General features: G+C 45.2%; 1 protein-coding gene across 1 annotated transcript; it reads right to left on the bottom strand.

Annotated features, from left to right (window-relative positions):
* Nucleotides 1-64,204: 64,204 nt before the first annotated feature.
* Nucleotides 64,205-126,181, bottom strand: CCDC32 (coiled-coil domain containing 32). The gene is made up of 4 exons (XM_044294072.1): nt 126,095-126,181; nt 89,282-89,522; nt 76,898-77,054; nt 64,205-64,513 (listed from the first exon to the last, which is right to left on the bottom strand). The coding sequence occupies exons 2-4, from the start codon at nt 89,508-89,510 to the stop codon at nt 64,375-64,377; spliced, it is 525 nt and encodes a 174-aa protein (XP_044150007.1). The 5' UTR covers nt 89,511-89,522; nt 126,095-126,181; the 3' UTR covers nt 64,205-64,374.
* Nucleotides 126,182-144,179: the final 17,998 nt, after the last annotated feature.

The raw sequence follows: 144,179 nt of genomic DNA, 5'->3' as shown, positions 1-144,179 counted from the left end.
CAAAGAGCTCTATTTTGGTCTCATCAGACCACAGCACCTTCTCCCAGTCACATTCAGGTGTTCATTGGCAAACTTCAGACGGGCCTGCACATGTGCCTTCCTGAGCAGGGGGACCTTGCGAGCCCTGCAGGATTTTAATCCATTGCGGTGTAATGTGTTTCCAATGGTTTTCTTGGTGACTGTGGTCCCTGCTAATTTGAGGTCATTAACTAACTCCTCCCGTGTAGTTCTAGGATGCTTTTTCACCTTTCTCAGAACCATTGACACCCCACGAGGTGAGATCTTGCGTGGAGCCCCAGAGCGAGGTCGATTGATGGTCATTTTGTGCTCCTTCCATTTTCGAACAATCGCACCAACAGTTGTCACCTTCTCTCCCAGCTTCTTGCTAATGGTTTTGTAGCCCATTCCAGCCTTGTGCAGGTCTACAATTTTGTCTCTGACATCCTTGGACAGCTCTTTGGTCTTTCCCATGTTGGAGAGTTTGGAGTCTGCTTGATTGATTGATTCTGTGGACAGGTGTCTTTTATACAGGTGACTAGTTAAGACAGGTGTCCTTAATGAGGGTGACTAATTGAGTAGAAGTGTCTAACCACTCTGTGGGAGCCAGAACTCTTAATGGTTGGTAGGGGTTCAAATACTTATTTCACTCAATGAAATGCAAATCAGTTGCTATCTTTTATTTAAAGTTATTTTTTCGATTTTCCTTTTGATGTGCTATCTGCCACTGTTACAATAAACCTACCATTGAAATGATACTGTTCTGAGACTTTTCATTTCTTTGTCATTGGACAAACTTACAAAATCAGTGAGGGGTCAAATAATTATTTCCCCCACTGTATAGATTAGATTGTAATTTAGCTAATATGGAATATAGCAGTAAGTTGAAAACGCCACTGACTGGAGCAGCCTGGAAGCCAGGAATCCAAAGGACAGGTAAGAACAACTTTAGAGAAGTGGGAAAGAAAAAAATATAATAATAAAAAAAAAACGAATATTCGAATTCGCGAATATATAGAACGATATTCTAAATATTCGCGAAATCTCGAAATTGCGATATTCGAGAAAAAAATTCGCAATTCGAATATTTGCGCTCAACACTACTCACGACATCTGTTTCTGAGGTTGCTACTAAGACTGTACCATCTTTTCTCTCTGAATTTTCGGATGTCTTCTCTGAGAGTGGAGTTCAGGATTTGCCCCCGCACAGGGAGTACGATTGCCCTATTAATCTCATCCCAGACGCCAAGCTGCCTAAATCTCGTTTATACAATCTTTCCCAACCTGAGAGGATCGCTATGCGTACTTATATCTCTGAGAGTCTGAGAAAGGGACACATACGACCCTCAAAATCACCTGTTGCCGCTGGTTTTTTCTTTGTTAAGAAAAAAGATGGTTCTTTAAGACCTTGTCTGGATTTCAGGGAGCTGAACAATATCACAATTCGTGACCCTTATCCGCTTCCTCTGATCCCGGACCTGTTTAACCAGGTTGTTGGGGCTAAAGTCTTTTCCAAATTAGATTTAAGAGGGGCATACAACCTGGTCAGGGTCAGAGAAGGGGACGAATGGAAGACGGCCTTCAATACCCCTGAGGGCCATTTTGAGAATTTGGTTATGCCTTTTGGTTTGATGAATGCCCCAGCCGTTTTTCAGCATTTCGTGAACAGCATTTTTTATCATTTGATGGGAAAATTTGTATTGGTGTATTTGGATGACATTTTGATTTTTTCTCCCGATTTCAAAACTCATAAGGAACATTTACGTCAGGTCTTGCTCATCCTGCGGGAGAATAAATTATATGCGAAACTGGAAAAATGTGTGTTTGCGGTTCCAGAAATTCAATTTCTGGGGTTTCTTCTCTCCGCTTCTGGTTTTCGCATGGACCCCGAGAAGGTCCGCGCTGTGCTTGAGTGGGAGCTTCCTGAGAATCAAAAGGCGCTGATGCGTTTTTTGGGCTTTGCCAATTATTACAGGAAGTTCATTTTGAATTATTCTTCTATTGTTAAACCACTCACTGATATGACCAGAAAGGGGGTAGATTTTTCTTCTTGGTCAGTAGAGGCGCGTAAGGCTTTTTCTGATATCAAGGAGAGTTTTGCTTCCGCTCCCATCTTGGTGCAACCTGATGTTTCGTTACCCTTCATAGTTGAGGTTGATGCTTCTGAGGTGGGTGTGGGGGCGGTCTTGTCTCAGGGTTCCTCTCCTGCCAATTGGCAACCGTGTGCCTTTTTCTCAAGAAAACTCTCCTCCGCAGAGAGAAATTACGATGTGGGAGATAGGGAATTGTTGGCCATCAAGTTGGCTTTTGAGGAATGGCGCCATTGGCTAGAGGGAGCCAGACACCCTATTACCGTATTTACTGACCATAAAAATCTGGCCTACTTGGAGTCAGCCAAGCGTCTGAACCCGAGACAGGCCAGATGGTCGTTGTTCTTTTCTAGGTTTAATTTTGTTGTCACGTTCCGCCCTGGAGTTAAGAATGTGAAGGCAGATGCCCTGTCACGTTGTTTTCCGGGAGGCGGGAATTTTGAAGACCCGGGTCCCATTTTGGCTGAAGGTGTGGTGGTCTCTGCTCTTTTTCCTGAATTGGAGGCAGAGGTGCAGGCAGCCCAGTCAGAGGCTCCTGATCTTTGTCCTCCTGGGAGGTTGTTTGTGCCTCTCGCTTTAAGACACAAGATTTTTAAAGAACACCACGATACGGTCCTTGCTGGGCACCCGGGGGTAAGAGCCACACTGGATCTCATCGCTCGGAGATTCTGGTGGCCTGCGCTTCGTAAGTCGGTTGAGGGTTTTGTGGCAGCCTGCGAGACTTGCGCTCGTGCCAAAGTCCCTCATTCACGGCCATCAGGTCCTCTCCTTCCCTTACCCATTCCTTCCCGTCCTTGGACACATCTGTCCATGGACTTTATCACGGACCTGCCTCGTTCCTCGGGGAAGACTGTGATTCTGGTGGTGGTGGACCGTTTTAGCAAAATGGTGCATTTCATCCCTTTTCCTGGTTTGCCCAATGCTAAGACGCTGGCGCAGGCATTTGTTGATCACATTGTCAAATTGCACGGTATTCCTTCAGACATAGTCTCTGATAGGGGCACGCAGTTTGTTTCCAGATTCTGGAAGGCTTTCTGTTCTCGCTTGGGGGTTCGGTTGTCATTCTCTTCTGCTTTCCACCCGCAGTCGAATGGCCAGACAGAGCGCGTCAATCAGAATCTGGAGACATATCTGCGTTGTTTTGTGGCGGAGAATCAAGAGGATTGGTGTTCTTTTTTGTCCCTTGCTGAGTTTGCTTTAAATAACCGTCGTCAGGAGTCCTCTGATAAGTCACCATTTTTTGGTGCATGGGTTTCATCCACAGTTTGGGACTTTCTCGGGAGAGGGGTCTTCTGGTTTACCTGATGAGGACAGATTCTCCTCGTCTTTGTCATCTATTTGGCAAAAGATTCAAGATAATCTAAAGAGCATGAGTGAGAGATATAAGCGTGTGGCTGATAAGAGACGTGTGCTTGGTCCGGACCTGAATGTTGGTGATCTGGTGTGGTTGTCTACCAAGAATATCAAATTGAAGGTTCCCTCCTGGAAGTTGGGTCCTAGGTTTATTGGGCCTTACAAAATCCTGTCTGTCATCAATCCTGTTGCATACCGTCTTGATCTTCCTCAGACTTGGAAGATCCATAATGTTTTTCATAAGTCCTTATTGAAACCTTATGTTCAACCCATTGTACCCTCGCCTTTGCCTCCTCCTCCGATTATGGTTGATGGGAATCTTGAATTTCAGGTATCTAGGATTGTGGATTCTCGTCTTGTCCGCGGTTCTCTTCAGTACCTTGTTCAGTGGGAGGGGTATGGTCCTGAGGAGAGGATGTGGGTCCCAGTGACGGACATTAAGGCCTCTCGTCTCATCAGGGCTTTCCATAGGTCCCATCCTGAGAAGGTGGGTTCTGAGTGTCCGGAGTCCACTCGTAGAGGGAGGGGTACTGTCACAACCAGACAGCTGAGAAGCTCTGACAGAGGCCTTTCAGAACCTCCTCCTTGAATTTCTGTGTTGTGGTATTCAGCTCCTCCTCTCGTCAGCCTCTCTCAGCTGTCATGTGTTAATTGCTTCCCTTTAAATGCATCCCCAGAATGCTTTTCTGGGCGGCTTATATTACTTCCTGGAGTGTGTGTGCACGCTGATCTGTCCTCCTGTATGCTTCAAAGCTAAGTGTACCTTTATCTGTTAATATCTGTTTGCTGGATCCCAGGTGACCCTGACTCCCTCCGTGTCTTGTGTAGGGAGCCGGTGGTCGTGTCCCCTCACTATTGTAGGGTGCTCAGGGCTTTATAGTCAAGGTTCGTGGATATGCAAACCTCCACCATTCGGATCTTTGCATAGGCTGAGCAGCCAGGGAAAGTCCAGGTCTTCTGCAGGGGTCTCCCTTGGTTCCTTAGTTTTTGGATCCAGCGAGTCGTTTATACATGTTGCTTTGCCTTGTTACCTGTACACATTCCGTGACAGATACTGTGCCACAGACCCTGGGTCTTCAGCCTTTGGCAAGAGTACCAGCCTTCTGAGAGAGAGAGGGACAGCTAGCTCGGGCCTTTCTTCTTCTGCCAGGGAGGAGACTGTAAAAGCCAGTCCTATACCTCACCTGTATTTTGCTTCACCTGAAGTCCTCCAGTAAAGAAGCACCCTGGTTTACTGCAGACACTGACCCTCTGGATTTTTTTCCTATTGGAGTGCACCATGCCTTACTATCCCTTACAGAGAGCAGCAACATGTGGTGACACCTCAACAGTGTCCGGGAGACCCAGCGTAATGTTGGGGCCACCCTATACATGGCCACTGCACTAGGTGAGGTTACAAATATGTTTAGTTAGTGCCCTGATGGGCAAGGACTTTTGCTTTGTTGTTTATATTCTTCTTGGGTGCTGTGGATTCACTTCAAGCGAAGGTAAAATATGGATGGGAAAAATGCATTATTTGGACTTTTAAAATGCTGAATCTAGTGAAATCTGTCATCACCAACCCTGTCCACATACGGACCCGTGATTTTATATATACAGTAGATATATATATATAGATGGAAACGGACAGCACATCCAGTTGAAAAATAAATAATTTATTGGGCCACAGTGGCGCAGTGAGGCGACGTTTCGGCTCAAAACACAGAGCCTTTCTCAAGCATCAAACACAAGTGACATACATGGTATAAATAGGTGTACATGAATTAAGGGGTGGAGTAATCAATAATTACAGACAATTAAGTAAAAATGAATATACAGATCAATATACAATGATTGCAAAGTGAAAATAATCCAGTAAACTCATATGACAAAAAAAAGTGATACATGATTGTGTATATAATTTACAAAACAATTCAATGTAATATAACCTAATCAAAGTACAAGTGTAAGTGACGCCAATGTGAACCAGCTGCTTCATATACATTTAATGACATTAATTTAAAAACAGGAGAAGATAAAGATGGTGACATGCCATATGGAGTCAGCGTGTTCCCACATATCGGCAATGGCCAAAGTTGGCGTCTAACTCTGCAAAATCGCGTCATGCTACGTCTAAGGTAGGCGTCTCACGTCATACCTCATGTAGCCGGATCGATCCAGTCTATCACTCTCCAGTGCGCATACTCACAAGACTTCGAGTACAAACACGCCATATTGAATACTGGAAAGGTTGCCCACAGTTGCTTTATTCATATGATACATGGCTTACAGGAGGCAACACGGGGAAACCATACATCCCTGTCAAGGGGGCATAGCATCCACATACTGGGCATGCAATATGAGCCTGATCGGCACCGCCGTGTCGATCGTGCATACAAGTGCCGCCCCAATTGCGTCTCCTAATAACGCCACAAACTTGAAAATGTTGATCTTGGTGACACAGACAGTATCATTTTAGCATCATTCGAAGTGACATCTCTATATACGTCAATCGATCATGAACTTGGTGTCGGCGCGGTTAGACGTATGTTAGATTTGTCATCTCTGACTGTACACACTTGTGATTTTGTGATTGATCTTATAAATATTATTCTGAGACAGAATTATTTTCTGTTCCAGGATATATTTTATAAACAAATTTGGGGTGTGGCGATGGGGTCAAATGTGGCCCCTACTTACGCCAATATATTCATGAGATGTTTTGAGGAGGATGTCGTCCATGTATCCCACCACCGCAGCAAAATCCTGAGGTGGTGGAGATACATCGACGACATCTTCCTCATATGGACCGGTGACTATTCTGAGCTGTTGGAGTTACAGGGGGTACCTTAATAGCATTAACAATGAGTTACAGTTTACCCTAGTATACTCCAATACAGAAATCCAATTTTTGGACACTACTGTTATTTACCAGGAGGGTCGTTATTTACTAGGTTATTTACTCAACCAACTGACAAAAACACCCTCCACGAAATATGGTGAAGCACCTCCCTTTTCCCCAATTCCTCAGGGCCAAAATGATTGTTTCTGACCCCGAGGCATTGGACAAATCACTGAATACCATGGTCGAAAAATTTAAACATAGAGGTTATCCCTCTAAGTTATTACAATCCCAAATTGATCGGGTCCAAGATTTGGACAGAGGCGACACACTGTTGAGAAGAGAGAAGAAGGGTCCTCACAATAGGATCCCCTTTATCACCAAATACACGGAACACAGCCGTGCAATTAATCGTGTTATTAGCAAACATTGGGGTATTCTAGGAGGTTGCCTTAGTCAAGTGCCTGAATTTAGGTCCCCTCCTCTATTTTCCTACAGGAGATCCAGAAATTTACGAGACCAATTAGTGCGAGCGGATATGGGCCCCGGCCCTGGCTTAACACAGAGTACATTGACACAGCGGAGCACGGGATGTTTTCCGTGTCTTAAGTGTGTTAATTGCAAACATATCTGCAGGGGCAAAACTTTCATACATCCGATGACCAATGTGAGATATTCTTGTAAATTTAAATTTTATTAATTTTTTGAATAATAAAAGAGAAAATATTTTTTTTTTACAACATTGTAAAACAGGAAAACAAAGGATAAGCAGGTCCACAGGTAAATATAGATATATAGAAAATCTCGTTCTGTTAGGATGATACCCCTAAAGAGGGGCGAAGTCTTATATGAGGGATATCCCAAAAAGGCACCTAATAATTTATTTATTAATCTGACAAATTTGTCTATCAAACCCTGTGTCTTAAGGTGGAAAATTTGATTATCGAGCTTAGTCAAAGCTGGTCTTGAGATCTAAAAACAACATCAGTGGTGTTTAACGCAATTTAAATAGCATTAATAAGTATCAATAAGAGAAATCCCAATAGTGGAGGAACATCTGGTTAATAGTCCAGAAAGCGACCTATTTTAGGTGTTTTTAGATGTTTTCCCACTATGTGAGGTTGGTAATGTTAAACGATGTAAAATACGTCATAGCCTTGAGGTGAGATATAAGGTTAGAATCGGAGGAAAAGAGAGAGTAGCTGATGGACCTAATACTTGAAACCTATTGTCAAATCCTCTAATTCCTCCATTTGTGTATTGGATGGCTCATATTACCTGCTAATCCAGGACTATGGGGGGAGGTAAGGAGGGGAGGAAAGGAGTGTTAATTATGGGTAAGGAAAGAGGGGGAGGAGGAAGGAGGATGAACTAAAACAAAGAACAAATAAAAAACAAAAAAAACATGTCACATGAATGATATCTATCTGTTGCAAGAAATCTGAAATGACGGAAACTCCGTCAGTCTAAATATGTGTTGATCTTTTCAGAAGAGATAAAGCTGTTCCATTTGGACCATATTTCCAGGTATTTTTTATAATTACCGATGGAGGACCACTTGATTTTTTCGAAACTACTTGTCAGGTTGATTTCCAATATCCACTCCTTTATCGTCGGGGTATCAGTACTCATCCAATACCTCGGGATTAGTGACTTAAAATTGCAATTCGAATTTTGTGATCTATGTTTTGCGTTGCCCCTGCAAATTGTTATATGTAGGTGAGACATCCACCGATCTTAAAACTCGATTAAACAATCACCGCTCCACTATTAGAAAAAAACGTCGGGACCTTCCCATTCCTAAACATTTTGTAGAGATGAACCATACAGAAAATCAACTAAAATGTTGGATAATTGACCATATTCCTCTGCCTAGACGCGGAGGGAATAGAAACTTGATATTAAAAAAGAAAGAGCTATTATGGATACACACACTCAATACTTTGAGACCTAATGGTCTTAATGTGGATTATAATTTCGGGGTCTGTACATAAGAGGTGGTTTGCCCTAGATTGCCACGTATTATTCTACACTCTGCTTTGTATCCTGTTGTAGGTATTACTAGTTAAACATAAGTGTTTATATAAGATCTAACCTACATTTCCAATTCTTTCTCTTATTTTTTTCATCTCTTTGTGTAGATAATTGGATATAATATAAGAAGAGGAACGATATGATGATGATGCTGTCCTGCCATATTAGGAAACACCGTGTCTCACGCCTGCTTTTTTCATCCTAAAGCTGTATTTTGATTATGTGGTGCTATGGCTCAGGTTGCGTCTCGACAGATCCTGTATGCATCAATAGAATAAATATATACCCTATGGTTACCAGGAGAACCCTATTTGTGGCGTTATTAGGAGATTGGGGCGGCACTTGTATGCACGATCGACACGGTGGTGCCGATCGGGCTCATATTGCATGCCCAGTATGTGGATGCTATGCCCCCTTGACAGGGATGTATGGTTTCCTCGCGTTGCCTCCTGTAAGCCATGAATAAAAGAACTGTGGGCAACCTTTCCAGTATTCAATATGGCGTGTCTGTACTCGAAGTCTTGTGTCACAACCAGACAGCTGAGAAGCTCTGACAGAAGCCTTTCAGAACCTCCTCCTTGAGTTTTCTTTGTTTTTGGTTTTCAGTTCCTCATCTCGTTAGCCTCTCTCAGCTGTCATGTAGTTGGACTGATTGCATCCCTTTAAATTCCTCCCCATAATGCATTAGTGTGCGGTTTATACAGCTTCCTGGAGTGTGTGTGCATGCTGATCATATCAGTCTTCTACAAGTTAAGTGTTTTACATTCATTTGTGATTTTCTGTTTGCTGGATCCCAGGTGACCCTGACTCCCTCCGTGTCTAGTGTAGGGAGCCGGTGGTCGTGTCCCTTCACTATTGTAGGGTGTTCAGGTGTTATATAGTCAAGGTACGAGGATATGCGATCATCCACCATTGGGATTATTGCATTGGCTGAGCAGTAAGGGAGAGAGCCAGGTCTGATGCAGGGGTCTCCCTTTTTGTTCCTTAGTTTTGGATCCAGTGAGTCATATGTTCATTTTGCATTGTCTTGTTTGCTGTACACCTTCCGTGACATCTTGTGAGCATGCGCACTGGAGAGTGATAGACTGGATCGATCCCGCTGCGTGAGGTATGACGTGAGACGCCTACCTTAGACGTAGCATGACGCGATTTTGCTGAGACGCACCTTGGCGCCTGCGCACTCCTTAGAGTTAGACGCCAACTTTGGCCATTACCGATATGTGGGAACACGCTGACTCTGTATGGTATGTCACCATCTTTATCTTCTCCTGTTTTTAAATTAATGTCATTAAATGTATATGAAGCAGCTGATTCACATTGGCGTCACTTACACTTGTACTTTGATTAGGTTATATTACATTGAATTGTTTTGTAAATTATATACACAATCATGTATCACTTTTTTTTGTCATATGAGTTTACTGGATTATTTTCACTTTGCAATCATTGTATATTGATATGTATATTCATTTTTACTTAATTGTCTGTAATTATTGATGTACACCTATTTATACCATGTATTTCACTTGTGTTTGATGCTTGAGAAAGGCTCTGTGTTTTGAGCCGAAACGTCACCTCGCTGCGCCACTGTGGCCCAATCAATTATTTATTTTTCTACTGGATGTGCTGTCCGTTTCCATCTATATTTGTGGGTAAGCGGTGACTTTCCTGGACATAACGCCCACTGTTCATATCGAGAATTGGTGCTGCCACACTCTTCTTTTTTATATATATAAATATATGTGTGTGTGTTTCTTCTGACATTTAAATGTCTTAAAAATTTGCTAAGTTAGGCCTCTTTCACACTTGCGTTGTCCGGATCCGTCGTGTACTCAACTTGCCGGAATTACACGCCGGATCCGGAAAAACGCAAGTGTACTGAAAGCATTTGAAGACGGATCCGTCTTCAAAATGCGTTCAGTGTTACTATGGCAGCCAGGACGCTATTAAAGTAGGGAGCAGGGGAGCGGTATACTTACAGTCCGTGCGGCTCCCGGGGCGCTCCAGAGTGACGTCAGAGCGCCCCATGTGATCACGTCATCCATGCGCCTGGGGCGCCCTGACGTCACTCTGGAGCGCCCCGGGAGCCGCACGGACAGTAAGTATACTGCTCCCCACTACACTTTACCATGGCTGCCAGGACTTTAGCGTCCCGGCAGCCATGGTAACCATGCAGAAAAAGCTAAACGTCTTATCCGGCAATGCGCCGAAACGACGTTTAGCTTAAGGCCGGATCCGAATCAATGCTTTTCAATGGGCATTAATTTCGGATCCGGCCTTGCGGCAAGTCTTCAGGATTTTTGGCCGGAGCAAAAAGCGCAGCATGCTGCGGTATTTTCTCCGGCCAAAAAACGTTCCGTTCCGGAACTGAAGACATCCTGATGCATCCTGAACGGATTTCACTCCATTCAGAATGCATTAGGATAAAACTGATCAGGATTCTTCCGGCATAGAGCCCCGACGACGGAACTCTATGCCGGACGAAAAGAACGCAGATGTGAAAGAGCCCTAACATGATTGCTTTCAATTAGCTGTTAAAACTTGTCATAATTAGAGTTGAGCGAACACCTGGATGTTCGGGTTCGAGAAGTTCGGCCGAACATCCCGGAAATGTTCGGGTTCGGGATCCGAACCCGATCCGAACTTCGTCCCGAACCCGAACCCCATTGAAGTCAATGGGGACCCGAACTTTTCGGCACTAAAAAGGCTGTAAAACAGCCCAGGAAAGAGCTAGAGGGCTGCAAAAGGCAGCAACATGTAGGTAAATCCCCTGCAAACAAATGTGGATAGGGAAATGAATTAAAATAAAAATTAAATAAATAAAAATTAACCAAAATCAATTGGAGAGAGGTTCCATAGCAGAGAATCTGGCTTCCCGTCACCCACCACTGGAACAGTCCATTCTCAGATATTTAGGCCCCGGCACCCAGGCAGAGGAGAGAGGTCCCGTAACAGAGAATCTGTCTTCATGTCAGCAGAGAATTAGTCTGCATGTCATAGCAGAGAATCAGGCTTCACGTCACCCACCACTGCAACAGTCCATTGTCATAAATTTAGGCCCAGCACTAGTGTTGAGCGGCATGTCCCATATTCGAATTCGCGAAATTTTGTGAATATTCGAAAGAATATTCGTAAAATATTCGCGATTATTCAAATTCGTTATTATTTCGCATATGCGATAATTCGAATTTTCGCATCGCATAATACATATGCTATGCAAAATTCACATGTGCGCTAATGAAATCGCCTTACGAAGATTCGCAACTCAATTCAATCACTAATGTATGAATGCAATGCCCTTTGCCTCTGTTCTGGGACAAGTGTAGATATTCGCATGTGCGCTAATAAAATCGCCTTACGAAGATTCGCACCTCAATCACTTTCTAGGGAATGTGAGACTTTTGGGAATCAATCGAGATACAGTGGGGGGTGATGACAGTAGTTGACAGAGTACAGATCAATGTAATCTGTAAGGTGGAAAGTAAAATAAAAAATACGAATATTCGTAAATCGAATTTTACGAAGTTCTACGTATTCGCGAATATGGTGCTATACTATATGAATGCACAGGCCTTGGCCTCTCTGTTCTGGGGACAAGTGTAGATATTTGCATTTGCGTTAATAAAATCGCCTTACGAAGATTCGCAGCTCAATTCAATCACTAATGTATGAATGCAAAGCCCTTTGCCTCTGTTCTGGGACAAGTGTAGATATTCGCATGTGCGCTAATAAAATCGCCTTACGAAGATTCGCAACTCAATTCACTAATGTATGAATGCAAAGCCCTTTGCCTCTGTTCTGGGACGTGCCGATATTCGCATGTGCGCTAATAAAATCGCCTTACGAAGATTCGCGCCTCAATCACTTTCTAGGCAATGTGAGTAAGATCTGAGCTGTTGGACCTTTGGGAAACAATCAATTATATGTGTACTGTAATTTTGTGGGGGGGGGGGGGAAAACAAAAAACGAATATTCGTTTTTACGAATATATAGCACTATATTCGAAATATTCGCGAAATCGCGAAGTTGCGATATTCGCGAAAAAAATTTGCTTTTCGAATATTCGCGCTCAACACTACCCAGCACCCAGGCAGAGGAGAGAGGTCCCGTAACAGACAATCTGGCTTCATGTCAGCAGAGAATCAGTCTGCATGTCATAGCAGAGAATGAGGCTTCACGTCACCCACCACTGCAACAGTCCATTGGCATATATTTAGGCCTAGCACACAGGCAGAGCAGAGAGGTCCCGTAACAGACAATCTGGCTTCATGTCAGCAGAGAATCAGTCTGCATGTCATAGCAGAGAATGAGGCTTCACGTCACCCACCACTGCAACAGTCCATTGGCATATATTTAGGCCTAGCACACAGGCAGAGCAGAGAGGTCCCGTAACAGACAATCTGGCTTCATGTCAGCAGAGAATCAGTCTGCATGTCATAGCAGAGAATGAGGCTTCACGTCACCCACCACTGCAACAGTCCATTGGCATATATTTAGGCCTAGCACACAGGCAGAGCAGAGAGGTCCCGTAACAGACAATCTGGCTTCATGTCAGCAGAGAATCAGTCTGCATGTCATAGCAGAGAATGAGGCTTCACGTCACCCACCACTGCAACAGTCCATTGGCATATATTTAGGCCTAGCACACAGGCAGAGCAGAGAGGTCCCGTAACAGACGATCTGGCTTCATGTCAGCAGAGAATCAGTCTGCATGTCATAGCAGAGAATCAGGCTTCACGTCAGCCACCACTGCAACAGTCCATTGTCATAAATTTAGGCCCAGCACCCAGGCAGAGGAGAGAGGTCCCGTAACAGACAATCTGGCTTCATGTCAGCAGAGAATTAGTCTGCATGTCATAGCAGAGAATCAGGCTTCATGTCAGCCACCACTGCAACAGTCCATTGGCATATATTTAGGCCTAGCACACAGGCAGAGGAGAGGTTCATTCAACTTTGGGTAGCCTCGCAATATAATGGTAAAATGAAAATAAAAATAGGATTGAATGAGGAAGTGCCCTGGAGTCCAATAATATATGGTTATGGGGAGGTAGTTAATGTCTAATCTGGACAAGGGACGGACAGGTCCTGTGGGATCCATGCCTGGTTCATTTTTATGAACGTCAGCTTGTCCACATTGGCTGTAGACAGGCGGCTGCGTTTGTCTGTAATGACGCCCCCTGCCGTGCTGAATACACGTTCAGACAAAACGCTGGCTGCCGGGCAGGCCAGCACCTCCAAGGCATAAAAGGCTAGCTCTGGCCACGTGGACAATTTAGAGACCCAGAAGTTGAATGGGGCCGAACCATCAGTCAGTACGTGGAGGGGTGTGCACACGTACTGTTCCACCATGTTAGTGAAATGTTGCCTCCTGCTAACACGTTGCGTATCAGGTGGTGGTGCAGTTAGCTGTGGCGTGTTGACAAAAGTTTTCCACATCTCTGCCATGCTAACCCTGCCCTCAAAGGAGCTGGCATTGACACAGCTGCCTTGGCGACCTCTTGCTCCTCCTCTGCCTTGGCCTTGGGCTTCCACTTGTTCCCCTGTGACATTTGGGAATGCTCTCAGTAGCGCGTCTACCAACGTGCGCTTGTACTCGCGCATCTTCCTATCACGCTCCAGTGCAGGAAGTAAGGTGGGCACATTGTCTTTGTAGCGTGGATCCAGCAGGGTGGCAACCCAGTAGTCCGCACAGGTTAAAATGTGGGCAACTCTGCTGTCGTTGCGCAGGCACTGCAGCATGTAGTCGCTCATGTGTGCCAGGCTGCCCAGGGATAAGGACAAGCTGTCCTCTGTGGGAGGCGTATCGTCATCGTCCTGCCTTTCCCCCCAGCCACGCACCAGTGATGGACCCGAGCTGCGTTGGGTGCCACCCCGCTGTGACCATGCTTCATCCTCATCCTCCTCCACCTCCTCCTCATCCTCGTCCTCCTCGTCCTCCAGTAGTGGGCCCTGGCTGGCCACATTTGTACCTGGCCTCTGCTGTTGCCAAAAACCTCCCTCTGAGTCACTTCGAAGAGACTGGCCTGAAAGTGCTAAAAATGACCCCTCTTCCTCCTCCTCCTCCTCCTCCTCCTGGGCCACCTCCTCTTCCATCATCGCCCTAAGTGTTTTCTCAAGGAGACATAGAAGTGGTATTGTAACGCTGATAACGGTGTCATCGCCACTGGCCATGTTGGTGGAGTACTCGAAACAGCGCAACAGGGCACACAGGTCTCGCATGGAGGCCCAGTCATTGGTGGTGAAGTGGTGCTGTTCTGTAGTGCGACTGACCCGTGCGTGCTGCAGCTGAAACTCCACTATGGCCTGCTGCTGCTCGCACAGTCTGTCCAGCATGTGCAAGGTGGAGTTCCACCTGGTGGGCACGTCGCATATGAGGCGGTGAGCGGGAAGGCCGAAGTTACGCTGTAGCGCAGACAGGCGAGCAGCAGCAGGATGTGAACGCCGGAAGCGCGAACAGACGGCCCGCACTTTATGCAGCAGCTCTGACATGTCGGGGTAGTTGTGAATGAACTTCTGCACCACCAAATTCAGCACATGCGCCAAGCAAGGGATGTGCGTCAAATTGGCTAGTCCCAGAGCTGCAACGAGATTTCGCCCATTATCACACACCACCAGGCCGGGCTTGAGGCTCACCGGCAGCAACCACTCGTCGGTCTGTTGTTCAATACCCCGCCACAACTCCTGTGCGGTGTGGGGCCTGTCCCCCAAACATATGAGTTTCAGAATGGCCTGCTGACGTTTACCCCGGGCTGTGCTGAAGTTGGTGGTGAAGGTGTGTGGCTGACTGGATGAGCAGGTGGAAGAAGAGGAGGAGGAAGCCGAGAAGGAGGAGGTGGCAACAGGAGGCAAAGAATGTTGCCCTGCGATCCTTGGCGGCGGAAGGACGTGCGCCAAACAGCTCTCCGCCTGGGGCCCAGCTGCCACTACATTTACCCAGTGTGCAGTTAGGGAGATATAGCGTCCCTGGCCGTGCTTACTGGTCCACGTATCTGTGGTTAGGTGGACCTTGCTACAGATGGCGTTGCGCAGTGCACACTTGATTTTATGGGATACTTGGTTGTGCAGGGAAGGCACGGCTCTCTTGGAGAAGTAGTGCCGGCTGGGAACAACATACTGTGGGACAGCAAGCGACATGAGCTGTTTGAAGCTGTCTGTGTCCACCAGCCTAAATGACAGCATTTCATAGGCCAGTAGTTTAGAAATGCTGGCATTCAGGGCCAGGGATCGAGGGTGGCTAGGTGGGAATTTACGCTTTCTATCAAATGTTTGTGAGATGGAGAGCTGAACGCTGGCGTGTGACATGGTTGAGACGCTTGGTGACGGAGGTGGTGGTGGTGGTGGTGTTGGTGGTACATCCCCTGTTTGCTGGGCGGCAGGTGCCAACGTTCCTCCAGAGGCGGAGGAAGAGGCCGAGGCGGCAGCAGCAGAATAGGCCGAGGCGGCAGCAGCAGAAGAGGTAGCAGGGGGAGCCTGAGTGACTTCCTTGGTTTTAAGGTGTTTACTCCACTGCAGTTCATGCTTTGCATGCAGGTGCCTGGTCATGCAGGTTGTGCTCAGGTTCAGAACGTTAATGCCTCGCTTCAGGCTCTGATGGCACAGCGTGCAAACCACTCGGGTCTTGTCGTCAGCACATTGTTTGAAGAAGTGCCATGCCAGGGAACTCCTTGAAGCTGCCTTTGGGGTGCTCGGTCCCAGATGGCGGCGGTCAGTAGCAGGCGGAGTCTCTTGGCGGCGGGTGTTCTGCTTTTGCCCACTGCTCCCTCTTTTGCTACGCTGTTGGCTCGGTCTCACCACTGCCTCTTCCTCCGAACTGTGAAAGTCAGTGGCACGACCTTCATTCCATGTGGGGTCTAGGACCTCATCGTCCCCTGCATCGTCTTCCACCCAGTCTTGATCCCTGACCTCCTGTTCAGTCTGCACACTGCAGAAAGACGCAGCAGTTGGCACCTGTGTTTCGTCATCATCAGAGACATGCTGAGGTGGTATTCCCATGTCCTTATCATCAGGAAACATAAGTGGTTGTGCGTCAGTGCATTCTATGTCTTCCACCGCTGGGGAAGGGCTAGGTGGATGCCCTTGGGAAACCCTGCCAGCGGAGTCTTCAAACAGCATAAGAGACTGCTGCATAACTTGAGGCTGAGACAGTTTCCCTGGTATGCATGGGGGTGATGTGACAGACTGATGGGGTTGGTTTTCAGGCGCCATCTGTGCGCTTTCTGCAGAAGACTGGGTGGGAGATAATGTGAACGTGCTGGATCCACTGTCGGCCACCCAATTGACTAATGCCTGTACCTGCTCAGGCCTTACCATCCTTAGAACGGCATTGGGCCCCACCATATATCGCTGTAAATTCTGGCGGCTACTGGGACCTGAGGTAGTTGGTACACTAGGACGTGTGGATGTGGCAGAACGGCCACGACCTCTCCCAGCACCAGAGGGTCCACTAACACCACCACGACCATGTCCACGTCCGCGTCCCTTACTAGATGTTTTTCTCATTGTTATGGTTCACCACAACAACAAATATATTATTTGGCCCAATGTATTGTATTCAAATTCAGCGGGATATAAATTTGAGGCCTAGTATTTAGGCGCTGGGTGACAGGTATGGGTTTAGTGACAGAATTAGACTTGGAAATACACAGTAGCGGGTGTGTGTGAAGTTATTCTGAATGACCCAATGTGCACCTTGAATATTATATACCCTTTTAGGGATAGATTTCAAATAGCTCTGATATAGCAGAAACCACTAAATTATGAAATTGCTAAATTGGGAATTGTATTTCAACCCAGAACAAAAAATGTGCTTTGACGGACACTAAATAACTTTCCCAGCCACAACAGGACAGCGTTAACGAGAGATTTAGCAGGATATAAATTTGAGGCCTAGTATTTAGGCGCTGGGTGACAGGTATGGGTTTAGTGACAGAATTAGACTTTGAAATACACAGTAGCGGGTGTGTGTGAAGTTATTCTGAATGACCCAATGTGCACCTTGAATATTATATACCCTTTTAGGGATAGATTTCAAATAGCTCTGATATAGCAGAAACCACTAAATTATGAAATTGCTAAATTGGGAATTGTATTTCAACCCAGAACAAGAAATGTGCTTGAACGGACACTAAATAACTCGCCCAGCTACAGCACTAAGGACAGATTTAGCTGGATATGAATTTGAGGCCTAGTATTTAGGCGCTGGGTGACAGGTATGGGTTTAGTGACAGAATTAGACTTAGAAATACACAGTAGCGGGTGTGTGTGAAGTTATTCTGAATGACCCAATGTGCACCTTGAATATTATATACCCTTTTAGGGATAGATTTCAAATAGCTCTGATATAGCAGAAACCACTAAATTATGAAATTGCTAAATTGGGAATTGTATTTCAACCCAGAACAAAAAATGTGCTTTGACGGACACTAAATAACTTTCCCAGCCACAACAGGACAGCGTTAACGAGAGATTTAGCAGGATATAAATTTGAGGCCTAGTATTTAGGCGCTGGGTGACAGGTATGGGTTTAGTGACAGAATTAGACTTAGAAATACACAGTAGCGGGTGTGTGTGAAGTTATTCTGAATGACCCAATGTGCACCTTGAATATTATATACCCTTTTAGGGATAGATTTCAAATAGCTCTGATATAGCAGAAACCACTAAATTATGAAATTGCTAAATTGGGAATTGTATTTCAACCCAGAACAAAAAATGTGCTTTGACGGACACTAAATAACTTTCCCAGCCACAACAGGACAGCGTTAACGAGAGATTTAGCAGGATATAAATTTGAGGCCTAGTATTTAGGCGCTGGGTGACAGGTATGGGTTTAGTGACAGAATTAGACTTGGAAATACACAGTAGCGGGTGTGTGTGAAGTTATTCTGAATGACCCAATGTGCACCTTGAATATTATATACCCTTTTAGGGATAGATTTCAAATAGCTCTGATATAGCAGAAACCACTAAATTATGAAATTGCTAAATTGGGAATTGTATTTCAACCCAGAACAAGAAATGTGCTTGAACGGACACGAAATAACTCGCCCAGCTACAGCACTAAGGACAGATTTAGCTGGATATAAATTTGAGGCCTAGTATTTAGGCGCTGGGTGACAGGTATGGGTTTAGTGACAGAATTAGACTTGGAAATACACAGTAGCGGGTGTGTGTGAAGTTATTCTGAATGACCCAATGTGCACCTTGAATATTATATACCCTTTTAGGGATAGATTTCAAATAGCTCTGATATAGCAGAAACCACTAAATTATGAAATTGCTAAATTGGGAATTGTATTTCAACCCAGAACAAGAAATGTGCTTGAACGGACACTAAATAACTCGCCCAGCTACAGCACTAAGGACAGATTTAGCTGGATATAAATTTGAGGCCTAGTATTTAGGCGCTGGGTGACAGGTATGGGTTTAGTGACAGAATTAGACTTGGAAATACACAGTAGCGGGTGTGTGTGAAGTTATTCTGAATGTCCCTATGTGCACCTTCAATATGATCTACCCTTTTAGGGATAGGTTTCAAATAGCTCTGATATAGCAGAAACCACTAAATTATGAAATTGCTAAATTGGGAATTGTATTTCAACCCAGAACAAGAAATGTGCTTGAACGGACACGAAATAACTCGCCCAGCTACAGCACTAAGGACAGATTTAGCTGGATATAAATTTGAGGCCTAGTATTTAGGCGCTGGGTGACAGGTATGGGTTTAGTGACAGAATTAGACTTGGAAATACACAGTAGCGGGTGTGTGTGAAGTTATTCTGAATGACCCAATGTGCACCTTGAATATTATATACCCTTTTAGGGATAGATTTCAAATAGCTCTGATATAGCAGAAACCACTAAATTATGAAATTGCTAAATTGGGAATTGTATTTCAACCCAGAACAAGAAATGTGCTTGAACGGACACTAAATAACTCGCCCAGCTACAGCACTAAGGACAGATTTAGCTGGATATGAATTTGAGGCCTAGTATTTAGGCGCTGGGTGACAGGTATGGGTTTAGTGACAGAATTAGACTTGGAAATGCACAGTAGCGGGTGTGTGAAGTTATTCTGAATGACCCTATTTGCACCTTGAATATTATATACCCTTTTAGGGATAGATTTCAAATAGCTCTGATACAGCAGAAACCACTAAATTTTTAAATTGCTAAATTGGGAATTGTATTTCAACCCAGAACAAAAAATGTGCTTTGACGGACACTAAATAACTTTCCCAGCCACAACAGGACAGCGGTAACGAGAGATTTAGCGGGATATAAATTTGAGGCCTAGTATTTAGGCGCTGGGTGACCGGTATGGATTTAGTGACAGAATTAGACTGGGATATGGCCAAAAAATAACCACACTATTGCTGGTTAAATGCACTTGGTGATGGGCGCAGCTTGCCCCTGATGTAGTATATGGCCAAAAAATGAACAGACTATTGCTGGTTAAATGCACTTGGTGTCACAGCTTGACCAACCACACTACTGAGGGTTAAATGCACTTGGTGACGGGCGCAGCTTGCCCCTGATTTAGTATATGGCCAAAAAATGAACAGACTATTGCTGGTTAAATGCACTTGGTGTGATAGCTTGACCAACCACACTACTGAGGGTTAAATGCACTTGGTGTGACAGCTTCACCCTGATGTAGGCTTTAGCCAAAAAACAACCACACCATTGAGGGTTAAATGCACTTGGTCGCAGCTTGTGCTGGCGCACCACAAGACACAAAATGGCCGCCGATCACCCCAGAAAAATGTGACTGACAAACGGTCTGGGCAGCCTAAAAACAGTGAGCAATTGAGGATCAGCAGCTCAATGATCCACAGCTGCAGATCGATCAGTTAATCAAGTCCTTTGGAGGAGTTAATCTGCCTAATCTCGCCCTACTGTCGCAGCCGCAACCTCTCCCTACGCTAATCAGAGCAGAGTGACGGGCGGCGCTATGTGACTCCAGCTTAAATAGAGGCTGGGTCACATGGTGCTCTGGCCAATCACAGCCATGCCAATAGTAGGCATGGCTGTGATGGCCTCTTGGGGCAAGTAGTATGACGCTTGTTGATTGGCTGCTTTGCAGCCTTTCAAAAAGCGCCAAGAAAGCGTCACAAAAGCGCGAAGAAAGCGACGAACACCGAACCCGAACCCGGACTTTTACGAAAATGTCCGGGTTCGGGTCCGTGTCACGGACACCCCAAAATTCGGTACGAACCCGAACTATACAGTTCGAGTTCGCTCATCCCTAGTCATAATGCAAAACTGTAATTTTTTTTATTTTTTAAAATTTTGCAAAGCAATAAAAATAGGGCAGTGTTACGAGTGAACAATTACCTGATTATGTCTCTGATTATTCTCTGAAATTCTATGGCTTTACGTACATTTCTCTGTAAAGCCCTATGAATAGCCAGTTTTTAGAAATGGCTCAGGTCACCTGGGACTTTTCTGTAATAGAAAGCAAAGACTATGCACAAATTCATATACAGTCAAACCAAAACAGCAAAAATAGTGGAATTATCCCATATAACATATGCAGATCCAAACTATAACCTACTGTATATACAATCACCATATGTTGTATGACAACACAATTCTAAATCTGCTTAGGCCTCTTGCACACAAACGTGTGCGCCCCGTGGTGGTGCTGCGGCCTGCAAAATGCGGGCCGCAATGCACGAACACCGTCCGTGGGGCAGCCGCAGCGGATCGCGGACCCATTCACTTATATGGATCCGCGATCCGGCCGTTCCGTAAAAAGATAGGACATGTTCTATCTTTTTGTGGAACGGAAGTACGGGACGTAACCCCACGGAAGCACTCCGTAGGGTTCCGTTCCGTGCTTCCATTCTGCACCATTCCGCATCTCCGTATTTGCAGACCCATTCAAGTGAATGGGTCACATCCGAGATGCGGAATGTCTACGGGTCTGCCGGGTGTTCGTGTGCAAGAGGCCTAAATAAGGAAAATGTAGAACAATATGCATGTTAAACTATATTCAGTTCAGTCTCTAGGACTCTGGAGAATGACTATCTACAATGCCTAACACATTAACAGCTGAATAAGACCGTTTCAGATGTGGTACGTGTTCTATTACCTGAAACGTTACCTAACTCAATTAATGTGTAAGGCTACGTACATGCACACGACCGTATGCGGATCCATTGTAAAACAGACAAGAATAGGATATGTTCTATTTTTTTGCGGGGCTACGGAACAGACATACTTATGCGGACAACACACGGTGTGCTGTCTGCATTTTTTGCTGACACATTGAAATGAATGGGTCCGCATCCTATCCGCAAAAAAAATGGAAAGGACACGGAAACAAACAACATTCGTGTGCATGTAGTCACAAAATATAATTCTCCTCTTCTTGTCCCCAAATGATTGATTACATAATTACCCCTAAACAGATAGTGTCAGATGCATGCCTAGTGAGAGAGGTGTCCAGAGGCTAAAACATCTCTCTTTCATCTAAAAGATTTATAACATGTAAAATTCAGTGTAACCCCTTCTAGGGCATGAGTACAATTTTACTTTAGTTTTTTATTTCTATACGATCCCTCTAAAGTGTCCCAGTGCCAGCTGGACAGTCATAGTTTTGTCTGCCGGGTGTTCCCTTCCCATCTTACCGAGAGTCAGAGTTGAGATACTCATAAAATCAGCACAGTCCAGGAGATTGAATATTTAGGTAATGGGTGGAAGAATGTTATAATAGGGGGGTATTGTGTAGAGTGGGTATTATCATGTGAGAAAAGGTTCTAAAAGGGTAGCGCCCTTGGGCAAAGTATGGTACGTACTGGGCACTATTTGGTACTTTATAGGTATACTGTCAAGGCCACCCTAAAAAGATGTGTTTTTAGGAAGCACTTCAAACTGTGGATGATGCGAATTAACCTAATTGCTTGGGGTAGGGCATTCCAGAGAAGTGGTGCAGCTCAAGAGAGGTCTTGAAGGTTCGGATTATGGTGGACATTATTCATAAATCATTTTTAGAGTGTAAAGCATAGGTCGAGTGGCAGACAGCTCTGTGGGTGTAAATGAGCAGTTTCAACTGTACCTGTAACTGGCAGTGGCTGTGAACCCACTGTGTCAACTAACTAGTCTGACTTTGGCTAAAGCTAAGTGTGTGGTCCCGGTGCTTTCCTGGTTTTCACTCTTTTACTCATGTATAAGGATCTGGACTTTACTACAGGGAACCAACCAGGCCACTACCTCCTGGAGTAGTCCTGATGTGGTTGGCTGCTGACTCACAGGGCTTAGAGACACCAGTGAGAAGCACCAATGATTCTGGCAAAAGACCTAGTCTGAATACAGTCCAAGGTCTGGGCAAGCTGAGTACATATTCCAGATAACAATTCCAAGGTCTGGGCAAGCTGAGCACATACAATGGAGTTGCTGGGAAAAAAAACTTTACTAAACAAAATATTAAAAAACTTATCCTCACTGAAACAATCAGTAGAATTCAATCTAAGAACTATACCTCCATTCTGTTAGGGTCACAGGAGGTTTACCATACAGATATGTCTGCTATGGTTTATGATTCTGTCCCCTTTTCCTCTATTATTAAAGGGAACATGTCACAGAATTTTCTTCTGCCAGTTAAACCAGATAGTGACACATATACTTTTTTCTAATCTGTTTTTGTTTTCTTATTACAGATTCTTTTATTCTACAATATTTACTGTGCATGATTATGGGGCTGCCATCTTGTCTGAGCTGTTGATAACAGTATTTATAGATATGCTTTACAGCAGCCACCATGGACCATAGACACAATGGACAGGAGGAGACCTTATTGACTATGGGAGAGTTTTGTAGGCATGCTCTGTGACCTGTGCAAAGGTCAGGAGGGAGTAGATAAGTATAATGGCGAATCCTTTGTTATATACACTCACCTAAAGAATTATTAGGAACACCATACTAATACGGTGTTGGACCCCCTTTTGCCTTCAGAACTGCCTTAATTCTACGTGGCATTGATTCCACAAGGTGCTGATAGCATTCTTTAGAAATGTTGGCCCATATTGATAGGATAGCATCTTGCAGTTGATGGAGATTTGAGGGATGCACATCCAGGGCACGAAGCTCCCGTTCCACCACATCCCAAAGATGCTCTATTGGGTTGAGATCTGGTGACTGTGGGGGCCATTTTAGTACAGTGAACTCATTGTCATGTTCAAGAAACCAATTTGAAATGATTCGAGCTTTGTGACATGGTGCATTATCCTGCTGGAAGTAGCCATCAGAGGATGGGTACATGGTGGTCATGAAGGGATGGACATGGTCAGAAACAATGCTCAGGTAGCCCGTGGCATTTAAACGGTGGCCAATTGGCACTAAGGGGCCTAAAGTGTGCCCAGAAAACATCCCCCACACCATTACACCACCACCACCAGCCTGCACAGTGGTAACAAGGCATGATGGATACATGTTCTCATTCTGTTTACGCCAAATTCGGACTCTACCATTTGAATGTCTCAACAGAAATCGAGACTCATCAGACCAGGCAACATTTTTCCAGTCTTCAACAGTCCAATTTTGGTGAGCTCGTGCAAATTGTAGCCTCTTTTTCCTATTTGTAGTGGAGATGAGTGGTACCCGGGGGGGTCTTCTGCTGTTGTAGCCCACCTTTCTTTCCCATTCTGACATTCAGTTTGTAGTTCAGGAGATTGTCTTGACCAGGACCACAACCCTACATGCATTGAAGCAACTGCCATGTGATTGGTTGACTAGATAATCGCATTAATGAGAAATAGAACAGGTGTTCCTAATAATTCTTTAGGTGAGTGTATATATTTATATATATCTTATCTGTCATTGTAATCCTGCTTGTAATGATAAGCAGATAACTGCAGTAAAGTGATCTGTACAGACCAAGAAGTGTCGCCTATTATTAGGCTTAGTGGCCAGTGTGAAAACTTCAGGATTTTATACATCCTGTAGATCCATATGTATGAACCGATTATTCTGCATTTTTTTGTATGAAGACATAATGTATGGCTAAATACAGAATGTCTGTTCTTTATGCATATGCCTCTGTCTTTCCTGTATATTGTTTCAGAAAAGTCCTGGGTAGGGATAAAAGTCTGCAGAGTGCCATCAAAAAGTATTTGCCTCACCTCATTATCACACTGGTTTTAAATTATTGGTGCATTATTTTATTTTAATGGAACAAAATTATCTAAGACAGTCATTACCCATGTAATAAAGTAACTGCTCGCTTAAAGGGATATTCCGATTGCATAATATTGATGACCTATTTTCAGGACAGGTCATCAATATCAGATCGGTTGGGGTCATGTGACCCCTGCCAATCAAGCTGTTTGGAGGGGCCATGGCACTCACTTCAGTATTTACCTGCAAGTCCTTTCCCTCGCACTTCCATTAAAATTTAGACGGGGTGCAGGTGAACACACACTGATTGGTAAGGGTGTCAAGAGTCCGATCCCCACTGATCTGATGTTGATGACCACTCCTGAGGATTCCGTAAGCTCCAGTGCACTTCAAGATGGTGAAATCTGTTCTGTCCAGTCCTTTTCCGTATACTAATATGGAACTTGGGTTTGCAGTAAGGCAATCATCTAAACACACATAAGTTCACATGTGAATGAACGAGGAGAAATACAATTATTCTTAAGCCTAGACAAAATCTGGTCATTACTAGTGTTGGGCGCAAATATTTGAATCGCGAATTTTAATCACAAATATCGCGACTTCGCGAAGATTTAGAATATAGTGCTATATATTAGTATTCACGAATATTCTAGTAACCTCCCTTCTTGCTTGTGGGCCAATGAGAAGGCTGCAATGTCTTTGTCTGAGCTTAGCAACATCCCTAGCAACCAATAGGAAAGTTGCCTACCCCTTACTATATAAGAACCTCCCCAGCAGCCATTTTCTGTAGTTTTATGGAGTTCTGAGAGAGACAGCAGTGTCATTGCTGTGCTCTGTGCTTTACTGTTTAATTACATTAGATAGTTAGTTGGAGATAGTCAGTGTAGGTTATACATTGATATAGTGTAGCTGATAGGTTCTGCTGTCCATACATACATGCTACAGACATAGTGCTGTGATGTCACAAGTTCACAACAATACTTAGTGCACCAATCAGTAATATGTAGTCAGACCTGCTAAAATGTGAAGTAGCACGTTGTTGGGGCAAAGACCCAAATGCCGAATGAGCAGTGGACTACAAATTAGAAGGTATGGATATCCATGGAGAAAAACCAACGCAGGCATAGAGCCATGTATCAAGAGTTTATAAACTTTATTAAAGAAAGCAGAGGTTAATAAAGCAATTTTCTGGATCATTTCCAACTGAAGACGTAGTCAAACATTTACATCATTAACTCATTAAAAACACAATCTGAAATGAGCATCTTCTTGGCTATACGCCTAGAACGTCTCCTTAATCTTAACTGTGGGTTCTAGCCACATGCTAGTACTCCTAGTGCTTGTTAAGGTTCCTTTCTAACAAGCGGTGGGAGGCTAGGAGTGATTTTGAAGTTACAGTAGGTTACAGAAGCTCACAGTTTATTCATGTAAAATGGCAGTATGAAATGAAAACATGGAGACACAACATGGAGTCTTAACCCTCACACACGTATTGCACAAAAATATGCGCATCATTAATTGCAGATTTGGGAAAATATTGGAGCACTCTATCTGCATATAAAGCTATTGTAATGTTCTGTCGTGCCATACATTTTCTCCAGTCTCAGGAAACTTCTAGCAGCTTAAAGAATGTAGCAATAGTGACCCACATCTGTATTGCAAGCGCAATATGCGCATATTACATTTGCGATTTTCGCAATCAAGAAAACAATTGCGAATTCGAGAAAATATATGACGAATATTTGCCAAAATATTCGCGAAATATTGCGTATTCGAATATTTCCCCTGCCGCTCATCACTAGTCATTACATATACTGTATGTATATGAGGGCCTGTTGACTTTCTTGATAGTAGTCGGGGGAGATAAGGATCGGGTAGCTGGATTTCAGCTGCTCAATCCTTTCCTCCTTGAGAAGATAATCTGCTTGCAGAGGAGTCTGGCAGAGGGTGTATCACCTAGGAATGCCAGTCAAGGGGAAGAAGGCATGGAGCACTATATACAGTCAGGTCCATAAATATTTGGACATCGACACAATTCTAACATTTTTGGCTCTATACGCCACCACAATGGATTTGAAATGAAACAACTGCAGACTGTAAGCTTTAATTTGAGGGTATTTACATCCAAATCAGGTGAACGGTGTAGGAATTACAACAGTTTGCATATGTGCCTCCCACTTGTTGAGGGACCAGAAGTAATGGGACATAGTAATAATCATAAATCAAACTTTCACTTTTTAATACTTGGTTGCAAATCCTTTGCAGTCAATTACAGCCTGAAGTCTGGAACGCATAGACATCACCAGATGCTGGGTTTCATCCCTGGTGATGCTCTGCCAGGCCTCTACTGCAACTGTCTTCAGTTCCTGCTTGTTCTTGTGGCATTTTCTCTTCAGTAAGTGAAATGCATGCTCCATCGGATTCAGGTCAGGTGATTGACTTGGCCATTGCATAACATTCCACTTCTTTCCATTAAAAAACTCTTTGGTTGCTTTTGCAGTATGCTTTGGGTTATTGTCCATCTGCACTGTGAAGCGTCGTCCAATGAGTGCTGAAGCATTTGGCTGAATATGAGCAGATAATATTGCCAGAAACACTTCAGAATTCATCCTGCTGCTTTTGTCAGCAGTCACATCATCAATAAATACAAGAGAACCAGTTCCATTGGCAGCCATACATGTCCACGCCATGACACCACCACCACCATGCTTCACTGATGAGGTGGTCTGCTTAGGATCATGAGCAGTTCCTTTCCTTCTCCATACTCTTCTCTTCCCATCATTCTGGTACAAGTTGATCTTGGTCTCATCTGTCCATAGGATGTTGCTCCAGAACTGTGAAGGCTTTTTTAGATGTCGTTTGGCAAACTCCAATCTGGCCTTCCTGTTTTTGAGGCTCACCAATGGTTTACATCTTGTGGTGAACCCTCTGTATTCACTCTGGTGAAGTCTTCTCTTGATTGTTGACTTTGACACACATACACCTACCTCCTGGAGAGTGTTCTTGATCTGGCCAACTGTTGTGAAGGGTGTTTTCTTCAACAGGGAAAGAATTCTTCGGTCATCCACCACAGTTGTTTTCCGTGGTCTTCCGGGTCTTTTGGTGTTGCTGAGCTCACCGGTGCGTTCCTTCTTTTTAAGGATGTTCCAAACAGTTGTTTTGGCCACGCCTAATGTTTTTGCTATCTCTCTGATGGGTTTGTTATGTTTTTTCAGCCTAATGATGGCTTGCTTCACTGATAGTGACAGCTCTTTGGATCTCATCTTGAGAGTTGACAGCAACAGATTCCAAATGCAAATAGCAGACTTGAAATCAACTCTGGACCTTTTATCTGCTCATTGTAATTGGATAATGAGGGAATAACACACACCTGGCCATGGAACAGCCTGAGAAGCCAATTGTCCCATTACTTTTGGTTCCTTAACAAGTGGGAGGCACATATGCAAACTGTTGTAGCTCCTGCACCGTTCACCTGATTTGGATGTAAATACCCTCAAATTAAAGCTGACAGTCTGCAGTTAGAGCACTTCTTGTTTGTTTCATTTCAAATCCATTGTGGTGGTGTATAGAGCCAAAAATGTTAGAATTGTGTCGATGTCCCAATATTTCTGGACCTGACTGTAGTCAGTAAAGTCAGATTGCTGTTAAGCCAGTGGTCTGTGTCCACTGCTGTTTCCCTGTTCCCGGCGGCCCCAAATCCCTGCACCTGTGCTCCAGCAGTCCATGCTCGTCAGTGTTGAGCTGCTCCATCCACTCAACACTGCTCTTTACCTTGCAGTTCCTCTGTCTGCCTGTATAACACACTTCCTGTAAATAGCCAGCACGCATGGCCTAATCCGTCCAGCCTACGGCTAGCCTCATTAAGGGCATTTAAAGCACCCTTCCCTGTGGGAGGTTACCTGGCAATGGGTTATAGTTTTTCATTTATTGAGAAGGAAATTGTCTGGAAGGGCACTACACACAACAGTAATGGTTTATTGGACATATACTACTTGACAGACTCCCGTTCAGGGAAGCTGGCACCAGATTTTGGGAGAGTAAACCACTGCCATGTTGTTATACTGCTAGGTAATATGTTACTAAACATGCCCCTGTTAATATCATCCATTACAATATTACAGATGTAGACAACATTATCTTGACTGGATTAAAGGCCCCTTTACATGGCAAATAATTCTCAGGAAGAAAATGTTCTTTCTTGACATTCTCCTACTCGTCAGTGGAAGAGACCACTGCTATTACATGTAGAGATCTCCTCCACAGTATGGGGAGGAGCGATCACTAATGCCATCGCTTGTCTCCATACAGAATCATTGTTTGCCGGCAGAAGACCGTAATTAGACGGCACGATCTGCTGCCGGCAAATGATGATTTAGGTGTCTGCATGAATTATCCTGTTACCTGATGAATGAGTGTTTTGGGGATTGAATCTCCTGACAGCCGAGAATACCATGGCACGCTTCCTTGTTGTTCCCAGTCCCCTTACATTCCAAGACATTATACGTAGTTCTGACATAGTGGTTTGCTTACAAGGACCTCGTGTATCTCTCGTCTTCCTCTCTTAGATACCTCATGATTGATACAGCATATAACATACATAACTTGAACCGTCTGGCTGTTCCTGCCATAACCTGTGAGTGCTCGCCTGATGTAACTGCGAAGCATACCTTGCACTCTCAGTGTGTATACCACTTTTGCTAGGTGGCACTACACATAAACGGGGTGTGCATTTGGTAAATTACCAATCGCACTAAAGATCTTATAACTGATACGAGGAATAAAAATGTAAATATAACCAAAACATGAGCTCACACCCTAACTTCTAACAGAGAGCCGATTCAGGACCTAGAACGTTAAAGTATCATGGGATTCCAACCCCTCCCCGGTGTTTCCCCTGCAGCCTGTTCCGCGCTGTCAATATAACCCCTAAATCAACAGTATTATTCTGTCTACTCCCTCCCTATCCCCTCTGTACTGACCCCGCACAGATGTAACATGAACATGTATAGTAACATAGCTTAAACCGTAGGGAAGGGTCCATATATAACTCAATATCCCACATGATAACTAAACATTCAGATATGATTTTACCACAGACAAGGTACTCAAGTCCTGGACTCTCCTTGCTATGCCGTCAGCAAAACTGAATGTCCACATCTTCATCTTGGGGCCCCAGCATTCCTCCCCCTACCATCCAGCCAGGCAGTGGCTTCTTCAGGGTTATTTAAAAAACGGCTCACTTCGCCATCCACCACTCTCAAACGGGCCGGGTATACCATGGAATAAGGCAAATTCTTCTCTCTCAGCCTCCTTTTCACTGTGCCAAATGTCGCTCTCCTCTTCTGCAGTTCAGACGAGAAGTCAGAAAAAATCATGATGGTGCTGTTCTCATATTTGAGCTCCCGTCTGGTACGCGCCATTTGCAGCACATGATCCCTATCCATCGAGTTCAGAAGTCTTGCTAGTAGCGGTCTCGGTGGGTTCCCCGGTGGAAAGGGCTTAGCGGGTACTCGGTGTGCGCGTTCTATTATAAACGCTGCTGAGAAGGACGCCTCTGGAAAGGAGCTGCGTAGCCATGTGGTGACGAACTCGCACGGATTATTGCCCTCAGCTTTTTCAGGCATTCCAATTATCCGCAAGTTATTACGGCGCGTACGGTTTTCGTAGTCGTCACACTTTTGTTGCCAGAAGCTGACCTTTTGCTCCAGCTCCTGTACTTTCGTGGGCAACGGCTGTAAGCGGTCCTCCACATCAGAGATCCTAGTCTCAGTCTCCTTCACCCGTTCTCGAATAGCTTGCATATCGTGGCGAAGTAGGCCTATGTCCACCTTCACTTCTTCCAGCTTACCCACCATCGATGTGCGACAGGTAGATATCGCGTTTAGTAGCTGTTCAGTAACTTGTTTTAAGGATGGTTCGGCGGCCGTTTGCTCCGCTCCCACAGGCGCAGGATCCTCCGCTATCTCTGCTGACGGTGAAGCACGTGAGCCCGCGCCATCTTGGACATCCACGCGGGCAAACTCCCGGAGCCTTTCTGCAGCGGACTGCGCCTTGTTACGGGACATGCTTACACTGCGGGACTTCCCCGATCTCCTGCCGATTCTGGAGGTCATTTTTGCGGCGGTAAGTATCAGGATAATGTAGAAGTTAGGGATATAGGCTCGGAGCTCTCCTACATGCGTCCTCTCATATCAGCTTCCGGCCACGCCCCTGATGAATGAGTGTTTTGATCGTTCATCGGGTAATGGGCGGCACCTTTACACAAGCAGATTATCTTTAACGAGCATTGCTCACAACAAGACATGAAATCACGTGCACTTTGCCTTGATTGATGGCCCATGGCGGGATACAGTCATTGCAAGGCAGCTCTTACAGCATCCAGTCCATGCGCAGTGAACAGATACAGCCGAGGCCAATGCCGCCTCATTCGCTGGATGTCAGTGGAGAAGTCTTGTCAAGGCAATTTGCACCATGGGACATCATGGGACCACCAGGATTGCATGACTGTTCACTGGCTCATGCTTAATCTGGGAATATATAGGTTTGAGGCAATCTACGGACTTTTAGCGTTCTGTGTAACATAAAGTGGCGCAAACATGTTCTACACCAGGAGAGAAGTGACAGATGTAACACGTTTGTACCACTTTGCGTCACAGAAGACTTACAAATTCCTACAGATTGCTCTTCGTATGCTCAGATCTAGAACATAGGCTTTGGGGCTCATTACAAGTAGTTTGCAGTTGCAGAATAGACGGGTCATGTGTGGCTACAAATGGATCAATCCCATCCCATGTTTTTTTTTATGGAAATGGAAGATTAAAGGCCTTTCAGCAACATCACTCATACCTTAATTGCTTATTAGGTCACAAAGAGGCATTCAACGAAATTGGGCACCAATGATGTTTGTATTGCAACACGAAGACACAAAAATAATGGATTTTAATATGCTGTATGTCTTATGACATAACCCCCAGAGTCTCCCAGGAGCCCCGCAGGTCACGAGATAGAAAGCACAGGCTGATTACTGACAATTCTTGACTGTGTTGTGGCAGAAGAAAGCACTTCAGAGGTTTCCGAATCCTTTCTGGTGAGCGAGTCTCAATAAAGAAAACAGGGACGCTTCCAGAGGATTTGACACGCATCTCGTTCTGTTCCCATGACAATCTATGGAATGGACGGAGCTGAAATTCTGATATTTCCCATGGAATGTAAGAATGGCGGGTGAATCTAATGTGATTGCTGCATGCCATTTCTACTAAAGTAATGTTCCCCCTGAGTCTCTACCATATCTCGAAATATCTTAAGGCAGTAAGGCACTTTACCAGTCCGCGGGGTAACTGTTAGCTTGGCACTTGTATGTAAAATAATTAGACATCTTATACTATAGGTCCAAATAATTAGTCCATATGAAATGTTCACCTTGGTGGGATGCATATTCATCGGAAATTAGTTGCTATGAGATTATAAATCACTTAGTTCAACAGTTTAGCGGTCAGACATTTAGAAAATTATAGTTGATTGCACTTAACCCAGCCTCTGTAGGAGTCTATCATCAGTGGCCACTTTGCATCCAAGCATAATTCCAGAAAGGCTTAGATCACCGGATACCAACTGGGCCATTTTTATAGCAATTTGTGGCTCTGTTGCAAAAAAAAAAAAAAAAGTCACCTTTTTTTAAATGCAAAGAGAGAGGTTGTACTCATTGCACTGATGCTCTGCTCCATTCACTGCCCAACCGCTCCCTTGGACCGTTGATTGACAGGGCCAGACAAGGTTACACTCCTGCTCCCTGACCCTGTCAATGAGGGAAGGGCTGGGTAGTGAATGGAGTAGAGCTTATGTGCAAGGAGAAAAACGGCAGTGCCCTCATTGCGCTAAAGGCATCATTTGCATATTTCAAAAAGGCAATACTCCTCCACGCAGGCTTGGTGTCTGTTTCCCGCCGGTATTGCCTGTGGGATGTACATGCCCCCACCAATCCTTAAAGGCCCAGTGTACACACCCTAATCTTCCCCAGCCAATGGCTAGTTACCCTGAAGTACTTTAGGCATCTTCCCCTGTTTGAAGGTGCCTGAGCACTAGGTTCTAGTTCACTAGTTCATAAAGGCTGATTTTATCTGCAAGGGAGCCGCGGATCACTATAAAATGGTACTGTTGGAACAGTGGCGTCTCTAGCTTTCAAATTTTGGGGGGGCACACTGGGGGCCAGGACAAAAGTAAGGGGGGCAGCTATAACAACGATACATTTACACAAGTACGCTTAGAAATGCTGCGATACTTTACCCAATACCTAAAACCGCAATAGGGAAGAAAAACCCCATTCATTCAGATTTCAACATGTCCTAGCTGCCTGGGCATGCTGGAATTACTCAAATTCCAGCATCTACTGGCTGTGTCAGAGGCAAGTCCCCTTCTCTTTGATCTGTGGATGACACTGCTATTGGGGGGATCTGTGGATGACACTGCTATGGGGGGGATCTGTGGATGACACTTATGGAGGGGGATCTGTGGATGACACTGCTATGGGGGGGATCTGTGGATGACACTTATGGAGGGGGATCTGTGGATGACACTTATGGAGGGGGATCTGTGGATGAGACTTATGGAGGGGGATCTGTGGGTGACACTTATGGAGGGGGATCTGTGGATGACACTTATGGAGGGGGATCTGTGGATGACACTTATGGAGGGGGATCTGTGGATGACACTTATGGAGGGGGATCTGTGGATGACACTTATGGAGGGGGATCTGTGGATGACACTTATGGAGGGGGATCTGTGGATGACACTTATGGAGGGGGATCTGTGGATGACACTTATGGAGGGGGATCTGTGGATGACACTTATGGAGGGGGATCTGTGGATGACACTGTTATGGAGGGGGGATCTGTGGATGACACTGCTATGGAGGGGGATCTGTGGATGACTCTTATGGAGGGGGATCTGTGGATGACACTGTTATGGAGGGGGGATCTGTGGATGACACTGTTATGGAGGGGGATCTGTGGATGACACTGTTATGGAGGGGGGATCTGTGGATGACACATACCGTTTATAGCATCTTATGCTATATGTGTCATCCACAGATCCACCCCATAACAGTGTCATCCTGGGATCCACCTCCCTATAAGGCCCCATTCACACGTCCGCAATTTTGTTCCGCATTTTGCGTAACGGAATTGCAGACCCATTCATTTCTATGGGGCAGCATGATGTGCTGCCCGGATACGGAAATGCGGACCCGCACTTCCGGGTCCGCAATTTCGTTCCCGAAAAAAGTAGAACATATAGGCATATTCTATTAGTGCCGGCAATGTGCGGTCCGCAAAATGCAGAACACACATTGCCGCTGTCCGTGTTTTGCGGATCCGCAAAACACGTTATGGACGTCTGATTGGAGCCTAACCCCCATAACAGTGGCATCTACAGATCCTTCCCCCCCCCCATAACAGTGTCATCTACAGAGCGGCACAGATCCCCCCCCCCCCCATAACAGTGGCATCTACAGATCCCTCCCCCATAACAGTGTCATCTACAGATCCTTCCCCCCATAACAGTGTCATCTACAGATCCTCCCCCCATAACAGTGTCATCTACAGATCCTCTCCCCCATAACAGTGTCATCTACAGATCCTTTCCCCCCCATAACAGTGTCATCTACAGATCCTCCCCCCCCCCCCCCCATAACAGTGTCATCTACAGAGTGGCACAGATCCCCCCCCCCCCCATAACAGTGTCATCTACAGAGTGGCACAGATCCCCCCCCCCCATAACAGTGTCATCTACAGATCCCCCCCCATAACAGTGTCATCTACAGATCCTTCCCCCCCCATAACAATGTCATCTACAGATCCTTCCCCCCCCCCATAACAGTGTCATCTACAGATCCTTCCCCCCCCCCATAACAGTGTCATCTACAGATCCTCCCCCCCATAACAGTGTCATCTACAGATCCCCCCCATAACAGTGTCATCTACAGATCCTTCCCCCCCATAACAGTGTCATCTACAGATCCTTCCCCCCATAACAGTGTCATCTACAGATCCTTCCCCCCCCATAACAGTGTCATCTACAGATCCTCCCCCCCCCCATAGCAGTGTCATCTACAGATCATTTTCCCCCATAACAGTGTCATCCACAGATTCCCCCCCCCCCCCCCCATAACAGTGTAATTACATCCACAGACCACAGATCTAAACAGTAAACACTGTAATCATCCAGGCTGCAGATGGTAACTTTAAAGGGAGTCTTTCACCTAATCTGAGCGTTTTAGACCGCTCAGATCAGGTTATAGACTCTTTAACCCTCATTACGATCATACCTGTCTCTTATGTGTCCCTCGCCCAGATAATGAAAATAACACTTTTTAAACTTATGCAAATTACCTTCTGAAGGTGCCCAGGGGCGGCGTTACTGGGCGATGTGCCCAGAAAAACACACCTCCAGCCGGCGGACGTCACGAGCGGCACCAGAGGACGGCGGGCTGGGAACTGGCCCGCACCTGCGCACTGCTCTGCCCATTATGGGCAGATGAACAGCTTTTCATATTGCGCATGCGCCGGCCGGCGCATGCGCAATATGTGTTTTTCTGGGCACATCGCCCAGTAACGCCGCCCCTGGGCACCTTCAGAAGGTAATTTGCATAAGTTTAAAAAGTGTTATTTTCATTATCTGGGCGAGGGACACAAGAGAAAGGTATGATCGTAATGAGGGTTAAAGAGTCTATAACCTGATCTGAGCGGTCTAAAACGCTCAGATTAGGTGAAAGACTCCCTAAATCAGTAGGATTCAGCGAATCAGCAGCCGCTCTCCTCTCAGAGTCAGATCTCTCTAATTAGACAGACTTAGTACCTTATTAACCTACTCCACAATAGGTCAGGCTTCAGGCTGCTATCTTCGGTACTCGGTAGGGTTAGGGTAGGGCCACGGTGATGCTTCACTGCCTGGCTTGGCTTTAGGGCTTAGGCTACAAATACTTGAACTACAGGCAGTGCGCGCTCACAGTGACGTCACGCGCCTGGCCCTGCGCCGCCTAGGAGGAGGAGCAGGCACGCCACCCGCACTGTTACCATACTACTGCGAGCGGCGTGCTGATTTCTCCACAGCAGCACAGCACTGGTCAGGTCCTGGGGACGTGTGGAGAGGTCCGGTCGGATAGAATCGTAGTTTTGAAGTACACTCTGACGACCGGTCCTCCGGCCCTGCCTGCTGCGCCACTGAGTCTGAGGTCTGACTCAACTCGTCAGGGCCTGGGGGCGGGGCTAAGGACGCGGCGCGGCGGCGGTGGGTGGAGTCACCACAGAAGAAGAGAGACTGAGACCGCAAGTGAGTGAATGAAGATGCATGTCCGATACCCGGTACAGTCAGTGCACAGCAGGCATGACGCAGCAGGCCAGCAGCAGCACATGTCACACAACTCACAGACAACTAGTAGTGCCAAAATGAATTGGGGCATTTTAGTTGGGGGGGCACATGGGGGGGCACAGCTTGATGTAGGGGGGGCCGTGGCCCCCTCTGGCCCCCCCCCTGGCGACGCCACTGTGTTGGAATAAGGTGTGCTAATTCCATCTGGTACTATGCTTGGTTGCATTAACAGAATTGGACTGGCCTACCAGAGTACAGAGGATCTGTAGAGCCCAGGCTTTCGTACTATAGAAGGCCTTAAAGGCCTCCCAAAAACATTTTGAGCTGCCTTCAGAGCCAATCACTGACCACTAGGGTCTGTTTCTTTGATTCACACGCTATTAGACTGTTGATTATATAGGGTTGGGCCCCAAGGTAATTTCTTCTGGTGGACCCAAGGAACCCCAGTCTGAGACTAGTTGCATAGCAATGTAGCTGATCATAGTGTTATGGTGACTCTCGTCTCCTGCTGGTGTGCACGACCACCACCTTGCTCACCCATTCCATATCTCCAGGGGTCTGGTGATTCAATCCCACCGGCGTCTTACTGCTCCCGGCCACTGGAGTAGCAATACTCCTCCACGCAGGCTTGGTGCCCGTTTCCATGCCGTCATTGCCTCTTTCTGTCTGTAGGGTGCGCGGGCCCCCACCAATTCTTAAAGGTCCTAATCTTCCTCAGCCAATGGCTAGTTACCCTAAGATACTTGAGGCATCTTCATCTGTTTGAAGGAGCCTGAGCACTAGGTTCCAGTTCACTAGTTTCTTGCTGAGGTGTAAAGGGAATATGCTACATCATTTTTTTGCCAGTTAAAACCAGATAGAGCCTCAGATCAACAAAAGAAAAACATTGTTTAAATCAGGTTAACCCCAGCTATGTGTCCATGCAAACATAGGGAGGTTGTTGGTGACTCCCTTTAAAGGGGTTTTCCAGGATTTTCAGATTGATGGCCTAACCTCAGGATAGGTCATCAATATGACACCAGCCATGGTCCAACTCCCAGCACCCCTCCATCTGATCAGCCCGTATAAATCGGCTGCGGCACTCTATCAGCTCTTAGACCTCTTTCTAGGACAGTGAAGTCACCTTCATCAGTCACATGGCCTATGCGCATTTCAGTCCCATTCAAGTGAAGTTGATTTGCGATTCCAAGCACTGCTGCCATCCAATGAACGGTGCTGTGCTTGGTAAACTGTGAGAAGCCCGTGGTGCTCACTGCAGTGTCGAAGCCTCCTCAAACAGCTGATTGGTGAGGGTGCCGGGAGTCGGACCTTTGTCAATCTGATATAGATGGCCTTTCCTGAAGATAGTTCGACAATATTAAAATCACAGAAAACCCTTTTGAAGGCTCTTTTCAGTGAAGCAGTTTCTTTTGATTAAAAGTTGCTCTCCAGAGGGATATCTTTAATTACATGTGGGGATAGCACGAGGAGGCATGGAGCAATGAACTAATAACTGTGGATTACGACAGGTGGAATATTTTATTTTTAATCCTATAAACCAGTCAAACATGAGTCCAAAAAGGCAATTTTATGCATGCCATAAGATAAGATAAATTAGGGTTAGGTAAATTTAGATGTTGCAGTTGAGGTACAGATCGGGAAAAAAAGAAATAATGCGTGTGGATGCGGTTTTGGAAGCAGTTGCAATATTTGCAGGATAAGCATATTTATTAAACAGGTTTCACCTGTCAAAACCACAACTATATAAAAAAAATGGCAAAACCATATGCATTTTTATTTATGATGTGGTTTTGATGAGGCACCTCAACCGCACTGTCTGACTATATACCCTTAACCATTTCGCTACCAGCACTGTACATGTACTGCGCTGGAGCGATGTCCATGGCCGGCGGGGCTCCGCTGTTTCAAACAGCAGAGACTAGTCACTAATTACCGCTATCGGCAATAATGCTGATCGCATTAATTAAAGGGTGAAAAACCCAGAAGCGCTTCTTACCGGCATTCTCTGCGGCCAGTGAGGATGCTGGTAAAATGATTTTAATACGCTGAGTCTCGCTGAAAAGACTCAGGGCATTAAAGCTGCAATTCTTATTTTGACCACGAGGTGGTAGGCCAACATATGAAATAAAAAAAATCCATGATTGTTCAGAATAAAAAAAATAAATGGGATTTTGTATGCTCAAATACAAGCTTTCAGAATCATAACCAAAAAACTTAAAAAATATATATAAAAAAATAATAAATTTTATATATTAAAAAAATATATAAAAATATAAAAGTTTAAATCACCCCCCCCCCCCCCTTTTCCGTATAATAAAAAATAAATACATAAATAACAAAAAAAACATTCTGGGTATCACCGCGACCGGAAATATAAAAATATTTTTAAAATACGGCAAATGGCAGAAAAAAAGGTCAACATGGCCAATTTGCCAGTTTTTCGTTGCTTCTCTTACCCAAAAAATGTAATAAAATGTGATCAAAAAGTCACACACACTCCAAAATGGTATCAATAAAACCTACAGATTGTCCCACAAAATTGAGCCCCCACACAGCTCAGTAGATATAACTATAAAAAAAGTTATGGCCGTCAGAATATGGTGCTGTAAAACATTTCTCAAAGTTTACATTTATTTTCACACTATTCACCCCATTTGGAATTTTTTTCCAGCTTCCCACTACATTGTATGCCATATTAAATGGCGGCATTACAAAGTACAACTTGTTCTGAAGAAAATAACCCCTCATACAGCTGTGTAAACATAAAAATAAAGTTATGGCTCAATGAAGATAGGGAAGAAAAATGAAACCGCAAAAATGAAAAAATCTTCGGCATCCTAAGGGTTAAAGGAGTTTACTAGGCTCCTGATATTGATAAATTATCCTCAGGATAGGTCATTAATATCTGATCAATGAGGGTCTGACATCTCGCACCCCCAGAGGGGCACAGCCTGCTGGGAAACGCTGGAGGCAGGCCTCGGGCATTCACTAGACCGTTAGAGCAGGAGCACAGCTCTCATAGGAGAGCCAAGCTCCTGCTCTCAGCTGCACGGGAGACATGTGCAGAACTTATAGTGGGCCGCCATAAAAAGCTGGTGGACCAGCATGGGACCCCTTAGTGACTGTAAAAAAAGAAAAAAAAGAAAGGAGTACTGGTGGCCACTAAGGCTCTCACCCTTTTTACATTTATTTCACTCCGGAACTGGTCCCTGCAGGAATTCTAGTGCATTTTCATTATGCTTACTGCCAATAAAAATATAAATAAATTGAAAAAAATTACTATTCGCAACTAATGGATTAATTTATGGTAAAATAGGAGCTCTAACTTTACAAAATGATGCAATAGGGCGGTAACATACATCATCATGCACAAGGTAATTCATGTACTTCTGGATGCAATAGTTAGCTAACATACATTATCATACACTAGGGAAATTACATGCTTTATAACATAACAGTTCTGTGAGAAGCTCTGACAGACGTTCTTCTCTACCTCTTGTATGACATTCTTTGTTTTGGTTTCACTTTGTCATCTCCTTTCCTTCTGCCAGGTGTCACTTATTTAGACTAATCGTCTTCCTTTATATTCCCTCCCATACTGCCTCACTTTGCAGTTTATACTACTTCCTGGATGAAGTGTTCACTGCTGGAGGCTGCTGCTGCTGCTTGCTCAGATAAGTATTTTCCTTTATTGTGTTTCCTTGCTGGCTTGATTCTAGGTCACCCTGACTCCGTCCGTATTAAGTGCACGGAGTCGGTGGTCGTGTCCCCTCACTATTATAGGGTTTTCAGGTGTCACACAGTCTTCGGTACGTGGGCATGCAATCGTCTACCAATGAGACCCTTGCATGTGCATAGCAGTCAGGGAGAGCTCTAGGGGTTTTAAAGGCCTATATGCTCCTTAGTTTGGAATCAAGCCAGTAGATCGTTTATTTATATGTTCCAGCTATCTGCTACTTCATCCGTGACAATAATAGGTAGCGAACATACGTTATCAATCACTAGGTGAGGTCACATAGTTTATGATGCAATACATGATTCTGCACTAGGGAATTCACAGACTTTTCAATGCAACAGTTAGCTAACATACATTATCATGCACTAAGGAAAAAATAGAATATGTAAAAGACAAATAAAAGCAGCCAATCATTGCCAAAGGGAGTAAAACTAACCCTAAAAATGTTCCTCAATTATATAAATGGTAAAGGTTTACACCTGAAAGTATTGGCCTTTACAGAGTGATGAGGGAAAAGTTGTAGAGTGTGATGAGGCAAATCTATGAAAAACTAAAATTCTCCACTGTATTTACTAAGGAAAATAGACTGTCAGATCAAATGCAGAGTGTAATACAGTAGTAAATTCCACATTAAAAACAGCCTGTCTGACCCAGAAAGAAGTACAGCCACGTCCTAAAAAGATTAAAATAGACTAATAGCCAGGACCAGATGGCATACACCCCCGTAAGAGAATTAATCAATGTAACAGACAGACCCTTATTTTTGATATTTAAGGACTCTATACTGACAGGAAATGTTCCACAGGATTGGTGCATAGCAGATGTGGTGCCAATATTCAAAAAGGGTCCAAAAACAGAGCCCGGAAACTATAGGCCGTTAGGTTTAACATCTGTCGTGGATAAACAGTTTGAAGGTTTTCTGAGAGATGCTATCTTGGAGTACCTCAATGAAAATAAGCAAATAACGCCATATCAGCATGGCTTCATGAGGGATCGGTCATGTCAAACTAATTTAATCAGTTTCTATGAGGAGGTAAGTTCTAGACTTGACCGGGGTGAGTCAATGGATGTTGTATATCTTGAAAAAGCATTTGATATTGTGCCACATAAGTAACATGAGAATGCTTGGGCTGGGAGAAAACGTCTGTAAGTGGGTAAGTAACTGGCTCAGTGATAGAAAACAGAGGGTGGTTATTAACGGTACACACTCAGATTGGGTCACTGTCACTAGTGGGGTACCTCAGGGGTCAGTATTGGGCCCTATTCTCTTCAATATATTTATTAATGATCTTGTAGAAGGCTTGCACAGTAAAATATCAATTTTTGCAGATGACACTAAACTGTGTAAAGTAATTAACACGGAAGAGGACAGTATACTGCTACAGAGGGATCTGGATAGACTGGTGGCTTGGACAGAGAAGTGGCAGATGAGGTTTAACACTGACAAATGTATGGTTATGCAAGGAATAATGCAAGTCACCCGTACATACTAAATGGTTAAACACTGAGTAACACTGACATAGAAAAGAATTTTAGTGGACAGCGCCATCTTAAAAAGTTAAAAATAGAGAAATCACTGGGTCCACATGGCATACACCCCCGAATCCTAAGATAATTAAGTAATGTAATAGACAGTCCCTTATTTCTCATATTTAAGGACTCTATAATGACAGGGTCTGCTCCACAGAATTGTGGTGCCAATATTCAAAATGGGGTCAAAAACAAAGCTCGGAAACTATAGGCTGGTAAATTTAAGATCTGTTGAGGGTGAACTGTGGGTAAAGGTTTTCTAAAAGATGCTATCTTGAAGTATCTTAAAGAAAATAGGTGTTTAACTGACCAATGATCAGGGCAATTATGGGGACTATTGCCAGGAATGCTTGTTCCCAATAATTGCTTTATGTAAAGGTGCCACCAATCACCCAATTAACAAGCAAATCCTTGTTCATTAGCTGAATCATCTCTGGTACAATCACCTAAATCCTCATTTCTCTACAGCAGCTTGTTCTGCCCAGAAACAATGATCCTCTATGGGGACAAGTGTTCACAGAAGCGATCCTTTATCCACACACAGTGGAGATAATTGCAGCATGTAGGAGCAGCTCTCACTTCCTCTGAGCAGGGAATAAGCGGGAACTAATGGATCATTTCCAATAATTGCCTGTCTGGTTGGCCCATGTAAAGAGGCCTTAAGACTATAGGTTGGCTTCTAATTCTGCAACTTCATGTACACTAGGTGAATCAAACTTAACTAAGGAAAATAAAGAGGAACTTTGCTATGGAAAATCACAAGCAACAGAATTGCAGGACTAGCCTGAAAAAAATACATTGTTAGACTCAAGCTGCGTTATTAGAAGGTTTAATGCTTTATCCCGGTTGCACTCAGACGTCACATCTGATTCTTCCATTTCAATTCATGGTCTGTTTGGTGACCTGTTACATTACTGATATTGTGCCATTAGTGCCATGCATGTGTTCTTTGCCCCGTAATGTATATCCTATTTTACTAAGAAGTCCAAACTTGACAAAGCATCATAAATATATTCTGTATGAAATAGAGCGAGAGCACTATAATGTTCTCCAAAATATTTTTCAACAGTGTCAACAATGTAAGTTTTAGATGTGGAAGAAAATGATCAGGTTCTAATAGCTTTCAACAAGGCGGTAATTTACAACCACTATCAGGTAATCCATATCTCTTGTACCTGACCCAAAAAGCACAGAATTCCCATTATTAACTTTAAATCTCTGTCCAGCTATATGTAACATAAGGCTTTTATTAGTATGACTGCTATAATAAGTGGTAGGTGGGCAATTTTTATTCTTTTCATGTTCATAGCATAATAGCAATATCAGGTGAATGTACCAGTTTTTACAGATACTGGTATATGTCACATTTGTGAAAAGTTAGTATAATGGTTATCACAGACTATATCTTAAGAGGTTTCCAGGGTTAGAAAAACATGACTACTTTTTTCCACTCTTGTGCCACTGTGTCTGGTATTACATTGACTTAAACCTGAGCCTAAATTGATAAAAGGTGTAGGCTCAAAGTATACAAAAGTCAACACCTGTAAAGAAAATACCTAATACACTGGATGGTAATAAAAATAGTAGTCCTTCTCTCTCTCCCGACTTTCCTTTGCTAACCGCAATAAGCTGGCACTTGTGGCTATAGGTATCCGCTTGTGAAATGTAGGCTTTTGAGTGTGTCTGTCCTGAACTGTAGTGATGGGTGTCTTAACATGTTTCCCCTCACCTGCAGCGGAGTCTGTATAGCTGTAGTTATTATACCTCTGTTGACTGTAAACACTGTAGCCTTCAGAACTCTTGTGGCCCGAGACCCTGCATTCTCCCTGAAGTGGTGGTCCTCACAGTCAAGCTGATGTTTAGTCCCAAAGGAACTTGAAGCAGGAGCAGATGGACATGCTCCCTCATTCCATGCTTGCTAAGCTAACTCTGGAACTCTCTAGAACTCGCCCTCCTGGCAGGAAGTAGGACCAGCCTACTCCTACCAAGAGGTGAAGAATGGAATGCTAAGTTTCATTCCTAATTCCAACCATACCTTATCATTCCTGAAGCATACCGCCAATACATAAACATAATATAATAATTCTAAATACAAAATATATCAAACAATTGCAGATACCCCTTCTGGGGTATTGCATAAGCAGAAGCTGTCACTGTAGAAGGTATTTGTGACTGTGAAAAACATTTTTACATAAAAATTTTGTTAATAACATTTTTACATTTATATTTTTTATAAAAGTTCCTTTTACTGCACGATTTATGACTCAGAGTGAGCACAGCATAACAGGATTAACTAAGAAAATGTACACACCAGTGTAATCACTTTTACTCATGCTCTTCAGTCTGTGTAAGATTATTCTAAATTCCAGCTGCTTTTACAGAAATAAGTCCTTTACCAATGGAAAGTTCCCTGGGTCTTAACAACAGAATAGATAAAAATAACTATGTTTTAGAACATTAAGTGTATCTTGTTTAAAAAACCAAAACATAAAAAAAAATCCCATTTGTATGAATATGCTCATGCTTTAACTCCTAAACACTTCTCTTACCTCCAACCCTCGAGTATTGGACCTTTTCCACCGATATATGGTCTGGACCAGGGATGTTAAACTCGTTGCCCTCCAGCTGTTGCAAAACTACAACTCCCATCATGCCTGGGCATACTACAGCTATCAGGGAATGATGGGAGTTGTAGTTTTGCAACATCTGGAGGGCCATGAGTTTGACATCCATGGTCTGGACCCTTCGATATCCATCTGTCCGCCATTACGTTGTGTACAGAGGCCAGTGCCAAAATAATTTGGGAAGACCGCGAGAAATGTGCTTACCTGAATGGAACATTAGGAAATACACAGCAAAAGAGCATGATATCTAGATTTTACACCCGATATGTTTACTGGTGAAATACTAATTAGCAACTGGCAACAGAAAGACACTGTTATATCATATACTGTTTGCAGAGCCAATATCGGTATATATATTATGAGCGGTGGCTTAGTGGATAGCACCGGTGCCTGGCAGCGCTAGGGGTCCTAGAGTTGAATCCAAAGAGAACATCTGCATGGAGTTGGTATGTTCTCCCCGTTTTTGCTTGGGTTTCCTCCGCTTTCTTCCCACACTCCTAAGACATATTGATAGAAAATTTTGATGGCGAGGTCCATTACAGATGGCAAGTGATGATAACTTCTGTAAAGTGCTGCGGAATATGTCAAATGCTATATAAGTGAGCAAAATAAATAAAAATAAATGAACTGATCAATTAGCCAATGTGCAGCGACCCGTGGAGGAGTAAGGGAGAAGTAATTATAGCGTTTAGGCTGGTCATAGGACTCAACTCCCCCTAATTAGCACTGTAGACCCAGACCAAATGTGTGGCATATTTAACACAATATATTGATTTACACTTAAGGTCCTTTTACACGGGACGACAATCGTTCTTTCCCGACAGTCTCCTGATCTCGAGCCGAGGAGACCAGTGTATTTACATGCACCGATCTCCTCCAGACTATGGGGAGGATTGATCCCTGCTCCTCCGGTAATCCCTGCATCTGTGGGCGGTACATTACCAATTCAGTAATGTTACGTTACACTCGGCTACTACAATCCAACTGCGCATGTTTTGGTACTTAGAAATTTTTAGGACTTGCCGGCCATGCAACATGTTTTAGTCTATGCCAGCTCCCTTGCTGATGTAGTTTAAGGCCATCTTACACTACATAAACTGGCGTGGAAAATGATGAATGAGACAGGCCACCTGGCCTTGTATTTCTTGGAGTTGGAGCTCCTGCCCAATGGTAGCTGTGGTTCCTGAGATGTTAGGTGTTTTGGTGTAAGGCAGGACAGTAGGTTAAATGGCCAATTAATGGTGGAGTCAGTAACCAGGCCAGCTAGTGTCGATAAACAAGTCTCTCTTTACTAAAGTGCAGAATGATGGAGGTTATAGTACTCCTTCTTTCTCCCGCTTTCTCTGTAAAGTCTCTCAGCAGAACCACACACAAGCAATGAGGTTCTTGTAAAATGCTTCTGCAATTGCCAGACTGTGGGCTGCACAGCTTAGTCGCCAAACTGTCTCAAAGTATGAGGGACACTTTAGCAATGTTACCTTCCATAGCAGTAAGGTCTCCCTGACATAAACGTGCACAATACCTTGCTGTCTGACTCTGATGCACGGCATTGTTGGCTAAAGACCCTTTAACTTCCTTCTCTCTGGAGTAAACTGGTAGTGAAGTTGCTTCCTTAGCTATTGAAGTCTCTGAGATGGAGATTCTCTGAGCTTGGGCCTAGCTCTGAGAAGCTTGTAGATGAAGGTCTTCACTGTAGCAGTAGCTCTGCCAAAACTAGACTACGCTAATCAAAGGCAGACCCATGTGCATCACCCTGGAAACCTGACACAGTGAGGCAAGGTGTTAACTCAATAACATGACATTGCAACAATTAACCCTTTGCAGTAGTCCCTCTGGGGTACTGCAAATGCAGAAGTGGAATATCTAGAAAAAAAAAGAAGAAAAATGATAGTGACCTTTAAGGGGTATTCTGGTTGTTATCCCCTAGAACTTCCCGAAGTGAACAGAGCGGCAGGTTGAGCATGCTCAGCTATTCCAGGAATGCGAATAGAGATGAAAGAAGTAGCACTTCACATGCCCAACCTGTTGCTCTGTTTATTTTAGGGTACTCTGAGAGGTATGGGGTGCCATTCTTGTAATTGGTGGGGTCCCAGTGGGAGGACTTCCACCATTCTAATAGTTATCACCTATCTTGTGGACAGGGGATAACTTTAACTGGAATTCCCCTTTAACTACTAACTAAAAGACTGATTGGAACGGAATTGTGTCCATCAGTTTTTTAAAAGAAAGAGATGCAAATGAGCTGTTAACGAGCTCTGCCTCTGATGCCACCAGATGTAAGGCAGGTATTCTGTAAGTCAATGTTCAACCCTTTAAACGGGCCTTGAGACATGACAGATATTAAATAAGCCAGCACCTTCTCTGCAGACAGCTCTCCCAAGGAGAGATGGTATTCCCCAAATCCTGACTTAGGCCTGTCACGCAGTCAAAGGGTTTCTACCACCTCATTTTGACCTAATTAGCTCTCAGACACTAGCGATCTGCTAGTGTCTGATCTACCTAACAATGCTATTTTCAGAGCTTTGTGTGGATCCGTTTCACAAAAAAACAAACTTTTATTGATATGCTAATGAGCCTCTAGGTGCTATGGGGGCGTCTTTTCAGCACCTAGAGGCTCGGTCTACTTACACTGTATGCCGCCCCGCTCGTCCGTCAAGCCCGCCCATCTCTAGAATGCCATCCTCCATCTCATTTATTGGCCGAATTCTCGCGCCTGCGCCGTGTGCGAGTGTATTCAGCGCAGGCGCAGTGACTGTCTAAACACTCCCTGCGCCGGCATCTCCACTGCGCCTGCGCTGTTCCTCGGAGCACTCTGACGTAATCGGTGCAGGCGCAGTGGAGATGTCTGTGCAGGGAGCAGTCAGACATTCACTGCGCCTGCGCCGAATACAGACACGCACGGCGCAGGCGCGAGAATTCGTCCGCTGGCTGAGATGGAGGATGGCACTCTAGAGGAGATGGGCGGGCTTGACGGATGAGCGGGGCGGCATACAGTGTGAGTAGACCGAGCCTCTAGGTGCTAAAAAGACGCCCCCATAGCACCTAGAGGCTCATTAGCATATCAATAAAAGTATGTTTTTTTGTGAAACGGATCCACACAAAGCTCTGAAAATAGCATTGTTAGGTAGATCAGACACTAGCAGATCGCTAGTGTCTGAGAGCTAATTAGGTCAAAATCAGGTGGTAGAAACCCTTTAAGCCAGTACTCTCTGCTCTGCACTGATGAGGGGCAATCACTCCAAAACAGCTGTCTGCAGATGAGATGCTGGCTTATTTAATATCCGAGTCATGTCTCAAGGCCTAGTTAAGGGTTGAACATTGACTTATAGGATAGCTGCCTTACATCTGGTGGCGGCAGAGCTTGTTAGGAGCTCATTTGCATTCAGAGAAGCATATATGGCCTATAAGGCTCCTCACGCTGATTAAGGCGCTCTCTCCCCAAGGAGAGCTAGTACTCCCCAAATTCTGTTTTTGGAGCAACCCATCAACCATTGTCGTCCTAACTCAAAACCCAATTCATTTATTCTCCCTGTGACAACATTTGCAGAGACTGTGGCACTGTGCACAATGTATTGGCTTGGGCATTTTGCGATTTTGCATAGAAACTATAGAGCCATATATATCAAAACCGTCTAACAGTGAAGCTTTGTTTCCTGTAGCAACCACTCATGGCACAGCTCTGATTTTGCATTCTGCTGTGCTGTCACTGTGATTGGTTGCTTGTACCCCAATGTGTCCTTATTCTTATTTCTACCCTTAGGCTATGTTCACACATGTCAGATTCTACAGACTTTGGCACAGAAACTGATGGGTGGGGTTTCACGATTAAAGAAAAAAGTAACTATTAATAATAGTATATAAAATTCAAACAATATAGAAAATAATACAATGCATCACGCCACTGGGCAAATAAATGACTTAATCCCTCCACATGCTGCCTCCCCTCTCCAGCAAGCACATCCATTTCATTTCATTCTTTAATCCTGGTTAATTCTTCACACAGAGTTAAACCCAGAAGAAACACACTGGCATTATAGATCTCACTAGGCTACATCCACAGATTGCAGATTTGTATGCCCAGGATTGTACAGTACCAGCAAATCCTTGACTTTTCAGCAATTCTTATCCACATGCTGTAGAAAAATGTTAAATCTGCAGCATGTCAATTTATGCAAAGGAATCCAAAGAGTGAAATTTGTGTCAAATCAGCCAATTTCAACAACAAAATCAGCAATAAAAACTGCACCATTTTCTGCTGCATCAATACATACAAACAATAAAATCAATACGTTAAATAGAAATTTCTTTGAAAATTCTAATAGAAATTATTTTGTTCCTAAAAATGAGTCACACAAAATCGTCATAGTCCTCACCTTCCCAGACACGTTTCACAGACTATGATATGTCATTGGCTCCTTGCTCCCCCTCACAATTCCCTCCGTTGTATTTGTTCCACTACCAGTGTTCCTACTGACACCGCCATGGTCACAAGTGCCACCACTACCACCACCAACCAGCTATGCATTTCATTCATCAGGTCCACGCCTCTACCTGAAGTTTCTGTTCATAGCAGTCCAAATGCTGACTGTTTTCACACAAGTCATCAACAGATAGATTAACTTGAATATCTTCCATAGCACCCAGGGTGTGGTCTCATCTTAGGAAACAAGAGGGCAGCATACTAGGAAGGAGCAGTTAAGAACTAGAAGGTTATTCTGGGACCAAAAGGAGGAGGAGCAGGAGGAATGTGCTGACCCCTGGCTCAAAAGCATGATGTCAGACTCAGAGGAGACATCAACATCATCCAGCTGTGACTGAGATGATGGATCAGCCACCTAGTCCACAATTTCTTTCTCTTTCTCCACAATAATAATCAGTCACCTACTAGGAGAGAGAGAGAACTGTGTCCTGCTACTACTACTGGCTGGTGGTAACTGTGCTCCTGCTTGCACGACTAAAGCCACTCAAATTGTCACTTGCAGATGACGTGGCATGGGTCTGTCATTTCCCATTTCCCTGCCCATTGCCACTATAGGCTGCCAGTGATACTGGAAAATATGCTTATTGTACACTTATTAACTATAGAAAATTTGCAACAGGCTTTTGGGGAGAAAAAGGTGCAACTGTACAACGTCTGTAGCCAAAATAGACATTGCCGGTGATGCTGGAAAATACGCCTATTGTACATTTGTAAATTGTAGAAAATTTGCAACAGGGTTTTTGGAAAAAAAAAGGCACAATTGCACAACAGCTGTGACTAAAGTATGCACTGCCAGTTTTTGAACACTTTTTGGGGGAAAAAGGTGCAATTGTACAAAATCTGCAGCCAAAGTATACACGATAGGTGATGCTAGAAAATATGATTATTGTATACTGATAAATGAAAGATTTTTTTTTTAACAGTTACACAACATCTGTGTCCAAAATATGCACTGCCGGTGATGGTGGAAAATACGCTTAGTATACTTATTAATTGTAGAAGTTTTGCAACCGATTTTTCAGGGAAAAATCACAATTGCACAAAGGCAGTGGCCAAACTAAAGAAAGAAGTTTTGATCTTTGGGGTTTGGATGCTGAGTACTCCCCAGATCTTGAGTGACAGAAGTACTGTGCCCCTCAACCCTCTATTTTCAGCAGCCTAAAAGAGATGAAGAAAGCTGATCAATGCCAAAAAGGTACGCATTGCTCAGCTAAGCACTCAAGCTGATCAGTTATTCCACAGTATGCCTGGTGCCGGAACTACACAGCTCTGACAACTGTGTGTAGTGGAAGGATCTATGCTCCTACTCACTGTAGTTCTGGAACCAGAGCTACTGCAGAATAGGGTTCCCTCTCTTTCCGGTGTAACAGTCACTCAGGTTTTCTGGAAAGTTTGGATGTTGACAGGTTTTGGCAAGGGCGGACTGGCCATAGACCTTACAGGGAAATTTCTCAGTGGGCCGATGCCCAGGGGGCTGCATGGGCTCTTCTTACGGTCAGCCAGTGGAAGTTTTTGGGGCTGTGTTTTGTGTTGCTGGCAGTATTTTGTGATGGACTGTGGTATTTGGCTCTGTTGGGTTGGTATAATGTGCCACAATGCCCCTGCCTTCCATCAATTTGGACCCAACTACAAAATGGGACCACTTTTTTAGTATTATTTCCAGGGCCACTTTAAGTTCCCAGTCTGCCCCTGGGTTTTGGGAAGCTGAGGGAGACAACCCCTTTAAAAGCTGTAATGGCAGCTATACTGAGCACAATCACTTATTATTCTGTAAAAAGATTGGTGTTAAAAATTAATGACAGGCCAGCACCACTTCCACCTATCCAATCCCATATTTCTCAAAGGGACTCACCCCAAACTCTGGAAAAAGGCGTGTTTAAGACATTCTCTTTGTCCTAGAGACAGGTTGGCCCTTAGAATCACTGTATAACAAAGCACCCATGAATGCAATGAACAGCATGCATACCTTTTGGTCTCCAGAATTATTGTGCTCATAATTGGTTGTTCTGACCCGTGACACGAGTAGGAGTTGTCAAATAACAAGGGATAAAGTACACCACTAGTAATAGCTATAAGTAGTATTTATATTTGTCATGTGTTAATGTTTTTTTGTGGTACAATTATACTAAGCTTTTTCAGAAGCTACCAAAGTGAATAAGCATAAGTTACAAGATTCCAACTTACACAGAAGTATTCTGGTTTAATTCTGTTTTCCTGAACCTATCCTTCAAATAAACCATCAATGTTGGATCAGTGGAATCAGGCTTGGACTGGCCAACAGAGAAATAGCGGCACTTGATATGGATGGCCTATGTTCATGTAAGCAGGTAATATTTTTATGTAGCTGTTCGTGGTCACCCAGAATGAACATAATTGGTGGGCCTTAGGCACCCCAGTCTAACACTCGGTAAGTACATTATAGAAGGAGAAGATAGTGTAGACAGTGACCTAGGGCGAGGTAATGTCACGAGGGTGTCAAGAACCACGCCTGACTCCGTTATACCCGGGGTCAGGAGGTCGCAGCGGTTGGCTGCGCGCTCTATGTCTAAAGATAGGGCTGTTTCTTTATGGTAGCTTTCTGGGTTTGCTTTGCAACCCTTTTTGGCTCACTCAGGGATCCGTAGCTCCTTCTCCTCAGCCGTTCCTTGTCCAGCACTCCCAACCTCCTTATATTCCCCTCTCACACTTCTCTGGTTGCCAGATATATAGCTTCCTGCCTGGACATCTACAGGGAGTGCAGAATTATTAGGCAAGTTGTATTTTTGAGGATTAATTTTATTATTGAACAACAACCATGTTCTCAATGAACCCAAAAAACTCATTAATATCAAAGCTGAATATTTTTGGAAGTAGTTTTTAGATTGTTTTTAGTTTTAGCTATTTTAGGGGGATATCTGTGTGTGCAGGTGACTATTGCTGTGCATAATTATTAGGCAACTTAACAAAAAACAAATATATACCCATTTCAATTATTTATTTTTACCAGTGAAACTAATATAACATCTCAACATTCACAAATATACATTTCTGACATTCAAAAACAAAACAAAAACAAATCAGTGACCAATATAGCCACCTTTCTTTGCAAGGACACTCAAAAGCCTGCCATCCATGGATTCTGTCAGTGTTTTGATCTGTTCACCATCAACATTGCGTGCAGCAGCAACCACAGCCTCCCAGACACTGTTCAGAGAGGTGTACTGTTTTCCCTCCTTGTAAATCTCACATTTGATGATGGACCACAGGTTCTCAATGGGGTTCAGATCAGGTGAACAAGGAGGCCATGTCATTAGATTTTCTTCTTTTATACCCTTTCTTGCCAGCCACGTTGTGGAGTACTTGGACGCGTGTGATGGAGCATTGTCCTGCATGAAAATCATGTTTTTCTTGAAGGATGCAGACTTCTTCCTGTACCACTGCTTGAAGAAGGTGTCTTCCAGAAACTGTCAGTAGGACTGAGAGTTGAGCTTGACTCCATCCTCAACCCAAAAAGGCCCCACAAGCTCATCTTTGATGATACCAGCCCAAACCAGTACTCCACCTCCACCTTGCTGGCGTCTGAGTCGGACTGGAGCTCTCTGCCCTTTACCAATCCAGCCATCTGGCCCATCAAGACTCACTCTCATTTCATCAGTCCATAAAACCTTAGAAAAATCAGTCTTGAGATATTTCTTGGCCCAGCCTTGACGTTTTAGCTTGTGTGTCTTGTTCAGTGGTGGTCGTCTTTCAGCCTTTCTTACCTTGGCCATGTCTCTGAGTATTGCACACCTTGTGCTTTTGGGCACTCCAGTGATGTTGCAGCTCTGAAATATGGCCAAACTGGTGGCAAGTGGCATCTTGGCAGCTGCACGCTTGACTTCTCTCAGTTCATGGGCAGTTATTTTGCGCCTTGGTTTTTCCACACGCTTCTTGCGACCCTGTTGACTATTTTGAATGAAACGCTTGATTGTTCGATGATCACGCTTCAGAAGCTTTGCAATTTTAAGAGTGCTGCATCCCTCTGCAAGATATCTCACTATTTTTGACTTTTCTGAGCCTGTCAAGTCCTTCTTTTGACCCATTTTGCCAAAGGAAAGGAAGTTGCCTAATAATTATGCACACCTGATATAGGGTGTTGATGTCATTAGACCACACCCCTTCTCATTACAGAGATGCACATCACCTAATATGTAGGCTTTCGAGCCTATACAGCTTGGAGTAAGACAACATGCATAAAGAGGATGATGTGGTCAAAATACTCATTTGCCTAATAATTCTGCACGTAGTGTATACTGACCCACTGGAGCTGTGTTCTCTGATTGTTGTTCCAGAACGCTTCCCTCCGGACCCCTGTTGGTCCTTTGTGGTCTGCTGTGGTCGCCCACCTGGGTTTATGTGTTTGTCTGTATTGTCTGTCCTCTCCTTGGTGTTTTCCTCTTAGTGTCAGTGGTGCGGACTAGTGATCCCACCGGCCCGTTCACTACCTAGGGCTCATCTTAGGGAAAGCCAGGGTTTAGGCACGTGATCGGCGTACGGGTGAGGAACCCGTCTAGGGACGTCAGGGCGGTCAGTTGCCAGCCTCAAGGTGAGTCAGGGATCACCACCTTTCCCTCTCCCTTGGGCAGGGCTTTCCCTCTTCCCTCCCTTTGCGTTACGCTGGTCATTACAGGTAATGGAACGGAGAGTGGAACGGAAGGAGGTACTAGAACAGTTCTAGGAAAGGTGCAGGGTACAAAATATCCCAAAACCTCTCAATTTTATGTACATTAATAAAATATAAAACTGGTGAAATGGAATGTCTAAAGCCCACACTCCGGAAAGATTGGAGTCACTGTGGGTAGAAATACATGGAGGCAAAAACAATAACAAATTACTAATAGGAGTTTATTATAAACCACCTAATATACCAGAGTCCACAGAAAATCTACTACTAAACCAAATAGATGAGGCGACAAATCATAATGAGGTGTCATGACCATGGTCATGGCCGTGACTCCTGGAACCGCAGGCAGTTGCCTGCGGTCTTGTCTTGTGGTCAATCACAGGTGAGGGCTGAAGTATGTTGCCTCACGCGTGGTTGCTGCTGGCAACATGTTGTATTAGCAGTATAGCAGCCTGAGCTGTTGCTAGGCAGCTTGCTGTCAGGTGCATGAGGTTGCACCTGGCAACCTGTCTTTGTTTGGTGTGCACTTTCCCTGTCTGGTGTACACAGGGTTTATGTGTGTGTGTGCACTTCCCCTTTAAGTGGCTTCACTACCCTGTCTGGCGTCGGAAGAGTTAATTCCCTTTCCACTGTGTGTCTGTGTGGGTGTGGCTACTTGGGCTATTTAGCCTCTCTTTAGACCTGAAGCTGAGGGGTACTCCAGCCTTGTGTTAAGCTGGAGTCATCATCCTGGTCTCTTATACCATCTGCCAGCAGTGGCGTAGCTAGAAATGACTGGGCCCCACAGCAAATTTTTGAATGGGGCCCCCCCCTCCCCTAGTAATTTTTTCGCAACCCCTTCCTTTCATGTCGCCCCCATTACTGTGGTTAGTACAGATCGCTCTCTCCTACCAGGCCCGGCAGCCTTTTCCATCCATTTTCTACACTGTCCATACTGTCACTGTATATCATTTAATTGTGTAATACTGTTGAGGGGGCTCTGACAAAATCTTTTAGTCCTCCTCCTCCTGGATGGGCCCCCTTCTGGGTCAGGGCCCCAAAGCAGCCGCTTCCCCTATAGTTACGCCCCTGTCTGCCAGTGAGGGCCACCCTTGTGGTCATAAAAGTTATGCGTTATCTTTATTTCATGTTCTTGTGATGTCTTATCTTACTGCAGCTGTGGATCTGGGTTCATGTGTGTGTGCTGTGTCCTTTTATGTTTGGTATGGACATTCAGCATGTGAGCACGGGATCCAGTCAGTGTCTCTGTGGCAGGTAAGTGTGGAAGTGGTTTCATTCACCTGCCATATCCATAGGCTGTTTATGTTTCCCCTTCCTTGCAGTTTGTCCAGTTTAGACTCCTGTTCCTCCGTGTCTAGGAGGAACAGGTTGTCTTACCCAGCTCCTAGCTCAGGGATCTGCTGAGGGCTAGTAGGGACCCGAGGTTCCTAAATATGAGCCCTCCTACCATCTGGGTCGGCTCATACAGTTAGGAGTCAGGGTCAGAGTTAGGGACGCTGTAGGAGGTGACCTGCTCCCTAATTCTGTTGTCCTGGCCAAGCAGCTTCCATATACGTTTAACATCGCACGGATGAGGGTTTCCCCCACTCTCGTCCGTGACATGAGGTCGTTGTTATGGGGGACTTCAACTACCCAGATATAGACTGGGAAACTGAAACCTGTACATCTCATAAAGGAAACAGGTTCTTGGCAATAACCAAAGACAATTACCTTTCCCAACTGGTTCAGGACCTGACTAAAGGGACGGCCACACTAGACTAAGTATTAACCAATACAACAACAGATGTGCAGGTTGGGGGACACCTGGGAAATAGTGACCATAAAGTAATAACCTTCCAATTGTCATTCAAAAGAGCGTTCCTTCTGGGAGGTACATAAATGCAGAACTTCCAAAAAGCAAAATTTGACCAGCTAAGAGAAGCCATTGTTTTTTGCAGGGCAAGTTGTACATTCTAATAGCACCATTTAATATTACATAGGATGTGTTGGGAAGCTGGAAAAAAATTCCAAATGTGGTGGAATTGGAAAACATTTGCTATTCTGCCATAGTTTTATGGGTTTTGTTTTACGGCATTCACTATGTGGTAAAACTGACTTGTGCTCTTCATTCTCTGGGTCAGTACGATTACGGTGATACCACATTTGTGTAGTTTTTCTTGCATTTTGATACTGGGAAAAAAAAGGAAAAACCTTGAATTACTTTTTTCTTTTCATCACCATATTTTGACCCCTATAACTTTATGTACGCAGAGCTGTGCGAGTGCTTATTTTTGCGGGGCAATCTGTACTTTTCATTGATACCATTTTTGACCGTGTAAGACTTTTTGATCACTTTTTGTGGAAGGTGGAGTGAACAAAAAATGGCATTTTGACATTTTTTTTCCCTGTTTCATCGTTTGCCATATGGTTTTATATTTTTATATTTTAATAGTATGGCATTTTCATATGCAGCAATGTCCATGGTGTTTATTTTTTATTGTTTATTTATAGTTTGAGGAATTTTTATTAATTTTTACACTTTACACATAGGGAACTTGAATAAGCAATCATCAGACTGCTTCTCTCATAGACCCCAATGCATTAGCACTGTGTTCCTATGGAGCCCTGCCACAGGCAAGGTCTCCCTTGTGCAGCTGGTACACACCTGTAAGAGTGCACTTCTGGGTTTTAGCACTCCCTGATGCTGTGGTAATCTGAAGGTTTAATATATGCCCTGGTGTCTGCTGAGTAAAATAGCAGGCACCCGGTTGCTATGGCACCCAATCCAGAGTGGGCGCCATCTTTAACCTCTACAGGACCGCCGCACGCAGGGATGCATCTTTGCGGCGGCCCTGTAATTCCTCCTGGAGGCGTCATCTCGCGAGACGCGAGATTTCCTGTGAACGCGCGCACACAGGCGCGCGCGTTCACAGGAACTGCAGGTAAGCGAATGGATCTACAGCCTGCCAGCGGCGATCCCTTAAAGGTATATTAGACGCTGTTTTGATAACAGCATCTAATATACCTGCTACCTGGTCCTCTGGTGGTCCCTTTTACTTGGATCGACCACCAGAGGACACAGGCAGCTCTGTAAAGTAGCACCAAACACCACACTACACCCCCCCCTGTCACTTATTAACCCCTGATCACCCCATATACACTCCCTGATCACCCCCCTGTCATTGATTACCCCCCTGGAAGGATCCATTCAGACGTCCGTATGTGTTTTGCGGATCCGTGGTGTCCGTGTTTTGCGGATACATAGATCCGCATAAAAAAAAATACGGACGTCTGAATGGAGCCTTACAGGGGGGGGTGAACACCCCATATAGACTCCTTGATCACCCGCTGTCATTGATCACCCCCCCTGTAAGGCTCCATTCAGACATCCGTATGTGTTTTGCGGATCCGATCCATGGATCCGCGGATCCTCAAAACACATACGGCCGTCTGAATGGAGCCTTAGAGGGGGGTGATCACTCCATATAGACTCCCTAATCACCCCCCTGTAAGGCTCCATTCAGAGTTCCGTATGCGTTTTACAGATCCACGGATCGGATCCGCAAAACACATACGGACGTCTGAATAAAGCCTTACAGGGGGTGATCAATGACAGGGGGGTGATCAGGGAGTCTATATGGGGTGATCACCCCCCTGTCATTGATCACCCCCCTGTAAGGCTCCATTCAGATGTCCGTATGTGTTTTGCCGATCTTGTGCGCACACTTGCGTTCAGTCCGCCCCACCGCAGTGACAGAAATATTTATTTTTCTGATCACTGCAAAAACACCATAAAATTGCTGCGGCGCTATAAAAAGATCACTTTTGAGGGGCATGGCGAGTTCATAGAAGAACTTTTTGGCACAAGTTAGCGGAAATAGATTTTTTTTTTTTTTTTTTTCTTACAAAATCTCATTTTCCACTAACTTGTGACAATTTTTTTTATCTCACATGAACTCACCATACCCCTCACGGAATCCAAATGCGTAAAATATTTTAGACATTTATATTCCACACTTCTTCTCACGCTTTAGGGCCCCTAAAATGCCAGGGCAGTATAAATACCCCACATGTGACCCCATTTCGGAAAGAAGACACCCCAAGGTATTCCGTGAGGGGCATATTGAGTCCATGAAAGATTGAAATTTTTGTCCCAAGTTAGCGGAAAGGGAGACTTTATGAGAAAAAAAAAATTCGAAAAAATTAATTTTTGCTACCTTGTGCCCAAAAAAAAAAAAATTCTATGAACTCGCCATGCCCCTCATTGAATACCTTGGGGTGTCTTCTTTCCAAAATGGGGTCACATGTGGGGTATTTATACTGCCCTGGCATTTTAGGGTCCCTAAAGCGTGAGAAGTAGTCTGGGATCCAAATGTCTAAAAATGCTCTCCTAAAAGGAATTTGGGCCCCTTTGCGCATCTAGGCTGCAAATAAGTGTCACACATGTGGTATCGCTGTACTCAGGAGAAGTTGGGCAATGTGTTTTGGGGTGTCATTTTACATATACCCATGCTGGGTGAGATGAATATCTTGGTCAAATGCCAACTTTGTATAAAAAAATTGGAAAAGTTGTCTTTTGCTGAGATATTTCTCTCACCCAGCATGGGTATATGTAAATTGACATCCCAAAACACATTGCCCAACTTCTCCTGAGTACGGGGATACCACATGTGTGACACTTTTTTGCAGCCTAGGTGGGCAAAGGCGCCCACATTCCAAAGAGCACCTTTCGGATTTCACCGGCCATTTTTTACAGATTTTGATTTCAAACTACTTCGCACGCATTTGGGCCCCTAAAATGCCAGGGCAGTATAACTACCCCACAAGTGACCCCATTTTGGAAAGAAGACACCCCAAGGTATTCCGTGAGGGGCATGGCGAGTTCCTAGAATTTTATATTTTTTGTCACAAGTTAGCGGAAAATTATGATTTTTATTTTTTTATTTTTTCTTACAAAGTCTCATGTTCTCATATTCCACTAACTTGTGAAAAAAATAAAAAAACTTCCATGAACTCACTATGCCCATCACGAAATACCTTGGGGTGTCTTCTTTCCAAAATGGGGTCACTTGTGGGGTAGTTATACTGCCCTGGCATTTTAGGGGCCCAAATGCGTGCGAAGTAGTTTGAAATCAAAATCTGTCAAAAATGGCCGGTGAAATCCGAAAGGTGCTTTTTGGAATGTGGGCCCCTTTGCCCACCTAGGCTGCAAAAAAGTGTCACACATGTGGTATCCCATTTTTTTATACAAAATTGGCATCTGACCAAGATATTTATCTCACCCAGCATGGGTATATGTACATTCCCAAACTTCTCCTGAGTACGGCGATACCACATGTGTGACACTTTTTTGCAGCCTAGGTGGGCAAAGGGGCACACATTCCAAAGAGCACCTTTTGTATTTCACCAGCGATTTTTTACAGATTTTGATTTCAAACTACTTTGCACGCATTTGGGCCCCTAAAATGCCAGGGCAGTATAACTACCCCACAAGTGACCCCATTTTGGAAGGAAGACACCCCAAGGTATTTCATGATGGGCATAGTGAGTTCATGGAAGTTTTTATTTTTTGTCACAAGTTAGTGGAATATGAGACTTTGTAAGGAAAATAAATCATCATTTTCCGCTAACTTGTGACAAAAAATAAAAAGTTCTATCAACTCACTATGCCCATCAGCGAATACCTTAGGGTGTCTACTTTCCGAAATGGGGTCATTTGTGGGGTTTTTCTACTGTCTGGGCATTGTAGAACCTCAGGAAACATGACAGGTGCTCAGAAAGTCAGAGCTGCTTCAAAAAGCGGAAATTCACATTTTTGTACCATAGTTTGTAAACGCTATAACTTTTACCCAAACCATTTTTTTTTTACCCAAACATTTTTTTTTAATCAAAGACATGTGGAACAATAAATTTAGAGAAAAATTTATATATAGATGTCGTTTTTTTTAGAAACATTTTACAACTGAAAGTGAAAAATGACTTATTTGCAAAAATTTTGATTAATAACAAAAAAAGTTAAAATGTCAGCAGCAATGAAATACCACCAAATGAAAGCTCTATTAGTGAGAAGAAAAGGAGGTAAAATTCATTTGGGTGGTAAGTTGTATGACCAAGCAATAAACTGTGAAAGTAGTGTAGTGTCGAAGTGTAAAAAGTGGCCTGGTCATTAAGGGCGTTTAAGCTAGGGGAGCTGAAGTGGTTAAAGGTAAAGGCTATAAGACGATCTCCAAACAGCTTGATGTTCCCATTACTATAGTTGCACATACTATTTAGACGTTTAAGGTCTGCAGGACTATAGACAACCTCCCTTGACATGGCCGTAAGAGGAAAATTGATGTCAAATCGAAGAGATGGATAATACCAATGGTAACCAAAGAGTCCAGAACAACTTCCAAAGATTAGGAGATGAACTGCAAAAGGTCAATATACATCAGTGTCAGATCGCTCCATCCGTCGCTGTCTTAGCCAAAGTAGACTTCATGGAAGACGGCCAAGGAGAAAACTGCTGTTGAAAGCAAATGATAAAAAAGGGAGACTGGAATTTGCCAAAATGTATTGACAAGCCACAAAGCTTTTGGGAGAACGTTTGGCAAGTCACATCTGCCCTATGTTTACAGACACAAAAATGAAGCATACAAAAAAAAATAAACATTGCACCTACTGTGAAACATGCAGAAGGCTTGGTTATACTTTGGGGCTGCTTTGCTACATCTGGCACAGGGTATCTGTACACGGTACAATAAAATCTCAAGACTACCAAGACATTCAGGAGTAATATGTGCTGCCCAGTGATGGAAAGCTTGGTCTCTGTCGCAGGTCAAGGCTCCTCCAACAGGATAGTGACCCAAAACACACAGTTAAAAGCATCCAAGAATGGCTAAGAGCAGGGCATTGCACTATTCTGTAGTGGCCTTTTATGAGCCCTGATCTAAATCCTATTGAACATCTGTGGAAGGAGATGAAGCGTGCAGTCTGGAGAAGACACCCTTCAAACCTGAGACAGATGGAGCAATTTGCTCACGAGGAGTGGGCCAAAATACCTGTGGACAGGTGCAGAAGTCTCATTGAGAGTTACAGAAATCACTTGATTGATACTAATATAGTCTATGTTGATATTCTGCACCATTTTCTATATTTCATAAGGTATGTCCCCTTGTTGGCAAAGTGTTTTGTGCTGTACACATGGAGGTCCTGTCCATAAAATGCTGATGGAGGTTCACGTGAACAGGCAATTCACTTAGTCTCCTCTATTCAAATACACTGTACCTGCAATAAACTCTAAGGCCCCTTTCACACGGGCGAGTTTTCCGTGCGGGTGCGATCCGTGCGGCGAACGAATGGCACCCGCACTAAATCCTGACCCATTCATTTCTATGGGGCTGTGCACATGAGCGTTGTTTTTAACGCATCACTTGTGCGTTCAGTTGAAATCGCAGCATGCTCTATATTGTCCGATTTTGACGTGACGCAGGCCCCATAGAAATGAATGGGGTGTGTGAAAATCGGATGGCATCCGCAAGCAAGTACGGATGCCGTGCGATTTGCACGCACGGTTGCTAGGAGACGATCGGGATGGAGACCCGATCATTATTATTTTCCCTTATAACATGGTTATAAGGGAAAATAATAGCATTCTGAATACAGAATGCATAGTAAACCAGCGCTAGAGGGGTTAAAAAAAAAAATAATAATAATTTAACTCACCTTAGTCCACTTGATCGCGAAGCCCGGCATCTCCTTGTGTCTCCTCTGCGCTGAGCGGCTGAACAGGACCTGGGGTGAGCTGCTCCATTAAATATCGGTTAAGGACCTTCGATGACGTCACTCCGGTCATCACATGGTCTTTTACCATGGTGAATCACCATGGTAAAAGATCATGTGACGTACCATGTGATGACCGGAGTGACGTCATCGAAGGTCCTTAACCTGTATTTAATGGAGCAGCTCACCCCAGGTCCTGTTCAGCCGCTCAGCGCAGAGGAGACACAAGGAGATGCCGGGCTTCGCGATCAAGTGGACTAAGGTGAGTTAAATTATTTTTTTCTTTTTTTTTAACCCCTCTAGCGCTGGTTTACTATGCATTCTGTATTCAGAATGCTATTATTTTCCCTTATAACCATGTTATAAGGGAAAATAATACAATCTTCAGAACATCAATCCCAAGCCCGAACTTCTATGAAGAAGTTCGGGTTTGGGTACCAAACATGCACGATTTTTCTCACGCGAGTGTAACGCATGACAATGTTTTGCACTCGCACGGGAAAATCGCGCATTTTCCCGCAATGCACCCGGCTCTTATCCGGGCAAAAAAAATGACGCCCGTGTGAAAGAGGCCTAAGTGTAGCAAGTGAAAATGTGGTGTATTTGAGTGCAAAATGCCTGGTCACATGACCCTCCATCAGCTGCCATCTTATGGATAGATCTCCTGTGTGGACAGCACAGAAAATGTACCCAACAAGAGGACATGACAGTTAGGTCCACGTGTGGGTATATTTCTAAGCACACAAAAAGCAATGTATTAAATGTTGGGATGCATTATGACCTAAGTAGGGGATCATTTAAATTCAGGATAAATTGTGCAATAAATGTTGGGGTACAAGTACCGTATATTAAAAATGCTGCATTTGTGAAACAAATGTCCATTTTAGGAAATTCCCTTTAAATGATAGCTACAGTTTCATCTGACATTTTACTGGTTGGTCCACAACAATAGACAATTAACTACTAGTTTCTGAAGAAGCATCAGTTTTGATTGTTTATGGAGCTATTTTCCAGAAAATGTCAACCATCTAGAGCAGGGATGGCCAACGTGAGGCTCTCCAGCTGTTGCAAAACTACAACTCCCAGCATGCCTAGACTGCCTACAGCTATCAGCAGGACATGGTGGGAGTTGGTTTTACAACAGCTGGAGAGCCGTCCCTGATCTAAAGCTTTGCTTCAATGGTCAAGCATTATAAGGAGATTTATTGTTACAAATAAAGTGAGAACACAACTTTATTGATTTATGTGTTTATTATATTATCTACCGCTGTACACAACACACAACAGCAAACAGATTTGTATTGAAATATGGTTGCCCCCATTATGTCTGCAGTTCAGGGATGAAGTTCGGCTGAGCCAATTAAATTGCATTGGAAGAACAAATACAAATTTAGGCTTTTTTTTTTTACCCGATTAAAAAAAACACGTACAAATTAAATACTATTTGTGTAAAAAAGTCAAAATCCCATATCTACTGTATCATACAAAGAGATGCTAAAATCACATAAAGGGATACTTTCATAAAAAAGGACAACGTATATATGAATATTCAATGCAGTTTTTAATTGAAAAAAATGGGTGGATTGTTTTCAGGATATACTTCTTTATAGTCACTAGGTATTCTTTTACTTCCTATTTGTTCTGACTTTTAGCATGTGTTGGATAACTTCTACCCATTCACTTAGCAACTGGTTGGCGTTTCAGAACCCAGGCACCCTTGCATAAATTCCACATACATTTCTGTGCGTTTCCACATCAAATCCACACCAAAAAAACACTTGAGTTACTTGCGGTTTTAGGCAGGTTTGATGTGGTTTTGCAGCAGATCTCACCCTTGTATTGAAAAGGGTGAAATCGGTACAAAAGAATCGCACAAAGAACACGTGGCAGATTTCAAAATCTTCACGGCAGGTCAATTTTCGCACGGAATGAAAATGCAAAGTGTACATGGGATTTGTCTAATCTTATACGCTTTGCTGATACTGTATTAACCGTGCATAATCCACAACGCGTGCAGATAAGCACAGCCTAATGGACAAGTTTGGCATTGGAGTCTTTCCTGTGATTGGCTATAAAAGTATTCAGTATTCGGTTTTTTCTGTACATTACATTTTCCAGTCTGGTAGCGCCCCTTTCTGTTTATCCTTCTGGTCCACCTTCTCCTTCATTCAGTGGTGGACTAACATGCTTAGATATCTCCTTGCTCCCCTCCGCTCAGTGATCTCAGAGAAGCAAGTGAACCGGCCCAGACACTTTTCATTCATCCCTACTTCTGAATTTATAGAAATACGTAACTATATGTTCCTCTAGACCAGGGCTGGCCAACCTGTGGCTCTCCAGCTGTTGTAAAACTACAACTCCCAGCATGCCCAATCTGCCTACAGATATCAGCCTACAGCAGGGTATGGTAGGAGTTGTAGTTTTACAACAGCTGGAGAGCCGCAGGTTGGCCAGCCCTGCTCTAGACCAATGTTCCTCAACTCCAGTCCTCAGGGCCCACCTGCTGGTCATGATCTGAGACTATCCCACAGAATGAATACCTGTGGTAAGTCCTGATGCATAGTCAATAATTATATCACCTGTTCAATACTAAGGAAATCCTGAAAACATGACCGATAGGTGGGCCCTAAGGACTGGAGTTGAGGAACACTGCTCTAGACAACTAAAAATGTTGGCAGCATTAAAGACCATACGCATCTCTAAAGCTATATGCATGGGACTCTTTTCCATGCAGGGCTGGAAGGGGTTAAAAGGTGCTAATGGCAAAGCTTCCTGGGAGATGCAAGTGCCCGATTATCTCATGTAATGAGCTACTACCCACACACAGAAAGGAAAGAAAGTCCTCCAGATAACTGAGTAAAATAAAGTTTTAAATTCTTGGGATTGCCCCTTTAATTTTGAACAAACAAATATAACACTAGTAGGATTATGTACATTGAAGGCAGTTATAGATTTGTTTGCACTGTTTTTGGTGCAAGTATTCAGTATTTAGTCACCCGTGATTCATGGCGATTATGGGGCGATTCTATGCCCAATATAACAATGAATGAAATTGCACTGCAGTTTAGAGTCTTTTTTGCAGTGCATCAAGGATAACTTTGTTGCTGTGCAGCCTATGCAAAAAAATGTACTTCTTAAAAACACAGTATTAAAGGCTTATTAACAACTTTGGGGGCAATTTTTTTATTACTGCATTTTACTCATTTTGAGCTAAAAACATAGTTTTTTCAATTGGCCTTCATTAAAATATTGTGTAGTTTTTGCCATGTAGGGTTAACTATTTGCCTGTGAGTATCTCACTTTCACATTCACTTTGAGCCATTATCTGCTTGCCTTGTGACCCCTTATCTATGAACTAGTAACAGCTTATAAACACTTATTTAAGCCATAGTTTCATCAGCAAGAGAAGAACCGATCCATGAGTGTTTAGGATGTTAGGAGATGAAAGATAAGGAGCCCTTAGCTGAGCTGCCTGATGGAAAACAATATAAACACAGAGCCTGGTCCTAGAGAATCTCAAGGCTGTACAGAGAAAGGGGCTCCAAATGTTTAATAAGACCAATTAAAAAAAAAGATTTTTAGCTAAAAATGAGTGCAATGCAAAAATAAAAAAAGTGCCCCCAAAGGTGTACATAGCCTTTAAAATATAATGTAAAACAAATCAAATGTAAAAATACAAATATAGCCAAGACTTTATTACATTGAATTATATAGCGTTACATTTTTTGTTGATTACGTTGTCTGAGCTGAAAGTTTTATGTGTAAGTATATACAGTCCCTTTACCAACTACTCAGCTATATGGAACGTAAGACACGTAGCTGGGTACCAGCAGCACAGAGGATCTCACTGTTCAACAGAAGAAGAGTCCTGCTCATTTTCGCCATTTATCAACGGAGATTCGCCAGGTATTAGACACTGCACCTCCTCTGCATTTATCGCCACTTTCTCTGGCTGCAGCCACCTCTTCAAATGTTCTAGCTTGCTGAAAATGTGAGAATTGAAAAAGGAAGGAAATCAATAGGCGTAGGCAGTTAAAAATAAAAGCCAAAACACTGAGACTAAGCAAGGGTAATGAGCTTTGATTTAATATATGTCAGGGGATGTAATGCTGAGGTAATAGATTAGGTCAGTATGAAACAGATGACTTGGAACGTGTTACCCTTTTGTCAGGATTATAGGCACTTTGTCCGGCTTAACATCCATTGTGTAAAAAGATTCTGGAGTTGAATATATTTCTGGAAATTATTTTTGATGCATCGGTATTATCTTGTCAACCATTACTTGTAGGACATGTAGATGTCCCATTTATATAACCATATGTTTACTAGAAACAGCCATATCCTCACATAAACTGGAGTCCGTTCGAAACCTACTCAAAGTGGACCTACACACAAATTAGATTAGCAGACATATTACTTCTATACACCCATGCACATCACACTGACACAGATCTACTAGGAACATCTAAACACAGTAGGGAAATATACGTTTACATACCCACAGTTAGGCCGATATTACACGAGCGAGTATTCCGTGCGGGTGCAATGTGTGATGCGAACGCACGGAATCCAGACCCATTCATTTCAATGGGTCTGTGTACATGTGCGTTGGTTTTCACGCATCACTTGTGCGTTGCGTGAAAATTGCAGCATGTTTTCACGCAACGCTGGCCCCATAGAAGTGAATGGAGCTGCATGAAAATCGCATCACAGCCGCAGGCAAGTGCGGATGCAATGTGTTTTTCATGGATGGTTGCTAAGAGATGTTTTTTGTATACCTTCAGTTTTTTATCACACGCGTGCAAAACACATTAAATCGCATTGCACCCGTGCGGAAAAAACTGAATGCTATCACAGACAAAACTGAATGACTTTGTTTGCGAAATCGCGCATTTTTCACTGAACGCATTAGCAATGCATCCGGACCTAATCCGCACGCGCTTGTCTACAAGGGGCCTTAAAGGGATTGTGTCATCACAAAATAGCCTATTTTTTTCTATCACTCTTCCATGCTTAAAGGGGTTCTGCACTTTAATTTAACTGATGATCTATCCTCTGGATAGATCATCAGCTTCTGACCGGCGGGGGTCTGACACACGGGACCCCCGCCGATCAGCTGTTTGAGAAGGCAGCGGCGCTCCAGCAGCGCCGCGGCCTTCTCACTGTTTACCGCCGGCCCAGTGATGTCACGATTAGTATCAACTAGTATCTTGATGACTGGGACATTTTTATAGGTGTGTGTAAATGTGTAAGATGCAACATGTGTGAAGTGTGTATTAATTGGATTTATTCGCAGGGGTGTGTATGTAGTGCTTTTAAATGTGAAGGAGTTGTATTAAAAATTTGAAATAAAATTCTGTAACAACGAAAACAAATGAATATTTAGTAACAAAAAAAGAAAAAAAGTAGTGTTTCCTACAGCAAGAAAAAAAATAACTATATAAAAGGAAAACAACCGCAGCACTTTCATAGGTGGAAAAAAATGGTGGAGTCCTTTATTCACCCACGCAGCATTTCAGTCCGCTTTCTGGGACCATTCTCGAGCAATGCATACATAAACTTGGTGCATATTTATAGGGTGTCAGAACATTTACATAATTGCTAATGACTTAATAGTAATTTAGAAAACTCTACCATAATATACATTAAAAAGACCAACAGTGCACATGATTATACATTATATGCCAAATAAAGTGCTCAGAGCTCTAGTGTAAAATGTATTTCTTTTAAATTCATATATAAAGGACCAGCGTTATACATAATTAATAATTAATGTGCATTATCATCAGGTGTGGGGGGATGGTAACTTATGGGGAACACAGACCGCTCACCTGGAAAGGACACTCAGCCGGTATAATTGTATGGCGTACAGAATGTATCAGTGCGCATGTCCGCGCGTCAAAATCACGTGATACATCACATGATCGGGCAGAATATCGCAGGACAGGTATAAGGTTCCCATGCGCATGCCTCCGCGTCACTGTCACGTGATAAATCACATGACCAGTGTAAACAAAGTAGCGTATCCTGGTAACCGGGTGGTAGTAAGTCAAGTAATAGAATATCATCCAATGGGGCATGCAGAAGGGACGGGAAGTGTGCAATTAAGCGCACCTAATCCGAACCCATATCGAGAGGCACATGTGCTGAATAATTTGCTATTACCCGACACATACAGGTCAACCGATCTAATCTGCCTCCCCCTAGGATGACAAGTAAAAGAGTATACACGTTATGTATATGTATAAACACTGTGGGGTACAGGATACGTCACCAAATGTAATTCCACAAGGGAACGCCCCCTGTGTTTTACAATAACAAAATTATCGGGATCCATCATTCCTGACATGCCTTAAAAAAAATGATCATACACCAAAAGGACTGGGAATAAAAGGAAAAAAAAGTGCACAAAAATCAATACTGTCGACTGTGTTTCTTTCTATTTGGCGAGACGGTCATATGTTCACCTTCCGGAACAACCCTAAAAAATAAATAAAAGTGTTGTATTATAACCCTAAAAAAAATAATGTACAGATGCCATATGAGACAGAAAAAAGACTAAGGTTAAACAAATAACCAAGGTCTGAATCCACATTGACACCATTTGGTCTCAACGTGTTGAATTTGAATATCCACTCTGCTTCCCGTTTTTTTAATAATTTGACACAATGACCCCCCGTTCTTGGAGGGGGAACCTGGTCAATAATCATACATTTCAGGTCACATTCAGTATGTTTTTTATCTATGAAATGTTTAGGCACCGATAAGTCTTTACGTTGTTTTCTAATCGAATAACGATGCTGATTAAATCGTGTTTCAAAATCACAGGTTGTCTCCCCGACATATAGCAAATTGCATGGGCGCCAGAGCACAGATATGACCTAAGAAGAGTCGCACGTCGGGTAGTGTCTGATGGCATCTGCCACCTGCGTACTCGGGGGTGTACAATGTGTACCCGTAATCGTGTATTTGCAGCTCACACAATGTAAGCATGGATAACATCCTCATTTCTTTTAAGTAAAAAATGTCTGCTGAGAGGTCTTACTGGATCCTATATAGTTTTCTACTAACCTGTCTTTAAGATTACGGGACCTCCTTTAGGACATCAACGGTTTAGATTTAAATTGTGCAATATCCGCATGACCACTAGTTAAAATAGACCAGTGTTTGAAAATGATCTTGCTGATATGTGCACTCATGTCATTGTACGTCAATACAAAAGGTATACGCTGTCCATGGTAGTCCCTGGTGGTCTTTTGTAATGTTTTAGATCTATCAATCGATTGGAGACGTTTACGTTGTTCACATAGTACTCTTCGGGGATAGCCTCTGGCCTTAAATGGTGTACCGTGGTGTTTATTGTTTTATCTAATTCACTGCCATTACTGATGATCCTCCTAGCCCTAGTGAACTGACTAAAGGGTGAGGATTGGGATCACCTTGCGGGGGTGTGCATGGTCAGATCTTAAAGCAGTGTTTTTATCAGTCGGTTTAACATATAGACTGAAGAGATACATCTACATCCAAAAAATGTATTTTTTCACGTGAAAATTCCAAGGTATATTGTATATCTGGAAATAAGTCATTAAGAAAAAGATGGAAAGATTCCAATTCTGCTATCGTTTCTGTCCAGATAACAAAAATATCGTCTATGTATGGCCACCACCTCAGCACATGGCTGAAGTGGTGCCACACATAGACGTAATGTTCCTCCACATGGGCGACGACCATGTTGGTGTAAGTAGGCGCCAGATTCGTCCCCATGGCCGTCCCTCTGATTTGCATGTAGTGGTCATCTCCAAATAAAAAATTATTATTGTTGAGTATCAAATGTAATAAGGATAGAATGAAATTTCTGCATTCTGGTGTAAACTCAGAGGTGTTCAGAGCCTCCCTGACTGCCGACGGTTGGTTACGTCTATACTGCGGGCGCTCCAGACTTCAGTTACTGTTGGTGCTGCCTTGGATTTTCTCACTTTATACATTGAACCACAAGAGCCGGCACAACTTTTTTTTGCTTGTTGCATACTGGAATATGAATCCCCCAGGGGAACAGTCCTCCCCCGAGGTCTACGCTGATAGAGACAGAATCATAGAGACATGTAAAGGTAATATGGAGTTTTTATCAATCGCTTCATTGTTGGATAGGAAGAAAAGGTATGAACATGAGACTAAACGATGCATTACTATGGAATTACACTCCACTACACTGGTAGAATATGCGAAAACTAATCGTATCCCTAGAGGTATGTGTATACAACCACAGCCATCAATGTATTCACATGACCCTGACTTTCATGCGAAATATGAACAGATTTCAAACAAGTATTCACATGACTCAATGGTATTGAACATATCAAGGACTTATCTACCACTCTGTCTAACAAATTGGAATCGGAGGAATTATTAAGAACAGGAGTTTAAAGACTACATGGACAAACTTCAACCATATCTGGATAAACTACGGAAAGAGACACAGGACTAGGGATCGACCAATTATTGGTTTTGCCGATATTATCGGCCGATATTCAGGATTTTTAACGTTATTGGTATCGGCATCTATCTTGCCGATATTCCGATGAGGAATCGGGAACAAGGATCACGCTCTCCGTGTTCCCTCAGCAGCACAGGGGAGAAGACAGCAGTGTCTCCCTCCCCCTGTGCTGCTGCTGCCACCAATGAGAGGAGAGAAGAGGAGGGTGCGCACTGCGCCACCAATGAAGATAACTCTCTCATTAATTCATGTACAGGAGGCGGGAGCTGCAGAATCACATAGCCGGCTCCCGACCTCTATGAAAAGTAGCTGCGATCTGCGGAGGTTAACCCCTCAGGTGCCGCACCTGAGGGGTTAACTGCCGCGGATCGCAGCTACCGCTCATAGAGTTCGGGAGCCGGGTATGTGATTCTGCAGCCAGCTCCCGCCTCCTGTACATGAATTAATGAGAGAGTTATCTTCATTGGTGGCACAGTGCGCCCCCCACCCAAGCCCCCCAGTATTAATCATTGGTGGCAATGGCCACAGGAGCCCCCTCCCCCCAACCCAAATAATCTCATTGGTGGTGCAGTGGCAGTTCTAATCAGAGCCCCAGCAGTGTAATCCTGGGGCTCCGATCGGTTACCATGGCAGCCAGGACGATATTGAAGCCCTGGCTGCCATAGTTAGCTCCCTTGCTGCTGTGTGCACAAAGCACAGAGCAGCAGGGACAGTGTGAAGTCCTATTCACCCTATTAGAGCTCTTTTGGGGTGAATAGGACAAGGGTTTTAGCCCCTAAGGGGGCTAATAGTTAGTAAAAAAAAAAAAAATTTTAAAAAAGACACCAAAATATTAAGTATAAATGAAAAAGAAAGATTTACAAACAAAAAAAATACACGTTAACAATAAACATTCATTTTCAGCAGATGTAGGAATGTTTTTATTTTATTTTTTCAAAAATGAAAATTCACAGAATATCGGTATAAATTTTCGGCTATCGGCCTGAAAGTTCACAGATTATCGGTATCAGCTCTAAAAAAAAATCAATATCGGTCGATCCCTACACAGGATACTAAGAGGAATAAATGGCAAAGGGATGCTATGGACTATACAACTGGCCATGTATATACACTTGGACTGAAAATGGACGCTCTAGTTACAATAAAAAACAAAAACGAAAAAAGGAGTCTAATTTGGATAACTCAGCTGTTTTTTAGATCCTATAGGACACAACAACAGAAAAAAGCCACAAGAAAAAAATCCAGGATGTAATCTCACAAACTGTGGTAAATATCTCGCCTCATATTCTTACTCCAGAACAGAGACACAAGTATTGGAAAAAGGTTTTGTCCATCTAGCCATATTGACGGGTTTCAGTTAGAATCTGATTTATTGTATTTCTTTAGATCTTTGAAGTTAAAGATATTTTTTCACAACAAATGTAATGTGATGTCTTCTACTAGGGAACATGAATTATGTCTATCCGATTAGGGTTTACAATTGAGGAGTAATTTTTCACTGCTGTCATGAGGGACATACAATGTTTAAGACATACTGGGACATCAAATTAGAGCTTTAAACCAATTGATCCATGACCACTCCCTCACCATCAAGCCTGCTGATAAGGGTGGTGGGGTAGTGGTCATGGATACATCTATGTATCTGATGGAAGCCAACAGGCAACTATCGGATGATAATATATACATAAAATTACAAGGAGATCCTAAATTTCAGATTCAAAGGAAAATAGGTGATCTTGAGGAACATTATCGCCAATCAGGTTTGATTGACGATAAACTATGTGAATTTTTGCTTGTGGAACATCCAATCACTCTATTGTTTTATTTATTGCACAAAATCCACAAAAACGCACAATGCCCACCGGGTAGGCCCATTGTCTCTAGCAGGGTGTCCATATTAAGCAACCAGAGGGGTCCATTGTGGTAACCTTCGATATTGTCAGCCTATATACTTCTATTCAACACTATCTAGGTATGTCGGCAGTCAGGGAGGCTCTGAACACCTCTGAGTTTACACAAGAATGCAGAAATTTCATTCTATCCTTATTACATTTGATACTCAACACTACATGCAAATCAGAGGACGGCCATGGGGACGAATGTGGCGCCTACTTACACCAACATGGTCGTCGCCCATGTGGAAGAACATTACGTCTATGTGTCGCACCACTTCAGCCATGTGCTGAGGTGGTGGCCATACATAGACGATATTTTTGTTATCTGGACAGAAACGATAGCAGAATTGGAATCTTTCCATCTTTTTCTTAATGACTTATTTCCAGATATACAATATTACCTTGGAATTTTCACGTGAAAAAATACATTTTTTGGATGTAGATGTATCTCTTCAGTCTATATGTTAAACCGACTGATAAAAACACTGCTTTAAGATCTGACAGTGCACACCCCCGCAAGATGATCCCAATCCTCACCCTTTAGTCAGTTCACTAGGGCTAGGAGGATCATCAGTAATGGCAGTGAATTAGATAAAACAATAAACACTCATTTAAGGCCAGAGGCTATCCCCGAAGAGTACTATGTGAACAACGTAAACGTCTCCAATCGATTGATAGATCTAAAACATTACAAAAGACCACCAGGGACTACCATGGACAGCGTATACCTTTTGTATTGACGTACAATGACATGAGTGCACATATCAGCAAGATCATTTTCAAACACTGGTCTATTTTAACTAGTGGTCATGCGGATATTGCACAATTTAAATCTAAACCGTTGATGTCCTAAAGGAGGTCCCGTAATCTTAAAGACAGGTTAGTAGAAAACTATATAGGATCCAGTAAGACCTCTCAGCAGACATTTTTTACTTAAAAGAAATGAGGATGTTATCCATGCTTACATTGTGTGAGCTGCAAATACACGATTACGGGTACACATTGTACACCCCCGAGTACGCAGGTGGCAGATGCCATCAGACACTACCCGACGTGCGACTCTTCTTAGGTCATATCTGTGCTCTGGCGCCCATGCAATTTGCTATATGTCGGGGAGACAACCTGTGATTTTGAAACACGATTTAATCAGCATCGTTATTCGATTAGAAAACAACGTAAAGACTTATCGGTGCCTAAACATTTCATAGATAAAAAACATACTGAATGTGACCTGAAATGTATGATTATTGACCAGGTTCCCCCTCCAAGAACGGGGGGTCATTGTGTCAAATTATTAAAAAAACGGGAAGCAGAGTGGATATTCAAATTCAACACGTTGAGACCAAATGGTGTCAATGTGGATTCAGACCTTGGTTATTTGTTTAACCTTAGTCTTTTTTCTGTCTCATATGGCATCTGTACATTATTTTTTTTAGGGTTATAATACAACACTTTTATTTATTTTTTAGGGTTGTTCCGGAAGGTGAACATATGACCGTCTCGCCAAATAGAAAGAAACACAGTCGACAGTATTGATTTTTGTGCACTTTTTTTCCTTTTATTCCCAGTCCTTTTGGTGTATGATCATTTTTTTTAAGGCATGTCAGGAATGATGGATCCCGATAATTTTGTTATTGTAAAACACAGGGGGCGTTCCCTTGTGGAATTACATTTGGTGACGTATCCTGTACCCCACAGTGTTTATACATATACATAACGTGTATACTCTTTTACTTGTCATCCTAGGGGGAGGCAGATTAGATCGGTTGACCTGTATGTGTCGGGTAATAGCAAATTATTCAGCACATGTGCCTCTCGATATGGGTTCGGATTAGGTGCGCTTAATTGCACACTTCCCGTTCCTTCTGCATGCCGCATTGGATGATATTCTATTACTTGATTTACTACCACCCGGTTACCAGGATACGCTACTTTGTTTACACTGGTCATGTGATGTATCACGTGACAGTGACGCGCAGGCATGCGCATGGGAACCTTATACCTGTCCTGCGATATTCTGCCCGATCATGTGATGTATCACGTGATTATGACGCGCGGACATGCGCACTGATACATTCTGTATCGTTTCCAGGTGAGCGGTCTGTGTTCCCCATAAGTTACCACCCCCCACACCTGATGATAATGCACATTAATTATGTATAACGCTGGTCCTTTATATATGAATTTAAAAGAAATACATTTTACACTAGAGCTCTGAGCACTTTATTTGGCATATAATGTATAATCATGTACACTGTTGGTCTTTTTAATGTATATTATGGTACAGTTTTCTAAATTACTATTAAGTGATTAGCAATTATGTAAATGTACTGACACCCTATAAATATGCACCAAGTTTATGTATGCATTGCTCGAGAATGGTCCCAGAAAGCGGACTGAAATGCTGCGTGGGTGAATAAAGGACTCCACCATTTTTTTCATCTATGGAAGTGCTGCGGTTGTTTTCCTTTTGTATGTTTTGATGGTTGGTTACGTCTATACTGCAGGCACTTCAGTTACTGTTGGATTTTCCATATATATATATATATATATATATATATATATATATATATATATATATACACACATACATACATACATACACACACACACCAAAAAATACGGTATATATATATATATATATATATATATATATATATATATATATATATAAGGAAAAATGATGGCGGCACCGGAAAAAACACAAGGAGGGGGCTAGGTCCAGGGATGTAGCAGCTTACCCCATCCACAAGGGTGAATAAACACCACTATCTTTTACTTGGAGTGCTGTCCGTTTTTCATCTCTCTCTCATATATATATATGTTATACACAGTATTTTTCACCCTATAAGACACACTTCCCCCCCCCCCCCCCCAAAGTAGGGGGAAATGGCAGTGCGTCTTATGGGGCGAATGCTGCCATTTTTACGTTGCTGCACAGCGCGGCCTGCACTGTATCAGCGGGGAGGGAGGAGGGTCTGGATGCCGGCAACTTGTATTGGAATCGCAGCGGGGGCCCGTGGCAGTCACTGTTCTCTAATACACCAGGCCCCGCTCACAGCAGTATTTATTAAGTGAAGTCATGGGTAAATCGCTTTGCTAAGGTATAGCAATCCTCTGCAGCAGTAGCGCACGTAGTACTCACTACGAAACTCCCGTAGCAGGAGGCTGGCCGGTCACTCACTTCCTCATGCGCATGCTCCTCCCACTTTATGAATGAAGCAGGCGGAGCAGGCGCGAAGTGAGTGATGTTACGCTGCCGGCCGCCCTGCCTGCTACAGGAGTTTCATAGTGAGTACTACGTGCGCTACTGCTGCAGAGGATTGCTATACCTTAACAAAGCTTTACCCATGACTTCACTTTATAAATACAAAATTAGAATATCGTGAAAAAGTCAATTTATTTCAGTAAAGCAAATTAAAAGGAATTGCATTAATGCAGCTTAAAATTAGAATTTTGTGAAAAGGTTCAATATTCTAGGCTCAAAGTGTCACCCTCTAGTCAGCTAATTAATCCGTACCCCCTGAGCAAAGGGGACCTGAGATTGTGACTTTGGGGTTTTATAAGCTGTAAGCCATAATCATCCAAATTATAACAAATAAAGGCTTAAAATATCTCGCTTTGCATGTAATGAGTCTATCTCGTATATTAGTTTCACCTTTTAAGTTGTATTACTGAAATAAATAAACTTTGCACGATATTCTAATTTTTTTTAGAGTTTCACCTGTACTGCTGTAAGGAGTCCGGTGTAATAGAGAACAGTGACTGCACCGGGCACCACCGCGATTCCAACACAAGTTGCCGACCTTCACCCCCTGTATTGGGGGGGGGTCACTTTTTACACAAGGACAGTGTTATGGGGGAGATCTGTGGAAGACACATATATAGCATAGGATGCTATATATGTGTCATCCACAGATCCCCCCCCATAGCAGTGTCATCCACAGATCCCCCCTATAGCAGTGTCATCCACAGATCCCCCCATAATAGTGTCATCCATAGATCCCCCCATAGCAGTGTCATCCACAGATCCCCCCATAATAGTGCCATCCACAGATCCCCCCCCATAATAGTGCCATCCACAGATTTCCCATAACAGTGCGTCATCCACAGATCCCCCCCCATAATAGGGTCATCCACAGATTTCCCATAACAGTGCATCATCCACAGATCCCCCCCCATAATAGGGTCATCCACAGATTTCCCATAACAGTGCATCATCCACAGATCCCCCCCCATAATAGGGTCATCCACAGATTTCCCATAACAGTGTGTCATCCACAGATCCCCCATAATAGTGTCATCCACAGACCACCATTAGTTCAAAACTCACCAAAAGCACACCTTTTGGTTCAAATTTTTTTTTTCTTATTTTCCGCCTCAAAAACCTAGGTGCATCTTATAGGGAGAAAAATAAGGTATATGAAATTATATATATATATATATATATATATATATATATAGTGATGAAAATTCAGGGCAGCACACCTAGTAGAAAATGCTGGGTGCCAGCGGTGTCGACACCAGGTCCAAAAGTGTCAATAGACAAAGAAATAAGCACACCGCAGCACATCCGTCTGGTGAAAAAAATAGTGGGATCCTTTATTCACCCAGGTAGCGACGTTTCGGTCCGCTTACTGGGACCATTTTCAAGCCGCTTGAAAATGGTCCCAGTAAGCGGACCGAAACGTCGCTACCTGGGTGAATAAAGGATCCCACTATTTTTTCACCAGACGGATGTGCTGCGGTGTGCTTATTTCTTTATATATATATATATATATATATATATATATATATATATATATATTTTTATAAAAATATATATTTATAAAAAAAAAAAATTAAGAATGGCAGCACTGGAAAATAGTAATTCAAGTGAAGGTAGAGGTGCAAGCCTAAAGGACTAGGACTATAGTCCAAATAATAAAAAAAAAAAAAAATATAAAAAATCTCAAAAGTAAAAATGAGGAGTTTATTCACCCATGTGGACACGACGTTTCGGCTCAAACACTAGAGCCTTTCTCAAGCACCATGTAAGCATGTGTATAACATAGTTAAGCATAAAGTGCACGTGCCTACAATCATTATTCAAACAACATGATTTTATAAAATAATTAATTTTCAAGTAGTGTCAAGTGCATATTAAAAATTATTTTATGAAATCATGTTGTTTGATTACCGATTGTATGCACATGCACTTTATGCTTAAATATGTTGTCCACATAGGTGAATAAACTCCTCGTTTTTACTTTTGAGAGTGCTGCAGATTTTTTTTTTTTATATAAACACAATTAGCCCCTAATTACTATTACGACCAGTAATACTGTATATGGTACTGATCGGTGCTCAGCAGCTACAGGACGCAGACGGGAAAGTTGGTGCAAAAAAAAAAAAAAAAAAAAAGGCAAACAAACGAGCACAGATGGAAAAAACAAAAACTGAGCACAGATGCTGATCAATGAAGTAATCAGTCACTAATCAATGCTCAGCGGCCACAGGATGCACAGAAACACTGGTGCAGGGCTGTAAAGATACAAAGGCAAAACATGACATGGATGGCTTGGGTTCTGCCAAAAGTACATAAGAAGAGGGGTGGATGAGGGAGAGGGACAGGGAATTAGGAGATGGTATCTGAGATCCTGGAACTGCTGCAGGTGACGATGAATATGATACTGATCTCACTGTGGCAGTTGCCAGGTACAACACAAGTTCACTAGTGCACTACAAGTCTCAGCAGGCTCAAACCACAGCACAGAGGCAAATGGGGAATGTGCTGACAGGCTGCTCGAGGAGAAGGAGTGTCATAGATCCTCATTTCCCGGTATAACATGACCTCATGTGGAGGAGTAACATGGACTTTTGTGCATATTATCATCCTCCCCTGAGAATGATCTTACCGAGAGGGAACAGAATGATTCCTTACATTCCAGTAACTGTCTTTAATGTATCATAATAAATAATAGGTTCGTTTTCAATACCTATTGTCCACGTCACTTGCTTCAATATAGGCTTCGGTTTCTGAGGATTCCTGTAAAAATCTGTCCCAGCATTCCTTTTTTGCTTTCCCTAGCGATAGTAACATGTCCTTGGATGTCACTTCAGAAGTCTGACCTTTAATTTTCTGCAACCTGCGTTCTGAAAGGATATAAAAAAAATATATATAAATAAACCACAAGATTTGATCAATCACTAGTCTGAAGTGGTTACAAATACTGATTCAATTGACACATAAAACCTATCCCGTCATCCGTATCTTTTTTATATTGGTAATTGGCAACATCTAGTACCAATATCTGACCAATGTCAGATAAACATAATATACACTCACCTAAAGAATTATTAGGAACACCATACTAATACGGTGTTGGACCCCCTTTTGCCTTCAGAACTGCCTTAATTCTACGTGGCATTGATTCAACAAGGTGCTGATAGCATTCTTTAGAAATGTTGGCCCATATTGATAGGATAGCATCTTGCAGTTGATGGAGATTTGAGGGATGCACATCCAGGGCACGAAGCTCCCGTTCCACCACATCCCAAAGATGCTCTATTGGGTTGAGATCTGGTGACTGTGGGGGCCATTTTAGTACAGTGAACTCATTGTCATGTTCAAGAAACCAATTTGAAATGATTCGAGCTTTGTGACATGGTGCATTATCCTGCTGGAAGTAGCCATCAGAGGATGGGTACATGGTGGTCATGAAGGGATGGACATGGTCAGAAACAATGCTCAGGTAGCCCGTGGCATTTAAACGATGGCCAACTGGCAATAAGGGGCCTAAAGTGTGCCCAGAAAACATCCCCCACACCATTACACCACCACCACCAGCCTGCACAGTGGTAACAAGGCATGATGGATACATGTTCTCATTCTGTTTACGCCAAATTCGGACTCTACCATTTGAATGTCCAACAGAAATCGAGACTCATCAGACCAGGCAAAATTTTTCCAGTCTTCAACAGTCCAATTTTGGTGAGCTCGTGCAAATTGTAGCCTCTTTTTCCTATTTGTAGTGGAGATGAGTGGTACCCGGTGGGGTCTTCTGCTGTTGTAGCCCACATTTCTTTCCCATTCTGACATTCAGTTTGGGGTTCAGGAGATTGTCTTGACCAGGACCACAACCCTACATGCATTGAAGCAACTGCCATCTGATTGGTTGATTAGATAATCGCATTAATGAGAAATAGAACAGGTGTTCCTAATAATTCTTTAGGTGAGTGTACATGACAGAATATAAAAAGCTGAAGCATGTTATACTGTATGTTTCACATCTTGAACAGAATCTTAATTAAAGATTTACTTTAACCCTTTGAATACAGGAAATTTGGGTGCCATTATTGTTTTTTGACTTCCCGCATTCTGACAGCCATAACAGGCATCGCTATTGTTAGTTATTGTGTAACTTGTATTAACTTAAATGGGATGTTACAGGTAGGTACAGTTCCAAGTGTATGCCAAAGGGTTATAGTCATCTCAGACTTTAGTGGCATACCGCTCCCCAACTCTGGGACTTGGTGCCATCTCCAGAACAGGGACCCTGAAGTCAAAGGGAGAGCATGCATGTGCGGATGCTCTCCATTCACCTTTATGGGTTTTAAAAAGAGCTGAGCGAGCGTGCTTGGCTGTTTTCTAAAGTCCCACAGAAGTGAAGGACAGCACACTGCATATGCATGGTCACCTCTCCGTTCACCACTATGGAACTAGTGAAAATAGCCGAATCAGGGAGCAGCTATTTTCAGAACTCCCATAATGGTAAATGGAGGGTGGCTCCGCTTGCACAGTGCGCTAGAGGAGGAGTGAGCCATCCAATCCACAGTCTCAACCTCTTTCTCCTCAATAATAATGTTGCGCCTTTCCGAAGGCAGGGACAACTGTGGCCTACTACTACTACTTCTGGGGGGACAGCTGATGCTGCTACTACCCACATTCTGGCTCTGGGAGGACATTGTCTGGCCATGGGTCTTTTGTTTGGAACCCTTTTATATTCCTGACATTTGGCCTAATGTACACAGTCACACAAAGTATGGAATGGTTTGCAAGTGTGTTTTCTGGCACTTAACCACTTCAGCCCCGCTAGGTGAAACCCCCTTCATGACCAGAGCACTTTTTACACTTCGGCACTACACTCCTTTCACCGTTTATCGCTCGGTCATGCAACTTACCACCCAAATGAATTTTACCTCCTTTTCTTCTCACTAATAGAGCTTTCATTTGGTGGTATTTTATTGCTGCTGACATTTTTACTTTTTTTGTTATTAATCAAAATGTAACGATTTTTTTGCAAAAAAATGACATTTTTCACTTTCAGCTGTAAAATTTTGCAAAAAAAACGACATCCATATATAAATTTTTCGCCAAATTTATTGTTCTACATGTCTTTGATAAAAAAAAAATGTTTGGGCAAAAAAAAAAAGGGTTTGGGTAAAAGTTATAGCATTTACAAACTATGGTACAAAAATGTGAATTTCCGCTTTTTGGAAGCAGCTCTGACTTTCTGAGCACCTGTCATGTTTCCTGAGGTTCTACAATGCCCAAACAGTAGAAAAACCCCACAAATGACCCCATTTCGGAAAGTAGACACCCTGAGGTATTCGCTGATGGGCATAGTGAGTTCATAGAACTTTTTATTTTTTGTCACAAGTTAGCAGAAAATGATGATGATTTTATTTTATTTTTTTTTTCTTACAAAGTCTCATATTCCACTAACTTGCGACAAAAAATAAAAAATTCTAGGAACTCGCCATGCCCCTCACGGAATACCTTGGGGTGTCTTCTTTCCAAAATGGGGTCACTTGTGGGGTAGTTATACTGCCCTGGCAATTTAGGGGCCCAAATGTGTGAGAAGTACTTTGCAATCAAAATGTGTAAAAAATGACCGGTGAAATCCAAAAGGTGCACTTTGGAATATGTGCCCCTTTGCCCACCTTGGCTGCAAAAAAGTGTCACACATCTGGTATCGCCGTACTCAGGAGAAGTTGGGGAATGTGTTTTGGGGTGTCATTTTACATATACCCATGCTGGGTGAGAAAAATATCTTGGTCAAATGCCAACTTTGTATAAAAAAATGGGAAAAGTTGTCTTTTGCCAAGATATTTCTCTCATCCAGCATGGTTATATGTAAAATGACACCCCAAAACACATTCCCCAACTTCTCCTGAGTACGGCGATACCAGATGTGTGACACTTTTTTGCTGCCAAGGTGGGCAAAGGGGCACATATTCCAAAGTGCACCTTTCAGATTTTGCAGGCCATTTTTTACACATTTTGATTGCAAGGTACTTCTCACACATTTGGGCCCCTAAATTGCCAGGGCAGTATAACTACGCCACAAGTGACCCCATTTTGGAAAGAAGACACCGCAAGGTATTCCGTGAGGGGCATGGCGAGTTCCTAGAATTTTTTATTTTTTGTCACAAGTTAGCGGAAAATGATGATTATTTTTTTTTCTCTTTTTTCCTTACAAAGTCTCATATTCCACTAACTTGCGACAAAAAATAAAAAATTCTAGGAACTCGCCATGCCCCTCACGGAATACCTTGGGGTGTCTTCTTTCCAAAATGGGGTCACTTGTGGGGAAGTTATACTGCCCTGGCAATTTAGGGGCCCAAATGTGTGAGAAGTACTTTGCAATCAAAATCTGTAAAAAATGACCGGTGAAATCCGAAAGGTGCACTTTGGAATATGTGCCCCTTTGCCCACCTTGGCATCAAAAAAGTGTCACACATCTGGTATCGCCGTACTCAGGAGAAGTTGGGGAATGTGTTTTGGGGTGTCATTTTACATATACCCATGCTGGGTGAGAGAAATATCTTGGCAAAAGACAACTTTTCCCATTTTTTTATACAAAGTTGGCATTTGACCAACATATTTTTCTCACCCAGCGTGGGTATATGTAAAATGACACCCCAAAACACATTGCCCAACTTCTCCTGAGTACGGCGATACCAGATGTGTGACACTTTTTTGCAGCCTAGATGCGCAAAGGGGCCCAAATTCCTTTTAGGAGGGCATTTTTAGACATTTGGATCCCAGACTTCTTCTCACACTTTCGGGCCCCTAAAAAGCCAGGGCAGTATAAATACCCCACATGTGACCCCACTTTGGAAAGAAGACACCCCAAGGTATTCAATGAGGGGCATGGCGAGTTCCTAGAATTTTTTTTTTTTTGCATAAGTTAGCGGATATTGATTTTTTTTTTTGTTTTTTTCTCACAAAGTCTCACTTTCCGCTAACTTAGGACAAAAATTTCAATCTTTCATGGACTCAATATGCCTCTCACGGAATACCTTGGGGTGTCTTCTTTCCGAAATGGGGTCACATGTGGGGTATTTATACTGCCCTGGCTTTTTAGGGGCCCTAAAGCGTGAGAAGAAGTCTGGAATATAAATGTCTAAAAATGTTTACACATTTGGATTCCGTGAGGGGTATGGTGAGTTCATGGGAGATTTTATTTTTTGACACAAGTTAGTAGAATATGAGACTTAGTAAGAAAAAACAAAAACAAAAACAAACAAAAAATTTCCGCTAACTTGTGCCAAAAAAAATGTCTGAATGGAGCCTTACCAGGGAGGGGGGGGTGATCAATGACAGGGGGGTGATCAATGACAGGGGGGTGATCACCTATATAGACTCCCTGATCACCCCCCTGTCATTGATCACCCCCCCTGTAAGGCTCCATTCAGACATCCGCATGATTTTTTACGGATCCATGGATACATGGATCGGATCCACAAAACGCATGCGGACGTCTGAATGGAGCCTTACAGGGGGGTTATCAAAGACAGGGGGTGATCAGGGTAATCACCCCCCTGTCACTGATCACCCCCCCTGTAAGGCTCCATTCAGACATCCGCATGATTTTTTACGGATCTATGGATACATGTATCGGATCCACAGAACGCATGCGGACGTCTGAATGGAGCCTTACAGGGGGGTTATCAATGACAGGGGGTGATCAGGGTAATCAGGGTGATCACCCCCCTGTCACTGATCACCCCCCCTGTAAGGCTCCATTCAGACATCCGCATGATTTTTTACGGATCCATGGATACATGGATCGGATCCACAAAACGCATGCGGACGTCTGAATGGAGCCTTACAGGGGGGTTATCAATGACAGGGGGGTGATCAGGGAGTGTATATGGGTGATCACCCGCCTGTCATTGATCACCCCCTGTAAGGCTCCATTCAGACGTCCGCATGTGTTTTGCGGATCCGATCCATGTATCCATGGATCCGTAAAAATCATGCGGACGTCTGAATGGAGCCTTACAGGGGAGTGATCAATGACAGGGGGGTGATCAATGACAGGGGGTGATCAGGGAGTGTATATGGGTGATCACCCGCCTGTTATTGATCACCCCCCTGTAAGGCTCCATTCAGACGTCCGTATGCTTTTTGCGGATCCGATCCATGTATCCGTGGATCCGTAAAAATCATACGGACGTCTGAACGGAGCCTGACAGGGGGGTGATCAATGACAGGGGGGTGATCAGGGAGTTTATATGGGGTGATCATGGGTGATCAGGGGTTTATAAGGGGTTAATAAGTGACGGGGGGGGGGGTGTAGTGTAGTGTGGTGTTTGGTGCTACTGTACTGACCTACCTGAGTCCTCTGGTGGTCGATCCTAACAAAAGGGACCACCAGAGGACCAGGTAGGAGGTATATTAGACGCTGTTATGAAAACAGCGTCTAATATACCTGTTAGGGGTTAAAAAATTCGGATCTCCAGCCTGCCAGCGAACGATCGCCGCTGGCATGCTGGAGATCCACTCGCTTACCTTCCGTTCCTGTGAGCGCGCGCGCCTGTGCGCGCGCGTTCACAGGAAATCTCGGCTCTCGCGGGAGGACGCGTATATGCGTCCACCCAGAAGAGCAGGACCGCCGGCAGGACGCAATCCTGCGTACGGCGGTCCTGAGGTGGTTAAAGACGGAAAGGCGGAATAAATTGTCCTTCCCTTTCTACAAACACCCTGAAGACTCTGCTGCTGACATTTTACTTTGGAATTAATGAAGTACAATGAGATTATTACCCCTCCCCCCAATTACTTCACCAACACTTGAAATACTAGGAAACCTCCAGACAGTTCAAGTGTTTTCACTCACAGATTTAAAACGTTACCTTCTGGATTGTAAAACGCGCGTTGTACACTGTTATTACTATTTACGCAGAAAACACTTGAACTCTCTGTAGATGCCCTGTCGCAGGTTTCAAACTACTATTTCAGGTGTTTTCACTGAGATTTAAAACACAACCCTCTGGATTGTGAAACGTGTTGTACAGTTGTATTGAGCTTATTCCTCTACACCAGGCATGCTCAACCTGCGGCTCTCCAGCTGTTGCAAAACTACAACTCCCAGCATTCTCAGACAGTCTACAGCTATCAGCCTGCAGTAGGGCATGGTGAGAGTTGTAGTTGTACAACAGCTGGATGGCCACAGGTTGAGCATCCCTGCTCTAAACCAACACTTGAAATCAGGTTTGGGGGGAAAAAACTATTTCTGTTCAAATGAGGCAAAAAACAAAACAAAAAAATAAAAAAAAAACACGTTCTGTAGCTGTATTTATACCATATAATATACCCCAAAAATAGGCAGCACTCCAAGTATGGTGAAAAAAAGGTTGACAAGGGCCCCATTGAGTGGGCTGAAACGTTGCCTGGGAATAAACGGGTCATTACTAGAGTTGAGCGGACACCTGGATGTTCGAGAAGTTCGGCCGAACTTCCCGGAAATGTTCTGGTTCGGGATCCGAACCCGATCCGAACTTCGTCCCGAACCCCATTGAAGTCAATGGGGACCCGAACTTTTTGGCACTAAAAAGGCTGTAAACCAGCCCAGGAAAGGGCTAGAGGGCTGCAAAAGGCAGTAACATGTAGGTAAATCCCATGCAAACAAATGTGGATAGGGAAATGAATTAAAATAAAATAAATAAAAATTAACCAATATCAATTGGAGAGAGGTCCCATAGCAGAGAATCAGGCTTCGCGTCACCCACCACTGGAACAGCCCATTGGCATATATTTAGGCCCAGCACCCAGGCAGAGGAGAGAGGTCCCGTAACAGAGAATCAGTCTTCATGTCAGCAGAGAATTAGTCTGCATGTCATAGCAGAGAATCAGGCTTCACGTCAGCCACCAATGCAACAGTCCATTGTCAGATATTTAGGCCCAGCACCCAGGCAGAGGAGAGAGGTCCCGTAACAGACAATCTGGCTTCATGTCAGCAGAGAATCAGTCTGCATGTCATAGCAGAGAATCAGGCTTCACGTCACCCACCACTGCAACAGTCCATTGGCATATATTTAGGCCCAGCACACAGGCAGAGGAGAGAGGTCCCGTAACAGAGAATCTGGCTTCATGTCAGCAGAGAATCAGTCTGCATGTCATAGCAGAGAATGAGGCTTCACGTCAGCCACCACTGTAACAGTCCATTGTCAGATATTTAGGCCCCGGCACCCAGACAGAGGAGAGGTTCATTCAACTTTGGGTAGCCTCGCAATATAATGGTAAAATGAAAATAAAAATAGGATTGAATGAGGAAGTGCCCTGGAGTACAATAATATATGGTTAAGGGGAGGTAGTTAATGTCTAATCTGCACAAGGGATGGACAGGTCCTGTGGGATCCATGCCTGGTTCATTTTGATGAACGTCAGCTTGTCCACATTGGCTGTAGACAGGCGGCTGCGTTTGTCTGTAATGACGCCCCCTGCCGTGCTGAATACACGTTCAGACAAAACGCTGGCTGCCGGGCAGGCCAGCACCTCCAAGGCATAAAAGGCTAGCTCTGGCCACGTGGACAATTTAGAGACCCAGAAGTTGAATGGGGCCGAACCATCAGTCAGTACGTGGAGGGGTGTGCACACGTACTGTTCCACCATGTTAGTGAAATGTTGCCTCCTGCTAACACGTTGCGTATCAGGTGGTGGTGCAGTTAGCTGTGGTGTGTTGACAAAACTTTTCCACATCTCTGCCATGCTAACCCTGCCCTCAGAGTAGCTGGCCGTGACACAGCTGCCTTGGCGACCTCTTGCTCCTCCTCTGCCTTGGCCTTGGGCTTCCACTTGTTCCCCTGTGACATTTGGGAATGCTCTCAGTAGCGCGTCTACCAACGTGCGCTTGTACTCGCGCATCTTCCTATCACGCTCCAGTGCAGGAAGTAAGGTGGGCACATTGTCTTTGTACCGTGGATCCAGCAGGGTGGCAACCCAGTAGTCCGCACACGTTAAAATGTGGGCAACTCTGCTGTCGTTGCGCAGGCACTGCAGCATGTAGTCGCTCATGTGTGCCAGGCTGCCCAGGGGTAAGGACAAGCTGTCCTCTGTGGGAGGCGTATCGTCATTGTCCTGCCTTTCCCCCCAGCCACGCACCAGTGATGGGCCCGAGCTGCGTTGGGTGCCACCCCGCTGTGACCATGCTTCATCCTCATCCTCCTCCACCTCCTCCTCGTCCTCCAGTAGTGGGCCCTGGCTGGCCACATTTGTACCTGGCCTCTGCTGTTGCAAAAAAACTCCCTCTGAGTCACTTCGAAGAGACTGGCCTGAAAGTGCTAAAAATTACCCCTCTTCCTCCTCCTCCTGGGCCACCTCCTCTTTCATCATCGCCCTAAGTGTTTTCTCAAGGAGACATAGAAGTGGTATTGTAACGCTGATAACGGCGTCATCGCCACTGGCCATGTTGGTGGAGTACTCGAAACAGCGCAACAGGGCACACAGGTCTCGCATGGAGGCCCAGTCATTGGTGGTGAAGTGGTGCTGTTCTGCAGTGCGACTGACCCGTGCGTGCTGCAGCTGAAACTCCACTATGGCCTGCTGCTGCTCGCACAGTCTGTCCAGCATGTGCAAGGTGGAGTTCCACCTGGTGGGCACGTCGCATAAGAGGCGGTGAGCGGGAAGGCTGAAGTTACGCTGTAGCGCAGACAGGCGAGCAGCGGCAGGATGTGAACGCCGGAAGCGCAAACAGACGGCCCGCACTTTATGCAGCAGCTCTGACATGTCGGGGTAGTTGTGAATGAACTTCTGCACCACCAAATTCAGCACATGCGCCAGGCAAGGGATGTGCGTCAAACCGGCTAGTCCCAAAGCTGCAACGAGATTTCGCCCATTATCGCACACCACCAGGCCGGGCTTGAGGCTCACCGGCAGCAACCACTCGTCGGTCTGTTGTTCTATACCCCGCCACAACTCCTGTGCGGTGTGGGGCCTGTCCCCCAAACATATGAGTTTCAGAACAGCCTGCTGACGTTTACCCCGGGCTGTGCTGAAGTTGGTGGTGAAGGTGTGTGGCTGACTGGATGAGCAGGTGGAAGAAGAGGAGGAGGAAGCCGAGAAGGAGGAAGTGGCAACAGGAGGCAAAGAATGTTGCCCTGCGATCCTTGGTGGCGGAAGGACGTGCGCCAAACAGCTCTCCACCTGGGGCCCAGCTGCCACTACATTTACCCAGTGGGCAGTTAGGGAGATATAGCGTCCCTGGCCGTGCTTACTGGTCCACGTATCTGTGGTTAGGTGGACCTTGCCACAGATGGCGTTGCGCAGTGCACACTTGATTTTATCGGATACTTGGTTGTGCAGGGAAGGCACGGCTCTCTTGGAGAAGTAGTGCCGGCTGGGAACAACATACTGTGGGACAGCAAGCGACATGAGCTGTTTGAAGCTGTCTGTGTCCACCAGCCTAAATGACAGCATTTCATAGGCCAGTAGTTTAGCAATGCTGGCATTCAGGGCCAGGGATCGAGGGTGGCTAGGTGGGAATTTAAGCTTTCTCTCAAATGTTTGTGAGATGGAGAGCTGAACGCTGCCGTGTGACATGGTTGAGATGCTTGGTGACGGAGGTGGTGGTTTGCTGGGCGGTAGGTGCCAAGGTTCCTCCAGAGGCGGAGGAAGAGGCCGAGGCGGCAGCAGCAGAAGAGGCCGAGGCGGCAGCAGCAGAAGAGGCCGAGGCGGCAGCAGCAGAAGAGGTAGCAGGGGGAGCCTGAGTGACTTCCTTGGTTTTAAGGTGTTTACTCCACTGCAGTTCATGCTTTGCATGCAGGTGCCTGGTCATGCAGGTTGTGCTCAGGTTCAGAACGTTAATGCCTCGCTTCAGGCTCTGATTGCACAGCGTGCAAACCACTCGGGTCTTGACGTCAGCACATTGTTTGATGAAGTGCCATGCCAGGGAACTCCTTGAAGCTGCCTTTGGGGTGCTCGGTCCCAGATGGTCCCCTTACCATCCTTAGAACGGCATTGGGCCCCACCAAATATCGCTGTAAATTATGGCGGCTACTGGGACCTGAGGTAGTTGGTATACTAGGACGTGTGGCTGTGGCAGAACGGCCACATCCTCTCCCAGCACCAGAGGGTCCACTAACTTCACCACGACCATGTCCACGTCCGCGTCCCTTACTAGATGTTTTCCTCATTGTTACCGTTCACCACAATAAGAAAAATATTATTTGGCCCAATGTATTGAATTCAAATTCAGGCCTTTTTTACAGACACCTAACACTATCTGGCTATCTATTTAGGTACCGTATTACACTAATACAGGCACAGCAGTAACGACAGATTTAGCGGGATATAAATTTGAGGCCTAGTATTTAGGCGCTGGGTGACAGGTATACGTTTACTGACAGAATTAGACTTGGAAATGCACAGTAGCGTGTGTGTGAAGTTATTCAGAATGACCCTATCTGCACCTTGAATCTGATATACCCTTTTAGGGATAGATTTCAAATAGCTCTGATACAGCAGAAACCACTAAATTAGGAAATTGCTAAATTGGGAATTGTATTTCAACCCAGAACAAAAACTGTGCTTTGACGGACACTAAATAACTTGCCCAGCCACAGCAGTAATGACAGATTTAGCAGGATATAAATTTGAGGCCTAGTATTTAGGCGCTGGGTGACAGGTATACGTTTACTGACAGAATTAGACTGGGATATGGCCAAAAAATAACCACACTATTGATGGTTAAATGCACTTGGTGTGACAGCTTGACCAACCACACTACTGAGGGTTAAATGCACTTGGTGACAGGCGCAGCTTGCCCCTGATGTAGTATATGGCCAAAAAATAAACAGACTATTGCTGGTTAAATGCACTTGGTGTGACAGCTTCACCCTGATGTAGGATTTAGCCAAAGAAAAACAACCACACCATTGAGGGTTAAATGCACTTGGTGACAGGCGCAGCTTGCCCCTGATGTAGTATATGGCCAAAAAATAAACAGACTATTGCTGGTTAAATGCACTTGGTGTGACAGCTTGACCCTGATGTAGGCTTTAGCCAAAAAACAACCACACCATTGAGGGTTAAATGCACTTGGTGGCAGCTTGTGCTGGCGCAACACAAGACACAAAATGGCCGCCGATCACCCCAGAAAAAAGTGACTGAAAAACGCTCTGGGCAGCCGAAAAACAGTGAGCAATTCAATAGCAGCAGTTCAATCATCCACAGCTGAAGATCGATCAATGGATGGAGTCTTTTGGAGGAGTTAATCAGCCTAATCTCGCCCTACTGTCGCTGCCGCAACCTCTCCCTATGCTAATCAGAGCAGAGTGACGGGCGGCGCTATGTGACTCCAGCTTAAATAGAGGCTGGGTCACATGGTGCTCTGGCCAATCACAGCCATGTCAATAGTAGGCATGGCTGTGACGGCCTCTTGGGGCAAGTAGTATGACGCTTGTTGATTGGCTGCTTTGCAGCCTTTCAAAAAGCGCCAAGAAAGCGACGAACACCGAACCCGAACTTTTACGGACACCCCAAAATTCGGTACGAACCCGAACTATACAGTTCGGGTTCGCTCATCCCTAGTCATTACCTTTTTTCACCATACTTGGAGTGCTGCCTATTTATTGGCTATATTGTATAAAGAGGAAAGGTTGCCTACCTTCCCTAAGGACTTGCACCCGATTTACTTATTTTCACTGTGCTGCTGTTGCTTTTTGTTTTTTTGTATTATAAGGCAGTAACTGCAGCTAGAAGGCACTGCCTAGCATACCCAACTCCCTGGCTGAAAGCTTTCCCTGCCTTTCCCTAGCCTTTCCCTAAACTGTCCCTGACACTAGAACAGTAGCTTGATTGTGACTGTATACGATCCCCAAGATGGTTTTGTGCCACAGCCCATCCTCTCCACTTCCTCTCTGGGTCATGCGTGCATCCTTCCTCCCCCTCCTGCTTTTTCCAGCTAACATGTGCGCTAAAGTGTTGCTGCGTGTCGTTTTACTGAATTCGTCCGACGCAAACCTGAAAAGCTTCGAGTTCGTCTTACGGATGAATTTTGCGAAAGTTTGTAACAATTACTGTAACCCGGTTCATTACAAACTGATTCGCTCATCTCTAAATTATACAACTGCAAAAAGGAATTGGGTTTACTGACCTAAAGTTGCCAAGTACATTTCAGAATCTTGTAATGGAGCCCAGGGTTTTGGGGAGTAAGAGGAGTCAGCATTCGGAGGAATGTCACTGGGAAGAGGACCCAGGAAGGAGTCTGAAAAGGTGCCCGATAGGTTCACTTCCTGGACGTCTGGAGTACAGGGACAGATCTCCGCCCACATGTCCATACTGGATACCGCCTCGGGAGAATCTAGGCTCTCAAGCATCCTCATTAATGCTATATTCTGTAGGAGGAAAAAAGAAATGTGATAAAACAGTCAGTTATCTAGTTCCTTAGTATAACTATATTATTACACACAAAAAAAAAAAAAAAAAAAGCATATTATAAAACCCAAAATGAGCACACAGTTGTATTTTCATCAAGTATACTTTCCAGATTTTCCTTGACAACCCACATATATGATATTTAACTATTTAACCCCTTCCCTCTATGCATTTTAGGGCTTAATTTTTTTCTTCGTCGTATTCGAAGAGCTATAACTTTAGTATTTTTCCATTGATGTAGCCTTAAGACGGCTTGTTTGCTGTGGGACAAGTTGTATTTTTTACTTGCACCATTTTGGGTTACATATATTCATTGATTAACTTTTAGTAACTCTTTCTGGGAAGAAATGAAAAAAAAAATAAAACACAGCACTTCCACCATTGATTGTTTACCTAGTCACTATGAGGCATAAATAACATGAAAACTACTCCCTAGGTCAGTATGATTACAGCTAAACCAAATACTGTTTATTTGTTTAGTTTTTTAAGGTTTTACTACTTTTCAACCATAAAACCTGTTTTAAAATAAAAAAGAAAATGTTTTTTGCATCGCCTAGAACCCATAACTTTTTTTATTTTCCTTTCTACAGAGCTGTGTTCAAATGCTTTCAGTTCACTTGCGTTTTTCCGGATCCGGCGTGTAATTCCGGCAAGTGGAGTACACACCAGATCCGGACAACGCAGGTGTGAAAGAGGCCTTACTAATGTATTGTCCGTAATGTACTGTCCGTAATGCTTCCTTTGCTGCCTTGATTCATTTTTCCCATCACATAATACACTGCTCATTTCTAGGGGTTATGCCCATCCTGTAATTCATCAGTGGTGGCCCTGCTTGCACACTATAGGAAAAAGCCAAAGGCTAAAAGCCTAGTCGCACTCCCGTGGTCCCAGCCACCAGAGAGGCCAGCGCTTTTTCGTATAGTGTTCGAGCACGGCCATCGCTGCTGGATTGCAGGGTGGATAATCCGCATCTCTGTATTAAAAGATCTACTCACCACATTTTACTATTTTGGCTTCAGAAGAAGCAAAGCCTTCAGGTGTTCAGGGTTCTAGTGATGACAGAAAATAAGCTCTCACCTCTCCTGTGTTCTCTCCTTACACTATAAACAGTGACAAGCAGGGTGTTCTAGTGATGATAGATTATCAGTTCTCCCCTCTCCTGTGTTCTGTCACATCCTTATACTAAGGCCTCATGCACACAACTGTTGTTTTGGACCACATCCGAGCCGCAGTATTTGCGGCTTGGATGAGGACCCATTCACTTCAATGGGGCCGCAAAAGATGCGGACAGAACTCTGTGTGCTGTCCGCATCTGTTGCTCCGTTTCGTGGTCCACAAAAAATAATATACCCTGTCCTATTCTTGTCTGTTTTACGGACAAGAATAGGCAGTTATATTAACCCCTTAAGGACTTAGGACGTATCGGTACGGCATGGTTCCCGAGTCCTTAAGGACCCATGACGTACCGGTACGTCATGAGTTTAAAATAAGATTGCGGCGCCCCGGGGGTTAATCCGAACGGGATTTCGGCTGAAATCATTCAGCCGGCATCCTGTCACAACGCCGAGGGGGGTCATGTGACCCCCCCGTATCGGCGATCGCAGCAAACCGCAGGTCAATTCAGACCTGCGGTTTGCTGCGCTTTTAGCCGATTCTGATCCCCGCGGTCTCTGACCGCGGGGATCAAACGTTAAAATGCCAGAAATTAAGTTTTTATTAACCCCCCCTGCACCCCTGAATGATATTATGTGGGCGGGTGGTGCAGGGGGGGTGTCGCAGGCGGTGCGGGAGGTGCGGGAGGCGGGCGGTGCGGGAGGCGGGATCACGATCCCCCGCCCGCCTCCCCTTGAATAATCGTTGGCTTCTAGTGGGTATACCAGGGTGCCAGCACATTGCTGGCACCCTGGTATAAACGGCTGACATCGGTGATGCGATGTCAGCCGTTTAACCCTTTCCATACAGCGGTCCGTACGGACCGCTGTATGGAAAAGGTTAACAGGTCAGGGAGCTCCCTCCCTCTCCCATCGGGGGCTGCTGTGCCTTTGCAGCCCCCCGATGGGAGAGGGAGAGAGCTCCCAGGCAGCCCCCCAAGCCCCGTCCTTACCCTTCCCCGTCTGCGAAGTTCTGAACACTACTGAGCAGACGGGGAAGGTTCCCATGGCAACAGGACGCCTTCTCAGGCATCCTGCTGTCCATGGTGCTGAACAGATCTGTGCTGAAAGCAGAGATCTGTTCAGACAAAGTGGTAAGTAAAATACAGTACAGTACAATATATATTGTACAGTACTGTATTATACAGACATCAGACCCACTGGATCTTCAAGAACCAAGTGGGTCTGGGTCAAAAAAAATGTAAAAAAAAAGTGAAAAAAGTTAAGATAAAAAAAAAACATTTATCACTGAATAAAAATAAAAAAATAAAATACACTACACATATTAGGTATCGCCGCGTCCGTAACGACCTGATCTATAAAACGGTCATGTTACTTTCCCCGCACGGTGAACGCCATAAAAAAAAAAAAAAAAAAACTATGAGAAAATTGAAATTTTGCCCACCTTACTTCCCAAAAAAGGTAATAAAAGTGATCAAAAAAGTCGCATTTACGCCAAAATAGTACCAATCAAACCGTCATCTCATCCCGCAAAAATCATACCCTACCCAAGATAATCGCCCAAAAACTGAAAAAACTATGGCTCTTAGACTATGGAAACACTAAAACATGATTTTTTTTGTTTCAAAAATGAAATCATTGTGTAAAACTTAAAAAAAAAAAAAAAAGTATACATATTAGGTATCGACGCGTCCGTATCGACCAGCTCTATAAAAATATCACATGACCTAACCCCTCAGATGACCACCGTAAAAAAATAAAAATAAAAACGGTGTAAAAAAAGCCATTTTTTGCCATCTTACATCACAAAAAGTGTAATAGCAAGCGATCAAAAAGTCATATGCACCCCAAAATAGTGTCAATCAAACCGTCATCTCATCCCGCAAAAAATGAGACCCTACTTAAGATAATTGCCCAAAAACTGAAAAAACTATGGCTCTTAGACTATGGAGACACTAAAACATTTTTTTTGTTTTAAAAATGAAATCATTGTGTAAAACTTACATAAATAAAAAAAATTGTATACATATTAGGTATCGCCACGTCCGTGACAACCTGCTCTATAAAAATACCACATGATCTAACCTGTCAGATGAATTTTGTAAATAACAAAAAATAAAAAGGTGCCAAAAAATCTATTTCTTGTTACCTTGCCGCACAAAAAAGTGTAATATAGAGCAACCAAAAATCATATGTACCCTAAACTAGTACCAACAAAACTGCCACCCTATCCCGTAGTTTCTAAAATGGGGTCACTTTTATGGAGTTTCTACTCTAGGGGTGCATCAGGGGGGCTTCAAATGGGACATGGTGTCAAAAAACCAGTCCAGCAAAATCTGCCTTCCAAAAACCGTATGGCATTCCTTTCCTTCTGCGCCCTGCCGTGTGCCCGTACAGCGGTTTACGACCACATATGGGGTGTTTCTGTAAACTACAGAATCAGGGCCATAAATAATGAGTTTTTTTTGGCTGTTAACCCTTGCTTTGTAACTGGAAAAAAAATATTAAAATGGAAAATCTGCCAAAAAAGTGAAATTTTGAAATTGTATCTCTATTTTCCATTAAATCTTGTGCAACACCTAAAGGGTTAACAAAGTTTGTAAAATCAGTTTTGAATACCTTGAGGGGTGTAGTTTCTTAGATGGGGTCACTTTTATGGAGTTTCTACTCTAGGGGTGCATCAGGGGGGCTTCAAATGGGACATGGTGTCAAAAAACCAGTCCAGCAAAATCTGCCTTCCAAAAACCGTATGGCATTCCTTTCCTTCTGCGCCCTGCCGTGTGCCCGTACAGCGGTTTACGACCACATATGGGGTGTTTCTGTAAACTACAGAATCAGGGCCATAAATAATGAGTTTTTTTTGGCTGTTAACCCTTGCTTTGTAACTGGAAAAAAAATATTAAAATGGAAAATCTGCCCAAAAAGTGAAATTTTGAAATTGTATCTCTATTTTCCATTAAATCTTGTGCAACACCTAAAGGGTTAACAAAGTTTGTAAAATCAGTTTTGAATACCTTGAGGGGTGTAGTTTCTTAGATGGGGTCACTTTTATGGAGTTTCTACTCTAGGGGTGCATCAGGGGGGCTTCAAATGGGACATGGTGTCAAAAAACCAGTCCAGCAAAATCTGCCTTCCAAAAACCGTATGGCATTCCTTTCCTTCTGCGCCCTGCCGTGTGCCCGTACAGCGGTTTACGACCACATATGGGGTGTTTCTGTAAACTACAGAATCAGGGCCATAAATAATGAGTTTTTTTGGCTGTTAACCCTTGCTTTGTAACTGGGAAAAAAATATTAAAATGGAAAATCTGCCCAAAAAGTGAAATTTTGAAATTGTATCTCTATTTTCCATTAAATCTTGTGCAACACTTAAAGGGTTAACAAAGTTTGTAAAATCAGTTTTGAATACCTTGAGGGGTGTAGTTTCTTAGATGGGGTCACTTTTATGGAGTTTCTACTCTAGGGGTGCATCAGGGGGCTTCAAATGGGACATGGTGTCAAAAAACTGTCCAGCAAAATCTGGCTTCCAAAAACCATACGGCGCACCTTTCCCTCTACGCCCTACTGTGTGCCCGTACAGTAGTTTACGGCCACATATGGGGTGTTTCTGTAAACGGCAGAGTCAGGGCAATAAAGATAAAGTCTTGTTTGACTGTTAACCCTTGCTTTGTTAGTAGAAAAAATGGGTTAAAATTGAAAATTAGGCAAAAAAATGAAATTCTCAAATTTCATCCCCATTTGCCAATAACTCTTGTGCAACACCTAAAGGGTTAACGAAGTTTGTAAAATCAGTTTTGAATACCTTGAGGGGTGTAGTTTATAGAATGGGGTCATTTTTGGGCAGTTTCTATTATGTAAGCCTCGCAAAGTGACTTCAGACCTGTAGTGGTCCCTAAAAATTGGGTTTTTGTAAATTTCTGAAAAATTTCAAGATTTGCTTCTAAACTTCTAAGCCTTGTAACATCCCCAAAAAATAAAATATCATTCCCAAAATGCTGCAAACATGAAGTAGACATATGGGGAATGTAAAGTCATCAACATTTTTGGGGGTATTGCTATGTATTACAGAAGTAGAGAAACTGAAACTTTGAAATTAGCAAATTTTTCAAAATTTTTGGTAAATATGGTATTTTTTTATCCAAAAAAATTAACTTTTTTGACCCAATTTTTGCAGTGTCATAAAGTACAATATGTGACGAAAAAACAATCTCAGAACGGCCTGGATAAGTCAAAGCGTTTTAAAGTTATCAGCACTTAAAGTGACACTGGTCAGATTTGCAAAAAATGGCCAAGTCCTTAAGGTGAAATAGGGCTGAGTCCTTAAGGGGTTAATGGCTGTCTGCACCGTTCCGCAAATTGCGGAACGCACGCGGATGCCATCCGTGTTTTGTGGACTGCAAAACACACAATGGTTGTGTGCATGAGGCCTAACAGTGATAAGCAGAGTGTTCTAGTGGTGATAGATAATCAGTTCTCCCTGTCCCTTTTACCATAAGCAGTGATATGCAGGGTGTTCTAGTGATAATAGATAATCAGTTCTTACTTCTCCTGTCCTTATACTATAAACAGTGATAAGCAGGGTGTTCTAGTGGTGATAGATAATCAGTTCTCACCTCTCCTGTGTTCTCCCTGTCCCTTTTACCATAAGCAGCGATATGCAGGGTGTTCTGGTGATAATAGAAAATCAGTTCTCACTTCTCCTGTCCTTATACTATAAACAGTGATAAGCAGGGTGTTCTAGTGGTGATAGATAATAAGTCCTCACCTCTCCTGTGTTCATCCCTGTTCTTATACTATAATCGGTGATAGACAGGGTGTTCTCCTGGTGATAGATCATCAGTTCTCCCCTCTCCTGTGTTCTCTGCTGTCCATTTATACTATAAACAGTGATAATCAGGATAGTCTAGTATATTTGTATAGTTTTTCTTGTGTTTTAATACGAAATTAAAATAAATACTTTAGAAAAAATAGTTCTTTGCATTGCTATATTCTGACCTCCATAAAGTTTTTATAGCTCCATCTATGTTGCTTTGTAGGGCTCCTTTTTTGAGATATTTGTGTTTTCCAGTCATACCATTTTAGAGTGCGTACGACTTTTTGATCAGTTTTTATTCCATTTTTTGTGAGGTGAACAGCCGAAAAAATGGCAAATAATACGGATAAATACGTACATATTTTAATAGTAGGAGCATTTTGGTACAGCAAAGCCTATCATTTGTTTATTATGTTCTAAACAGAGACTTGAACATATGATCATTAGATTGCTTGTCGCGTATACTGCAGTGAATTACCATTGCATCCTATGGGACATTCAATACACTCCTATAGAGCCCTGCCACCATGGGAAACTCTGCAGTGATAGTCTATATTCCTTTAACCCCTTAGTGACCAAGCACATTTAAAAAAAAATTGCTTTCCAAGAGCTAGAACTTTTTTGTTTTTTCATAAATGTACTTGTATGAGGTCTTATTTTTGGCAGGACAAGCTATAGTTTTTAATGCACCATTTTAAGTACATGTAATGATTGATTAAATCCAGCTGTTTAGCTAAAACGCCCTTTGTTTACGTCAGTAAAAACACGTATGGGTGGTCACTAAGGGGTTAAAAGGACCTAATCTACCACAAGGAACGAAAGGCTCCCATGATCGCCACATGGGGGAGCAGTTCTCCCAGGAACAGCTGCCTCAGAGGCGATGGTAACAACTGACCATGGCATCTGAGGGGTTAAAAGTTTGTGATCGTTTTCGTGTATCATAAAACAGCAGAAATCCAGCGGCTATGACCCCTGAGCTGGTGCCATTTTTAAAGACTGGACTTCCAGAAGGGGTTAAATGTAGAAGGCAATGGCAAGGTAGAGATATTAAACTAAATATTAATAAAGGTCCTGGCCAAGATGGATTTCATCCACGGGTACTGAGGGAATTTAGCCTAATAATTAACAGACAATTGTATGTCATCTTCTTAGACTCTCATGTAACAAGATCAGTGCCCCACGACTGAAGGACGGCAAAGGTGGTACCAATATTTAAGAAAAGTAAAAAAAGTGGAACGGTGAAAATACTGTAAGTCTGACATCTGTGGTATGTAAAATATTTAAAGGTATTCTAAAAGATGAGCTGAAAAAGTATATGGCGGTGAATAATACATTAACCCCTTAAGGACACAGCCTTTTTACACCTTAGGACCAGGCCATTTTTTGCAAATCTGACCAGTGTCACTATAAGTGCTGATAACTTTAAAACTCTTTGACTTATCCAGGCCGTTCTGAGATTGTTTTTTCGTCACATATTGTACTTCATGACACTGGTAAAATGAAGTTAAAAAAAAATTTTTTTTTGCACCAAAAAATACCTAATTTAACAAAAATTTGGAAAAATTTGCAAATTTCAAAGTTTCAGTTTCTCTACTTCTGTAATACATAGTAATACCCCTAAAAATTGTGATGCCTTTACATTCCCCATATGTCTACTTCATGTTTGAATTATTTTGGGAATGATATTTTATTTTTTGGGGATGTTACAAGGCTTAGAAGTTTAGAAGCAAATCTTGAAATTTTTCAGAAATTTACAAAAACCCAATTTTTAGGGACCACTACAGCTCTGAAGTCACTTTGCGAGGCTTACATAATAGAAACCACCCAAAAATGACCCCATTCTATAAACTACACCCCTCAAGGTATTCAAAACTGATTTTACAAACTTTGTTAACCCTTTAGGTGTTGCACAAGAGTTATTGGCAAATGGGGATGAAATTTGAGAATTTCATTTTTTGGGCTAATTTTCCATTTTAACCCATTTTTTCCACTAACAAAGCAAGGGTTAACAGCCAAACAAGACTGTATCTTTATTGCCCTGACTCTGCCGTTTACAGAAACACCCCATATGTGGCCGTAAACTACTGTACGGCCACACAGCGGGGCGTAGAGTGAAAGGTGCGCCATATGGTTTTTGGAAGACAGGTTTTGCTGGACTGTTTTTTTGACTCCATGTCCCATTTGAAGCCCCCTGATGCACCCCTAGAGTAGAAACTCCATAAAAGTGACCCCATCTAAGAAACTACACCCCTCAAGGTATTCAAAACTGATTTTACTAACTTCACTAACCCTTTAGGTGTCGCACAAGAGTTATTGGCAAATGGGGATGAAATTTGAGAATTTCATTTTTTTGCCTAATTTTCCATTTTAACCCATTTTTTCCACTAACAAAGCAAGGGTTAACAGCCAAACAAGACTGTATCTTTATTGCCCTGACTCTGCCGTTTACAGAAACACCCCATATGTGGCCGTAAACTACTGTACGGGCACACAGCGGGGCGTAGAGTGAAAGGTGCGCCGTATGGTTTTTGGAAGGCAGGTTTTGCTGGACAGTTTTTTTGACACCATGTCCCATTTGAAGCCCCCCTGATGCACCCCTAGAGTAGAAACTCCAAAAAAGTGACCCCATCTAAGAAACTACACCCCTCAAGGTATTCAAAACTGATTTTACAAAGTTTGTTAACCCTTTAGGTGTTGCACAAGATTTAATGGAAAATAGAGATACAATTTCAAAATTTCACTTTTTTGGCAGATTTTCCATTTTAATATTTTTTTTCCAGTTACAAAGCAAGGGTTAACAGCCAAACAAAACTCATTATTTATGGCCCTGATTCTGTAGTTTACAGAAACACCCCATATGTGGTCGTAAACTGCTGTACGGGCACACGGCAGGGTGCAGAAGGAAAGGAATGCCATACGGTTTTTGAAAGGCAGATTTTGCTGGACTGGTTTTATTGACACCATGTCCCATTTGAAGCCCCCCTGATGCACCCCTAGAGTAGAAACTCCAAAAAAGTGACCCCATTTTAGAAACTACGGGATAAGGGGTACATATGATTTTTGGTTGCTCTATATTACACTTTTTGTGCGGCAAGGTAACAAGAAATAGCTTTTTTGGCACCGTTTTTTTTTTGTTATTTACAACATTCATCTGACAGGTTAGATCATGTGGTAATTTTATAGAGCAGGTTGTCACGGACGCGGCGATACCTAATATGTATACAATTTTTTTTATTTATGTAAGTTTTACACAATGAATTAATTTTTAAAACAAAAAAAAGTTTTAGTGTCTCCATAGTCTAAGAGCCATATTTTTTTTTAGTTTTTGGGCGATTATCTCAAGTAGGGTCTCATTTTTTGCGGGATGAGATTACGGTTTTATTGGCACTATTTTGGGGTGCATATGACTTTTTGATCGCTTGCTGTTACACTTTTTGTGAAGTAAGATGACAAAAAATAGCTTTTTTTACACCGTTTGTTTTTTTTTTTTTTTACGGTGGTCATCTGAGGGGTTAGGTCATGTGATATTTTTATAGAGCCGGTCGATACGGACGCGGCGATACCCAATATGTATACTTTTTTTTATTTATGTAAGTTTTACACAATGATTTCATTTTTGAAACAAAAAAAAATCATGTTTTAGTGTTTCCATAGTCTAAGAGCCATAGTTTTTTCAGTTTTGGGGCGATTATCTTGGGTAGGGTATGATTTTTGCGGGATGAGATGACGGTTTGATTGTTACAATTTTGGAGTACATACAACTTTTTTGATCACTTTTATTAACTTTTTGGGGAAGTAAGGTGGGCAAAATTTCAATTTCATCATAGTTTTGAATTTTTTATTTTTATGGCGTTCACCGTTTGGGTAAAGTAACATGACCGTTTTATAGATCATGTGTAGGGAATTTCATATTTTTTTTTTTTATCAGTGATAAATGTGTTTTTTGATTTTTACTTTATTTTCACTTTTTTTCACTTTCTTTTTGACCCAGACCCACTTGGTTCTTGAAGATCCAGTGGGTCTGATGTCTGTATAATACAGTACAGTACAATATATAGTACTGTACTGTATTTTACACTTTGTCTGAACAGATCTATGCCTTTCAGCACAGATCTGTTCAGCACCATGGACAGCAGGACGCCTGAGAAGGCGTCCTGTTGCCATGGGAACCTTCCCCGTCTGCTCAGTTATGGTCAGAACTGCGCAGACGGGGAAGGGTAAGGACGGGGCTTGGGGGGCTGCCTGGGAGCTCTCTCCCTCTCCATTCGGAGGGGCTGCAAAGGCACAGCAGCCCCCCGATGGGAGAGGGAGGGAGCTCCCTGCGCTGTTAACCTTTTCCATACAGCGGTCCGTACGGACCGCTGTATGGAAAGGGTTAAACGGCTGACATCGCATCACCGATGTCAGCCGTTTATACCAGGGTGCCAGCAATGTGCTGGCACCCTGGTATACCCACTAGACGCCAACGATTACGCAATGGGAGGCGGGCGGGGGATCGCGATCCCGCCTGCAGCACCGCCCGCCTCCCGCACCGCCCGCAGCACTAAGGGGTGCAGGGGGAGGGATACAGATGCATTTTAGGAATACTAAAGTTTCTGATCCCCGCGGTCAGGGACCGCGGGGATCAGAAACTGCAGAAATCGCAGCAAACCGCAGGTCTGAATTGACCTGCGGTTTGCCGCGATCGCCGACATGGGGGGGTCACGGGACCCCCCGGCGCATTTAGCCTAGGTGCCTGCTCAATGATTTGAGCAGGCGCCGGGTTCCGATCACTGCCAGCCGCACGGCAGTGATCAGAAATACACAGGGCGTACATGTACGCCCTGTGTCCTTAAGTACCAGGGCACAAGGGCGTACCTGTACGCCCTATGTCCTTAAGAGGTTAATAACAGATAACCAGCATGGATTCAAGTAAAAATGCAGGAGAAGGTCGAGCCTATGAGGAGGTAAATGCTTGTCATAAGGCAGATGTGATCTATCAGGATTTTGAGCCTTGTGCTGCAGCTACAAACGCAGGATCTAGGGGACAATTTATCCTCACTATCTGGTGGGGGTCCCCCAATCTGCTGTTTATGAAGGCACCGGCCTTCTCCGTGCTCACCAAGCACAGCGCCATACATTGTATAGTGGCTGTGACTGGTATCGCAGCTCAGCCCCATTCACCTCTGAAGCTGAGCTGCTCCTAGGCCACATGACAGATGAATGTGTCGTCACTTGGCCTAGGCAAAGCTGTGAGAATTCGGACCCCCACCGATCAGATACTGATGACCTATCCAGAAGATAGGTCATCGGTATTTAGTATTTTTTTTTAAAAGCCCGTTAAAGAGCATCTGTCACCATGTTGCTCTCATCACAGTCTCCGGATTCAAATTTTGGTTTCTCCCTGCACATCCGTGCCTCCATTGCTGAGAAATTAAGCCTTTTGTATTATGCAAATGTATTTATTACTCAGGTACATGGTGAGAGATGCTCTTTAAAACCCAGCTTGATTGTGGAATATTACAGAAAGACCTCGATATGCTGGCAGCACGGGCAAGAAAGTGGAAGGTGTATTTTAATGTTGATAAATGTAAAGAGTATTTTTCGCCGTATAAGACGCACTCCCCCCCCCCCCCAAAAGTGGGGGGGACATAGCAGTGCGTCTTATGGGGCGAATGCTGCTGATTTTGCCGAGTTTTCAATGATACACCCGCTGCGATGCCATGCGGCGGGTGTATCAGCTGTGAGGGAGGAGGGGCTGGGGGGCGGCATCTGCATTTATAATGACAGCGGGGCCCGTGCAGTGACTGTATTCTACTACACGGGCCCCGCTCACTGTATAATCGTATCTCTAATAGTTAATTGTTATGTACATAATCGCATAATCAGCGCTGTGTATTACTTACAACTACAAGCGCTCGCCGCGCGGTAGGTAGCAGAGAGGAGGGAGGAGGCAGGCTGGGAGGATGGGCGCTGGCAGCGCGAGTCATACGTCATGCGCCTGCGCCGCCTGCTTTATGAATGAAGCAGGCGGCGTGGGCGCATGACGTATGACTCACACTGCCAGCGTCTGTCCTCCCTGCCTGCCTCCTGCCTCCTCTCTGCTACCTACCGAGCGGCGAGCGCTTGTAGTTGTAAGTAATACACAGCGCTGATTATGCGATTATGTACATAACAATTAACTATTAGAGATACGATTATACAGTGAGCGGGGCCCGTGTAGTAGAATACAGTCACTGCACGGGCCCCGCTGTCATTATAAAAGCAGATGCAACCCCCACCCCGTGTATTGAGGGTCATTCACTACAGGGACACTTATGGAGGGGATCTGTGGATGACACATAGCATGCTATATATGTGTCATCCACAGATCCCCCCCCATAACTGTCATACACAGATCCTCATAACAGTGCCATCCAGAGAGCCCAATAAGAGTCACCCACAGATCCCCCATAACAGTGCGTCACCCACAGATCCCCCATAACAGTGCGTCACCCACAGATCCCCCATAACAGTGCGTCACCCACAGATCCCCCATAACAGTGCGTCACCCACAGATCCCCCATAACAGTGCGTCACCCACAGATCCCCCATAACAGTGCGTCACCCACAGATCCCCCATAACAGTGCGTCACCCACAGATCCCCCATAACAGTGCGTCACCCACAGATCCCCCATAACAGTGCCATCCACAGACCACAATTAGTTCAAAACCCACCAAAAGCACACCTTTTGGTTCAAATTTTTTTTTCTTATTTTCCTCCTCAAAAACCTAGGTGCGTCTTATGGGCCGGTGCGTCTTATAGGGCGAAAAATACGGTAATACCCCAAGACCACAGCAATCTTTTGGTTGCATACATTAAATGGAAGAACATTGGGGACAATAGAACAAGAAAGAAAATTGGGTAGTCTGGTCACATCTCATAGTGAACTTGTGGATTCTCATAATACTTTTGGAAGATGTGATTGATACCCTACAGGCGAAGATTATAGATCTGGAAGACAGAAGCAGAAGGAATAACATCAAGTTCAGGGGAATTCCAGAAATCATCTCCAATCCAGCCCTGGTGCCCTACATAATGGGCCTAGCCAAATCACTTATTCCTGATGCAGAAGACTACAAGTTCAGCATTGATAGAGCCCACAGAGGGGCTAAGCCTAGAAATCTACCGTCTTCAGTTCAGAGCGATGTCCTTGCAAGATTTACCTTTTTACACAAAAAGGACCAACTGCTTAACATGGCGAGGAACGTTCAACAACTCCAAACACCACATACTGATCTCAAACTCTTCACAGACCTATCTGCAGCAACTTTGCAAGCAAGAAGGAAACGCCTTCCCCTGACTCAACTTCTGCCAACACACTATTCCATACCGGTGGGGACTCCTTGTGAAGATTCTGATCACCGCCAATGGCATCACCCAGGTCATAAAGACTTTAGGATACCTGGATATGCTCTCCTAAAACTTGGAATGTGATCTCCTCTACGTCATCTCCAGGAAAGAATAAGCCTTCATCTACTTACAATGCTAGAGGGTGCTCTTCTGGGGACTCTACCTTAATCTCATTTATTATCCAACTGGATTTGAGTGCATAAGATGACTTAACATTAAAGGTACCATCTCACTTCAGCAAATAGCATTCATCATGTAGACAATGTTAATACAAGGCACTTACTAATGTATTGCGATTGTCCATATTGCTTTCACTGCTGGCTGGATTCATTTTTCCATCACATTATACACGGCTCGTTTCCATGGTTATGACCACCCTGCAATCCAGCAGTGGTGGTCGTGCTTGCACACTATAGAAAAAAAAAAGCACAAGCCTATGTGAGCTCCCACAGTCCCGGCCAACGGAGAGGCCAGTACTTTTTCCTATAGTGTGAAAGCATGACCGCCACTAATGGATTGCAGGGTGGTCGTAACTATGGTAATGAGCGTGTATAATGTGATGGAAAAATGAATCCAGCCAGCAAAGGAAGCACTATGTACAATCACAATACATTAGTAAGTGCCTTGTATTTAAGGAGTTATCCCATTACTAATAGAAAAAATGAAAATCAGACATCATACAGTACATAACCTCTTTCTAACAAAGCTAGAACCAGCCCTGTACCTCACATGGATCCAGAGATCTCCCCATTCATTGCTCTGCTAGATTTATATCAAGCTGACAGCTCAGGGGGGCGTGTCTCAGCTCTCCCTATCACAGCTCAGGGGGCGTGTCTCAGCTCTCCCTATCACAGCTCAGGGGGCGTGTCTCAGCTCTCCCTATCACAGCTCAGGGGGCGTGTCTCAGCTCTCCCTATCACAGCTCAGGGGGCGAGTCTCAGCTCTCCCTATCACAGTTCAGGGGGCGGGCCTCAGCTCTCCCTATCACAGCTCAGGGGGCGTGTCTCAGCTCTCCCTATCACAGCTCAGGGGGCGTGTCTCAGCTCTCCCTATCACAGCTCGGGAAGCAGTTGAAGGATGAAACTGAGCATGTGCGGCCATCTCAGTGAGTGAGTCAAAGAAATAAGAAATTAAGTGGTACTATACAGATACATTTTATTGTATAACTCAGTGGCTATACAAAATGTTTTATTACATGCAATTACAAAAGTATTCAGATCCAGGTGCTGGTTTAAGGGACAACCCCTTTAACTTTAGGGACAACCCCTTTAACTTTGTCTACATGATAAATACCATTTGCTGAAGAGAGACAACCCCTTCAACAGTGTTGTCTCACATATACCCATATACTTGTTTACCCCAACACATATTGGTTCTTACATAGATACCGACCAACCAGAAGCAGGGCTGATGCAAGGATTTTTGCCGCCCTAGGCAAGATAAAAATTGCCGCCCCCCCCCCCATTATCAGATGATCTGCCCATATCATGACATCACATATGTTCCACCCCTTTCTCAGCATTTAAATTAAAAGAACTGCTATGTTTCCCTTAGGGTTAATCAAGCTTCTTGTAGCTGTCTCCCTGACAGCTGCTAGAGGTGCTTCCGCGATTCTCACTGTGAAAATTACAGTGGGAAGACGCGGAACATAGTTTTGAATGCGTGCGCATGCGCATTCGCAGCTGAGAGGAGGATCGGGGAGAAGAGTTCCCAGTGTCGGCGCTGGAGAAAGGTAAGTGGCTGAAGAGTTTTTAACCCCTTCATCCCAGTGGGTGGGGGACACGAGGGTGCCCCACTCCTAACAACTATATAGTGCCAGGAAAATGAGTTTGTTTTCCTGGCATTATAGTGCTCCTTTACCACCAGTACTGCACAGTGTGTGTTCTCTGCAGGAACAGGCTATATACACCAGTACCACTGCATTAACTGTACTGGTTCTGGGACTATAGTGTCCTTTTAATGTGAGGTAAATTAGTTTCCAATGTAGTATTAATAACTAAACAAATAAATAATAAACATATTGCATTGTATACTTACCACCAGGACAATAAGATGATCTGGTCTCTGGCTGCAGTCTGGCTCTGGGGACTCCCTTGTCACTCTCTTCTCCCCCCCCCCCCTCCCTCCTCACTCTCTTCTCCCCCCCCCCTCCCTTCCTCGTCACTCTCTTCTCCCCCCCTCCCTCCCTCATCACTCAAGCTTCGTCCCCCCCCTCCCCCCCCTCCCCACTCTCTTCTCCCCCCCGCCCCCCGCCCCACTCTCTTCTCCCCCCCTCCCCACTCTTCTTCCGTCCCCCCCCTCCCCACCTCTCTCCTCCCCCCCCCCTCCCCCACTCTCTTCTCCCCCCCCCTCCCCACATCTCTTCTCCTCCCCCCCCCCCCTCCCCACTCGCTTCTCCCCCCCCTCCCACTCTCTTCTCCCCCCTCCCCCTCCCTCCCCTCTCTTCTCCCCCCCCTCCCTCAAAATCGTCACTCTATTCTCCCCCCCCCCTCCCTCCTCGTCACTCTCTTCTCTCTCTCCCCCCCCCTCCCTCGTCACTCTCTTCTTCCCCCCCCACTCCTCCCTTCGGCACTCGCGGCGTCCCCCCCCCTACCCTCCCTCGTCACTCTCGGCTCCCCCCCCCCGCCCTCCTCGTCACGCTCTTCTCCCCCCCCTCCCTCCATCGTCACTCTCTTCTCCTCCCCCCCCCTCCCTCCCTCGTCACTCGCTTCTCCCCCCCCCCTCCCTCCCTCTCACTCTCTTCTCCCCCCCTCCCTCCCTCGTCACTCTCTTCTCCCCCCCTCCCTCCCTCGTCACTCTCTTCTCCCCCCCCTCCCTCCCTCGTCACTCTCTTCTCCCCCCCCCTCCCTCGTCACTCTCTTCTCCCCCCTCCCTCGTCACTCTCTTCTCCCCCCTCCCTCGTCACTCTCTTCTCCCCCCCCTCCCTCGTCACTCTCTTCTCCCCCCCTCCCTCGTCACTCTCTTCTCCCCCCCCTCCCTCCCTCGTCACTCTCTTCTCCCCCCCCTCCCTCGTCACTCCTCTTCACTTCTCCCCCCCCCCCCCCTCGTCACTCTCTTCTCCCCCCCCCCCCTCCCTCGTCACTCTCTCTTCTCCCCCCTCCCTCGTCACTCTCTTCTCCCCCCTCCCCCTCCTCTCACTCTCTTCTCCCCCCTCCCTCGTCACTCTCTTCTCCCCCCTCCCTCGTCACTCTCTTCTCCCCCCTCCCTCGTCACTCTCTTCTCCCCCCTCCCTCGTCACTCTCTTCTCCCCTCCCTCCTTCTCCCCCCCCTCGTCACTCTCTTCTCCCCCCCCTCGTCACTCTCTTCTCCCCCCTCCCTCGTCACTCTCTTCTCCCCCCTCCCTCGTCACTCTCTTCTCCCCCCTCCCTCGTCACTCTCTTCTCCCCCCTCCCTCGTCACTCTCTTCTCCCCCCTCCCTCGTCACTCTCTTCTCCCCCCCACCTCTAATGTAGCGTGGCCGAGCTCTGTTCGGTCCGCGGTACAGGAGCATTTGTTTCCTGTACCCGGCCTGACTGAAAGGAAGTGCTCACTTAGTGAGCACTTCCTGTCAGTCCAGCCGGGTACAGGAAACAAAAGCTCCTGTACCGCGGACCGAACAGAGCTCGGCCACGCTACATTAGAGGCGCTTCCCTCCTGTCAGTCCCTCTCTTCAGGCTGCGCCCCCGGGCGGTGCACAATCATAGACGTGCCAGCCCGGGCAGTGCGGCAGCCACCCGATGCGGGGGAGGGCCCGCCGCCATACTTAAAAAAAAAAAAAAACTTGCGGCAGGAACGGCCCGGCCGCCACTTAACCAACGCTTTTTTTTCAAACCGCACGCCCCCTGCTAAATTGCGGTCAGCTGTGTTTCTGCCCGAAGCGCCACACAATTGCAGGAAAACAGCTCTTGTTCCGGCACTTTAGCAGGAGCAGTAGGGGTCCACAGCTGTCAGAGACAGCGGTGGAGCCGAGGAGAAGGCAGAAGCAGTGTATCCGGGAAGGAGATTTATAATCCTTGTATGTACCTTCAACAATAAGACATACACAGTAGTCAGTGTCTATGCTCCTAACTAACCGTTGGTCCGCAATCTGCACCTGAAATACACCTAATATAGGAGTATTTCAGGATAATAAATGACCCCCTTAGTCTTTTGTGGAGACTTCATGTGGAACCTGCACTCCCTGAATTTTATGGTGGCCGTTTTGGCACACAATAGGTAGCATTTAGTGTTAGGTTCCCGTCTTACAGAGATCGCCTCGACGTGTGGCAGACGGGCCCAAATCATTTAGTACAAAATGTATTTGCCAAGAATCTCAATTTTACAAAATAAGCGTACCATTAGCACCAGAATATTTTCATAAGGCATTATTGTACTTTATTTGGTTTGCAGAGTGCTGTTGCATTGTCCTTTTTTTCTTTGTGTTTCTAGCCATGGCAGCGCGCACCTGCGCATTGGGATGTGCTGACTGACCCCCTTTTTCTAAACACTCCACAGCGATTAAGGATGCTTTTTTTCCATAAAGACAAACTAGCCCCCAGAGATATTGCTAATACCTTCAAAGATTGCTACGAACACCTAAATCATTTAAACTCAAATCCATCCACACCACACCCAACACAAGACTGGATTAATAAACCTCTCTACTCATACCCCGGACCAAGTACAAGCACTAAACAGGCCAATATCAGATTTAGAGATTATTAAAGCTATTATGACGTCTACTATCCACAAATCTCCTAGACCAGATGGCCTTACTAATTATTATTATTATAGAATATTCTCCCATATTCTACTTCCCTATTTAAAGATGCCTTTACTGGGATTATCCATTTGCAGTTCTGAACAAATTTAGTTTTCCAGGTAATATCCACTCTGCCATAAAAGCCCTATATTATCAACCTTCAGCTAAAGTCTTCATTAGGGGTGGGCGATATGGCCTAAAATCTATATTGCAATATAATTTTAAGCATGTGCGATGTGCAATATATATTGCGATATATTCTATATTTTGGGGGGGTAAACTTTTTTTATTTTTTTTACTTTTTATTTAATAACTATTAGTCTCCTTAGGGGCTAGAACCCTTGTCCTATTCACACTGATAGAGCTCTATTAGGGTGAATAGGACTTCACACTCTCCCTGCTGCCCTGTGCATAGTACACACAGCAGCAGGGAGCTTACCATGGCAGCCAGGGCTCCAGTAGCGTCCTGGCTGCCATGGTAACTAATCAGAGCCCCAGGATTACACTGGTGGGGCTCCGATCAGAAGCTGCCACCCTGGGGCCACTGCCACCAATGATTTAATCGTGTGGAGGGGCTGTGGCCACTGCGCCACCAATGAATATAGTTAATATGCCTGAATACAAACGTAGCCTACATGTGCCGGCCATATCCTATACCTGGCCTCTATTACTGCGCGCCGTGATCTGCCGTAATTAACCCCTCAGGACCCCTCTCCTATTATAACATTAACCATGACAAATCCCAAGCTCTTCCCATCAATGTTAGCCCTCTGCTTCTAACAGATCTTATACCGAAATTACCACTAGATTGGCAAACCCCAGAAATCACTTATTTAGGTATTAAAGTATAATTTCCTTCGACCAAGCCAGACGATTGTAGGTTCCCTTACACCCTCACAGAAATTTCAAAAGAAATGTCTGACCTATTATGCTATATCATATCATGGCTTGGCAGAGCAGCTACTTATAAAATGCTCCTTTTACCAAAACTACTATATCTGTTTAGATCTCTCCCAATCACAGTCCCCAACCCATTTTTTCTGATGGAAAACAGGAACTTACAACAGTTCACAGGGCCGTCTTTACCAAGGGGCAGCTGTCCCGGGCCCAGTTGCTCCTGGGGGGCCCAAGGCAGCTGCCTCTTGAGCCCTGCTAGCCACTGCCCCGGGTGTCAGGCTGTCAGCTACACAGGGGGTGCTGCCATGTCATGCCTGCCGGCACTGAGTCCAGGCATCGTACTGTGTTAGAGCTGTGATCTAGGACCTTAGATGACATCATCACCATGTGACCAGTAACCTAGCAATATTACTGGTCACATTGCTATGAGGTCATCACAGGTCCTACCAGGAGTGTTGCAGGAGAAGTTAACTGTGAAAAAGGTGACAGGAGCTGTTATGTTAATATACTGTAAACTACTGTATAGTGGGGTGCTGTATACTGTGTGGGGGCCTGTATACTGTGTGGGGCTGTACACTGTGTGGTGGGCTGTATACTGTGTGGTGGGCTGTATACTGTGTGGTGGGCTGTATACTGTGGGGGGCCTGTATACTGTGGGGGGGCCTGTATATAACAGAGATACCAGCTCACTATGTCTAAAAATGGGATATATACCTGTGTGCTTGGTGCCTGGTTTTTCAACCTCCTTGGACAGGTGCAACGAATATAGAAAGATGTAGACTCCGGCACTCACTTTTGTTGAAGTGTCAAGTTCTCCGTCTTTATTTAGCAAGTGTTCACAGACATACAGGACACAATTTCTCTGGTGTATTGGCTGTTGACGCGTTTCGAAAAATTCTTATTCGTAACAGTGGTGTGCGTATGGTGTTCTCAGGTATATGTAGTAGTAAGGGTGCGTGTGATTAGCTGTTTGTTCACTCCTACTCCAAACAGCATGGGAGGAAGGAGGAGGGGTATAGATTTAGATTTCACCCCTTCACAAAGCATTCATCTCTAATGATCATCACCTGGAACACCAGACCCATTCCAGCTCAAATATCTGACATACAGAAATTTACAAAAATCTGCATTAAAAACATACAAATGAAATTACAATGGAAATACATGATTCTGCACATGTCCATTGTCTCTTCTAACATATTAAAAGCTATGTATCGTGCAGATAAAAGGAAAAGAAAGGAAAAGAGGAAGGAAAAAACTCTGCTAGTATGTCTCCTGCGATTTATAAGTACCTGTTCACATTAAGGTTACGTTCCATCCTAATTAAGTTTCAGGAAAAACCAGATCAGGTATCCATAACATGCCAAATTTCTATGCATGTGGGTTCGAACGTGGGGTGGGAAAGGGGGGGGGGGGGATCTCCCCAATGCCCTTTTAATAAAAATGCTTAATTTCCCTCCTCATGTTTAAATATCCAAAAAGCCTCTCTGAGGTTTACTAGATGTCTAATATCTCCTCCTCTGGTAGGAGTTTTAACATGTTCTATGGCATATGTTTTAAAATACTGTATACTGTGGGGGGCTGTATACTGTGGGGGGGGCGGTATACTGTGTGGGGGCCTATATACTGTGGGCTGCTATACTGCTCTACTATATACTGTGGGGTACTGTATAGTGTGGGGTGCTATACTGCATACTGTGTGGTGCTGTATACTATAGGATGCTATACTGCATACTGTGGGGTGCTGGGGTGCACTGTAACACTAGGGTGAGCCGAGCCCTGGTCTCCTTCCTGCAGAGCGGTGCCCACTTCCAGCCCCGAGCCCAGCTGCCCAGTGCACTGATCCTGAGCCGCTGGAGTCTTCAGAACTGGAAGTATTTATATCACTGTACTCTACCAGATGTGTGGATTTTTTGTGTGTGTGTGTTGTGGTGGAGGGTGTGATTGCCTGCTAAGGTGTGGGAAGGCGGGATCCAGGGGGCCCAAGTAAATTTTTGCCCAGGGTCCAATCAATATTAAACACGGCCCTGACAGTTCATATGGAGTGGAAAAAGTCTAGAAGAGAGTACCATATATTAACTAGACACAGAAAAGCAGGAGGCCTCAGCCTCCCTAACATAAAAAGGATTATTATTTTGCTTATTAGTTTAAATGACGCATTGTTGGAGCGTACGGCTGAAACGATGACATCGAGTAATTTGAAACCCAAAAAATCCTCAATGCAAATTTTTGGCATTGAGGATTCGCTTGTGTCATGTGACCACGGAGCGGGAGTGAAGCGCTTGCTATTACTTACCGCTCCGTGGTCACCCGCCGGCACGTGCCGCGCTGCACTGGATCCTTACACGTTGTCAGGTCATAGTGCACGTAAGCGTGCACTATGACCCGACGCTGTGTGACGTCAGGATCCAGTGCAGCGCGCGGAGAAGAAGAGGAAGGAGCTGTGCAGCGGAGCCCCAACAGGAAAGGTAAGTATTTTATTTCACTGGCGCTAGGGACATGGCACTGAAGGGGGACAGCCGGCAATGGATGTCATGGAGGGACTGATCTGATGGCACTGGGGGACATGGAGGGGCTAATCTGATGGCACTGGGGGACATGGAGGGGCTAATCTGATGGCACTGGGGGACATGGAGGGGCTAATCTGATGGCACTGGGGACATGGAGGGGCTAATCTGATGGCACTGGGGGACATGGAGGGGCTAATCTGATGGCACTGGGGGACATGGAGGGGCTAATCTGATGGCACTGGGGACATGGAGGGGCTAATCTGATGGCACTGGGGGCATGGAGGGCTAATCTGATGGCACTGGGGGACATGGAGGGGCTAATCTGATGGCACTGGGGGACATGGAGGGGCTAATCTGATGGCACTGGGGGACATGGAGGGGCTAATCTGATGGCACTGGGGGACATGGAGGGGCTAATCTGATGGCACTGGGGACATGGAGGGGCTAATCTGATGGCACTGGGGGACATGGAGGGGCTAATCTGGCACTGGGGGACATGGAGGGGCTAATCTGATGGCACTGGGGGACATGGAGGGGCTAATCTGATGGCACTGGGGGACATGGAGGGGCTAATCTGATGGCACTGGGGGACATGGAGGGGCTAATCTGATGGCACTGGGGGACATGGAGGGGCTAATCTGATGGCACTGGGGGACATGGAGGGGCTAATCTGATGGCACTGGGGGACATGGAGGGGCTAATCTGATGGCACTGGGGGACATGGAGGGGCTAATCTGATGGCACTGGGGGACATGGAGGGGCTAATCTGATGGCACTGGGGGACATGGAGGGGCTAATCTGATGGCACTGGGGGACATGGAGGGGCTAATCTGATGGCACTGGGGGACATGGAGGGGCTAATCTGATGGCACTGGGGGACATGGAGGGGCTAATCTGATGGCACTGGGGGACATGGAGGGGCTAATCTGATGGCACTGGGGGACATGGAGGGGCTAATCTGATGGCACTGGGGGACATGGAGGGGCTAATCTGATGGCACTGGGGGACATGGAGGGGCTAATCTGATGGCACTGGGGGACATGGAGGGGCTAATCTGATGGCACTGGGGGACATGGAGGGCTAATCTGATGGCACTGGGGGACATGGAGGGGCTAATCTGATGGCACTGGGGGACATGGAGGGGCTAATCTGATGGCACTGGGGGACATGGAGGGGCTAATCTGATGGCACTGGGGGACATGGAGGGGCTAATCTGATGGCACTGGGGGACATGGAGGGGCTAATCTGATGGCACTGGGGGACATGGAGGGGCTAATCTGATGGCACTGGGGGACATGGAGGGGCTAATCTGATGGCACTGGGGGACATGGAGGGGCTAATCTGATGGCACTGGGGGACATGGAGGGGCTAATCTGATGGCACTGGGGGACATGGAGGGGCTAATCTGATGGCACTGGGGGACATGGAGGGGCTAATCTGATGGCACTGGGGGACATGGAGGGGCTAATCTGATGGCACTGGGGGACATGGAGGGGCTAATCTGATGGCACTGGGGGACATGGAGGGGCTAATCTGATGGCACTGGGGGACATGGAGGGGCTAATCTGATGGCACTGGGGGACATGGAGGGGCTAATCTGATGGCACTGGGGGACATGGAGGGGCTAATCTGATGGCACTGGGGGACATGGAGGGGCTAATCTGATGGCACTGGGGGACATGGAGGGGCTAATCTGATGGCACTGGGGGACATGGAGGGGCTAATCTGATGGCACTGGGGGACATGGAGGGGCTAATCTGATGGCACTGGGGGACATGGAGGGGCTAATCTGATGGCACTGGGGGACATGGAGGGGCTAATCTGATGGCACTGGGGGACATGGAGGGGCTAATCTGATGGCACTGGGGGACATGGAGGGGCTAATCTGATGGCACTGGGGGACATGGAGGGGCTAATCTGATGGCACTGGGGGACATGGAGGGGCTAATCTGATGGCACTGGGGGACATGGAGGGGCTAATCTGATGGCACTGGGGGACATGGAGGGGCTAATCTGATGGCACTGGGGGACATGGAGGGGCTAATCTGATGGCACTGGGGGACATGGAGGGGCTAATCTGATGGCACTGGGGGACATGGAGGGGCTAATCTGATGGCACTGGGGGACATGGAGGGGCTAATCTGATGGCACTGGGGGACATGGAGGGGCTAATCTGATGGCACTGGGGGACATGGAGGGGCTAATCTGATGGCACTGGGGGACATGGAGGGGCTAATCTGATGGCACTGGGGGACATGGAGGGGCTAATCTGATGGCACTGGGGGACATGGAGGGGCTAATCTGATGGCACTGGGGGACATGGAGGGGCTAATCTGATGGCACTGGGGGACATGGAGGGGCTAATCTGATGGCACTGGGGGACATGGAGGGGCTAATCTGATGGCACTGGGGACATGGAGGGGCTAATCTGATGGCACTGGGGGACATGGAGGGGCTAATCTGATGGCACTGGGGGACATGGAGGGGCTAATCTGATGGCACTGGGGGACATGGAGGGGCTAATCTGATGGCACTGGGGGACATGGAGGGGCTAATCTGATGGCACTGGGGGACATGGAGGGGCTAATCTGATGGCACTGGGGGACATGGAGGGGCTAATCTGATGGCACTGGGGGACATGGAGGGGCTAATCTGATGGCACTGGGGGACATGGAGGGGCTAATCTGATGGCACTGGGGGACATGGAGGGGCTAATCTGATGGCACTGGGGGACATGGAGGGGCTAATCTGATGGCACTGGGGGACATGGAGGGGCTAATCTGATGGCACTGGGGGACATGGAGGGCTAATCTGATGGCACTGGGGGACATGGAGGGGCTAATCTGATGGCACTGGGGGACAAGGAGGGGCTAATCTGATGGCACTGGGGGACAAGGAGGGGCTAATCTGATGGCACTGGGGGACATGGAAGGGCTAATCTGATGGCACTGGGGGACATGGAGGGGCTAATCTGATGGCACTGGGGGACATGGAGGGGCTAATCTGATGGCACTGGGGGACATGGAGGGGCTAATCTGATGGCACTGGGGGACATGGAGGGGCTAATCTGATGGCACTTCTGATGGCACTGGGGGAGTGGGGGACATGGCAATGGATGGCATGGAGGGGCTGTTAGCACTGGGGCAGTGGAGCTGAAGGCACTGGGGCGGGGGAGAGCTGAAAGCACTGGGGGAACGGAGCTGATGGCAATGGGGTGGGGGAAGCTGATGGCATTAGGAGATAGTGGAGTTGATGGCTGTAACGGATCTCCTAGCACCCTGACCGGGTACCTCCGTTGATGGATGCTCCCAGGGCTTCGCGAGGACTCCAAGCACTCCGCTCTACACCACAACCACCACAGGAGCCAGGAACAGCTCTTACAAGAGCTAGAAGTAATAGCCAGGGGAGTATACACGTATAGCAATCCCCACACACATGAGACGAGGCTCTATGTTGAATGTAAAACAGGAACTCTTTAATGGGTTATTTTTCAGCCTTTTATGCAGGTCTCCTAGCAAGGGACACTCCCCCTGGGGCCCTTATAAAAGACTGTGACAGTTTATATTTTAGCCAATCACATGCATTTACAGTATTGAAACCTTCCCAGCAATTGTACACAAAACCCCCTTCCCTCTGTCTGTAACGCAATCAACAAAATATAATGAGCATTGTCTTTGACGCAATTAACTAACACACTGGCATTGTCTGAGACGCAATTAACTAACACACTGGCATTGTCTGAGACGCAATCAACAAAATACAATCACCAAACGTAAAGGGCTAACTTAATCACTCACAGACAGAAAACACACATTTTTCCCAACACACAGAAAACACCTCAAAACCCCACATATCCCCATAATGTATACATTCATGGATAGCTCTGATCTGGGTGAACAACATATCCAAAAATCACCCAGATCCGAGCAGGGGTTCCCAAATTCCATGGAAGTCACATTGGTCTGTCTTCTCCTTCAAAGTTAGTATGGGCCATAATCCTGTGGCAAGAGGCTGGCAACCAGGCCCCTCCAAAACCCAGTGGCGAGGTTGGTTTCGCCACAATGACACTGGGGGAAACTGATGCACTTGGGCTGATCGCACGGGGGGAACCAAGGGTGTTGGGGACTGATGGCAAGGGGTCTGAGTTTTTATAAAGGAAAACAGTCTATTAATTAATTTATTCTTATTAGATTACTCGATAGAATACTCGATTACTGAAATAATCGTTTACTGCAGCCCTATTGGAGCGGCAATCATGATAAACTATGGGTCCAAATAGAACACCACTTATGTGGTTTCAGCACTCTTAGGCTGAGTTCACACGGGCGAGATTTCCGCATTGCACCCGCACTGAATCCGGACCCATTCATTTCTATGGGGCTGTGCACATGAGCAGTGATTTTCACGCATCACTTGTGCATTGCGTGAAAATCGCAGCAAGCTCTATATTGTGCATTTTTCACGCAACGCAGGCCCTATAGAAGGGAATGGGGCTGCGTCAAAATCGCAAGCATCCGCAAGCAAGTGCAGATGCGGTGCGATTTCCACGCATGGTTGCTAGGTGACGATCGGGACCCGATCTTTATTATTTTTTATTTTATTTTATTTTATTATAAGGGAAAATAATAGCATTCTGAATACAGAATGCATAGTACAATAATTTAACTCACCTTAATCCACTTGTTCGCGCAGCCCGACTTCTCTTCTGTCTTCTTCTTTGAGGAATAGGACCTTTGATGACGTCACTGGGCTCATCCCATGGTCCATCACCATGGTGATGGTTCATGTGATGGACCATGTGATGACCACAGTGACGTCACCACAGGTCCTTTTCCTGTGCACAGCAAAGAAGAAGACAGAAGAGATGCCGGGCTGCGCGAGCAAGTGGATTAAGGCGAGTTAAATTTTTTTTAACCCCTCCAGCCGTATTGTACTATGCATTCTGTTCTGTATTCAGAATGCTATTATTTTTCCTTATAACCATGTTATAAGGGAAAATAATACAATCTACACAACCCCGACCCCAAACTGGAACTTCAGTGAAGAAGTTCGGGTCTGGGTAGCACATTCATTTTTTTATCACGCGAGTGCAAAACACATTGCACCCGCACAAAAAAAACTTAAAAACTGACTGCAATTGCGTACCTACTCGCGCGGGTTTGCCGCAATACACCCAGGACGCATCCTGAACATATCGGTCACTCCCGTGTGAACCCAGCCTTTCAGAGCTTGCATCCCTTGAAAGAGATTTCCTTGGATTTCCTGGAGGACAATACCCGACTTAAATCTGACCTTATGGAAGAGATGTGGAATCCACAATGTACAGGATCTCCACCATCAATCTGACACGCTATGCTTCCAATATCTCAGAACTGTGAGATACAAACCAAATGTAGAACTTCCTACAGGAAAAAAAACTCCAAAAATACTACCTCTAAAGTACTTTATATACAGAACCTCTGTCATAAATCCAGGGGCATCTCTCAATTTTATAACTGCCTCCATGAAAATTCTAAAGCCTCCATTACTCTCCCTATGCAAAAATGGGAAAAGGACCTTCAGACCCCTTTCCCTTGAAGAATGGGAATCATCGTATCGCTTCACACAGGGAAGCAATAAGCTAAGATAGTGCTATACTCCAGATAGATTAAATGAGGCTTCCCTCCTGCCCTAAGTTCTGTTGGAGGCAGTGAGGTCACACAGGTCCTCTGAAACATACCCATTAACCCATTATTGGTTTACAATTACCCCTATATATAAAACTGGCCAATCCTCAGGACAGATCATCAATATCAGATATGCGGGGGTCCGACACCAACACCAATCAGTTTTAGGCCTTATGCACACGGAAGTTTTTTTTTGCGGTCCACAAAAACGGTTTCCGTTGTTCCGTGTCTGTTTTTTCTTCCGTGGGTCTTTCTTGATTTTTGGAGGATCCACGGACATGAAAAATGAACAAAAAAATCTAAGTCAAGTTTGCCTTTGAAATGATAGGAAAAACCAGACACGGATCACGGACGCGGATGAAAATCTTGTGTGCAGCCGTGATTTTTCACGGACCCATTGACTTGAATGGGTCCGTGAATACGTTGTCCGTGAAAAAAATAGGACAGGTCCTAATTTTTTCACGGACTGGAAACACGGATCACGGACGCCAAACGGAGCATTTTCTGATTTTTCCACGGACCCATTGAAAGTCAATGGGTCTGCGGAAAAAAACGGAAAACGGAACAACGGCCGCGGATGCACACAACGGTCGTGTGCATGATGCCTAAAGAAGAGGCGGTACTTCATATGAGTGCCTGAGTGCACTTCATCACTAGAGTGCAGTGCAATGACACTACACCACCGCTCCACAGGAGGAAGCGGCGCTCACATGGAGTGCTTCCTCCTCGTCATAAAGCGGATTGGCGGGAGTGCCGGGTGTGGGACCCCACGATCTGATATGGATGACCTATCCATATTAGCTTATTCCTACAGGATATAGTGATCAAGTTACTGCCAGATGAACCAGGAATCACTCCTTAGGGGGAGTTCGCATATGCGTCCGCATTTCCGTTACTGCTTTTCGCCATAACATGGTTCTGTAAGACGGAATTCAAAGCGGCATTCCTTTTTGATCCGTCATAATGGAGGTCTGTAAGCAAGCATAACGGATCCGTCTGATTTCCGTTATCCAGGACGGAAAAGAAAGTCCCCCCCCCCATCATACATAACGGTATCTGTGCTTATAGAAATGGATTTGGACGGAGCAAAACGGAATGTCTCTAAAGGGTTCCGTTTTGAATTCCGGAACAGTGTAACAGAATTACGAACGCATACGCGAACCCACCCTTACCGATACAGTGTAATATATGAACATTGCTGGTTGTATGGCGATTTACAGTGTAGTACTGAAGGTGTCATTGTGTAAGGAAATACTGATATCACTCCTTATACTTTACTTCATATATGTAACTGTGTGAAGGTATTTTCTTTCCGTGTCCGTTCCGTCTTTTTTGCGGACCGTATTTAGAACCATTCAGTTCAATGGGTCCGCAAAAAAAACTAAAAGTTACTCCGTGTTCATATCCGTTCTGCAAAAAAATAGAACATGTCCTATTATTGTCCGCATTACGGACAAGGATAGGACTGTTCTATGAAAGGCCAGCGGTTCCGTTCCGCAAAATACAGAATTGACATGGACGTCATCCGTATTTTCTGCAGATGTTTTTTGCGGACCGCATCGTGTGCATGTCGGTTCTTTTAATGATACAATAAAATGAAAAAAAGTCGGATTTATTTATTTTCTGCGCTTATATAGTGCTACTGTATTCTGCAGCGCGTTTATACTTTCTCTCCTTTTATGAGCCACTCCTGATTTTGGCTTCCGATACAGCATCAGGAAACCTGACGGTGCGGCCGTGCCCTTAGAGGTGATCTTATTTACACTGGAACAAGGATTTACAGGATTAGAAAGAGAGCAAGAAAAAGAATAATGAAATCCTTCAAAATGCACGCACGCCACTGAACAATCACAATTAAAAAGAATGCACGAAGATGAAAGCAAAGCATAAAACCAAGAGATTAGACTGTTCCCGAAGACAAATGAACGGAAGCCTGCAGAATACGATGCATTCTAATGTGCACGTCCGAGCCCCAATTAACTCAGATCATCCACATTAATGTAAAGAAGAGCACGCCAATTACTGAACGCAGGATAAACAACATGTTGCACAGGCCGTGTCGCCTCGCAGCAATGCCGTAACCTACACTGCCCAGAATAAACATACACCGCCTGATAGCCTCATACACAGCAGGTATTTCCATGACCGTATGCATTTTGCTGTCCGAAAAAAAACGTATCCACATAAAATACGGAAGACGTCCGCGTGCATTCCGTATTTTGCGGAATGGAACAGCTGGCCCCTAATAGAACAGTACTATCCTTGCCCATAAGGCCTCATGCACACGACCGTTTTTTTTTTTAAGGTCCGCAAAAACGGGGTCCGTAGATCCGTGACCGTTTTTTCGTCCGTGGGTCTTCCTTGATTTTTGGAGGATCCACGGACATGAAAAAAGAAAAAAAAAAAATCTAAGTCAAGTTTGCCATTGAAATGATAGGAAAAAACGGACGCGGATGACAATCTTGTGTGCATCCGTGTTTTTTCACGGACCCATTGACTTGAATGGGTCTGTGAACCGTTGGCCGTGAAAAAAATAGGACAGGTCATATTTTTTTTACGACCAGGAAACACGGATCACGGATGCGGCTGCCAAACGGTGCATTTTCCGATTTTTCCACGGACCCATTGAAAGTCAATGGGTCCGCGAAAAAAAAAAACGGAAAACGGCACAACGGCCACGGATGCACACAACGGTCGTGTGCATGAGGCCTAATGCGGACAATAACAGGACATGTTCTGTTTTTTTGGGAAATGGAAATACGGACATATGGAAACGGAATGCACACAGAGTAACTTCCATATTTTTTGCGGGCCCATTGGAATGAATGGTTCCGCATACGGTCCGCAAAAAAACGGAACGGACACGAAAAGAAAATATGTTCGTGTGCATGAGCCCTTATGATCTAAATTACTGGTCACAGTCTAAAAGCACTACACAAAAAACACAAAAAACACAAACATGCCAGCTCTGAGTAAACCCGACCACATTATTTTTTCCAGTACTTAAAGGGTTTTTCTGCTTTTACGTAAATACGTGTAACCTCTTAAAGGGGTTATGTGGGGTACAGATACTGACGAACTATCCTCAGTTCACTGTGTCTGCCTCTAGCTCCGTATACGGAATAGTTGGCGCCATGGTGGGGGTGTAAGGGGTCAGACCCCCACCGGTCCGATATTGATGACCTATGCACAGGATATCTGTAGCATCTCCGCGGAGATGTATTAGGGCTTATTTTTTTGTGGGGGTTAAGTTATTTTCAACTTTACCATTTTGGATACATATATAACATACTGATGAATTTTATTTAGGGTCCATTCACACGTCCGCAAAATGGATCCGCATCCGTTCCGCAATTTTGCGGAACGGGTGCAGACCCATTCATTTTCAATGGGGCCGGAATGTGCTGTCCGCATCCACATTTGCGGATCCGCACTTCCGCATCCGTGCTTCCGTTTCCGCCAAAAAATAGAACATGTCCTATTCTTGTCCGCAATTGCGGACAAGAACAGGCATATTCTATTAGTGCCGGCAATGTGCGGTGCGCAAAATACGGAATGCACATTGCCGCTTTCCGTGTTTTGCGGATCCGTGTATCCGCAAAACACATTGCGGACGTGTGAATGGAGCCTTAAATTGTTTTTGGGTGGAAAAAAAACGTTTTCCTTTTTTTTTTTTCCTCTGAAGATATTAAGAGGCCGATGCCTCTTTATAATCCACCGCCAGATATAGGGGTCATTAAGACCCCGGTCTTAATAAATGACCCCCATAGTATACAGAGCAAATGATAGCACCAAACAGCCCCAACCTGTGTTTCCATTTGTCTGCGCATTTCATTTTGTATCTGGCAGTGGGTTTGTTTTTCCGTCATCGGAGGCTTTTATTTTGTTCTCCCATATTCTGAGAGCCATGACCTTTTTATTTTTCCATCAATGGAGGTGTGAGGGCTCGTTTTTTTGCAGAGCGACCTGTTTTTATTGACACTATACATATGACTTTTCAATCACTTTTTTTTTTATTATTCCAAATGTTCTGGTATTGTTTTTTTTTTTTTTTTATAGCGTTCACCAATGCGTTTTATAGTAAAATGTGGCGATACCAAATATTGCATGTATAGTTTTGCAGAATGCGCATGGTTATTATAAATTGTGGATTTTGGTGCGGATATGCTGCACAAACGCACGTAGAGCCACAAAGATATTCGTGCAAATCTTTTGTGCATTCACCCGCACCCGTGGGCAGATGGCCTTAATGTCTCTATCCCATACCACTAAGGCCTCATGCACACGACAGTATTTTTTCACGGTCCGCAAAACGGGGTTCCGTTGTTCCGTGATCCGTGTCCGTTTTTTCTTCCGTGAATTTTTGGAGGATCACCAGACATGAAGGAAAGTTAAAAAAAAAAAGCCGTTTTGGTGTCCGCCTGGCCGTGCGGAGCCAAACGTCAGGAGTCCCTATCGGTGTTTTCTCCAATCCGATGGTATATTTTAACTTGAAGCGTCCCCATCACCATGGGAACGCCTCTATGTTAGAATATACCATCAGATTTGAGTTACATCGTGAAAACTCAGATCCGACAGTATATTCTAACACAGAGGCGTTCCCATGGTGATGGGGACGCTTCAAGTTAGAATATACTACAAACTGTGTACATGACTGCCCCCTGCTGCCTGGCAGCACCCGATCTCTTACAGGGGGCCGTGATCCGCACAATTAACCCCTCAGGGTCTCATCTCCTCTGCAATGCATTACAATACATCCGTATTGTAATGCATTGCCTGTTCGTGTACTACACTGAGTCATACACTAAGGCCCCTTTCACATGGGCGAGATTTCCGCGCGGATGCGATGCGTGAGTTGAACGCATTGCACCCGCACTGAATCCTGACCCATTCATTTCTATGGGGCTGTTCACATGAGCGGTGATTTTCATGCATCACTTGTGCGTTGCATGAAAATCGCAGCATGCTCTATATTTTGCGTTTTTCACGTAAAGCAGGCCCCATAGAAATGAATGGGGTTGCGTGAAAATCGCAAGCAAGTGCGGATGCGGTGCGATTTTCACGCACGGTTGCTAGGAGACGATCGGGATGGAGACCCGATCATTATTATTTTCCCTTATAACATGGTTATAAGGGAAAATAATAGCATTCTGAATACAGAATGCATAGTACAATAGCGCTGGAGGGGTTAAAAAAAATAAAAAATAATTTAACTCACCTTAATCCACTTGATCGCGAAGCCGGCATCTCCTTCTGTCTTCATCTTAGCTGTGTGGAGGAACAGGACCTGTGGTGACGTCACTCCGGTCATTACATGATCCATCACCATGGTAAAAGATCATGTGATGGATCATGTGATGACCGGAGTGACGTCACCACAGGTCCTGTTCCTCCACACAGCTAAGATGAAGACAGAAGGAGATGCCGGCTTCGCGAACAAGTGGACTAAGGTGAGTTACAATTTTATTAAATTTTTTTAACCCCTCCAGCGCTATGTCCTATGCATTCTGTATTCAGAATGCTATTATTTTCCCTTATAACCATGTTATAAGGGAAAATAATACAATCTACAGAACACCGATCCCAAGCCCGAACTTCTGTGAAGAAGTTCGGGTTTGGGTACCAAACATGCACGATTTTTCTCACGCGAGTGCAAAACGCATTACAATGTTTTGCACTCGTGCGGAAAACTTGAGCGTGTTCCCGCAACGCACCCGCACATTTTCCCGCAACGCCCGTGTGAAAGAGGCCTAACAGGTTGCCTAGGAGACCAGGCCTGGGGCTGGATTTCATCGGCCCCCATAGAAGGCAGGTCCCGATGCCGTGCAAGGCATTGGGCAGCCTGTGCACGGCATCGGGCTGCCTTGGCACCCATCGGGTCCCCGCAACAGCAGAGCGGAGACCAGATGGGCTCCCTCACCCAAAGCAAACCACTTCTATGCCATGGTCAGTGCTGACCGCAGCATAGAAGGGGTTAATCTGCCAGCATCACGACGGATACAGCAGGGGCCCAGCTATCAGGGACTGCCGGACCCCGTCCCCTGCAGTGATCAGGCGCGCACCGCCCCGGTGCCTGCCCGATCACCATGACGTACTATTACGTCAAAATGCGGGAAGTCACTGACTTCCATGACGTAATAGTACGTCATATGACGGGAAGGGGTTAAAATCTGCAGCATGTCAATCCTTTGTGCGGTTCGTTTTGGTGCAAATTTCACCCTTTGTGAAGAATTTCTGTGTGCAGGTAGCCTAAGAACTGCCCCAGAATCGGTTCAGCTCCATGTTCCACACCACCAGCTCCTACCGCATAGCCTTGACGTGTGCAGAAAGCAGTTCCACTGTGTGATGTCGCCACCTGCTGGCCATATTCATTATGTCTCATCCAGAACGGGACACAATTATTAAAACCTGTCAGATTAGGACGGGGCCACAGGGGCCACCACTGCTCTAGACAATCTGCAGGACTAGCAAAATCTCTATACAGGCTTTGGGTATCTGGAAGTAAACAAGAATGTCCACATTTCTGTCATTTTGGTCATGTATGAAATTCATATAAATGACAGCAATGATCAAAGCTGTTGTTCCTTTAGGTTGTGAACCACAAGCCCCATATTAAACAGTTTCCGTATTTCAGTCTGAAAACCATGGATCCACAAAATACGGTTACCTTCCGTGTGTATTCCGCATTTTTCACACTACCATCAATAGAAAGGACTATTCTCGTCCACAATACGGACCAGAATAGGACATGTTCTATAATCTGGGGAACAGCCGCATGGATCCGCAAAAATATGACCCCATAGAAATAAATGAAAATACGGATAGCACACGGATGAAAATATGGTTGTGTGCATAAGGCCTTGGGCTGGAGCTACACAGTGGGGCACATTTGTGTTTTTAGGCGTAAAAATTATGTTTTAGACTCATTTAGTCTCATTTTTATAGAATTATTAACTACAGAAAATGCTCCTGTTTTGTAGACATTTGCACCTCATATACTAAGTTTTTTAACGTTTGCGCCTATTTTCCAACCTATTTATGTGGGTGCATTTTGCTCCTGATTTAGTCGTAAAAACAGTCTAATCTCTACGCCACTCCAGGGCTGGTATACTTTTCTGCCTTTGTTTTGAGTGGTCAGTTGCGCCAAATTTTAGCTCACAAATATAGTGACGTGCGCCTAATTTCAGCAACATTTTCATGGGCATACTAATTAGACCAGTCTTAGTGAATATGAACCGGTTGTACTGATAAATAACCACTAGAGGTCAGTATAATGCCAATACGCCAAGTCTAATTTATGAAGCACTCGATAAATAGTCGGCAAAAAACAGACAGGTGAAGGAAATACCCCTAGGCGAGCTTGATAAATGTGCCCAGCGACTCTGGCTGTGACAAGATCGCCGCTAGAGATGAGCGAATCGACTTCGGATGAAACATCCAAAGTCGATTCGCAAAAAACTTGGTTCTAATACTGCACGGAGCAGGAGCTCTGTACAGTATTAGGATGTATTGGCTCCGATGAGCCGAAGTTATTGCTTTCGCGAAGTCTCTAGGGTTCGATTCCAAATGGTACGTTGGAACCGAACCCGAGTTCGGGAAATGGTTTCTTACAGTACAAATCAATTTATGAAGTTATTACCCGAAGTCTCGCGAGACTTTGCGGAGCAATAACCTCGGCTCATCGGCTCCGTACAGTATTAGGGTCCATTCACACGTCCGCAAGTTTGGTCTGGATCCGTTCAGGATTGTGTGGAACGGGTGTGGACCCATTCATTTTCAAAGGGGCTGGAAAAGATGCGGACAGCACACAGTGCGCTGTCCGCATCCGCACTTCCGTTCCGCAAAAAAATAGAACATGTCCTATTCTTGTCCGCAGACACAGACAAGAAAAGGCCTTTCTATTTAAAGTGCCGGACAAATGCGGAACGCACATGGCCGGTGTCCGTAATTTTGCGAATCCGCAACTTGCGGACGTGTGAATTGAACCTTATAACGAAGTTTCATGCAACTCGACTTTGGATGTTTCATCCGAAGTCGATTCGCTCATCCCTAATCGGCGCCTGTATCGCGTCTAATGTTCCATGGAGTCGAAACGTGCCCGTCAAAACAAACGCAGCACGGGTGCATTTTTGGTTGCACGCGACCTTCATATCACAGACCACACTGCAGGTCGTGGGCGAATAAAACCGTCCTGTGATTTGAATACATTTTTTTACCGCTGTAACGTTGTCATTGTGTGACCCATGTTGGCGTGTAGCTCTCGTCTTAGGGCTCATGCACACGACATGTCGTAGTTTTTTTCCGGCCGCCTCTTGGCATGTTTGCCGTGCTGCCGCCGCAATCCATTATAGTCAATGGGGCCGAAGCGGTAGTCTGGAGGCACGCGTGCACTAGCAGCAGCACGGATCCGACTGGCTGTTCACCCGCCGGAGTTTCTTATCGCTAGTGTGAAACTAGCCTAACTTCCGTTTTTTTGCAGACCCATTGAAATGAATGGTTCCGCATACGGTCCGCAAAAAAAAAAAAACGGAACGGACACAGAAAGAAAATGTGTTTGTCGTGTGCAAGAGCCCTAAGGAAAAGAGGTCGGCAACATGCAACCACGACTCGACAGTCACAAAGAATCAGCGGTGTTGGATATTTTGAGACGGTCGGGTGACAGTCATTTTTGGGTTGCAACATGACCCCATTCACCTCCATACGTGGAGTGGTTGCACGCGTGTCCGGCTGGCTTCTCTGTTCATTTCAGGGGAGCTGCGGGGGTTACGAAGCCCCCATTCTCGTGATCAAAGGGGGTCCCAGTGGTAGGATCCCCACCGATCTAATAGTAATCCCCTATTCTATAGATAGGGGATAAGTTCTGCCAACCGGATCACCCCTTTAAACCTCATTCACGTGTCCGTTTTTCACTGACGTGTGCTATCCACATTTTCTTCGTACCCATTGATTTTATTGTGCTTGTTCCCACATCAGTGGTTTTCTACTGATCGTGGGTCACGGAAAATAAATAATCACGGAGACGTGCACTACTGTGGTCCGTGATACTGCCCAAACTCACCCACCGAACTCTATGGGGCCGTGAAAATGACGGACACAACACGGATGGCATCCGTTTTTCACGCCCTGTGGGGTGACGCTCGCCCCGGCTGTATACATCATAGGTACTGATGAAATGATGTGTGCCAGGGATCTTTCAGCACATGCCCGGCCAGGGTGCCCTGCCTAACATACAGAGGGTTAACACTCAGCACCAGCATATACACTAAGCTATTGTGTGATGTGAACAGAGGCTTATGCAGCAGTATGGCAGACATTACATACAGGCAGTACTATTATACCTCCTGCTATTACACAAGTGTGCGGTGGACATGGCTCTGTACACATTACACGGCTCACATTCCAGTCACTACATTACAATGAAAACCGCACCGCGACTACTCACCCTTCCCAGCACAACACTTCCGCCCGTCTGAAGGCGTGTCCTGATACCCTCCAATCCACGACCTCCACACTGTGCTGTAATAGGTGGCTTTACTTGTCAGTCAGGACAGCCATGAACCAATTGTAGGAAACAGGAGGCGGGACAATTAGCGTTTGTCATAGCAACAGCACACGTACGGCCGCCGTGAAGGCTATGGTAGCGGGGTTCCGTGTCATGTGACCGGTCACATAAGAGAAGGGTTGTGTCTAAACTCCATACACGGAACGGACCTTTTAGCCCCCTAGTGGACGGGTCCGGAACACAGCTAGTGTTTAGCCAGCTCACATTGATTTGGCTAAACGCCATACACGGTACGGACCTCTCAGCCCCCTAGTGGTCAGGTCCGGAACTATGATGGGATTTAGCTGATTCAAAGTGAATTGGCTAAACTCCATACTCCGTAAGGACCTTCTTAACCCTTTGTGGTATGTGATTACAATTAATTTAGCCAAATAAAGTTGAACAGATGAGTGGTAGAAAATCAGTTTTTTTTTATTTTTAATTATAAGGCCTCCTGCAGAAGACTGGATGGCTTTGCGGATCAGTTTTTAATTTTTTTTTTGTTTCAGTACTGTCTCAGTTTCCGTTCCGTTTGGTTTCCGTTTTTTGAGGGACGGAAACAAGGCATATACAGTAATTACATTCTAAAATTCGGCTAGGCATAACATTTTCAATAGACGGTTCCGCTAAAAATGGAACAAATACGGAAAACATACGGATGCATTCTGTATCCCTTCATTTTACAGCCCCATTGACTTGAATGGAGCCATGGGACATGATTTGCGGGCAATAATATGACCCGTTTTATCTTTGAACTGAAATGAAAAACGGAAACTAAATGCATACGGAGTACATTCCGTTATTTTGCGGACCCATTGAAATGAATGGTTCCATATATGGAATTGAAAAAGCTTTCTGCCAAACGGAAACAAAAAACATCTGTGTGCAGGAGGCCTAACTGTAATATCACCATAAAACGTGAATCCGTATGATGGACGCCCTTCACCCCGAGTCCGGTTAGAACAGGGTGTGAGCTCAGATGATGCTGCAGAGGAGCCTCTAATCACTGAGAAATGTCCGCCTTCCAGTGTACGAGGAAACTAAAGTATCGGCTCAAATTCTCTATTTATCAAGAGTTTTACAGCAAGACACGGAGGCGAGTATTGCTATCTCCTTCTTTACTTCCACCAATAGCAGCAAAGGAAAAATTAACATAATCAAAACAACCAAGGACCCTCCCCTGACAGATCCTATAATAAGCAGTGTCCTCTTCATATCTTCCTCTTTCTTTGCTGCTCCACCAAAGATAAGTGATCTATTTATCTGATTATGTGATTTTGATTCAGGAAGCATTTGTGTCTTTGCTTGTATTTCAATACTGGCCTAGTATTTTATGCTATTCTGACCTGTTGCAGGGTCCCCCCCTGTTTTAACTGCGTTGTGGGGTCTTATCCCTGTATTTCTTTTTTCCCTGTATTGCTTTATACCCCATACACCTGTTACGGCCTGCATCTGGGGGTCGTTCCCCCCTTCCTCTCTCCCCTTGGCCTTGGCATTTGCTCATTTCCCCTCATCCTTTCACTTTGGGGTGTGCTCTATAGCCCCCTCCTCTCCCCCTACCTCTGCGCCGCTCTGATTCCTCCCCCGGGTCTCCGGCGGCATAGGCGTGAGGCGGGCTTTTTCTCCTGTGGCTTCCCGCGGCTCCGAGATCTCGCGAGATCTCGGCGGCCATCTTGGGAGCCACCGCCCGTCCTATCGCGAGATTTCGGAACATTCAGCAGTGCTCCCCTGCTCGGCCCAGCTACGGATCGGCTCCTGCTACCTGCGGCGTTTGGGGTGACTAACCCCTAGATAGGTTAGTTTTTCGGCCACAGTTTAGGCGCCACTGTTGGGCACTGTTAGACTAGGTGCCCCATCGATTGCCCAGCAATTTAGCCTTAGTTTTAGATAATCTATAGCATGTCTTCAGACCGCTCTCCCCCTGGGCCTATTCCCCCCCCACCATCAGGGGACCCCAGCTTGCCAGCCATGAGCGCACAGGCCCTGGAGCTACAACGCTCAGTGTCTAGTGCCATTATAGAGGCCATGGGCTCCATGTCCTCAATGATTTCTCAAACCATATCTCAGGCCTTATCTGCTCATGCTCCAGGCCCCTCTACTCTAATGCCTACACCCACTAACCCGCAGCCTACCATTGAACCTCCTGCCCAGGAGAATTTGATTGGTGTGATCCAAGCCACCCAGGATAGCGCGCTTAGATCGCGCAAAAGAGCCTTACCGCGCCAGGCAGAAAGGGCGCGAACGTGGAAAAGTGCTAGAGCACAAACTGATGACATAGATTCTGATAATGAATCTGACATGGAGGCTTATGCGGAGGCAGATGACCACTCTGATGGGGAGTTGGAGATGGAACAGGAGTTTCCAAGTACCTCAGGCCCTAGGCCGTCCACATCTGGGTCCGTGGGCGCATCCACCTCTACCCCCAACGCGGCTTCTAGCCTGGTGGATCCTTCTGGCAACCCACTTTTTGACCCTGATGCCCTCCACCACCCTAGGTCGGCGGAGTGGATGCCGGTAGCTCACGTTTGCGACTACCTGGAGCATTGGGTGCGTCGTCCTCTCAGCAAGGAGGCGCGCAGCAAGCTCCGTGCGGAATGCCCCAGACCGTTGATCCCCAACAAGGTCTGTGAAACGCCAGCTGTGGATCAAAAGATGACACAGTTCTTGGCTAAAACTGGCTGGAATCCCCGTAAAGGGCTAGATTCCGCTATAAAGAGCTGTCAGGACAAGCTCCTCGACATTTTTGGTCCCCTCGCCAAGATCTTTGAGATGGCCGAATCGGCCAGAGTGGACGGCTCTCCGGTCGATCCGGAGGAGCTTACGGGCTGGATCCAAAGAGCCATTTGCATCGCGGGCAGCACTAACTCCTCCCTGTCCATTGAAAGGCGTAAAGCCATTCTTTTTAAAATTGACCCAAAATTGGCCAACCTGGCACTCACTGAGACAGGGAAGGAGGCTCAGGGTCAACTGTTCGGGGATTCCTTTATTAAGGACCTCAGCAGGTACGTTGGAGCATTCACCGCATTGGACAAGGCCCAGTCCTCCATGAGAAGGGTATTTCAGGGACGGGTCTCCACTAGGGCCGGCAGTGGTAGGGGCCGTCTGTCCGGCCGCTCCAGTTATCAAGCCCGCAGCTCGGGCCGAGGCTCCTTCAACCAGAGGCCTCCATTCCAGGACCAAAGGAATCCCCCCTCGTTCTTCCCGGCCAGAGGCGGTCAATGGCGTTCCAGGTCGGTTAGAGGAAATCCGAACTACAGAAAATCCTTCGGTAAGTCTTTCCCCACTGGGGACTTCTTCCTCCCCTCGTGTAGGGGGCAGACTCCGTCTATGTTCCCGCGTTTGGTCCAACATCACTTCAGATCCATGGGTGCTGAACACTGTGCAGGGGTTCCACATAGAACTTACGGGTTCCCCAGATATCGTCCTGTCTCCCCCTCCCCGGGCACTGCCGGACAGGGAGCTGGTGGACGTAGAACTTTTTTCCCTCTTGCACAAGGATGCAATAGAAAGGGCACCTCCTACCCAAAGGGGCGTTCTCAGCCACATTTTTCTAGTTCAGAAAAAAGGGGGACAATTTCGTCCAGTCATAAATCTCCGGGCTCTGAATTCTGTGGTGCGCTACCGCCACTTCAAGATGGAGGGTATTCACCTCCTTCGGGACTTGCTGATTCCGGGGGACTGGATGGTGAAGCTGGATCTCAAAGATGCCTATCTGACGGTTCCGGTTGCCTCCTCCTCCAGGGACCTTCTTCGCTTCCTGTGGAAGGGCGAGGTGTGGCGCTTCACTTGCCTACCGTTCGGCCTTTCCTCAGCGCCCTGGTGCTTCACCAAGTTACTGCGCCCAGTCATGGCCTGGCTGCGGAGTCGGGGGGTGCGTCTCGTCATATACCTGGACGACATCCTCATTATGCACCAATGTCAGCAGTCTCTGTTACAACACCTCCAGTGGACCTCGGATCTGCTGACGGGTCTGGGTTTTCTACTCAATCTCGAGAAGTCCTGCCTCACACCGTCTCGACGTATGGAGTTTCTGGGCTTCACGGTGGACTCTGTCGCGGAATCCCTCAGTCTCCCTGCAGAGAAGTTACGGACGATACGCAAGGAGCTGAGACATGCTCTCTCTACTCCCTCCCTATCACTGCGCCATCTGGCTCGCATCATTGGGCTATTGGCCTCCTCTATCCAGGCTGTCTTCCCCGCTCCACTCCATTATCGGGCTTTGCAGCGCCTGAAGATCGCCCACCTCCGTGCCGGGGCCTCGTTTGCAGACGCGGTGATTCTGGATCAGGAAGCTCAGGAGGAACTCCGTTGGTGGTTGAGCAACTTGGAGGCCTGGAACGGCAGAGCAATTTTCGGATTCCAACCGGAATTCACGGTAGAGTCGGACGCGAGTCTCCAAGGCTGGGGGGCCCACTGCGAGGGTATCTCCACTGGGGGTCGATGGTCGGAGTCCGAGACCCGTTTTCACATCAACGCTCTGGAACTTCTAGCGGGTTCATTTGCCATCAGGAGTTTCACCAGGGGCGTAGCTCATGCATGCATCCGTCTACGCATGGACAATGTGTCGGCGGTCCGATACGTCAATCACCTAGGCGGCACTCAATCGGCCACCTTAGCCCGGCTGGCGAAGGAGTTCTGGTCCTACTGTCTTTCCAGGGACATCATGGTTCAAGCGGAGTATCTTCCGGGTCTTCACAACTACCGAGCAGATTGGAGCTCCCGATGCTTCACGGACGGCAGCGACTGGAGGTTGAATCCGGAGATGTTCTCCACGATCTCGGACACCTGGGGTCCTTGTTCCATAGACCTCTTCGCGTCCCGTCTCAACGCTCACCTGCCCAGGTTCTTCAGTTGGCGTCCGGATCCGGAAGCAGAGGCGGTGGACGCGTTTCTCCAGGACTGGTCTGCAGCCCTACATTACGCGTTTCCGCCGTTTGCCATGATTCCGAGGGTGCTGTTACAGACTCGTCGTCAGGCGGCGGAATTGGTGGTGGTGATCCCCTTCTGGGGGTCTCAAGCTTGGTACCCGATTCTCCTGGAACTCCTGGTGGATATACCTCTCCTACTCCCGACGCGGACGGATCTCCTCCAGGACCCGCTGGGTGCCCCGCATCCCCTCCTGGTCGACGGCTCCCTTCAGCTTCTGGCGTGCCGAATCTCAGGACTCCAGGTGAGATCGAGGGAATTTCGGAGGCAACTAGACGCCTCCTGGACAACGCTTGGGCTCCCGGCACCCGAAAATCTTACCGGGCAGCTTGGGGATCTTGGGTTGGCTGGTGCATGGAACGGGACCTGGATCCCGTTTCGGCATCTGTAACCCATTTGTTGCAATTCCTGACATCTCTTTTTGAAGCGGGAAAGGCTTATCGGACCATCAATTTGTTCCGTTCTGCGATTTCCTCGACTCATCAGGGATTTGACGGTGTTCCTGCTGGTCAACACCCTTTGGTGTCTCGACTTTTACGTGGCTCGCGTTTGGCTCGGCCTCCTCGGCCACGTTTCACCACTACGTGGGATGTTTCCCTGGTCCTTTCTTTCCTCTCTTCCTGGCCCGACAATGCGGCTCTTTCCCTCCGTCAGCTTTCGGCCAAGTTGCTGACCCTTTTTTGCCTGATTTCCTGTAAGAGGGTCTCTGATGTCAGGGCTCTGGATCATGATGCCAGATCTTTTACGCCCGAGGGTGTTACTTTTAACATCACGCGGCGTACCAAGACCAATATTCGGTCAGTATCCTATCCCAGTTTTCCGTCTTCTCCGGCGCTCTGTCCTGTAGTTTGCCTGCGGGAGTATGAGTTGCGCACTCGGTCTCACCGTTCTGCGGACACTCCGCAGCTTTTCCTCTCTATTCGCCATCCCTTTGGCCCGGTGACCAGTCCCACTTTGGCGCGATGGATGAAGTGGGTCATGTCCCTTTCCGGGATTGATACGACGATCTTTACCGCTCACTCGGCCAGGGGCGCGGCTGCTACTGCCCTGGCGGTTTCGGGGGCTCGTTTGGAGGACATTCTGCGTCTGGCTGACTGGTCTAGGGCCACGACGTTCACAGAATTTTATTTCCGTCCTCCAACTCACGTGTTTTCAGCTATTATTGAGCAGCTTTGAACTTGCAATACGAAGCCTCCGTGTCTTGCTGTAAAACTAAATGATTTTCCTATTTCATGACGTAAAGTCATAGTTTTATTAAAGACACGGAGGCGAGTATTGCCCGCCCTAGGTTCCTCTTGCCCCTCCTATTGTTATGGTATTATTGTTATTGACTATTAGACTGTCTTTTATTGTTATTTATGACGTTTTGCCGTTCAGTTTTATTATGGTTGTTTCAGCGACCTTTTTGATGTGCGACCGTTATAGGGTCGAGTTTGCGCATTGTGTACCCATGTGCTTACACTGGCTATATTATTTATTCTGTTTCAGGTTGAGAACTCCTTGGCGGATGGCGTTCCGTGTTGTTCCAGGTTTCCTGTGATGTTAGCCAGGTTGGCTTGAGTTCTTCAGTTGGAGGGACCAGAAGGGTCGGTGTCGGTTCCAGTTCCAGTTCGGTTCGTTTTCGGTTATGGTTGGCGGTTGGTGTCGTGGATTCAAAGAAAGAGGAAGATATGAAGAGGACACTGCTTATTATAGGATCTGTGAGGGGAGGGTCCTTGGTTGTTTTGATTATGTTAATTTTTCCTTTGCTGCTATTGGTGGAAGTAAAGAAGGAGATAGCAATACTCGCCTCCGTGTCTTTAATAAAACTATGACTTTACGTCATGAAATAGGAAAATCATTTAGTTATCTGTGAAATGTCCCCATCAAAGTATAACATTCAGATTGCAGGACTCTGGCGGTAACCTGGGATCTCACCATCATCATGGTCAAAGGAAAGCTCAGCATGTGGCCCCATCAGATCTCCTGCTGGTGAGGTCCTCTTCAGACATGGAGTTTAGCCTGCTCACAGTGAACTGTCTATTTCCCATACACCAGACGGACCTTTTCTATGCGTTATCTACAGAGAGGTTCTCCTGCTGGTGAGGTCCTCTTCAGGTATGGAGTTTAGCCTGCTCACAGTGAACTGTCTATTTCCCATACACCAGACGGACCTTTTCTGTGTGTTATATACAGAGAGGTTCTCCTGCTAGTGAGGTCCTCTTCAGGTATGGAGTTTAGCCTTCTAACAGTGAACTGTCTATTTCCCATACACCAGACGGACCTTTTCTATGTGTTATATATAGAGAGGTTCTCCTGCTGGTGAGGTCCTCTTCAGGTATGGAGTTTAGCCTTCTAACAGTGAACTGTCTATTTCCCATACACCAGACGGACCTTTTCTATGTGTTATATATAGAGAGGTTCTCCTGCTGGTGAGGTCCTCTTCAGGTATGGAGTTTAGCCTTCTAACAGTGAACTGTCTATTTCCCATACACCAGACGGACCTTTTCTATGTGTTATATACAGAGAGGTTCTCCTGCTGGTGAGGTCCTCTTCAGGCATGGAGTTTAGCCTGCTCACAGTGTAATGTCTATTTCCCATACACCAGACGGACCTTTTATATATACAGAGAGGTTCTCCTGCTGGTGAGGTCCTCTTGAGGTATGGAGTTTAGCCTGCTCACAGTGAACTGTCTATTTCCCATACCCCAGACGGACCTTTTATATATACAGAGAGGTTCTCCTGCTGGTGAGGTCCTCTTGAGGTATAGAGTTTAGCCTGCTCACAGTGAACTGTCTATTTCCCATACACCAGACGGACCTTTTATATATACAGAGAGGTTCTCCTGCTGGTGAGGTCCTCTTGAGGTATGGAGTTTAGCCTGCTCACAGTGAACTGTCTATTTCCCATACCCCAGACGGACCTTTTCTATGTGTTATATATGCAACACGCCAGACCTGCAGGGTATGCCGAAGTGAGGTCACAGTTATGGGCAATCGAGGGTACTCACTATATTTGAAGAACCCTGGGCAGGCGCGTGGCAGTGAAGGAGAGGTGGACACAGTTCCTCTGGGGCACGCTCTGTAGATAGGGACCAGGCCGGATGGTAGTTGAGGTGCCCTGGATGTTACAGGTATTTTGTGTGCCTGGGGCAAGGTCCCTGGGGTATTCGTGACGCCAGTGCCTTTGGCCGGTGGCACGCCGGTTGGTGGTTGGAAAGATGAAGGTACACAAGTATGCAGTGAACCAAACGTAAACTTTACTGGACAATCCAACTTTGTACAGCAGGGAGTAGTACAGTCTCTATATTATTACAGTTCCACAAAAGGGGCTTATTCACAATACGGCAGGCAATAGTCATGCAAGTTACACTGAGGGTAAATTCCACAAGCACTCAGCAGCAGGTTGTAGCTTTACACTGTCCTTTCTAGAACTCCTACTCTGGCTTGATAATTCCCAAGGCCCGGATGCCTAAAAGGGTGGCTTTTATCCTTGGTTACTTCCTTCCTCAGGTATTATACTACTTGCAATGGTTCCTAAGTTCCTCTGCCTATCAGGGGCACTTGGCTTACCCTGGGACGCCTCCTCCCATCAGGTGGATACTGTCGGTTTCTCCCAGGAGGTTGAATCCTGCAACTGGGGTATCTTCAGAGCTAACTTAGGCTCTCTTGTTCTCAGGCAAGCTGGAGCTTCTCAACAGCCTCCTGGACATCACTAGCAGCCAGGGCTATCCAGCTGCATGTCAGGAGCAGGCTTCTTAACCTGTATCTTCTCAGACTCCTGGCTCTGCACTAACTCTCCCTGTCTGGGCCTGGACATTTATACTAGGGGCTCCCTATCTCCCTCTAGTGTCTGGGATGTCTAACTACACCCAGCTAGGCCTGCTGCTGCATTAGACAGGGGTACATTGCATATAACAACACATTAAAACATACATTAAATGCAGAATTAAATATGACATTTCTGTTCCTTGTGAGTAGGAGTAACGCGCACACCAATTGACCCTTGTGTAGTGCCCACCCATACCTAGTGGGACACTACATACCCCCACGCTATAACGTTGCCCGTCCTCGGCGCAACATGGAGGGTCCCTGCACAGCTGGATACTGCACCTGTAATGAGGACAATAAAGCAAAGCAGGAAAACACATCTACATTTGCAAAATATACATTATATGTATACATATATTAGGCAGTTCCACTGGAATAGGAGCAAGTAATGGTGAAAAGGGGCGTCGTTCTCTTCTCTCAGGATAAAACAATGGGAACAGGGGCGCTGACCTGGCACAGCGTAACAATAAACACCAGGATAGTCCATATAATACTCTTAAGTGCAAATTGTCCATGATAGAACAGTTGTAGTCCATGGAAAATGTAAAACATTGAATAACAGCTCTTGGAGGCTCAAAGCATATAAAATGAGTCCGTACCCAGGTTTTTTTCTTTTCGTTCATTCCACAGCTAAGTAGAGATATAAGACCTTTAGGAATCATAGCAAGAATCACAGAGGCTCGCACATGGTGGAGTCCATCTCTGGGCACAATACTTTAAAACAATAGCAAAATCTCAGAGGCTCATGTGCTTTTGAGTCTATCCCTGGGCCCAATTCCTTTAAATTCCAGTTGCATAATAAAATAGCAGCACATAAAATAGTCTACATTATTCAAATGGCATACACATCAAAGTAGTGCTGTAATACCCTTAATCAACCTGAAAAGGGGTTAAAGGGTTATGAGGTGCAACATGAAAACAGGCACAACTGGGTTTTCACTCTGAGAAAGCAGGCAGGAGGTCCTGTAAACAAGATGGCCTTGCTGCACGTGGTATTTCAGTGGCTCACCGCCTCCACTGAGCCGTGGGTAACTGGCAGCAGCAACAGAGGGCCAAAACAACAAAGGACTCCTGTCCTGGAAGGGTTAACTCTTCTTTAGGATCCCTTGGCAAATAAAGCAAACATCAAGGGCCTAGCAGGCCAATTCACAGGGGCATATCATATCCACTTTGCATTTCAGTGGTGCTCCCTGGCTCCATTTGTATATTGGGCCTGTACTGAGGTTCAATCGATGGATGTGCCCACAACACAGTATTGGGGGGCAACTGCAACATAAACGGACCCCTAATAGGTATTGGCCCCATAGGCCTAGGGGTAATCACAGTCGCTGACCTCACCGGAGCAGGCATGACAATCGTAGGCTGCTGCACTGGCCTGGGTACCGCTGCTGCAAGCGGTCCGGTGGGTTCTGGGACGACTGGCTCTGTGCGCCGGTGCACAGCATATGAGGATCCCACCGCAGGTGCCGGTACTAAGCAGGGACGACTGGCAGGGACAGGTACTCTCACCTTTGGCCCGGAGACGTCCGGGTCCTTACGTTGTAGGCCAGGTGGAGTCCGGATCCTGGCGGTGGCAAGCTGGCGTAGCTCCCGCAGTTTCAGCTCCAGCCGCACGATCTGGTCGTCCAGGCTTTCGGAGTCGGGATCGCTGGTCTCCGCTGTCGTTGTCGGCACTTGGGCGGTGGGTGATTCGTCCTGCGCAGCCGCTGCAGGCTCAGGTGAGGCGTCCGCTTTCCTCCCTCTGCGGATATTCTCCAGGGCAGCTTTAAATCTCTCTGCATCCTGAAGCTCACGGACAGTTTTCTCCCTGCGAGGCAACTCAGGTGAGGGCCATGGGCTAACCCTCTTCTCTACCACTGTCGGCTGCCAGAACACATTTGGGCCAATGAAAGAGCCCCGTTCTTGGAAGGCGTGATGGGCCGGTCCTGGAGAGCACTCAGATTCACACTCGCAGCCAGGGTTGTCCTCCGGAGAGCGCACAGACTCACGCTCGCAGCCAGAGTAGTCCTCATCAAAGTCCCAGTCCTCTGTCTTCTTCTTAGGACGGGACACGGCAGTGGCGTAGGGGCCTCGCAGGCCCTCAGCAGGGGTAAATTCAACCTCCTCTCCCTCGCGGAGGTTGTGTAGACGTTCTGGGAGGTAACTCCGCTTGACGGACCTCCTGTTGACATATAAGTCTCGTCCAGTCAGGTAGTCTTTAATGAAACCGAAGCCTCGGTCCTTGTCAAAGGCCACAACCAACCCCCTTCTCCTTTCCAGGCGGGGTTGTGTGTCGGTGTGGCACTCGTGAACGGTCTTTGCCAGTTCTTCATAGTAGATTTTTGTCTTAGTCGTTTTCTTTATGGCGGCCTCCCGGATCTCTGCCATCAATGCGGACCACTTGAACGAGGGCTGGAAGAAGTCTCTCCAGGAGCCATAATAGGTCTCCGGTTGCGTCCTCGGTGGCGGGCAGGCGGGTCTCTCCGGTCCCGGAGAGTAGGCCGGTGGAGCGTCCTCTTGCTCAACACCAATCACATTCATAGTTAATAAGTCAGGCGCGGACATATCAGCAGGAAAGTCCTCACTCCTCAACATGCTCGATCCTTCTCTGGAGAGCGACAGGGTGGCGCCAATAAGTTCAGACAGATCCTCCCATTGCACTGGGAGGCCGCCCCCCAGGTACTCCAGTATGGGGGAGGCGGAGTCCATCACAGCAGACATGCAAATGTCCAGACAGGGCGGTGGCGCCAGCATACAGCCTTCCCGCACTTTTAGCAGAAGGCGCCAATTTTTACCGCCAATTTAAGATGAAGATGACGCAGCAAACAATTTCAAGCAAGCTCAGCGGCCATCTTTGAGCAAAAATAGCTGTCTATTCATTGACAGCAAGCGGTGGCTTAAATAAGTAGAAAACAGTCCACACAATGCTATTTTCACACCGCAATCAGTACAGTTCCCTTTGGCCCAGCAATTTTCAATAAAACAATTGGGGCATGTCACTTTAAGATAATTTTCAGCACACAGTTTTTAAATCCGCTATGGCGCAGGAATATTCGTATCCTGTTCGTGACGCCAATTTATGCAACACGCCAGACCTGCAGGGTATGCCGAAGTGAGGTCACAGTTATGGGCAATCGAGGGTACTCACTATATTTGAAGAACCCTGGGCAGGCGCGTGGCAGTGAAGGAGAGGTGGACACAGTTCCTCTGGGGCACGCTCTGTAGATAGGGACCAGGCCGGATGGTAGTTGAGGTGCCCTGGATGTTACAGGTATTTTGTGTGCCTGGGGCAAGGTCCCTGGGGTATTCGTGACGCCAGTGCCTTTGGCCGGTGGCACGCCGGTTGGTGGTTGGAAAGATGAAGGTACACAAGTATGCAGTGAACCAAACGTAAACTTTACTGGACAATCCAACTTTGTACAGCAGGGAGTAGTACAGTCTCTATATTATTACAGTTCCACAAAAGGGGCTTATTCACAATACGGCAGGCAATAGTCATGCAAGTTACACTGAGGGTAAATTCCACAAGCACTCAGCAGCAGGTTGTAGCTTTACACTGTCCTTTCTAGAACTCCTACTCTGGCTTGATAATTCCCAAGGCCCGGATGCCTAAAAGGGTGGCTTTTATCCTTGGTTACTTCCTTCCTCAGGTATTATACTACTTGCAATGGTTCCTAAGTTCCTCTGCCTATCAGGGGCACTTGGCTTACCCTGGGACGCCTCCTCCCATCAGGTGGATACTGTCGGTTTCTCCCAGGAGGTTGAATCCTGCAACTGGGGTATCTTCAGAGCTAACTTAGGCTCTCTTGTTCTCAGGCAAGCTGGAGCTTCTCAACAGCCTCCTGGACATCACTAGCAGCCAGGGCTATCCAGCTGCATGTCAGGAGCAGGCTTCTTAACCTGTATCTTCTCAGACTCCTGGCTCTGCACTAACTCTCCCTGTCTGGGCCTGGACATTTATACTAGGGGCTCCCTATCTCCCTCTAGTGTCTGGGATGTCTAACTACACCCAGCTAGGCCTGCTGCTGCATTAGACAGGGGTACATTGCATATAACAACACATTAAAACATACATTAAATGCAGAATTAAATATGACATTTCTGTTCCTTGTGAGTAGGAGTAACGCGCACACCAATTGACCCTTGTGTAGTGCCCACCCATACCTAGTGGGACACTACATATACAGAGAGGTTCTCCTGCTGGTGAGGTCCTCTTCAGGCATGGAGTTTAGCCTGCTCACAGTGAACTGTCTATTTCCCATACACCAGACGGACCTTTTATATATACAGAGAGGTTCTCCTGCTGGTGAGGTCCTCTTGAGGTATGGAGTTTAGCCTGCTCACAGTGAACTGTCTATTTCCCATACCCCAGACGGACCTTTTCTATGTGTTATATATAGAGAGGTTCTCCTGCTTCTGAGGTCCTCTTCAGGTATGGGGTTTAGCCTGCTCACAGTGAACTGTCTATTTCCCATACACCAGATGGACCTTTTCTATGTGTTATATATAGAGAGGTTCTCCTGCTAGTGAGGTCCTCTTGAGGTATGGAGTTTAGCCTGCTCACAGTGAACTGTCTATTTCCCATACACCAGACGGACCTTTTCTATGTGTTATATATAGAGAGGTTCTCCTGCTTCTGAGGTCCTCTTCAGGTATGGGGTTTAGCCTGCTCACAGTGAACTGTCTATTTCCCATACACCAGATGGACCTTTTCTATGTGTTATATACAGAGAGGTTCTCCTGCTAGTGAGGTCCTCTTGAGGTATGGAGTTTAGCCTGCTCACAGTGAACTGTCTATTTCCCATACCCCAGACGGACCTTTTCTATGTGTTATATACAGAGAGGTTCTCCTGCTGGTGAGGTCCTCTTCAGACATGGAGTTTAGCCTGCTCACAGTGAACTGTCTATTTCCCATACACCAGATGGACCTTTTCTATGTGTTTTATACAGAGAGGTTCTCCTGCTAGTGAGGTCCTCTTCAGACATGGAGTTTAGCCTGCTCACAGTGTACTGTCTATTTCCCATACACCAGACGGACCTTTTCTGTGTTATATAAAGAGAGGTTCTCGTTCTCCTGCTGGTGAGGTCCTCTTCAGACATGGAGTTTAGCCTTCTAACAGTGAACTGTCTATTTCCCATACACCAGATGGACCTTTTCTATGTGTATGGGAAATAGACAGTTCTCTTCAGGCATGGAGTTTAGCCTGCTCACAGTGAACCGTCTATTTCCCATACCCCAGACAGACCTTTTCTATGTGTTATATATAGAGAGGTTCTCCTGCTGGTGAGGTCCTCTTGAGGTATGGAGTTTAGCCTGCTCACAGTGAACTGTCTATTTCCCATACACCAGATGGACCTTTTCTATGTGTTATATACAGAGAGGTTCTCCTGCTGGTGAGGTTCTCTTCAGGCATGGAGTTTAGCCTGCTCACAGTGAACTGTCTATTTCCCATACACCAGACGGACCTTTTATATATACAGAGAGGTTCTCCTGCTGGTGAGGTCCTCTTGAGGTATGGAGTTTAGCCTGCTCACAGTGAACTGTCTATTTCCCATACACCAGACGGACCTTTTCTATGTGTTATATATAGAGAGGTTCTCCTGCTAGTGAGGTCCTCTTGAGGTATGGAGTTTAGCCTGCTCACAGTGAACTGTCTATTTCCCATACACCAGACGGACCTTTTCTATGTGTTATATATAGAGAGGTTCTCTTCAGGTATGGAGTTTAGCCTGCTCACAGTGAACTATTTCCCATACACCTGACGGACCTTTTCTATGTGTTATATACAGAGAAGTTCTCCTGCTGGTGAGGTCCTCTTCAGGTATGGATTTGAGCCTGCTCACAGTGAACTGTCTATTTCCCATACACCAGACGGACCTTTTATATATACAGAGAGGTTCTCCTGCTGGTGAGGTCCTCTTGAGGTATGGAGTTTAGCCTGCTCACAGTGAACTGTCTATTTCCCATACCCCAGACGGACCATTTCTATGTGTTATATACAGAGAGGTTCTCCTGCTGGTGAGGTCCTCTTCAGGCATGGAGTTTAGCCTGCTCACAGTAAACTGTCTATTTCCCATACACCAGACGGACCTTTTCTATGTGTTATATATAGAGAGGTTCTCCTGCTGTTGAGGTCCTCTTCAGACATGGAGTTTAGCCTGCTCACAGTGAACTGTCTATTTCCCATACACCAGACGGACCTTTTCTGTGTTATATACAGAGAGGTTTTCGTTCTCCTGCTGGTGAGGTCCTCTTCAGACATGGAGTTTAGCCATCTAACAGTGAACTGTCTATTTCCCATACGCAAGGAAGAAAAAAATGTTTTTCACCCCTTTAGACGGCGCCACCGTCCCTTAGATGAGAGATATGTATTAAAATATCCGCTTATTAATACGTTATTAAGATTTAGGTTTGGTATGTTATTAAAATTCATATATTCAAAGGCTCAAATGGCGGCTATGATGTCATATTATAAATAATTAATAAAAAATAAAAACAATTTTAACTCACTTCACCCAGGAGGTCCCGGATGGGATAAACTCAAAACACCCACCGGATCACCTCCTGCGCCTGGGTCGCCTGTAGGATCTCACGAAATGACAGCAGTCCAGTCGAGCTTCTTGTCAAACGTCTTTATTTGAACCACAGGGTGGGGTGAAGGAATCTTGCTCTACGCGTTTCGGGGTATAAGAGACCCCTTCATCAGGAGCATATGACATCAACCATCCTTTGAGGAGTATATATATGGAGTTTAGCCTGCTCACAGTGAACTGTCTAGTTCCCATACACCAGACGGACCTTTTCTGTGTTATATACAGAGAGGTTCTCGTTCTCCTGCTGGTGAGGTCCTCTTCAGACATGGAGTTTAGCCTTCTAACAGTGAACTGTCTATTTCCCATACACCAGATGGACCATTTCTATGTGTTATATACAGAGAGGTTCTCCTGCTGGTGAGGTCCTTTTCAGGCATGGAGTTTAGCCTTCTAACAGTGAACTGTCTATTTCCCATACACCAGACGGACCTTTTATATATACAGAGAGGTTCTCCTGCTGGTGAGGTCCTCTTGAGGTATGGAGTTTAGCCTGCTCACAGTGAACTGTCTATTTCCCATACCCCAGACGGACCATTTCTATGTGTTATATATAGAGAGGTTCTCCTGCTGGTGAGGTCCTCTTTAGGCATGGAGTTTAGCCTGCTCACAGTGAACTGTCTATTTCCCATACACCTGACGGCAATACAGGTGCAGAAGATGTCTGGCTTTGCAGTTGTAGTAGCAGTTGGTTGCAGCAATGTGGAACATGACGGACAAGGTGCAGGAGATGATGTCTGGCTGTGGTGGGTTTGCAGTGGCGGACATGTTACTAGTGGACGAACCTAGAAATGATTTTCTTTTGCCAAACATTTGCTAACCAAATCTACCTCTGTCTACCACACACAATTTTTTCCAGAAACAGTTGCTTTACACCCACATTTTTCACTTTCACAAGGGGGTAACAGGACAAAATGCACCCCACGTGATGTATGGGCACACGGCAGGCTTCAGAGTGGAAGGAGCACCATATGGCGTTTAGGAGAGAGGATTTAGCTGGAATGGTAATTGGGAGCTATGTCGCATATGAAGACACCCGGAGGTGGCCCTAGAGTGGAAACCCCCATAAGTGACCCCATTCCAGAAACTACACCCCTGTACGAACATTTTAAGTGGTGGAAAGAGTACTTTTTACCAAACAGGTGTCTCACAGAAGGAAGAAATACTAGAGAGAGGATTTCAAAGCACATATTTGCAAAAATGAAAAATTACTAGCAGACCCCAATTTTTCACTTACACAAGGGGTTAAAGGAGAAAATGCACCCCAGTATATGTTCCCCATTTTGCGAACACCCCATATGTGCTCATAGTCTGCTGTATTGGCGCACAGCAGGCCTCTACAGGCAAAGTGCAAAATACGGTTTTTGCAGGCCTGAAATGGCAGACATGGATTTTAGCTGCCATTCAAATCGCTTCCGGTTTATGGTCTGACTGTAAATTGGAGTCTGGTAGAAAATGTCCGAACTCCAATATTGTCTAACGTTTGGCTTCTTTACTACGCCCGTATGCAGCACGAGTCCCAAAAACTTTATCATCTCTGCTGCATCTACTGGGGTCCAACCTAGGGGTCTAGCGTATGGCAAACTCGGGTTCTGAGCAATGAATTGTTGGGCGTCTAAGTTGGTTTCGGTTACCATTAGATTTACAAAATCTTCAGAGAAGATTTAGAAAAAATCTAGCTCAGTGAAGTCCGCACAATCTATCAGAATTCCTGAGTGGCCCACGAACTCCGGAATTTGGGGCTGATAATGGTCAGGGGGTGGGGTCCATGTGGGCTCACTCTGGGGGGCTGCCTCCGCTGCTACCCTGGGGCACCTTCTAAAGCAGGCATGTTCAACCTGCGGCCCTCCAGCTGTTGCAAAACTACAACTCCCAGCATGCCCAAACAGCCTACAGCAGAATTGTGGGAGTTGTAGTTTTACAACAGCTGGAGGGCCGCAGGTTGAGCATGCCTTGAGGGTCCCTCATCAGCGGTAGAGGAGTAGAGGAAAGTGGCATCCTCTTCTCCCTCACTGGCAGACTCTGTATCGGAGGCAAGCATGGCGTATGCCTCTTCAGCTGAGTATAGTCGTTGGGATGAATGGGACATTTTTATTTTATTGGGGTGTGAAATGTGTAAACCTTTATTTAGTGTGGGGAGTGTATGTAGTGTTTTCACACATGAAGGGGCTTGTAATAAATTAGAAATTTAGAAGAAAAGTTCTAAAAAAAAACTTTTTCTGCAAAAAATAAAAATAAAAAATTACTTGCAGCGCAAACTGAGCAGACGCGATCAGTAATGGTTGCAAAATGCACGTACACAGATGGTGCGTTCGTGCTGAAATCTAAACTGACACTAACTGAAATTGAGATAGACATATATATGTATCTAACTAACTCACTACCACTAACTGCAGTTATTTTTTCACAGACAAATGTGAAAAAGAAAAAAAAAAAAATCAAATGTGCAGATGCTACTGAGCACACGACTGATTGTATAAAACGTTACTACATTGGCTAAAAATTTTACTTATATCTATATATATATATATATAGAAATATATAACTCTATATATATTTATATAAAGCCCTAACTACCAGTTCTTTTTTTAACCCCAAAAAAATTTAATATGAAAAAAATTTGCAAAAGAATCAGCACAAATAATCCGCAGGTGCTGATCAGGCAGGTACGCAGTGAAAAG

Source organism: Bufo gargarizans, chromosome 5 (assembly GCF_014858855.1).
Source record: "Bufo gargarizans isolate SCDJY-AF-19 chromosome 5, ASM1485885v1, whole genome shotgun sequence".
NCBI classification, from domain to species: Eukaryota; Metazoa; Chordata; class Amphibia; order Anura; family Bufonidae; genus Bufo; species Bufo gargarizans.
Note: the sequence above shows the minus strand (reverse complement) of the source record. Positions and strands in the feature narration are given on the sequence as shown.

Coding starts and splice junctions, on each gene's coding strand:
- CCDC32 (XM_044294072.1), bottom strand. CDS start 89,510: ATGAGGATGCTTGAGAGCCTAGATTCTCCCGAGGCGGTATCCAGTATG. Junction 77,055..89,281: donor AATGTACTTGGCAACTTTAG/GTCAGTAAACCC, acceptor ATATCCTTTCAG/AACGCAGGTTGCAGAAAATT. Junction 64,514..76,897: donor GCAAGTGACGTGGACAATAG/GTATTGAAAACG, acceptor TCACATTTTCAG/CAAGCTAGAACATTTGAAGA.